The 143,821-nt window shown below is 45.7% G+C and overlaps 3 protein-coding genes across 7 annotated transcripts; 2 read left to right on the top strand and 1 right to left on the bottom strand.

Annotated features, from left to right (window-relative positions):
- The first annotated feature begins 54,108 nt into the window (after positions 1 to 54,108).
- Positions 54,109 to 70,851, top strand: ASB6 (ankyrin repeat and SOCS box containing 6). Its single transcript, XM_029613073.1, has 6 exons — positions 54,109 to 54,493; positions 56,611 to 56,786; positions 64,461 to 64,567; positions 64,983 to 65,091; positions 68,827 to 68,913; positions 69,127 to 70,851. Exons 1-6 carry the CDS (start codon positions 54,372 to 54,374, stop codon positions 69,783 to 69,785), a joined length of 1,260 nt encoding a protein of 419 aa, XP_029468933.1. The 5' UTR covers positions 54,109 to 54,371; the 3' UTR covers positions 69,786 to 70,851.
- Positions 70,852 to 91,780: 20,929 nt separating this feature from the next.
- NTMT1 (N-terminal Xaa-Pro-Lys N-methyltransferase 1) lies at positions 91,781 to 104,245 on the bottom strand. 4 transcript variants are annotated; one of them, XM_029613412.1, is made up of 4 exons: positions 103,897 to 104,245; positions 97,842 to 98,068; positions 93,353 to 93,605; positions 91,781 to 92,648 (listed from the first exon to the last, which is right to left on the bottom strand). In XM_029613412.1, the coding sequence occupies exons 2-4, from the start codon at positions 97,995 to 97,997 to the stop codon at positions 92,392 to 92,394; spliced, it is 666 nt and encodes a 221-aa protein (XP_029469272.1). In that variant the 5' UTR covers positions 97,998 to 98,068; positions 103,897 to 104,245; the 3' UTR covers positions 91,781 to 92,391. The 4 variants fall into 4 exon arrangements, with proteins under 4 accessions (XP_029469272.1, XP_029469274.1, XP_029469273.1 ...); XM_029613414.1 differs by having other exon boundaries at positions 103,880 to 103,938; XM_029613413.1 differs by lacking the exon at positions 103,897 to 104,245 and adding an exon at positions 98,693 to 98,776.
- An 18,290-nt stretch (positions 104,246 to 122,535) lies between these two features.
- On the top strand, positions 122,536 to 142,764 carry LOC115098214. 2 transcript variants are annotated; one of them, XM_029614653.1, is made up of 8 exons: positions 122,536 to 122,773; positions 123,542 to 124,301; positions 126,869 to 126,935; positions 133,397 to 133,519; positions 134,826 to 135,688; positions 139,528 to 139,717; positions 140,331 to 140,481; positions 142,211 to 142,764. In XM_029614653.1, the coding sequence occupies exons 2-8, from the start codon at positions 123,611 to 123,613 to the stop codon at positions 142,373 to 142,375; spliced, it is 2,250 nt and encodes a 749-aa protein (XP_029470513.1). In that variant the 5' UTR covers positions 122,536 to 122,773; positions 123,542 to 123,610; the 3' UTR covers positions 142,376 to 142,764. The 2 variants fall into 2 exon arrangements, with proteins under 2 accessions (XP_029470513.1, XP_029470514.1); XM_029614654.1 differs by lacking the exon at positions 133,397 to 133,519.
- Positions 142,765 to 143,821: the final 1,057 nt, after the last annotated feature.

Here is a 143,821-nt window from a genome sequence, read left to right as displayed (position 1 = left end):
TCGGGAGATGGCTCCGCCCCCGAAGGGGAACGCGCGCGCGCGAGGGGCCGGCTTTTGACGGTCCAGCACCCGGATGTGCTGAACCGCCCCCTCTCTGACGTCAGCACCGGCGGGGAATTTAAGTCGCCTTCACTCCTTCCTACTTTGCCTTGCAACAAGTTCACTTCGGTGGATTAGTTGCTGCTCCAGGTGCCCCTGTTTCTGCTTGTCAGTCTCAGCATTCCAGTTTCCAGTTTCCTGTTGCCTGCTTTGATCCCGGATTGTCTGCTCGCTTCTGATTCCTGCTGCCTGCCTTGACCACGGATTGTTTCCTCGCTTCTGATTCCTGCTGCCTGCCTTGACCACGGATTGTTTTCTCGCTCCAGACTCCAGCTGCCTGCCTTGTTCACGGTGCGTCTCTCTCTCCTGCCTTCACGCCTGTTCCAGTTCCGGTCCGGGCCTTCCACGCCAGTCCTCGCCTAAGTCCCAGCGGTCCGGGTCCCTACGGGCTCCTCCTGGGGGGACCTCGGACTTCCAGGGTGAAGCCACCTAAGTCCTAGCGACCCGGGCGTTCACAGCTCCTCTGGGGGCGTCACAGGTTTCCAGGCGAAGGTTCATCTACGGCTGTGCGTGTCTGCCTCCCGACCACTTCCCAGCAGGGGTCGGCCCAAGGATCCACTTCCGGATTTCAACAGTTTGCAAGGCCATGGATCCGGCAGACCTCGCCGGCTTACAGGCCATCCCGGGTCTGGCTCAGCGTCTGTCCAGCAACAGCAAGTGTTAGACTCCCTGGCCGCCACCGTGGAACGTTTGGCTATGCGCCTGGACGCCGAACCTCAGGCTCCGGTTTCGGTACCTGTACCCGCACCAGTTCCAGTGGTAACACTCCATTCGCCCACGCAGCTTCCGGCTCCGTCCAGATATTCCGGAGATGCCAAGGCTTGCCGCGGTTTTTTAAACCAATGTTTCGTGCGTTTTGCTCTCCTGCCCAATCAGTTCCCATCGGATGGCGTCAAAGTGGCCTATATCTTTTCGCTCCTGGATGGGCGGGCATTGAATTGGGCATCTCCCATGTGGGAGAAGAATGATCCAGCATTGAGTAATTTAAATCGATTTGTGGAGGATTTCAAGGCAGCCTTCGATGAACCTGCACGCCTGACCTCTGCGACCTCTGAACTGCTCCAGCTCCGGCAGGGCTCGCGGCCTCTTGCAGATTATGCTTTGGAGTTTCGCACGCTCGCCCTAGAAGTAGGCTGGCAAGATGATGCTCTCCGAGGCGTGTTCCTGGAGGGTCTGGCAGCCCGGATCAAGGACGAGTTAGCGGCCCGCGACCTGCCGGAGGACCTTAAAGGCCTCATCGACTTGGCAGGACGCATTGACCGTCGGCTTCAACAAAGAGCTAAGGAGGGGCGTCCTTCCCGACGATTGCCCTCATTCTCTTCTGTGCCCTCCAGGTCAGCGAACTCGGGGTCTCGGGGCCCCAACGCTCCGACTGACACTCCCACGGAGGAGCCCATGCAACTTGGGAGGTCTTCTTTGTCACCCGAGGAGAGGCAGCGTCGTTGCGACCTGAGGCTGTGCCTGTACTGTGGCGGTAAAGGTCATTTCCTTGCACAATGCAAGGAACGGGCGGAAAACACCCGCGCCTAGGGGTTCGAGAGGAGTGCTCCCTAGGCTGTCTCCATGCAGCTCCTCAATGTACTGTACCAGTGACCTTGAGATATCCCGGTGGTTCTTTTCAGACCCAGGCCCTCATCGACTCCGGGGCTGGAGGGAACTTTATTACAAAGGAATTGGTACAACAGCTTCAACTCGCCACACAGCTTCGAGAACCCCCCTTAAGGGTTACTTCGATTCAGGGCACACCCCTGTCTGGTCGTATTTCCACGGTTACCACACCACTTATTCTTCAGACTGGCTTGTTTCATACCGAGAAGATTTCATTCTTGATTCTGGAAAGATCGGTACACCCGGTGGTTCTTGGCTTACCCTGGCTTCAGCAACATTCGCCTGAGATCCGCTGGAAGGATTTCCAGATCACCCGATGGAGCTCCAAATGTTTCCACTCTTGCATTCAACCTACGAAGGGACAACAGATTCTGCTGGCAAATACCGGACTCTTATTACCGTCTCCATATGCAGACTTCGCAGATGTGTTTTCCAAAGAGAAAGCAGAACTGTTACCACAGCATCGACCTTTCGATTGCGCTATCGACCTGCTTCCAGGCTCCACCCCTCCTCGTGGAAGAGTATACCCCTTGTCTCAGCCTGAGACTCGGGCTATGTCAGATTATATTGCCGAAAATCTTGCGAAGGGGTTCATCCGGCCTTCAAAGTCTCCCGCAGGGGCGGGTTTCTTTTTTGTTGCCAAGAAGGATGGTACCTTGAGGCCGTGTATAGATTACCGCGGACTCAATGCCATTACGAGGAAGAATCGCTACCCACTTCCTTTAATTCCTGAGTTATTAGACAGACTTCAAGGAGCCCGAGTTTTCACGAAGCTGGATCTCCGAGGGGCGTACAATTTGGTCCGTATCCGTCCCGGGGATGAATGGAAGACGGCGTTCAATACCCGGGACGGGCATTATGAATACCTTGTGATGCCATTCGGCTTGTGTAATGCTCCCGCCGTGTTTCAACACTTAATGAATGAGGTTCTTCGGGATTTACTGCACTCATGCGTAATCGTGTATTTAGACGACGTCCTCATTCACTCTCCTGATCTGATCTCCCACCGGCAACACGTTAGGCAAGTCCTCCAGATCTTGCGGGATCATCAGTTATACGCAAAGTTTGAGAAATGTCTCTTTGAACAAGAGGCCTTGCCCTTTTTAGGGTATATTGTCTCTGCGACTGGATTCCGTATGGATCCCAGCAAAGTGTCCGCCATCAGGAAATGGCCCCGGCCGGTGGGTCTAAAGGCTCTACAACGTTTCCTAGGATTTGCAAACTTCTACCGACACTTCATTCCTCAGTATTCCCGATTGGTGGCGCCCCTAACCGCTCTAACCAGAAAGGGCGCGGACCTTCGAGTATGGCCTCAAGAGGCTTGTAGAGCCTTTGAAGATTTAAAAGAGGCATTTCTCCAGGACACCTGTTTACGACATCCAGACCCGACTCGGCCTTTCTTCGTTGAGGTGGACGCCTCTAGTATGGCCGTAGGGGCAGTCCTGTCTCAGAACTCTAGTGCCGGTCATCTCCTACCCTGCTCCTACTTTTCCAAGAAGTTCTCTCCAGCTGAGGGCAACTACGGGATAGGGGACAAGGAATTACTAGCAATTAAATTGGCGCTGGAAGAATGGAGACAATGGCTGGAAGGGTCTCTTCATCCGGTGACCATTTACACGGATCACAAAAATTTAGAGTTCCTGAATCAAGCCCAACGCCTAAATCCCAGGCAAGCGCGTTGGTCGCTTTTTTTTAATCGCTTTGATTTCATTTTGAAATATCGTCCAGCCTCAAAGAACGTTCGGGCGGATGCCTTGTCCCGTTGCGAAGTAAAGGAAGAAAAAGAAGAGGTTCCACAGCATATCATCGATCCTGCCAGGATCCAGGTAGCCAGTATCACTGTATCTGCTCTTGGGCGAGTAGTGGTGGCCCGCAGAGATCGCAAAAAAGTTCTCGTCTGGGCTCACGACTCCCTCTCCGGAGGTCACGCCGGAAGAGAGAGGACTCTCGATCTACTAAATCGCTACTATTGGTGGCCCAAGATACGACAAGATGTACGGTTATATGTAGATTCCTGCCCGGTCTGTGCAAGACAGAAACCTCTCAATGGCCGACCCTGGGGTCTTCTGCAACCACTGCCCATACCCACGGAGCCGTGGTCCCATATCGCCACGGATTTTGTTGTGGATTTGCCGGTATCTGAGGGTAACTCGGTAATATGGGTTACCGTGGACCGCTTCTCAAAAATGATTCATCTCGTTCCTCTGCCTAAATTACCTTCAGCACCAGAGCTAGCGCTACTATTCACACAGCACATCTTTCGGCCCCATGGTCTCCCGCAGAGTATTGTATCGGACAGAGGGCCACAGTTTACTGCCCGTTTCTGGCGTGCTCTTTGCAAAAAGTTTGGGGTGCAACTGAATTTGTCCACAGCGTTCCATCCGCAGAGTAATGGACAACTGAACGCATGAACCGGTCGCTAAAAACTTTCCTTCGAAGTTTCATCTCCGAGAGAGGGACTAACTGGGTTTCCCTGCTACCTTGGGCCGAGTTCGCCTACAACAATCATACTCATGCAGCTACTGGACAAACCCCCTTCCAGATAGTATTTGGTCACCATCCGAGACCTCCTGTACCTGTTCCTATCTCTGTTCCTTCGCCAGCCGCTCAGACTGTTGCCCGTCAGTTCCATCAGCAATGGAGAATAATTCAACAGAGACTTGTCACAGCCTCGGAGAAATCCCAACGGAGTGCCAATCGCCACCGACGGCCAGCCCCAGTGTTTCTACCTGGCACCAAGGTATGGTTGAGTACCAGAAACCTCCAGTTGCCTAACCGAACTCGTAAGTTGGCACCTAGGTACTGCGGTCCCTTTCAAATAGCAGAACATATTGGACTAGTTTCTTACCGGCTTCGCCTTCCCTCTTCTCTCCGCATACATAACGTGTTCCACGTTTCCCTGCTGAAGCCTGTGATACTCTCACGGTTCCATCGTCCAACTACGGATGCACTATCTTCTTCCTCTGAGGATCCTACTTACCGAGTACGGGAAGTCCTGGATACCCGCTTCCACGGCCGTCGTTGGGAATACCTCTTGGCTTGGGAGGGTTGTGATCCCGAGGAGAATTCTTGGGAGCCGGCTCGGAACATCTTGGACAAGTCACTGCTACACCAATTTCATATGGACAATCCCGGAAAGCCAGGGCCTCTGCGGAGGGGGCGTAAGAAGGGGGGGTACTGTTATCGCCGCGGTCGCCGCGTCAGCGACCGGGCTCCTACCTCCTCAGCTGGGTCCGGGGGTCTGCCGCAAGCCGCGGGAGCCAGGGCCGGCCTGGCCGCATGGCGGTGATCCTCCCTCGTGGAGGACGCTGCCGAGCTCGGGAGATGGCTCCGCCCCCGAAGGGGAACGCGCGCGCGCGAGGGGCCGGCTTTTGACGGTCCAGCACCCGGATGTGCTGAACCGCCCCCTCTCTGACGTCAGCACCGGCGGGGAATTTAAGTCGCCTTCACTCCTTCCTACTTTGCCTTGCAACGAGTTCACTTCGGTGGATTAGTTGCTGCTCCAGGTGCCCCTGTTTCTGCTTGTCAGTCTCAGCATTCCAGTTTCCAGTTTCCTGTTGCCTGCTTTGATCCCGGATTGTCTGCTCGCTTCTGATTCCTGCTGCCTGCCTTGACCACGGATTGTTTCCTCGCTTCTGATTCCTGCTGCCTGCCTTGACCACGGATTGTTTTCTCGCTCCAGACTCCAGCTGCCTGCCTTGTTCACGGTGCGTCTCTCTCTCCTGCCTTCACGCCTGTTCCAGTTCCGGTCCGGGCCTTCCACGCCAGTCCTCGCCTAAGTCCCAGCGGTCCGGGTCCCTACGGGCTCCTCCTGGGGGGACCTCGGACTTCCAGGGTGAAGCCACCTAAGTCCTAGCGACCCGGGCGTTCACAGCTCCTCTGGGGGCGTCACGGGTTTCCAGGCGAAGGTTCATCTACGGCTGTGCGTGTCTGCCTCCCGACCACTTCCCAGCAGGGGTCGGCCCAAGGATCCACTTCCGGATTTCAACAGAGAAGAGCAACAAAAATGAGAAAGGGGAATGGAACGGCTCCCCTGTGCTGAAAAGCTAAACAGACTGTGGGTCTCAGCTTGGAGAAGAAATACAACAGAAGTTTATAAAATCATGAGTGGGGTGAAACAGATAATAGGGAACAGTTATTTACCCTATGAGACAGTGCACCGTAATAGGGGACACTCCGGGAAACTAAGAGGCAGCAGATATAAAACAAATTGGAGAAAATATTTTTTCACTCAGTACACAATTAAACTGTTGAATTTGTGGCAGGAGGATGTGGTCAAGGCATCTAGAATAGCCGAGTTTAAAAGGGATTTGGACAAGTTCCTGGAAGAAAAGTCCATAAATAATTATTAATCAGGTAGACTTGGGGAAAGCCACCACTTATCCCTGAGAGCGGGCAACAAGACATGAATCTATTCTTTGCATTCCTCCATGTGCTTCCTGAAGATCCAGATTGGCCACTATCAGAGACCCTTGTTATGGCCCAGCATGGCCTCTCTTATATTCTTATGTAGGAAGAGGGGGCACTTTGCTCTTTCTTACATCCTCCTTTTGGCTTGACAGTTTCCTTCTGATCCTTTGGGTTTCCAGCTCAGTTGGAACTCATCTCCTTTGGGCCTATGATGCCATAAGCCTTCATCTGCAATTTTCAAATGATACTAAAACAAGGGGCCACTCCCTGAAGCAAGTCGGAGGAAGTGCAGTATTTTTTTACACAATAAAGCTGTAGGATCTGTTACCAAAGGATGTGGTCGAGGGGAATAGCTAGCAGGATTTAAAAGAGGTTTGGACAAGTTTCTGGAGGAAAAATTCATGAACAATTATTAGCCAGGTAGTCTTGGGCGAGCCACCCCTTATCCCTGGGAGCGAGCAACAAGAAACAGATCTACTTTATGGGGTCTGCCAGGTACTTGTCACCTGGACTGGGCACTGTTGGAGGTAGGATGCTGGATTTGGACCTTGGCATTTCTTATCTGGGGGGTTTCCTCCCTGCAATATCCCCACCCAACTCATTTAGCTCAGTTATTGCAGCGACAGTTCTCGGCCAGGGGAGAACACACCAGAGCTCCTTCAGGAACCTTGCAATCATGCTTCCTAGGTCTGATCACTAGGCGTCCCTACCCTACAGGAGCTGTGAATGCTATCTCTGCAGCAGCCTTGGTTTGGCAGCCCTGGGTGAAGGAATGACCCAAGTCCCTCCACATTGCAAAGTGCCGCACTTCCATGGAGCCAGTGGGCCAGTCTCTCAGTGATCCCCCACTGACTGGTTCTGTTTCCTACTTTATGATGAACTTTTTGCTAATGCTTCTGGATTTTATAAGTTTCAACTAAAGTAAAACTTTAATAACAGAAATCAGAAGATCTTTTAGCTAATCAAAGGAAATAAGCATTACTTACCCATGTTTGGGAGAGATCATTTCTCCTGGATAATTAGTGCATAAATGATTCAACCACATCCATCTTCAGCAGAATATCGCTAAATCATGCAGCTGAGGATACAATATGTGTCTCCCATCGTGGAGAGATTGTCCCACTACAGCAGATGCTTCATAGAAGCTGCAGCTCCTCAGATTCATTAGGGGGTTCAAAGACGGGTTTAGTATTTTGGCACCCCTAGGCCCTGTTGGTGCTGTCACTCCCCTCTCCCCCCAAGGCTGGACAACAGGGAGCAGAAGTTCTAAGACACGATCCCCTATTTTCCCATGGCAGCTCAGGGATAGATTCTGTGGCATAAATGTAAAAATTCTGAAGCAAACTGGCAAACATTCTATCTTTTGTATCGCATTATAAAAATAAATGTGTTTAATACTATAATTATTAGTATAATTAATTTTGTTTTTATTGGTGAAGAAACATGATCTCAAGTATCGGCCCAGGGAGGAGACCGCAGCGATGGAAAGAGGAAAGGAGAATCAGGAATGGGGCGAGGAGAAAGGGGAAGGCGCGTGAGAAGGAAAGAGGACTAGGGATGGGGGAGAGTAAGAATCTGGAAAGGGGGAGAGGAGGGAAAGGAGGAAGTAGGAGGAAGTTTGGGGACTAGGCTCCAGGATCTGGGGGATAGAATCCAAGATCAAGGGAGGGAGGATTTGACTTGCACTGGGTGGGGAGGAGAGGAAGGAGGTGTCCCTACCATACCATACTCTGGTCCTGCGCCTCCTTGCATCTCCTCTCTAACATCCCACCCAACATGACACACACACTCACACACAGACATACTCACCCCCAAATTATCCCCCTTTCTTCCCCTATTCCCTGCATGCCGCCTGGAGGGGCGAGGCTGCTTCGGGAAACAGAGTGATGCTCTCTGCTGAGTGAGATTCAGCACAGCTGAAAGGTAGCAAGTCTGTAGCCAGCCTGCTGCACCCCCTGGGTTTCTGCCACTCTAGGCACAGGCCTAGTATGCCTATTGACAAATTCAAGCCTTGAAGGGGTCCATAATGCTGTCAGTCTGGTCATGCAAAAAATGGCTTAGATCTGTCTCACTTAATAATTAGCAATGAAACTAAATAAATATTACGATAGCTGGCCAAAGGTATTTAAAGTGTCATATAGCTCCTGCTCCAGCCTCTCTAAAAAATGTCTGAGACCTTCCTTTAAAGCATTGTTTCTCAGACTGGTCCTGGAGTATCCCAGCCAGTCTGGTTTTCAGGATATCTGCAATGAATAATAAGTATAAGATAGATTTGCATGCACTGTGCCCATTGCGTGTAAATCTACCTCATGCATATTTATGGTAGATATCCTGAAAACAAGACTGGGGAGGGGTACCCCATGACCAGTCTGAGAAACACTGATTTAAGTTACAACCCAACACAGTTTTACCTCTCTCTTATTTTGGAAAAGAACTCCTACAAGTCCCACAATGCATCTCAGCAGTATTATACAAAACAGGGCTGAACCATCTTGCCCTTGATAAAAGATTCCTCTTACTTAGACATCCATGTGGAGAGCAAAGTTTTCAGCTCATAGTGTGCTCTGTGCCGAGGGATCAGATCTATAGGGAGGCGGAAAGGATGTATGTATAGCCTGAGAATATGCCTGAGTGTGTACTGTATGTGAGCAGGTGTACGTTCATATATTCTCTCTCTCTCTCTTTATAAATATATATATATATTTATATTTATTCTTGCATAACTAAGCATGCCTTGCAAAAAAAAAAAAAATAGAACAATAAAAATATGATAACAGAAAAAAACCGTACGGCCCATCCAGCTGCTCAGCTGGATGGGCCGCACGATCCCCAGTGCTTGTCACATGATTTCTAGATTTCAGATACTTTCCTTGTCTTCACTGGGAGGCTGTTCCATGCATCCATCCACCACCCTTTCTGTAAAGAAATATATATACATGCTTAGTTATGCAAGAATAAAATACTTGCCAACTTTAGGGACCAAGTATTTTGGCCTCCTTTAGACATTGCCTTATTACAGCCTGGGAGTGTTAGTATAGGACCTGTCTGGTAAATAATAGTGGATTATTTACACAGTTCTTAGTGAATGCTGTAACATAATACTGTTAAGATTGTCATACATAACGTTTTTGTACATTTTCTGGTCATAATAAATGTGTTTATGTGCTCCTGAGTTAGTTGTCTGACTGAGCACGTTGGTATGGATGCTTAATCAGTTTTGTCTTTTGATCCCTAGTCCTTTTTTGCTGTTTCCTTTCTTCCTCCCTCCCATTATCCTGGATTGTAGAGGGGAGAGCTGTGCTCTTTTTGGCTTTTCATCTGCTGCCAGCTCTCACTTGCATTTCAGGTCATTTTTTCTGCCACCAAAGAGCTTTGTGTCTCTGTCGCCCACTCCTAGTTACTGTCCTGCTAAACACTACTGGACCTGCCTCTTTTTCTCTCTCTGTGTGGTTTGGTCTGTGAGCTGAAGATTGCTCCTTTTTGGCTTTGTAGCTGAGATTGAATTGGAGGGGGGGGGGGAGTAACATCTTGCCATCCAACCCCCTTGATGTCATGATTTTATTATGATAATTGATACAGAACTTTCTAACACCTTCAATATAAGTTGCCACAGAAAACTATGAGCTTGTCATATAGACGTGTAGTCTTTGTGTAGGTGTGTGGGTCTCTCTCTCTCTCTCTCTCTATATATATATATAATATACCAAAAAGATCCCCACCAAAGGGGAAAAAAGCACTAATGATAAGAATTAAAAAACTTTTTTTCTAAGAACTTTTATTTACTATTGGATCATTAAGAAACAAAGATAAGGTAATGCATTCCATGATAATTTAAAGTGCATACATCTATGAGACAAAATTTACATAAACATAACTAAAAATCAAAAGCTATCTGTAACTAAACACAAAGGAAATTTCTACTCACTGAAATGCACTTAACAGTTATGTCAATGATAGTCTCGACTCACTACAACAGATACAATGTATTGGTAAAACCTCTAAATTCAATAATAAGGGCAAGCAGGACTCTTCGCTCCTCTCTCTCGGCTCCTTACAAACACACATCCCAAAACAATACACAGACACATTTGATTGGAAAGTCAAACAAGGCCACAGCTTTATTAACACGCAGATCGCCAGAGCCACCGAACAACTGAATCACCCCCCCAAGAATACATCAACCTCGCCCCAGCAAGATGATCCCTCAACAGGCCACCAAACCTGTAAGTACCAGCGACATGCCGCCGCTCACCAGGACCCCCACCACAGCCCAGCAAGGGGTCCCCAACCATGTGACTGGACCCAATCACATGCGATCAGAATGACACCGTACCAAGGTAACCCACCACCTAGCGGATTCCTTGATACCAGTCCCCCTCCCCCCCCCCCCCCCGACACACACAAAATAACCATGGCTCTGACAACTCCACCCCCCCCCCCCCCAGCTGCAACAACCCTGATAAAACCAAGAAAAGGGGAGGGAGGGAGGGAGGGGAGCGAGAAAAGGGGGCAGGCCACGAAGGTATCACTCCTTTTTATAACACAACTCCCCCCCCCCACCCCCCCTCGAGGCACATACACAATTCCCTTGGTGCTCTGGGGCTGACCAACCAGGACACAGGGTATCTTGGGGATTCAAACCCAGAGCACCAATTCAAAACTAACCCCCCTGCCTAACTGTCGCCTCCGCTGGAGGAGCAGGCCTGGTGCCCCTATTATCATGGGCATCCAGAATCCTGTCTCCTCCTGCCCTGCCAATAAAGGCCAAAAGATACAAAGTTGCTGTATAAAGAATAGTACAGGTGTTCTGAACTGGCAACAATGTATGCAATTGCCTTGACAAGACAAAGTGGAGAGGGTAAAGCGAGAGAAAAGTGGGGATCAAGATGGGGTCATGCCCTGGGTGCTAAAATGCCTTTTTGTAGTTCTGACGTTTAGTGACTCAAAGGAGAAGAAGTAATGGCTCCCTGTCCAGTGAACATAAAACACATCTTTATGTTTAAATGTTTGTTTATTGATTTTAATAAACAGATCATGACAACACTGAGTCAGGCTGGTTTCTGAACCCTCCTCAGGATAACGCTTAACACACTTTTTCCCCTGTAAGGATTGACCCTCCACAGGGTGAACATAGAAATCCCTGGCCTGAAATTAATCACCAGTTATCAGGACGCTCTGTCAGACAGAAGTTAATATTACCCACAGGATGAGGTTGTACCAGAAAGTTTCTGATCTCTAAGAATGATGCTAAGTCTGCACCTTCTTCCTCAGTTCTTCTCTGGCTTAGGTCCAGATTGGACTGGATCCTCTTCAAGGAGGACAAATCTCTTCAAATGTACTACTAAGTTCCTCCTTCAAAAATAGCTAACTTTCAGGAAATTACTAAGAACACAGCTCTTTAAGGCAGCCTTTGGACTAGAATCTGAAATATGACCTGGGTCTCAAGATATGCACACACCCTCTCCCCCTCCCCCTACCATGTAAGAGAGCTCCTGATATAAAGCAAGAACTACCACCGTCAGGTCTGCTTCTACACCCCTACCTTCCTCACCCTCAAACCAATTGATCTTCATTCAGGTGACCCTAGAAACTACTTTGCACCTTACCTGGTCATCACCCAAAAACTATACTGGAAAATTTCCTCTCACCTCACCCTATCCTTACCAAAAAGACTACTTGATAAAGCAACTCTTAAGTCACCTATCTTACACCTTAGCCAATCATCACTTAACAGATCACTCTGAAATACCCCTATGCTCCCCACTGATATCTTTAATATTACCCTGTTATACTCTGTTTTATCTCCACCTATTGTGCCTTACTTTGCTGTCACCCTGATACATTATCTTATTTGTCTATAACAGAAATGCTTAGAAACACTGTGCTTGCAGCTTGCTTTGAGCTCTTTTGTTGAAAAAGCATGAATAAACCATGATAAGCTGATGATTTCTCCAGAGCTTTAGATAGTGATATTTGTTTGGTTTTCTTGTTGAAACTGAATTGTTTTTAATATTCTATAGTGCTTTTGCAATTGCCTATCATTGTATGTGTGTGTTGATTTTCTATGTTTCATTTCATTTATTGTATTGACCTGGGATTGGTATTGTAGGATAAGACATCTCTGGAGAAGATGATCAATCAGGGTCTGAGCTGGTGGCGGCCATGAGGGGACAGTATCCCGCAGGACTGTTTTAATGTAACTTCTCATTTCCACTTATACGTTAATTGGTTTTTTCCCCTTGTTCTAATGTAAACCGGTACGATAAGACCTGGTCTTGAGTGTCGGTATAGTAAAAGAAGTTAAATAAATAATAAATAAATAAAGGACCCAGTGTACATTGTACACACCTGAACTAAGGAGGGTGCGGGTTAGAGATCTTTTAAAATAAATAAATAGGTCCATGGTGGATGGAAGACATTTAAGCGGCACATCTATTTCTCCAGCTTTCTTAACTGGGGTCAAAATAGTTTAATTTGTAACCTATTTCTGAAACTTAGACAGAATTGTTTTGAAGTCATTTAAACAACTAAAAAACATACAGGCTGATACAGTAAGGACGCGTAAAAAAAAGCGCAGCAGTGCCGGGTGCCCACGCATTTGACGCGCACGCATTTTGGTTCACAAGCTGCTCAATTCAGTATTCAAATTAGATGCAAATCCAAGCAGCGGCCAACGAGCGTCCAAGGCGCACCTATGAAGTGGTAGGCATTCGCAATCCATTTTACTGTATAGAGTGGTATACAGCGCCTATACAGTATCCAGGGTGCACCATATTTGTCATTTCAAATGTCATTTCAAATGTCATTCCAGCAGGTAAGTGGATGGTTCTTTTCTACAGAGACCCATCATGGACACCGGGGCCGAATCCTGAGCATCCGGACATCCTTGATCAGAGGCAACCCCCAACCTTCCACATCCTGGTGCTTAAGGAATTGCAAGGACGTCCAGGTGTCTGTGAAGAGAGACGGGAACGCTGCCTTCCAACGTCCATGGCCACTGCCTTGAGCGCCCGACCAGACGTCCAAGGTCGGGGCCTCCGTTCATGGACGTTGATGGATGTTCCTGCCTCTTTCTGGACGTCCATGACTGAAAGGCCACGCTGCCTTTACGAACATACATGGATCAGCAACACTGTGGATTCTCAAGTTTGAATTCTTAAATGAGCTTAAATGAGCTATGCATTCTTAGCTAAGCTTTTACTATTCATAAATGAGCTAGGCGTTCTTATTTAAGCGTTTACTACAATCAGCAGCCTCAGGGATGCCCAATTCTAGGCGCAGGAAGAAGGCATCCATATAGGCGTCCATATAGGCGTCCGTATAGGCACCCGCTGGCCCTCCCCTGAGCCTCAGGATGCCTAGCAGATGCTGGAAGAGGCGTCCCTGTCTCCACTGGATCCCCGGAGCCTCAGGACGCCTAGCAGACGCCGGAGGAAGGCCTGGCGTGGCTCCCATCTGTCTGGCGTCCGTAGAGGCGTCCATGTCCGGAGCCTCAGAGACACCCAGAGATGGATGGTACAGTTGAACACATTCCTCCTCCGGCTTTGCTGCTGGGTTCTCCGGTTGGCTGGGTTCTTCTTGCTGCTGGACTCCCCTGTTGGCCTCTCCAATCTGCCTTGTAGAATTCACTTGCCGAGCATTTCTCATTCTGCTTCTCAACCGAATGAAAAAGATGGCCAGAGCCAATATATGCAAGCTGTCCATGGCGCTGTCCGGTCCAAAGCTGACTGAACATCACACTAACGCCAGGGTCAGGGTAGGTGGTAAATATTGAGGTTAAAGATGTGGTAAAAAAGCTGGTTAAAAAGGCGATAATTTGGGTGCACATTACTGTATCGCGGGGAATAGCTAATCCGATCATTAACATATCATATACATGCGACGGGTGGAAATGGATACGTGTCTTTTTCGGCAAGCGCTAAAGACGCGTAAAAGCCGATACCGAATAGCGCGTCCGTCTTAAGCGCTCAAAACGTGCGTCCAAAACGGGTTAAAAACCACACAACCCCGGCCGTGCTTTACTGTATCGGTCCAATAGTCAAGTACTAAGTAATGAAGTAAGGGACAAGAAGCCCCGAGGCCTCAGGGTCCCAATGATTGCCAAAATCTGTCCTTCCTCCAGGATCAAAGCTTTCTGAGGTCCTTTTTCTCTCCTTCCCCAAGCTGTGGTCTGCCAACGTTTCTTACACAGGAAGGAGGGGAGGGGGAGAGGGATCTGCCTGCCCCCCCCCCCCATGCTGACAGGAAAAGTAGGGGTCAAGGGTATTGCCCCCCCCCCCCCCCCCCCAATGAATGGAAGTGAATCTAAATGAATGCAATTTCCGGTTGCTGTGACCTGTCCCAAGCCTGGTCCTCTAATTAGCTTTCCTTAAAGAGGTGAAGGGCGGCACTCCCTCCCGCTGAATTCCCACTGCTAAATCCCGCAAGACAAAGCCTCCTTGTATCCCACTTCCGGGCTTCTCCTTTCCTTGCCTAATGTTTGCATATCTAACACCAGGGATTCTGGTGACGATTCGGGACTTCTGATGATCCAGGCCAGGGACAGGGAGGAGGAAAGCACGAGTTAATTATTCCAGCACTCACTGTCCAGCCACCTCTTCTCCTCCTCTCCTACTCTGCATTTCACTGCACAGAACCCTCGATCTCTCCCGTTTCTGGTCCGTGCATTCCTTAAGCACTTCCCTAAAGGCCTTTGTCAACCTAACAAATGCTAAACAAGCCGGGACCACGTAGTAAGGCTCTGGGCCGCCTTCTGCTGAAAGCTCTCTCTTTTCTCTTGTCTTGACCCTCACCCCCGCCTGCTGCCCTGAGTGTTATTTGCTCTACAGTAAGCGGTGATACTCTCCACCCTTCACCAAACCTTAGTCTAAACGAATTCTAACTTCTTGCTTTGCCCTTTTACACTCACTTTTCTGGGCTCCCTGATCTCTCCTTCTCTCTCCCTCTCATTTTGTCTTGATTTCGACTTCTTCTGGCCTTTCTCTTTCTGCCAGGAATTTCAGTCCCAGATGAACTAATACTCAGTGGCTCCACTACTTCCCTTTTATCCAGCAGTGAGATGGGAAAAGAGTGAACAAAAAAAAAAAACTTAAATCGCACATATTGGATCCAGATGTTCCCTGCACACAACCCTCCCTCTCCAGCAATTTAATTAAATTCTCCCAGACAGCCAGGAGGGCTTTTAATGATCAAATTTCCCTGGCTCTGCTCCTAAAATGCCCCTTCACTCCTCCCTGATGGAGAGTCTGCTGCATTCAGTCCCCCAAACAGACGTGAAAGGCCTGTCTGCTGGTGCTGGGACAGGGCACCAAGTACTGGGAGCTGACAGTCCTGTGTTTCATCCCCTGTCACCCCCATCCCTGCTTTAAAACACACTTAGTACATCTTTGGAATCTGCACTCAGCTGGGGCGGGGGGACTTGGCTTTGCATAGCAGTCTTTCAGATGGATCAGTATCCAGACAAAGACTGAACCACAGGATGCCATCCAATTCTTTGCCAGGATGGCAGGGCACCAGACTCCTCAAAGCCCAGCTCAGAGAGACAACCTGTCAGGCTCTGCAGAGCTGAAGAAGGAATTTTACATATCCAGAAAGTGAGGCTGGGCACACCCACCAGCTTTTCTGTCTAATCACACCACACCTGTGTAAGCTTGGGGTGGTTCAGATCCCAGTATCAGGGATTCAATTCCGGTACTATTCTTATGTTCTTGTGACGCTAAACAAGTGCAATCTGATATCACTGTTCCAATAATTCTAAAGAGCATCTCCTATTTTGTATGGGAGCAAATCTTAGGAATAGAGGAGTAGACAAGTGGTTAGAGCAGCAGAATGAGAACCAGGAAAGTCAATGTCCCACTTCTCCCACTGACGGACCCTAGGCAAGTCAGCGCACCCTCCATTGCATGCCACTATATTTCCAGGGGCCTGAATGTTCCTTCCTTTGCTTAAGATTTGGTGATGGAGGACTTAAGTCAGCCATCTTGCAACACTGAGAAGGGATTTGTAAAGCTAGATTTGAGCAGTGAGCAGTGAGGTTAAGTGACTTGATAAAGGTCACACAGTGAGTTGGTGGTAGTGCCATTGGAAGTCACGTTTCCAAATTTCATAACTCTGAGCTCTTAAGTCAGTTGCACCGCTGGCTGTGACCACCTTTCATGTCCCTAAACCTGTGAAAGGAAGGGAACACTGCCTCTTTGTATAGAGAAATCCAGTTAGTTTCCTTTCAGACTTCCACACACAGCAGATAAGGTTTTTAGATTTCTGTGGCACAGACATTTAAGCTTGGCTCCTTTCTGCATCTGTGCTGAGTAGATAGCTGTTTTCTGGTAGAAAAACCCTCCAGATACTGAGGTGTTTTATTGTTCATTCTTCCAGAAATCTGTGTCTGCAAACTATATACAATTAAGCATAGCACTGAGACAGCTTAAATTCACATATTTATTGATTCCCCCTTGTGCATGGGTAAATAATTTTTTTTTCTAAGTGAGTTTATTTATTAGCATGAATTCTGGTTCCAAAATCCTTCAGAAAGCCAAATAAACACACTCAGGGGACCCCATTTCTAGAGTCATTTGAAAAGCAATGAAAAATGTCAGTCATACTCACATAAACATGCACAACCCAGTGAGTGAATGAAAGGGTCCCAAGATCCTACCGGACTAAATGGCAATAAGCAGTACGATAGTCTGGAGGCGGTGGGAGAATACCAGAAAGCCCCAAGCACATCCAGGAATGGAGATTTCCTGGTGATATGCTAAAGGGAATACTCCAAAATTAGGTTTTCACCATAACTGACTGTACCAGCTGATACCCTTCTGGAATCTAATTTCTTTCTCTTACTAATTACTAGCGACAATCACACACAAAAATATTGCCTCCTCTAAAATTTGTTTCCTCATACACACAATTATTTTTTGCAAGTATGGATACAAATATTTCTCATACAGACACTGCAAGAGAACACTAAGAACTGCCACAAAAGAGGTGTTGCAAGCGCGGATGGAAACTCGAGAGCATGAGCCTGTGCTGCAACGAGACCTGCACAGCCCCAGGGCTGGCCACAGTCCATACCATTGGCTGGTGAACGCATCTGGGCACGGGCTGACTGGAAGGGGAATACTCTTGTCTTGGAGCTAGGAACACACTTGGCTTGGAATAGGAACACCTGGATGTCCAGCACACATCAGGAAGGGAGGCCCAGCAATGTAATGCTGGTCTCTGGGGTAACCTTCCGGCCCCTTGAAAGCGGTTTCAGTGTGAGGACAGACAGAGGCTGAGGATTCAAGGCAAGACATGATGAAGGCTTGACTCTGAAGACTTGGAAATATGAAGAAGCTCTGGGAGAGTGCTGCACCGCAGCACACTCTGCACAGCCTGTGGGCTAGCTGCAGACCACGCCGATGTCGGCACAGACTCTGCACTTGGAACTTAACGAAGACTTGGAATTAGGACTTGGAACATGATGAAGGCTCTGAGGAGGTCCGGCACTGTTGTGCACCCTACAAAACCCATGGGCTGGTCACAGACCATGACAATAGCGGTGCAGGCACTGGACTCAGGAACAAAGTAGAAGCTGGAACAAGAACTCTGAAGACCAGGACAGGATTCAGGAACTCAGAACTCAAGATTCAGGAACTAAGGCTTTGGATTCAGGAACTCAGACTCAGGATCCAGGGATGGACTTTCAAAGACTTGAACCAGCAAGCGAAGACTCTGGACAGGATGAAGACTTGGAACCAGGAACAAGGCAAGGACTTGGATTCAAGGATAAGGTGAAGACTTGGATTCAGGAACAAAGTGAAGAGATCAGGACATCACAAGAACAAGGAGACCAGGAACATGGAACAGGCAACACGAAGGACCTTGAAAGCACTAGCAGCCCTTTGCAAAGACAACAGGAAGCAGACAAAGGAGCCCTTTTATAATTCTGCAGGAAGGACATCATCAGAAGGGACCGCGGGGCTTTTCCCGCTGCAGTCCCTTTAAATATTAAGCAGAGGTGTGCGCGCCTAGAATGCCAGGGTAGGAGCAGAATAGCAGTCAGCGGCCCTCAGGCTGTGAAGAACCGGCAGGAGCGATGGCGTGGCTGCAGTTACCGGTGTTCCTGAGCCACGAAGAAGGTGGGAGCGGTGGTGTCTCACAGCCATACAGAAGACAGGCAGCAGCAGCGCTCAGCCATGACAGCCGGGATTCTGCAGTCAGCGGCATTTCCCAGGCTGTGCAGGAGCAGGAGCCATGGCGGCAGTGCTAGGAGTGAGTCGCTCGCATGCCTCTCCCACGAGCACAATTCACAACTACTTCATATTACTTCAAAATCCCATTTATTCACAATTTATGCTCAAACTATAACAAAGGATAAAGTAATAAAAGAAGAAAAGGGAAATGGAGTATTCATATCCCACACTGCTTATAAAGCTGAAAGGATTCACAGCTATATTGTAGGTGACCTTTATCTAATCATTATACTCCATTCACCTCCACCACTCCCTATACTATTAGAAATTTGTATTCAAATATTTATCCCTTTCATCTATTTCCAATTATCCAACAAGGGACCTTCGTTTCACCACTGGTGGCTTCATCAGGGGTTAAAACTTATCTGTATTTCAATGTGTCTTTGCCTCCTTCATAGAACATGCATGACTTGCACAGTAATTTCCACAAAGGTTTTGGAAAATTTGTCAAATTCTTTCTTGTGTTATCCAAAGGCAACCATCCCAGAGCACTGATCAGAAAGCCAGTGACACGAATAAATGCATTTTAAATGCCAGGACAGCTCTCTGCCGTATCGGCATGTAATACTGAAGCCAGCAGGACAGAATCCCTCCGTCTCCTGCTGGCTTAACCGTATGCTTTTGGGGGTTGGGGAGCGTGGGAGGAAGGCTCAGGATAGATGTGGAATTGGGGGAAGGCTTGGGGCTGCTCGCAGACTACTTTAAAAACAAATATTCAGTAAGCAGGCTAAGGGCTAAGTTACCCGGATAATTTTATCCTTGTATATTCGGTGAGAGATTCAATCCCGCTGAATATTTGGCATAAGTCCACAGTGATGCTGCTATCGCTGTTACAGATGGGTCCTGCCCTAGATACTCTCACTTCCTTGAACCTTTCTGCCGTGCCCCGTCTTAAAGTCTCCAATCTATCCAGTGCTTTCATGATTCAGTTCGCTAGTGATGAGGGAGGGAGTCATTAGCAAAATCAGCCAAAATGGGTGTCCAGTACTTAAGTAGGTGGTGTTCTGGTACATCTTTCTGACAGGGTACAGAGCAGTCTATCCAAATAATTGATTTAGATATAGAACTGCAAGTGGGTGGCCCTGTTGATGCATTTTCCCTCCTGCAAATCTCCAAAGTATAGGTTAAAGTCTTCAGGTCTGACGGACCCAACTGGCAGGGCCACAAGACTATGTCTGCTGACAGACATAGCGATTTTCATACCATTTTCTGGGCAGGAAACGAACCACCTTCCCAAAACTACAAACAGATGAACAGTTGATGAAAGTGCGGAAACGAGGGGGGTCGGTAAATCACAGGCTAGGTCTTATGTTCTTCAGACCAGAGCTCCATGACCTCGGCCTCCCACTTCCCCCAGCTTAGCTCGTGTCAGCAGATGGAGCCAGCTCCCAGTCTCCCTGGTGTGCCCACAGGACCAAGGTGAGCACTAGCTCTGATGCTCGGAGCACTTCTTAACACTTGTGGAAATAATTCAAAACAGTATACAATTTCTGGCAACAAAGCAAATAGAAGTATTGGAAATGCCCGGCTTGGGAAGATCCCTGCCTCTGTGATCTCGATCCTTGCCCTGCTTGGGTTTCACACTCTGAGGAGATCTACTTAACATTGCTTACACTTTCCATTGATTCATTTAATGCATTTTATTTATCATATATGATGATTTGTTAGGAGGCGGGGAACCTTTTTGAAGATGTTCACCCAAACCTGACAGGAAAAGACAGGCTATCGCCTGCTTCCTGAGGTGGAGGTAGTCCCAAGTTAGGTGTAACTCTTTTGGGAAAGAGTTCCAGAAGGCAGGAACGAGACTGCTTGATTTTTTTCAGCAATGTCATGATTAAGGAGGCTCCTTTGGAGGGCCATAAAGGCCTCAAAGGAGAGTAAAGAGACAGCTTGTCCTTTAGCTCAGGGGTTCTCAACCCTATCCTCGGCAAACACTTAGCCAGTCAGGTTTTCAGAACATCCACAAAGAATCTGCATGAGATAATTTTGCATGCACTATCTCCAGTGGCTGCAAATCTATCTTATGGATATTCATTATGGATATCTTGAAAACCTGACTGGCTAGGTATGTCCTGAGGAATGGGTTGAGAAATACTGCTTTACATAGTTTGGGCTATTTCTCCTACTGGCCTTGAAGACCGGAAACAGAACTCTAAATTTGGCTCTGTAGAACACTCTTAACCAGCATAGTTCTTGCAAAATGGGAGCAATATGATTTTTATGCTGCAGCCCTCTAATTTTCATGCTGCAGTGTTTTGAATCAGCTGAAGTTGGTGTAGGTGAACATAAGAGCTTAAGATATGTCTTACAAGGTCAAACCAAGGGTCCATCAAGCCCAGCATCTTGTTTCCAACCTGGCAAGTACCCAAACATTAAATGGATTTCAAGCTACTATTGCTTATTAATTAATAGTAGTTTATGGATTTTTTTCTCTAGGAACTTATCCAAACCTTTTTAAGCCCAGTTACACTAACTGCCATAACCACATCCTCTGGCAATGAATTCCAGAGCTTAACTATGCGCTGAATGAAAAAGATTTTCTTCAATTTGTTTTAAATGAGCTTCTTGCTAACTTCATGGAATGCCCCCTAATCCTTGTATTATCTGAAAGAGTATATAACCGAATCACATTCACCCATTCAAGTCCTTTCATGATTTAGCAGACCTTGATAATATCCCCCCTCAGCCATCTCTTCTCCAAGTTGAACAGCCCTAACCTCTTTAGCCTTTCCTCATAGGGGAACCATTCCATCCCCTTTATCATTTTGGTTGCCCTTCTCTGCACTTTCTCCAGTACAACTATATCTTTTTTGAGATTTGGCGACACTGCACACATTATTCAAGGTGTGGTCTTACCATGGAATGATACAGAGGTATTATGACATCCTTCATTTTATTCGCCATTCCCTTCCTAATAATTCCTAACATTGTTTGCTTTTTTGATTGCCACAGCACACTGAGCCGATGATTTCAATGCATTATCCACTATGACGTCTAAATCTCTTTCCTGGGTCATAACTCCTAATGTAGAACCTAACATTATGTAACCATAGAAGGTTTATTTTTCCCTATGTACATCACCTTGCACTTGTCCACATTAAATTTCATCTGCCATTTGGATGCCCAATCTTCCAGTCTCATAAGGTCCTCCTGCAATTTATCAGAATCCACTTGAGATTTAATTACTCTGCATAATTTTGTATCATCCGCAAATTTGATCACCTCACTCATCATATCCCTTTCCAGATAATTTATAAATATATTAAAAAGCACCGGTCCTAGTACAGATCCCTGAGGCACTCCACTGTTTACCTTTTTCCACTGTGAAAGCAGTCCATTTAATCCTACTCTCTGTTTCCTGTCTTTTAACCAGTTTTAATCCGCGAAAGGACATCGCCTCCTATCCCATGACTTTTTAGTTTTCTTAGAAGCCTCTCATGAGGAACTTTGTCAAACGCCTTCAGAAAATCCAAATATACCACATCTACTGCTTCACCTTTATTCACATGTTTATTAACCCCTTCAAAAAAAATGTAGGAGATTTGTGAGGCAAAATGTCCCTTGAGTAAATCCATGCTGGCTGTGTCCCATCAAACCATGTCTATCTAAATGTTTTGTGATTTTATTGTTTCCACGATTTTTCCATGATTTTTTCCACGATTTTTCCTGGCACTGAAGTCAGGCTCAGGTGCTTTGTTGTCAGTCAATTGTATAATGTGTTAGAATATTCCAGCTGTGAGGTTATCATGGTATGGACTACTGTGATCAAACTCACCCTCTCAATGTTCAGATGGAGTTTTCGCAGATGATAAAAGTTTTTTGGATTTGAGGATTCATGGTTAGTGTTGAGTCTAGAAGGATCCCAAGGCTCCCCATTTGTGATTTTTTTTTTTATTTATTTAAACAGCATTATGACATACATGAGGCAAGAGGATATCTGAAAAATCTTACTTAACAGATACATATCACAATTCATATTTTTCTCTTTATATAAACCAAGTAAACTTAACCCAACTAAGAAGTCCTCATTTGTGATTTTAGAGGGAATTCACAGTTCCTGAAAGGGATTCTGAGTTCAGAAGACTGGCAGCTAGTATTATGGACCCATAGAATGTGACATTTAAGCATATCTGTTCACGTCCTTTTTTTGAATTATGACAGACCAGTCCAGATGAATAGGTTATCCTTGCTCATCAGAAGGTGGAGGTAGAGAATACAAGGTTTTTCTGATGTTATATTCCCCTAAATAATAGTTGGGTACCCTCCACCCCAAATATCTAAACAAAAATTATAACATATATACTCATCTGAGGGCCACGGACAGGCTCTCCTATTCTTCCTTTTCTGAAGACTTTCTTTCTCCTCCCTTGTATGCTTATACAAGGAGACTTCCTAAATAATTCTCAATAAGAATCAAACAGACAAAGAAAAAGAAAAAGGTGCTATGGCCCATTGGGTGGGTTCTGGACTTCTGTCAGGATTCAAGGAAAAGAAATTAATAGGTGTGCTTAAATTTCACCTTCCTTATCATCTTGCTAAACCAGTCCAGACAAATGGGACATGCCTGAGTAGTACCTAACCTTGGTGGGGCATGCCCTTCACAGCCTCAGGTCTAAGGTGTGCCTGTTCAGGAAGACTGCTCTTATGTTGTCCACCCCCACTAAATGCAATGCTGACAGTGCCTCGAGATGTGTTTAGACCCAGCTCATTAGCAGACTTGACTCCCTTTCCAACTGAGGGCTCCTGGTATCCTCCTGCCAGTTCATGTAGGCTGCCATGGTGCTGTCTGAGAAACTTCTTACCACCTGCCTCTTTAATGTCAGGCAGAGGTCAATCAGTACCTATCTGATTACCCTGATCTCTAACTGGTTTATCATCCATGATGCTGCTACAGTCGACCAGCAGATATGCACTGTCTGACTCCTGTAATGGGCATCCGAGTCTACTAGGCAAGCATCAGTCTCTATTATGATCCAATCTGGTGGGTCCAGATGTACTTCTTTTGTTACACTGGCCTCAAAAGCCACCACTGCAGACTGTTCATGACCTATATTAGTACAGGAAGTGACCATTCATAGTTCTGCCTTTGAAGAGACCATCAAAAGAAAAAGGATCTCTGTCGGGAGGCACATGTGAATCTTCGTTCAGGATTTCACTGTATAGCTTTGGCCACTGACCCTAATTGTAGATATTCCTCTTATTCGAGGAACCTTGGAAATCAACATCTCCCTCACTGGTGCCTGCAGCTTGGTGATTCTCTTGGACATCATAAATGCTTTCCCTAATCTCATGTCAAACTGGTCTCCCAGGTAAATTATGGATTGAGCTAGGTGAAGCTGGCTTTTTTTTTTACCTGTTGACTACCCAACCTAGGGCTTACAGGAACTGAAGAACACTGCTTGTTGCCTTCTGAATCTCCTGCTTCAAATTGGCCCTGATTAGTCAATTGTCCAGATAGGGGTGAACTAATATTCCCTCTTTGCACTATCACCTTAATAAAGGTTCTTGGGCCAGGGCCAAGCCAAAAGGCATGGCTCTGAGCTGATAATGTTTCCCCAATATCGTGAACCTCAAAAATCTCTTATGTTCTTCTAAGATAGGGATATAAATATTCACTTCAGAAAGGTCTAAGGAAGTAAGAAACTCTCCCTTCCTTCTCACTAGCATTACTGATCTTAACATTTCTAATCAAAAGTGGCAAAAATGACAAGAGGCGGGTGGCACCGAATAGACTAACCAATTTATTGAGGCATGAGCTTTTGAGGACAGCGTCCACTTTGTCAGATGCATCTGAGGAAGTGGACTCTGTCCTCGAAAACTCATACCTCAATAAATTGGTTAGTCTATAAGGTGCCACTTGCCTCTTATCATTTTTGCTACTCCAAACTAACATGGCTATCCCTCTGAATATATTAAAAAGTGGGGCACTCAAAGTCCAAGACCAGCTGAAACACCTCCTCCTTCTTGGGAACCACAAAGTAAATAGAATATCTTCCTTTCTTGAGCTACCTCTCAGGAACTGGCACTATAGCCTCTAATTGGCGCAGTCAGTCTAACATCCCATGGATGAATGGCTTCTTTGAGATCTGTCTGCAAGGGCACTGGACATAGGCCTCTGGAATAGGGGCAGCCAATTCAAGGGAACCATTTGTCCTTGGTAATGTGGATCCACTCCTCATAAAACTGTGCCAAATGGCCACCGACCAGTGGAGGTGAGAAGTCAACCCTTGTAGTCTCATTTCAAGCTTCGGTTCCCCATGGGCATCCTGAGCTCTTCCTCTTGACTTCCTCTTCTGTTCCCCTGAAAGACGTATGCTGATGGTGGTAACCTAGCTTTCTGAGGGGTGACATATCTCCCGGGTCTATATTGCCTGATCTCCAGTAATGTGTATAAGAGCCTCTCACTGATCCTCTGCCTCTGATCTCTTACAGTCTCTGAGGCCTGGACTCTCCCAGGTCCTTTACTAGCTATTTTAGCTCCTTCCTGAATATCAATCTTCCTTGGAGGTCAAATCTTCCATCCAGTTCCTCAGCCATAGAAACCTCCTAGCTGACACCACTGTCATTACCTGTTTGGCCGACATCCTAATTAAGTTATACAAAGTGTATGCCCCTGATTCCAGCTTACCCACCTCTCTATCTGAGGAGTCTTAGGGCTCCTCTGCATCTAGTTGCAGCAGCTGGGTACACTGAATCAACAATCTAGCCATGCACTCCCCACAGATTCAGAGCTGCTTCAATCTTTCTATCTTGGGAGTCCTTCAGGGCCATGCCCCCTTTCACTGGGATTGTCATCTTTTGTGTGACTACCATCACTAGTGCATCCAGCTTTGGCATACAAAACAAGCGGTACATGTCTGCCTGTTGGTTTGGCTCTCCTGATCCTAAGGGAGGAGACCAGGATCTTGTACTGCTGAGTAAAGAAGGAAGGCTTTAGGGGGTTTCTTAATCCTCACTAAAACTGGATCTTCTCTTGGGGCTGCTTCCCTTTCCTGTTTATCTGAAAGCTTCAGAGACTGAATTACTTGAGATATAAGTTCAGCCTTCCTAAAGACTCCTATCACCACATTCTCTCCTCCAAGAGAAGTCATCTCTGCTTCTTTGGAGCGTTCCCCTGTGCCTCTCGACCTCCCTCCCTTGGGTCTCTCTGGATGCAGTGAGAGGTCCAGGAGTGGTCTGGAGACTTTTATTTGGTTCCACCCTGGGTCTTTTTAAACCTGAAGACTATTCCTCTCCAAGCTTGGGATATAACGATGCCTCTGCTGGCCTCTCTACCTCCCCCTCTCTTCATTGCACAATAAGCTTTATGCATAACCAGGACAAACTCCATTGAAAATCCCTGTTCCACCATGGAATCCTGCTAAGATATCATCATGGAAGTTCTCCATGGAGCTCCATGGTCTGCCACTGCTTGGCTACCAGGGGCCACTGTATTCTCTTCATCCTCACTGCTTCCCAGGCACACCAATGCTACCCCCAGCCGGGCCGGAAGCTCCTTCCCTTCAAACGCTGCGGCACGTCTTACCTCCTCCTGTGGTGCCTAACCAAACATGTATTCCTCTGGGATCTTGCAGTTCCGCCAAAAGGAACCTGCATAGCAGACATGTCCTCCTCTTCTCCATCAATCTTCTGTAGCTGGGGAAGCACAGGAAGGACCGAGCCCTTCTGCAGGCCCACTGGGGGATTCTATAACTGTACAACTCTTCTCTTTTTTCTTTTAAACAATTTTATGCTCCTCAGGTGCAGGGCCTTCTCAAACTAGGCCCAAATGGGAATTTTTTTTTTAGGAAGAGTAGCCCCTTTTTCAGCTTGGTTTATGCTATCCCATGAACTTCAATTCACTGAACTACTGTCCATTGAGCTTAGCAAAAAAAAAAAAAAAAAAAACTTCCTGTTGTACAGTCCTTCCTCTGCTGGAAGCAGAGAACTACTGACAGCCTTTCCTGCTGTACTCAGCAATACAGTGGAACTTGACATCAGTAAAAGGTTGTATTTGTTATGGTTTTGAGGTGTTGGAGTGGATTCTTGGGTACTGTGGTGATGGCCACTCCCATGGGGAGGAGCCCTGTGAGGAACCACAGTACTATGCTAGACTCAAGACACGCAAACACAGAGATTTGTCTTTTATTATACAGCTGATGTATACCACCAGAGGTGGCAGTAGTGAGATGATCCAGTAGTAGCAGTCCAGGGGCCCTCGGCAGAGGAGACCCGTCTCACAATGGTAGATGTTAGCAGCACACAATAGTATAGGGAGTTCTGGATGCAGGCTCCCAGTGCTGAGCTGTAGATGAGACAGACTGATAAAGGTTAGATTACTCACTAAGTTGGTGGCTGTATTGATGTAGATTCCAGGAGGCAGACGTAGTTAGATTGCAGGCACCAAGGCAGGGAGAACAGGCCCTCGAGGAGCGAGTACCTGGTATCCCAGGTAGGCACCTGAAAGAAAGCAAAGAGTCCCCGAGGAGCGGGTACCCAGGTTAGATGAAATACCTCGAAGGGCAGAGAGAGCTTCCAGCGGCAGCACGGAAGCGGCAGAGTAGCTCAGACCGGAGGCGTATCCAATCCTTGCTAACTCGATTTGTTAGCAAATGAAGGGCAGGCTAAATACCCAGATGGCGTGATGTCACTGGAGGGGGATGCCCCCGAGGTTCCTGCCATGATGTGGATAAAGAGCAGAAATACACAATAAGCAGCCAGATGTCCAATCTGTAAAAATTTAGGGGCGGATTTTCAGAGCCCTGCTCGCGTAAATCCGCCCAAAACCGGGCGGATTTACGCGAGCAGGGCCCTGCGCGCCGGGAAGCCTATTTTACATAGGCCTCCCGGCGCGCGCAGAGCCCCGGGACTCGCGTAAGTCCCGGGGTTCTCGGAGGGGGGCGTGTCGGGGGCGTGTCGGGGGCGGGCCCGGTCGTCGCGGCGTTCCGGGGGCGTGTCGGCAGCATTTTGGGGGCGGGTACGGGGGCGTGGCTACGGCCCGGGGGCGTGGCCGCGCCCTCCGTACCCGCCCCCAGGTCGCGGCCCGGCGCGCAGCAGGCCCGCTGGCGCGCGGGGATTTACGTCTCCCTCCGGGAGGCGTAAATCCCCCGACAAAGGTAAGGGGGGGTGTAGACAGGGCCGGGTGGGTGGGTTAGGTAGGGGAAGGGAGGGTAAGGTGAGGGGAGGGCAAAGGAAAGTTCCCTCCGAGGCCGCTCCGATTTCGGAGCGGCCTTGGAGGGAACGGGGGGAGGCAGCGCGGCTCGGCGCGCGCAGGCTATACAAAATCGATAGCCTTGCGCGCGCCGATCCAGGATTTTAGTGGATACGCGCGGCTCCGCGCGTATCTACTAAAATCCAGCGTACTTTTGTTTGCGCCTGGAGCGCAAACAAAAGTAGGCTGTTCGCGCTCGTCTGAAAATCTACCCCTTATTGTGTAGAACCAAATATGTGCAAATAAGCCCGACTCCAGCCGAGTTTCGCCCTCTTTCAGTAGGGCTGCATCAGGGGTATTTGCATATATGAATTCTATATCTTCAACGGAATGTTGTGTATGAACTATGAACCATACCCGATCCGCCGAGCACACAGCGCAAAAAATGCAGTAAGAACTGGCACACAAGTCAGCAAAGGTTTCTCACAGTGGCGCTCTGGATCCTGAGTACTACACAAACGATGTGGTAACTTTCAGAGCAGTTTGACAACTGATGCAGTCCTACTGAAAGAGAGCGAAACTCGGCTGGAGTCGGGCTTATTTGCACATATTTGGTTCTACACAATAAATTTTTACAGATTGGACATCTTGCTGCTTATTGTGTATTTCTGCTCTCATGGCTTTATTAAGCAGCCTTCCTTGCTATGATGTGGATAAAGACATGGGTGGCGTGGGCGCGCCCTCAGGAGAAACATGGCAAATAGCCTTGCCATTGCCGTTCTGGGGACGCCGGAGAGAGCGGCATGCAGACGCGACAGCAGCCATCTTCCCAAGGCTAGCGGGGAGAGCAGAAAGAAAGGTGAGGCACAGAGGTCAAAGCTGTCTGAGACTGACAGCTGCAACAGTACCCCCCTTCAAAGGACCCCCTCCAGACTCCCTACCTGGTCTTGGGTTTGGAGGATGCGATCGGTGGTATTGACGAAGCATCTCCTTGTCCATGATATTAGCCAAAGGTTCCCAAGAGTTTTCTTCAGGTCCGTAACCCTCCCATGACAGGAGGTATTCCCAAACTCTGCCTCTCTTTCTTACATCAAGGATGGCATCAACCTTGCACTTGATGTCTTCTTCTGCATCAACAGGAGTGGATTCAGGTGTCTTGGTGGAAAACTCACTAAGGACAAGCGGTTTCAGTAGCCAGACATGGAACACATTATGAATCTTCATTGCTGGAGGAAGTTTCAGACTGTAAGTGAGTGAACCCAATCGTCGGAGAATATGAAAGGGTCCGACAAAGCGTGGAGCAAATCAGGCTGATGGTAGCTTGGGTCTCAGATGTTTGGTAGACAGCCAGACCTTGTCACCAGGCTGGAATACAGGAGCCTTGCTATGGTGAACGTCATAGCCTTTCTTAGCTCTTTGTCCAGCTATTTGGAGCATCTCTTTAGTCTTTCTCCAGAGTTGTTGGATATATTTGGCAGAAGATTGAGCTTCTGGAGACGAAACTGAAAGTGGAAGTGGTAAAGGTGGTAAGGGTTGTCGTCTGTAGACCACTTCAAAAGGTGTAGATCCAGTAGATGATGCTGGGTGAGAGTTGATGCTGAATTCAGCCCAGGGCAACAGTTCAGCCCAGTCATGTGACATGAACCAACATAGGCACGTAGGAACTGCTTGAGTGTTCTATTCAGTCTCTCAGTTTGGCCATTTGACTGAGGATGGTATGCAGAGGTGAAGTCAAGAGTGATGTCGAACTTCTTACACAAAGCCTTCCAGAACTTGGCTGTAAATTGAGCTCCTCTGTCAGAGACAATGTGTTTGGCATGCCGTGTAGGCGAAAGATGTGGGTGATGAATAGTTTAGCAAGCTCCATGGCTGAAGGCAAGCCAGGGAGAGCCACGAAGTGAGTCATCTTCGAGAATCGATCCACTGTAACCCAGATGGTATTGTTACCTCCAGAAAGTGGTAAGTCTACCACAAAGTCTGTAGCAATATGGGTCCAGGGCTCATCTGGTACTAGTAAGGGATGAAGCAGGCTCCAAGGATGTCCAGGCGGAGGTTTCTGTCTGGCACAATTGGAACAAGAAGGTACGTACGCCAAAGTGTCTTCCTTCATGGTGGGCCACCAGTAGTACTTCAGTAGCTTTGCCAGAGTTCTTCATTGACCAGGATGTCCAGCCAGTTTCGAATCGTGAGCCCATGCTAACAGTTTCTTTCTTAGGTTGCAGGGTACAATGGTCTTGCCCAGAGGTACCGGATGTGTAACTATCAGAATCACTCTCTTCGGGTCAATGATATGCTGGGGTTCATCAGGTACGTCTTCAGAGAGAAAAGAGTGAGATAGTGCATCTGCTCTAACGTTCTTATCTCCAGGGTGATATTTCAGCACAAAGTCAAATCTGTTGAAGAACAGGGACCACCTCACCTGTCTATGGTTAAGGCGCTGGGCATGACGGAGCTACTCCAGATTCTTGTGATCAGTGTAAACAGTGATCTGATGTTATGCACCTTCAAGCCAGGGGCACCACTCTTCAAATGCCATCTTTATTGCCAGTAGTTCTTTATCCCCAATGCCGTAGCTCTTCTCCACTGGTGAGAAATGTCTGGAGAAGAAAGAACATGGATGCAAGATTTTAGAGTCACTGGTCTGGCTTAGCATCGACTACATCTGAGGCATCGACTTCCACAATGAAGGGCCGTGCAGGGTCCGGATGGCGGAGGTATGGCTTCCTTGAGAAGGCGTCTTTTAGCTTTTGAAATGCTGTCACAGCTTCCGTAGACCAATTGGCGACGTTGGCACCTTTCTTAGTCATCGCTGTTAATGGAACAGTCAGTGAGGAGTAATTCTTGATGAAGGTTCTGTAGTAGTTGGTAAATCCCAGAAATCGTCTAAGAGCTTTCAGTCCAGTGGGTTGTCTCCATTTTTTTAATACTCTCAAGCTTCTGAGGGTCCATCTGGAAACCTTTATTTGAAACAATGTACCCTAAGAAAGGCACAGATTCCTTGTAGAATTCGCATTTAGACAGCTTGGTGTATAAACGATTCTCGCGAAGCCTCTGCAGTACTCTTTTGACATCTTCTAGATGGGTATTCAGGTCCTGGGAAAATATCAAGATGTCATCTAAGTACACAATGACACATTGGTAGAGTAGATCACGCAGAATGTCGTTCATCATGTTTTGGAAGTCAGCCGGGGCATTGCACAAGCCGAAGGGCATCACCAGGTATTCAAAGATAAAGAGATTTAAATCAAAAGAGAGGATCAGCTGGCTTATTGGCTTAAGACAGTTATTAAATAGATCAGTTGACCCCACAGGTCAGAACCCAAGATGAAGGTGAGGAACCAGTGAACTGTACAGTCTGTTGTTTGTCTGACAGATAGGATCTGAGTCATGCTAATACTGTGCCAGTCATGCTACCACTACTTATCATTTTTATAAGGCGCTACTAAATATGCACAATGCTGTACAGATACATATAAAAGGCATTAACAGCAGCCTGAAAAAGGTGAGTTTTAGACTGGATTTGAATGTGGCCAGAGAGGGAGCATCACAAACAGACTCAGGGAGTCTATTCCAAACATATGCGCAGGAAGGTGGAAAGTACATAGTTAGGAAAAGGCAGTGGAGTAGAAGGGCACAGATAAGAGCAACTTGCTCAATGAACAGTGCTCATGAGGAAGGGTGTAGGGAAGGAAAAGTAAAGATAGACAATGAGGAGCTACAGAGGGAATGCAGTTATAGGCAAGTAAGAAAAGCTTGAACTGTATGCGGAAGTGGACTTGAGGAGTTACATGGTCATAGCAACACTGAAGGAAGATAAACAATGCAGCCAAACTTTGAATAGAACACAGTGGAGAAAGATGATTCAGCAGGAGGCATGTGAAGAGTAAGTTGCAGTAGTCTAAATGATGGGAGGATGAGTGTTTTGGTAGCATGCTCAGAAAGGAAGAGATAAATTTTAGTGAAATTATAGGGCAAGAAACAACATGATTTAGCAATGTTTTGGATGTGTTTAGATAAGGAAAAAGAAACATCAATGATGACCTCATATCTGCCTCTGCCAACTCAGAAAGCATAATAAAGTGGTCTACAGTGTCAAATTCTGATGAGAAATCCAGCAACACCAGCACAGAGACATGGCTGCTACAGAGATCACCAAGCATGATATAGATTACTGTGAGGGTTCCACACTTACTCTGCCATAGCTTATTTTTCCAACTAGGGATTTCAGGATTTGAACCCTCAACTTTCAAATTCTAAATCCAGAACTCTTACCAGTGGCATCTATTGTTATAATAATAATTGAACCCCTCCACCCTTCCAAGAGAGAGGGGAGTAAAGAGCTTGCTACCATTTAAGTGAACTGCAGCAGAACAAAAGAGGGCCATGCAGCTATGTAAAATGAGCCACCAGCCCAGGAAAATCAGAGTGAGTTTGAAAAGGTTGCCAGACCCCTTACTGTGAAAGTGCTTAAATGACCATTGAATAGATGAGTCAGAGACTACTTTGACTACTGCATATAACTTGCAGTGAAACATCACTTTAAAAATAAAAGATGGCAAAATTCTAACTCACAGAACTTTGACTGAAGAAGTCTTACATTGAAGAATTCTGAGTGAGAGAGAGGTTTGTGAGAGAAATGTTCTGAAAAACAGTCCTAGGAAGCAACAGATTCTCACCCTGATTAACAAGGGGTGCCAGAAACCTTGGATACTTAGGGGCTGATGCAATACAGTGCGCTCAGCCAAGCGTACTGTATAACCCGCAGTCAGACGGGGGTTAAATAGGTGCTAATCCTCCCTCAAATGCAATAGGAGGATTAGCGCCTATTTAATGCACGTCCGAAGCAGAGTGAATGCAATAGCGCTGCTCACATGCAAATGCATGTGAATGAGGCTATTACTCATTCACTCTGCATTAAAAAAAAAAAGTGTGCATCTCAGATGCACATTTAGCTCTCAGGTATTAACGTCTGCCTGGAGCAGGCGTTAATAGCTGAGCACATGGAAAAGAAGTACAGAAAAGCAGAAAAAACTGCTTTTCTGTACTTCTTAAGTAAAAAAAAAACAAACAAAACCTTGGCAGACGACCAGTTATGAAAACCGATGGCGAGCTAACCGGCGTCGGTTTTCATAACCAGCAGCCGCCGCAGGTTCGTGTTAGCAAGGAGGTGCAAGCGACCCTAGCACCTCCTTGCTAGCGCGACCCCCTAATTTCCATAAAGCATGGCGCCCCCCTTGCGGGTGCCATGCGCACATTAAGAAAGCAGGAGCTGACTTTTCAGTGCCCGCTTTCCACGCTTTTTTTTGCATCGGCCCCTTAGTTCTCAGATAACAGAAAAAGAGAAAGTGCCAGGAAGGGTGGAAGGGCTTGTGCACGTGCTCTATCCATAAGTTTGGTCTTTGCTTTTTGGCTGAGAGAAGGTGAACCTTCCAGGCTGGATAACAGCAAATGACTGACAATGAGCTTAGCTGACTTCAGTGAAAGCTAAGACTGGTGCAGGCTTGAATCCTTTGGGGGATAAGCAAGCTATGAGTTTACTAGAGCTGTAAATTCAAGTAAGGGAAAACTCTCCTTCCAAGGAAGAAGAGCCTGAGGATACTGGCAGATCTAGTGATGGAGTTGGTTCCCCCAAAGAAGGAGGGGTCACCTTGTGCAGTATTAAGAGGTGTTCTCAAGTTTCCCAGGAGGGTGTGAACACAACTGATTGACCAGGAGGCAGAAGCAGGGCCCCCTTGTTCACAGTCCCATTTGTTTTCCTGGGGGTGAAGGGAGGGAAATCCGACCTCCTAACACCTTCTTCCCCAGGTGCCAAGAATGTGAGGAATGACAGAGTCTGCTTTAGGGGCGCTCCTACCAGGTCAGTCCCCGACCCAGGAATGCCCTGTGAGGTAAGCAGTCAAAGGGGCATTACATACATTTTTGGAGGCACTGCTGAGATCATTTTAATTTTGATTTTTCTTACTGTGAACAAGACAGGATGCTAAGGATGTACTGGTGTTGAAAACTTGGGGTAGAGGTGTCACAGGCTATATTGGTGAATGGTATCCCTGAGTACATGGAATCAGCTACCGATGAGCTCCAGGTGTTGGGGCAAGTGAAGGTTGGGGGAGATTTTATGATGATGCACAGGGGGATGTGAAAGTTTTCTGTACTTGCTCTATGGATTTAGATCCTAACAAATCACCCCTTACAGTTTTGCCGGCAGAAGAGGTATCTGTTTCTTTAGTCACTATGGGGAGTAAAGTGTCTGTTCCCCTTAACCCTAGTGGGAGGGTGGATGTTCTATCCCAGCCTCCTGGTAGTTGGCAGGAAAAATTACAGACCCTGTTAAGAACTGAGGTAAAAACTCTGCAGGATGTAGCAGGGATTCTTCCCCAGGCAGGTCAGCCTGTCTATTCACCCAACACACTAATTGGTACCATGGGGAAGGTGCTAGAGAAGTGCCTACAGCCCCACTATGATACCAGCCCATATAAGAAGTTGAGTGTATTCTCAGGAGTTGAGCTCAACCCACCAGGAGAAGAAGAATTTGACCATTGGATGGTCCTGGCCCTTCAGATGCTACAAGAACGGCAATGCACTGAGTTGGAGAAAAGGAAGAGGATGATAGAGAGTTTGCTTGCCCCTGTCCTTGATGCAGTAATCTCTCTGATCCTTTCCAAGCCTGATGTTACTGCCCTGGATTGCTTGGATATTTTATCCGGCATGTATGGTAGTACAGAAGACAAAAACTTCAAAACTACCATGCAGAGGCCTGGGGAGAAGCTCTCTCAATATGCAGCCATCTAGAGCATGTCCTTCTGAAAGCTGTGAGAAAGGGAGCAATCACGGCACAGGACATGGACAGGGCTCGAATAGAACAGTCAGGGGGGGGGGGCTTTATACTCAGATGTGACCTGATCAAAATTGGGTTAGCAGAAAAGAGAAGGGACCCTCCTCCCTTTACTATTGTAATGAGAGGGATCAGGGAAGACGAGGACTGAGAGGCTATGAGGAGCTCTCTGAGTCACCCCAACAGAGAGGGACCCCACCACAAATTGGAAGGGAGAGTAATACCAGAGATTAAGACCCTCCAGGATCATTAAAAAAAAAAACCCTGCTGGAATCCACAGGAGCAAAGAGATGGGGGAGGGCACCATGGACCCACCTCAACTCCAAAGAAAGAATACCCGGCTAGAATCCATGAGTTGGAGTCAAGGTTGGAGACCCTTCAGACCAGACTTGACTCTCCAATGTTGGTTGCTCCCACCTAGGGGAACTCAGGAGTGTAGCGTCCATAGTGCACAGGCACCACCAACTTTAAAATGGGGTGTGCCAAGCACCACCAACTTGGTGAAGCCATTGTATCTTCTCTGGCTCTCCCCCTAGAACCATAAGTGCTGCTGCCCACCACTAATGTTCCCTCTAAGCTGCACACGGGTACCGGAAAAGTTATATGCTCATACATACGTGCAATTCTAAGCCGCACATGTGTGCTTGTGCACACTTTTCCTGCAGGTGCACACAACTCGCCCCATTCCCAGTGTAGGATGCCTGGCTAAGTTGTGGCGATGCCCATTCTGCCATGGCCCAAAGTGCAGAGGAGGCCGGCGAGGCCATGGTGGCACCATCCCACCATGACCCAAAGTGAGGAAGAGCCCCATGGTGCCGTGGCAGTGCCCATCCCACCACAGCCCTAAGTGCAGAGGAGCCAGTGGAGCCATGGTGCAGCCGTCCTGCCATGGCCTGAAGTGCAGAGGAGGCCGGTGGGGCTGTGGCGATGCCCATCCAGCCACAGACCCAAGTGAAGAGGCTGGCAGGGCCATAGCATTGCCCATCCCACCATAGCCCGAAGTGCAGAGAAGGCCAGTGGGGCCTTGGTGATGCCCATCCCACCACGGCCTGAAGTGCACACGAGGCCGTGTGTGTGTGTGTTTATGTCTGTGTGAAAGCTTGTGTGTCTTTACGAGAGCCTATATGTGTGAGTCTGTGTGCATGCGTGTGTGAGAACTTGTGTGCATGTATGTGTATTTGTCTGTGTGAGAGCCTGTGGGTGTGTGCATGTGTCTGTACGAGAGCCTGTATGTGGGAGAGCCTGTGTGCATGTGTCTGTGTGAAATGTTGTGTGCCTGTATGTGTGTTGATCTGCATGAGCAATGGTGGATGTATATATATATATCTGTACGAGAGCATGTATATGTGAGAGCCCGTGTGCGTGTCTGTGTGAGCTCTTGTGTGCCTGTGTGTGCATTTCTGTGTGAGAACTTGTGTGTCTGTGTGGGAGCCTGTGAGTTTGTATATGTCTGTATGACAGCCTGTATGTGTGAGAGCCTGGGGGCATGTATATCTGTGTGTGTCTATGTTTAGAGACTGTCTGTGTGAGAGACTGTGGATGTCTGTATATGTCTGTATGACAGCCTGAATGTGTGAGAGCCTGGGTGCATGTATGTCTGTGTTTAGAGACTGTGTGTCTGTGAGAGCCTCTGAGTGTGAGAGAGGGAATGAGTGTGAAAGCATTGGCATATATATGAGAGAGGAAGTGTCTGAAAGAATTAATGTGTTAATATGTGTGTGTGAGTGAGGGAGAGAGAGAAGTCAGTTTGTGTGGCCCTACCTCCACTAATACATGATAATCTCAGGGTGACTGGAAATCAAAAGATCCCAGGTATGGAGAACAGGATTTTTTTTTTTAAATTTTTAGTGAAATTTCAAATATATAACAGAACTATATGTTCAGAGAAAACAGATATATCCAATATTCTTATATAAGATATTAATACTTCTATAACATAGTAATAGTATACCTATCTGATAATTATAAATAATGGGGGGGTCCAAGATAATACAAACAGTATTGAAAAGAAATATTATTCATTAATAAAGCATTAGCCGTATATCGTGTACCCCATGATTTAATCCTCTAATACGGAATCTCTGATGTTCCTTTCAGGAATGCGAATCTAGGTATACTCGTAATTGTGCAGGTTCAAAAAAGATGTATCTGGAGCCTTGATATATCACAATATATTTACAGAGAGAATGTAAAATAAATTTTGCCTCCCTAGATACAACTTCAGGCCTCATCTGTAGAAATTTTCTCCTTTTTTCTTGCATAACCTTAGTTACATCCGGATATACCCAGACTCTATGTCCATGAAAACCACGGTCTTGATTACGCAGAAAAAAACTTAGTACTGCGTCTCTCTCTATAATAAACACAAATGATACTAACAGGGTTTCCCTTGTATCAATGACTGTATCTAAAGTCAAATCAAGTAAAGCAGAAACAGTCAGTGATGAAACTTCTTGTCCTCCTTGTTGTTGTAGTAATTGTTCTTCCTTCCTTTCTTTAGATCCAGGTATATAATAAATCTTGGAGATAGCAGGTATCCCCTCTTCAGGAAAATTCAAAATATCCTTTAAGTAACTTTTAAACATATCACTTGGGGATACTGCTCTCATCCTTGGGAAATTTATTATTCTCAAGTTAGCTCTTCTTTGTTCATTTTCCAATTTCTCCATTCTATTTAAACAGATTGTATCTGATTTAATTAGATTATACTGCACTTCTTCATTTTTTTCTACTTTTTGTTGGATCTCTTTCACTGTATTTTCTAATACCAATATCTTAGAATCTAACTTCTTGGTGTTTTGTAAATTATCTTTCAACATGCCCGTCAGGGCTTTTATAGAACTGTCCATTGAGACTAATACCTTCCATATAATGTCCAAGGTTATTACTTGAGGTTTAACCAGCGGTAAATTACAAAAAAATGTGCACCTCAGGTTCGCTTCTCCCTGTAACTTCAGGGTCCCCTTCTCCTCCACTCTGCTGATGTTCCTCGGTCTCCATACCCTTGGAGCCTAGAGTGATCAGGCTCTCCAAAATGAATGATTTAACCGCAGTGCTTGCGGCCTCCACGTCATTTCTCGGGGTTGTAGTTTTTATTAAAACCGCTTTCTCTTCCAGCCATTCTGCCGTCGCCTCTCCAGACAAGCTGAGGATTCTTGTCAGTGGAGAAAAGGATATTTTTTAATCCTTATTAGTTTTAATTATAGGTGTAATTTGATGTTTCTATTGTTTTTAAATATTAGAACATAATCTAATTATTGGATGTTTTACTCATCATAGGTTTTGAAATATTTGATTGGAGTTTGGGAAATATGAGTTGTTGATGCTCTTGATTCTCTGACTGGAAGTCAGTGGTTCTCTGTCCTGGACCTACACAGTGGGTTTTACCAAATACCCATGAGCGAGGTTGATAAGAAAAAACTGCATTTATATATCCACTAGGGTTTTACCAATTTAACTGACTCCACCAGGGGAGTCTCCGGGGCCCCAGCTACCTTTCAAAGGTCAATGGAGAAGACCATGGGGGACAGGAATCTATTAGGAGTGCTAGTGTACTTGTATGACCTGCTAGTCTTCAGGAAAACCCTAGAAGAGCATGAAGAAAGGCTACTTAAGGTACCTGATTGGCTGGCACAGTGTGGCCTAAAATTATCATTGGACAAATGCAAATTTTGTCAAGCTGAGGCTAAGTATACTGGGCATGTTGTTTCTAATGAAGAAGCAGCCACAAACCCCAAGATAGCTGCCCTCACCACCTGACCATGTCCAGCCAACTTCAGAGAGTTACGTTTCTTTCTTGGATTTAGGGGTTATTATATAGACACTGAAAGATTATTCAGAGATTGTAAATCCATTATTGGGGAAATGCATGGTTATCCACCTGTGAACAAGAAGCAGAAGCGCAGGGTGCCTGACAAGAGGGCATATTACAAAGTATCAGAGTCATTTGGTGTAAGATGGACTCAAGAATGTGAGGATGCCTTTAGAAGGACCATTCAGTGTCCCCAGGCAAGCTCTATGAACTGCATACAGTTGCTTGCCTGGAGGGCTATGGGGTGGTTTTTTATCAGCCACATCCAGGAGGACTAAGATCTGTGTCCTATGCAAGCCACAGTCTGAGTAAAACAGAGAAACTACCCTGCTCATAAACGAGTTCTTAGCCCTTAAGTGGGTGGTTGTGGACAAATCCAGGAATTACTTATATGGGGATTCATTTAAGGTGGATGTAACTGGGCACTGTGCTGGGCAACATTATCCCTTTAAAAATTTGTTTTGCAGTACCGACCTGGTTGTGCAAACAGGGCCGCAGATGTACTGTCCTGGCTGCCCCACAGAGTGACATTACCCAGCTGGACTGACACATTTTATCAGAGACTGGAGTAGCAACAGGGATGGGACTGAAGGTGATACTGAGAATTTATGTCATGCTGCAGACAGCTTGGGGATCCCTACCAACAGCATTCCCCCCTACCTACTGTGATGTTGTGTCTCTGGTCACTACTAACATGCCAAGATTGACTTTGTAGGCCATTCGACAAGCACATCAGACTGATCCCTTGATTGCAGATGTGCTCAGGGTCAAGGAGAGAAATCTGGTGGATTTCTGCGCTTTTACACCAATTTGTACACTAAGGACAGTGCCATAATCCCTGAACAGATTACAACATATCTGCATGATGCTATCGCAATCACAAAGATATTGCAATCACAAAGGGACATGTTAGACAAGGAGATTTCCAGGGCTGAAGTGGCATGGGCTATTAAAAGTTTAAAAGTGGGCAAATCTCCAGGCCTCGACAGCTACACAGCTGCCTTTTATAAAACGTTTGCTGACCAATTAATCCCTTTATTAGTAAATGCATTTAACTCTTTAAGAGGCACAGGAAGAATTTCCCCAGTAACCAAGACAGTGGGAATCACAATTCTAGCTAAACCTGGTCGGGACCCCACACTCTGGATCTTACAGACCAATTTCCTTAATAAATTTAGACATGAAAATATTAGCAAAAATTCTGGCAAACAGATTGAATTCCATTCTACGGGGCTAGTGCACTTTGATCAATCGGGATGTATACCAGGGTGTATGGCGTCTGACAATGTCTGTAAGACAGTTAATTCCATTTGGTGGTCTCAACGCCACAGCATCCCGTGCCTGCTCTTAGCCATTGACACAGAAAAAGCATTTGACTATGTTCACTGGCCATTTCTTTTTCAAACTCTTCAAACCTTGCAGGTGGGGGATCATTTTATTGGGTGGTTTCGAAAATTATATGACACCCCGCTTGCTTGTCTAAAAGTTAATGGGGGTTATTCCCAGACATTCCCCATTGGCAGGGGCACTCGGCAAGGTTGCCCTCTTTCATCCCTACTTTATGCGCTCTTTTTAGAGTCCTTCACCCACAGGATTCGTAGGCATGAACACATAAAGGGTATCCAGGTGGGAGATTTCTGTTCTAAATTATCGCAGTTTGCCGATGATATCCTATTTACCATCACCGACCCTGTAGATTCCTTGACGGCAATTTGTCAAGAGATTACGCACTTTAGTCAAGTTTCTGGGTTTAAAGTAAACTGGGAAAAATCAGAAATTCTCAACATTTCCGTACCTGATCCAATAGTAGATAGACTCAAAAAGAATCATCCCTTTCGATGGACCAAATCTAAGATCAAGTATCTTGGGATATATAAAGGTAATCAGGATGATTTGTTCCAATTAAATTACCCACCCCTTATGGAAAAGATTTACACAAATTTGGAGGAATGGGACAGATACCATATATCCTGGATAGGCAGAATTGTGGTCCTTAAAATGAATATTCTCCCCAGGCTTCTATACTTTTTTCAAACTCTCCCAATAGCCTTACCACCAAAAATAATAGAAAAGTGGCAGAGGCGACTTTTTAAATTTATATGGAAGGGAAAACGGCCAAGAATAGCAAAAAAGATACTGTTCCTACCGAAAACGCAAGGAGGATTGGGAGTACCTAACTTACACTGGTACCATGCAGCAGCACACCTGAAAACGATTATAGATTGGCATAAGTAAAGCAAACAGTCGCCTTGGGTGAAGTTGGAACAGGCCATTCTAGGCAGCATGCCTATTTCAGCATTGGTGTGGCAGCCTAAATCCTCATGGCGATTGCCCATTACCCTGCCTGAAACGGCTCTAGTAACCTACACTATATAGTCACGATGGAAATCTCTATTAGTGGGAAATAAGACTTACTTTCATAGCTCCCACATTTTTCACAATACCCTATTTAGACCTTGTCAATCTTCAGCAGCTTTTAGCTGTTGGAGATTCAACAGAGTATATAAGTTCGAACAATTGTGGAAGCCAGGAGGTATGATCCCTTTTGAGTCAATACAACATAAGTACCAATTGCCCGCAAGAGAAATATTTTCTTATTTACAGATTAGACATTTCTTTACTAGCCGGATGGTGGGTAATGATCTTAACCAGGGTATCACGACATTTGAATGTATGTGCAGACTTGCTGATAAGACGGAAAAAATTATATCCAAACTGTACATTTTGCTGGTGGGGAAACCCAACTTTCAATACCTCCACTTAAGGGCCTGGGAAAGAGACATTTCTGACACCTTAGCAGAGACTACATGGACAAAGATTTTCCAAAATGTTGGTAAGGGCTTAATCTCAGCTGGCCATATAGAAAATGGCTATACATTATTATATCGATGGCACACTACTCCTGACAAATTACACCATATGAACCACGCTAGCTCTAATAAGTGTTGGAAACTATGTAGTGATAAGGGTACCTTTTTACACATGTGGTGGAATTGTCCCAAGATACAAAAGGTGTGGTCTCAGCTATTTGATTGGATGGGAGACAATCTATAAGCACCAATTATACTTTCCGCGCCTCAGGCACTCCTCAATTTGGAGAATGGAGAGGAAAAGACAGACCATTGGCATTGGGTTAAATTTGGTGTGGTTGCCACTAGATGTGCTATAGCACAATTCTGGAAAACTGAAGAAACTCCTTCACTGGCACTAATACAAGCCAGGGTTCAGACACTTTATTCTCTGGGAAAAATCACAGCATATAAACAAAATTGAATATCACAATTCCTTCGGATATGGGCGCCCCATGAACTCTGGCTCTCTAAACAGAGTTAAATTCTCCTACCGCAATAGATGTTGTGGATAAGGAACTCATAAGGTGAACCTATCACTGAAGTGCTTATAAAAGAGATTACCTTGCAGAACCACATTTCCAAAAAGTATACAAAGTTGACCAGGGGGGGAGGAGGGGGGGGGGGGGGGGAAGGGGATTACTTTATATATATATCAGACACCAATAGTCGGTTCAGAAATAATTGTTTATTAGCATACAGTTCAGCCATAACGATACAATGGATAATATCTGTAATGATAACATTTTCAATTGTATTGCAATGATCAGGTAGTTTACATCAGGAGAGGATACCTGCTAAATGGTTTCTCCGGACAAGCAGATTTTATGATGTTGTAATATTTTCAATTTGTATTGACTATTGTACACATGGAATTGTTCAAGTTTTATAATAAAAACCGATTAAACAAAAAAAACAAAACGTAAAGAGAGTTGAGATAGAACCGATAACGTGGAGTGATCACGTGCCTGTCTGGTTAGACCTTGCTGTCCAGGATATCTCCAGGGGTACACAATACTGGTGCTTGAACGAAAGCCTATTAGAGGATACTCAGTACGTTCACCGAGTTGAAGACCTGTTACTCAATTTTTTTTCAAAATCAGAACCATACAGAATCTTCTCCTACATTGATCTGGGAATGTTCCAAGGCATATATTAGGGGTGAGTTATTCTCTAGAGCTTCCTATTGTAAACGCATCAGAGATGAAAAAAAGGAAGTCAATATTGCAGGAAATTAAGTCTCTATCCCAGCAACATATGATACAACCCTCGGCTCCTTTCTATACACAATTGAATCTGGCACGTAAGGTGCTTCAAACTTTGGACAATGACTGAATAGCTCATGCCTTGAATATCACCAAACAAACTTACTTCGAGGGGGGTAACAAGGCAGGCCGACTACTCGCGCGGCACCTTAAGGGGGCAATGTTTCGTAACAGTATTGCTAAAATCAAGAATCCACAGGGAAGTCAAGATTCTGCCTTCCATCAGCGTTGTACAGTGGTGATGACAAAGTGCTATCTGTTTGAAAAAAAGAAATTATTAAATCAATAAATAAACAGAGGAGCACGAATGGGTGCACGAAGGGGCGCACAAAGGGGCATGCCCCTTTGTTGCACGGCTTTGGCGCACGACGCCGGGACCCAGCGTCTCTGCTTATGATCCCTTCGGCGCCCTTGTGATGTCAGCAGTGGGCGGATCCAGCAGCCGAAGGAGGAAGCGGCAAGAGAACGCAGGACCCGAGGTCCAGGCAGATAGTAATCAGCTTGAAAAAAGCCTCAGCTGGTCTCAGAGGCAGCAGAATTCAGCAGGTAAAGAGCAGTGCTGTGGCTGTAATAGTTGTAGGGGCCCAGCGTCTCTGCTTATGACCCCTTCGGCGCCCATTAAGCATAATTTATTTAAACTAAGTCTTTTACTCAAGCTGTTATTTCGGATTTTACTGGTTTAGCTTTGTCTAGGACTTCCTTCTGCAAAAGAATTATGTTTTTCTTTTCAGGATTACTGGATAGATACATTGTTTGCCTTTGCTTGTATAATTGTGCAACAAGACAAAATAAAAAAGTTTATAAATAAAAAAAAAAAAAAAGGCTTATTCTACGAGGGCCCAGGCAGTCTCCTGGGCAGAAACCAACCAAGATCATGGGAGGTCTTGAGCGATTGGATGTGACTCGGTTGTTTGCGCTTTCGAATGGTGGAGGGACTGGGGGGCATTCCATGGGGTTGGCAGGTAGCGCATTTGGGACTGGTCGGAGGGGGTTCTTTTTCGCTCGGTGCACGGTGGGGCTCTGGAGTTTGTTGCCGGGGGAGGTGGTTGGTGAGGTGGTGTAGCTGGGTTCGGGGGGGGGGGTTTGGATGAGTTCTTGGAGGAGAGGTCCATTAATGGCTATTAATCAATTATACTTGGGGAATAGCCACTGATATTAATTGCATCAGTGGCATGGGTTCTTCTTGGTGTTTGGGTGATTGCCAGGTTCTTGTGGCCTGGTTTTGGCCTCTGTTGGAGGCGGGATGCTGGGCTTGATGGGCCCTTGGTCTGACCCAGCATGGCAATTTCTTATGTTCTTAATGATGACTAACACCACCGATATTCACCAATGTTTTACAAATTTTTATGCTGAACTGTATAAGTCACGTACTGATATCTTGTTATTGGACATAGACCAGTATTTGGATACAGCCTCAGTTCCCTCCCTGACTCCATCCCAATGGGAAATATTGGATAGCCCCATCACCTTGATAGAGGTACAAAAGGCGATCAAGATTTTGAAAGCTGGCAAAGCCCCAGGCCTGGATGTCTGACTGGCAAATATTATAAAACCTTCTCCAATACCTTGGCACCCTTTTTGATGGAAGTCTTCAATACGTTACGGACTGGGGGGACCTTAGGCCCCCAATCTAACATAGCTGGAATATCAGTTATTGCCAAACTAGGCAAAGACTCCACTTTATGTGGGTCCTATCGACCGATATCGCTGATCAACATTGATCTTAAATTACTGGCGCGCATTCTAGCAGAACGTCTTAATAATATATTATCGGACTTAGTACATCAAGATCAGGTGGGATTCATCCCAGGACGATCTGCCTCCGATAATGTACGATGAGCGGTAAACCTTATATGGTGGGTACGCAGAGAAGACATCCCGAGTGTACTCCTCGCCATCGACGCCGAAAAGGCGTTCGATATGGTGCACTGGCCTTTTTTGTTTCACACTCTTACTAGAATGGGGTTCGGGGAATATTTTTTGCAGTGGATTCATCAATTGTATAATAGTCCGTCAGCACAAGTAAAGGTCAATGGAGGCTATGGGACCAGCTTTACAATAGAGCAAGGCACTTATCAGGGCTGTCCCCTGTCCCCCCTGCTTTTTGCACTTTTCCTTGAACCTTTTACCACCACAATTCGGTCTAGCACCACTATTACTGGGGTACAACTTGGGTCGTCTCAATACAAACTCACTCTCTTTGCGGATGACATTCTTTTCACTCTTACCAATCCACAGACCTCGCTCCCGGCAGTGCTGACAGCTATTCAGAAATTTAGTGTGGTATCCGGATTTAAAGTTAATGTAGAGAAGTCGGAAATCTTTAATTTAAATGTACCTGCTCCTGAAGTACTATGTCTACAGCATCAATTAGCTTTTTGTTGGATGGCTAACCCTTTACGGTACTTAGGTGTCTACCTGGGTGCAGATATCGACCGATTGTATCATATAAACTATCTTCCATTGATCAAGGCTGTCAAAAATGATCTACTTCGCTGGTACAGGGACCCTCAATCTTGGCTTGGGCGTATTGCCATAATTAAAATGAACGTTCTCCCCAAGTTTCTCTACCTTTTCATCACGTTACCTATTTACCTGTCTGCTAGTTTACTGAGGAGTCTTCAGAAAAAAATCTTTGACCTCATCTGGAGGAAAAGACCACCACGGGTTGCTCGAACAGTCCTTTTTCGCTCCAAGGGATATGGAGGATTGGGAGTTCCCAACCTGGAATGGTATTATGCGTCGGCACAACTGAAGATATTACTCATTATACATTCCAGAGGTATGTGCCCAGCTCCCTGGCAGCTCATTGAACAACACCTGGTGGGGAATATGCCCCTTGAGGTGATGTTCTGGCAACTACGCTCCACATGGCATACTGTACTTCACCTCCCACTGCCACTTGGGACTACGCTAAAGGTGTGGTCACGTTGTAAATTGAAATTGGTAGGACACATGCCATATCATCTCTCATCTGCACTATTCCATAACACACATTTCCCAATAGGACTCCCCACCAACTCATTCCTGGTTTGGAAAACTCTGGGATTGACTACTATTGGAGATATAATACAAGAAAGAGAGATAATAACCTACCTGTCTCTAATGTCAAAGTTTCCCAATACAGTTATTCCATTTCTGGAGTATCCTCAAGTAACACACTTTATTAGATCCATATTCTCCCCTTCCAGTTTAGAGATCAGGAAAACTATGCTAGAAACACACTGTATGCATCCTCAAGGTGTTAAGAAAGCAATTTTGAAACTCTATATACTTTTGCAGGGAGCGCAGTCTAATAAGTTAGACTGCTCTTTGGCCTGGGAAAGAGAGCTTAATCTAACTTGGAGTATTGAAGACTGGGAAGATTTGTTTCTCCAGGCTCGTAAAAGTTCCTTGTCCGCCCAACTTCAAGAGCACTGCCTGAAAATGCTGTATCGCTGGCACTATGTACTCACACGTTTGGCTATAATGTACCCGGATTCATCGAACCTATGCTGGCGACAATGTGGGCAACTTGGAACTTATTTGCACATCTGGTGGTCCTGCCCGGTCATTACTCCCTACTGGAAGGAGGTTACGGACTGGATTTCTCATATGGTAAAACAGGCCATACCGGCAGATCTGTCAAATGTTCTTCTGGGAAAACCAGTAGAAGCTTTCCCTCTTCATACTCAACGACTATGTCAGCAAATCTATATAGTGGCACGCACGGCTTTGGCCTGTAAATGGCGGAGTCCTAATATACCCACGATGAAAGATTTTATCAGTCGCCTACATAAACTACAAGTCTTGGAACACATCACCACTACTCGTCACCAACGTATGTCAATATACCAAGCGATCTGGACTCCTTTTCTCTCTTGGCACTGGTCACATGATACTACATAGACTGAAGGTTTTGTACATCCTCTTGACATTCAAACTTCCCGATTGGATCTCGCTCTGTCCCAGAGTATTTCTTTTAAACTTTTGGTCTTTCATGATAGCCTGACTGGGCCACTCAATGCCTTCTATAGCTCTCCCTTCCTTTATCGCATTTCCATATACTCATTCTTAACAGTACGATGTTTTGATATGCTGTACATTCTTATTTCCTTTTAATGTTTTCAGATAAATGGTGATACCTGGCAATTATGCTAATATCTATGTCTTGACTTTGAATGTTACCTAATGCTAACATGCAACAAGTTTGGTATGGGGAGGGAGGGCTGGGATAAGAATATTCTTAATTGTGTACTTTACAAGAGTTGCTCTGTTCTTGTTTACTGTGCCAGTACACTGTATTGTTGTTTTAAACTTTTGCCAATAAAAGCATTAAATAAAAAAACAAAACCAAACAAACATTGTAGACAATGTACTAGTTATATAAAAAGAAAGACCCTACCGCACAGAGCAGCAGAGAAGGTAAACATTACTAGTCAAGGCCCTTTGGAATTGGTGTGTAAAGACTTTTGACTTTAGAAATGGACTCCCAGGGTAAAGAGAACATTCTGGTTGTGACAGACCATTTCATCAGGTATTCACAGGCATACTCCACCAAGGACCAGAGAGCAGAGACTGTTGCCTGAGTATTATGGGAGAAATTCTTTGTGAACTATGGACTCCCAGCCCGGATACACTCTGACCAGGGGAGGGATTTTGAAAGCAGACTCATTAAAGAGATGTTGCAGGTGGCTGGGGTTAGGAAGTCACACACCTCTCCCTATCACCCCCAGCCCAAGAGGTTTAACAGGAGACTTCTAAACATGTCGGGGACATTGAAGCCAGAGGAACTGGAACCTGTATGCAAGTTATTACAGCTGCACATATAATGATGTTATAGGGTTTTCACCCTATTTTCTGATGTTCTGAGGAAAGGCCCGGTTGCCCACTGATCTGTGTTTTGGGGTTGCAGAAGATGGGTCATTGCCTAAGACTTTTCAAAGCTATGTAAAGAGGCTAAAATAACAGTTGGGGCAGCCTATAGGTTGGCTACGCAGTCTGCCTACAAACTGAGCCAGAGAAACAAACACCGATATGACCAGAAGGTGAGGCAGAATGATTTGTCAGCAGGGGACAGAGCGCTCTTAGAGAACTGGGGGCTGGCTGGGAGACACAAAATTGCTAATAGGTGGAGATCTACCCCTTATGTTGTTTAGGAAAAAACTGAACAAACTGCTTGTTTACCGGATAAGACCAGAATGGGATAAAGGAGTAGAAAAACGGTACACAGAAACCATCTCCTGCTCCCTGGACAGTTAGCATTTCCCCCAGAGGAACCCCAAGCTATAGCTGAACTCCCTTAAACTCAATCAAGAAGGAGGGGAACAGTAAGAACTGAGACCCAACCTCATTGGGAGTTTGACAATAATCCCCATTGAAAACTGGTAGGGACCCCCGAGTATCCACTGGAAGAGAGACATAGCGCTTATGATAGTGAGGATTCAGAAGGAGAGTTAGGTGGGGGAAATATGAGGTTCACCTGGGAGCCATACCGGAGAAACCCAAAACCAACAGGCACATGATGGAGACTTAGTAAGACAGTTCCTGGGGTTGGAAACCCAGGAGAGAGAAATCCAAGATATCTCCCAGAGTAATGTTAGGACTGAGGGTGATACAGATGGCAAGAAGGGATGGTCCCTCTGGGAATGAGGTGCCACAGATGAGATCCACCCTGAGAGAGAATCAGAAACTACAGAGGCTTTGGAATTGGTTCCACTGCCACCCCGAGAGCCCTGAAGGTCAGGCAAGGCCCACAATAAGGTTCACTTATGATAGCCCTGGAAACCCAGTGAATGTCCCCCTGACAGTAGCACATTAACAGGTGACTGCCTATTACTCAAAAATAATGAAGGAATACCTTGAAATTTTGGTTTAAAGGGAAGGTGCATGGTCTAAAGGGGAGATGCATGCAATAGAGTGATGTGTTTTTGAGGACAACAAGAGATTTAAGTATGGGAAAGAAACTCTCCCCCCCCCCCCCCCCCAGGTAAAGACCATGCTACCATTTAAGTGAACTGCAGCAGAAGAAAAGAGGACAGTGCATCTATGTAACATGAGCCGCCAGCCCAGGAAAGCCAAAGTGAGATTGAACAGGTTGCCAGACCCCTTAATGTGAAAGTGCCTAAATGACCACTGTATAGATGATTTAGAGACTCAGGTAGGAGATTTGCATGTCAGAGCCCCCTTGACCACTGCAAGTAACTTGCAGTGAAACATTTTAAAAACAAAAGATGACAAAATCTCACCCTGACAAATAATGGGAATCAGAAGCCTTGGGGGACCTAGTTCTCAGACAACAGGACAAAATAGGAAGGGCAGGGTAGGATAGGACTTGTTCATGGTCTCTTTCTGTAAATCCTGCCTGGGTCTTGACCTTTTGGTTGAGAGAAGTGGTCCTTCTAGGCTAGCTAGCAGTTAATGATTGGCCATGAGCTTAGCTGAGCTAGAATCGCTAAAAGCTGAAATGGGTGAGGGCTTCAATCACTGGGTGATGAATAAGCTATCAGCCTAATAGAGCTGGAAATCCAAGCAAAGGAAAACTCTCCTACCAAGGAAAAAGAGCCTATTGACTGTGACAGATCCAGTGGTGGAGTCAGGTCTCCCAGGAGAGTGTAGACCAGGAAGTGGAATAGGGTCCTCCTTGTTCCCAGTCCCATTTGTTTTCCTGGGGTGGACGGACTGTACACTAGGGGGCTCCTGACAGGTTGGTCCTGGACCCAGAAACGCCCTTTGAGGCCGATACAATATCATGCATTCAGGCCAGTGCATTGCTTAATGTGCGGTTGGACTAATGTCTGATGCAACATGGGGAATAGTACGTCCAAACAAGTGCGTACATAATAGCGCTCATCACATGTAAATTCCATGTAGATGAGGATATTAGCTACAACCCCGCGATGCAGAAAATCCCCGCTGCTGAACGCACCCTTGTTAATGCCACAAATTTAATGCCTGCTCAGGAGCTGGCGTTAAACCTTACAGCAGAGCTTTCCAAACTTTTCATGTTGGTGACACACTTTTTAGACAAACATAATTTCACGACACGGTAATTCAGTCTACTAGTAAACCAGAGGTTAAAGGTTTAAACGAACGAAACATATTTCGACAATTTATGTATGTTTCCTTAAATATATACATAAATAAAATGTTTCACGACACAACCTATCTCATGAAAACCTTAAATTTATATTAAAAATATATATTCCAAGATTCATGATATTGTTATAATTTATGAGAAACAATAATAAAACAAATTGTCTGTCCCCCACACACTCATCTCTCTCCTCCCCCCAGCACATGTCTGGCCCCCACACACTCATATCTCTCCCCCTCAAGCACATGTCTGTCCCCCCAGCACGTATGCCCCCCACTCACTCATCTCTCTCCCCCCCAGCACATGTCTGGCCCCCCACTCATGTACCTCGTCTTTTTGATTGTTGCCAGTTAAGTGCTTCACTCCCTTCCATGATCACCAGACACTGCTGCTTGCAGTCAGTACTCCTCATGGCCAGGCCTCATCGGCAGCAGCAGCCAATGCAAGGATGGCTGGGCTCGTTCCACCCACCAAGCCCCCCAAAAAAATGCGATTGACAGCAAAAATCACCCAATAATAAGCAACCCATAAACTGAAAAAAAAAAGTGAATCTCTAGAAAAAAAAAAGCCCAAACTCGCATCAGAGTTGACCGGGCTTGCGCGACACACCTGCACACTGCAGGCGACACACTAACGTGTCCCGACACACAGTTTGGAAAGCTCTGCCTTACAGTGTGTATTGGGCTGAACGAAAATACAAAAAAATTGTGCTTTCTGTGGTTCCTCCTACTTAGTATCATGGCAATACTAAGTAGGAGGAACCGCAGAAAGCAGCAGCATGCAAAAATAAAAATGCTTGCCTGAAAAAATAAAAATTGCTGTGCAACAATATACATGCACAATATACTCACCCCAGGCTGTGAATATTCTGCGTGTATATTATGCTGTCAATTAGCTGCTGCGGGATAAAATGGATGCTCATATTTTGAGCATCCATTTTCCTAATCCTCACACAGCCACATCTCCTGGGCGCACGATGCCAAGGACAGGCTAGGGACGCATAATTTCCCCTAGCGCGTCCTTGTTAACGCGGCAGTTCATTAGCATTTTGCATCCCGTGCCCAGGAGAGGTGGATGGGTGTGTGTTAGGAAAACGGGCGCTCAATATGTAGTCCTGGGGGAATTCTGCGCTACTGCGGAGCGCAGAATTTGCGCAGAATTCCCCCCTGCACAGAATTGCCATTTTCTGCGCAGAAAATAGCAAAGGAAACCTTGACATGCCGCAAACGGAGCGCGCAAAGACGAAGGCCTGCGTGTGCTGCGGGTTGCGCTCCGTTCACGGTGAAGATAAAGGCCCCAGTGCGCCGTTCGCAGAAAAGATGGAAGGCCCCCATGTGCCGTAAATGGAGTGAGCTCCGCTCACGGTGAAGATAAAGGTCCCAGTGAGAGAGAATGGGTATAAGAGAGAGAGCATGAAAGGTAAGAGAGCGGGGGGGGGGGGGGGGATGCTTGAGTGTGGATTTAAGAGAGAGGGAGCCTATATGAGGGGAGGGGAGCAGGAGGGCGTGAGAGAGAGCATGGGAGGTAAGGGGGTATGCTTGAGTGTGGGTTTCAGAGAGAGGGAGCCTATATGAGAGGAGGGGTGAGGAAAGGGTGAGAGAGAGCAAGAGGGCATGAGAGAGAGCATGGGAGGTGAGAGAGGTGGGGGGGATGCTTGAGTGTGGGTTTCAGAGAGAGGGAGCCTATATGAGGAGATTGTGAAGGAATGTGTATGTGTAATGTGTGTGCGAGATTGGGAGCTCGGGTGTATGAAAAAAAGGATTGTGTGTATGTGAGGGTGCCAGCCTGTGTGAAGGGATTGTGTATGTGTGAGACAGAGCCTGGTGAAGGAGTGCATGAGAGAGAGACAGAGGTAGCCTGTGTGAGGATGTATGTGTGAGAGAGAGAAAGGGAGCTTGTGTGGGTGTATATGCAAGAGAGAGGGCCCTGTATGAGGGGATGTGTGTGTGTGTGTGTGTGTGTGTGTGTGTGAGAGTGAGGGAGCCTATATGAGGGTGTGTGTATATGTACTAGAGAGAGGGAAGGACAGAGGGAGCCTGTGTGAGGGGCAGTACTGAGAACGGGGTCAAACTCTGGGACTGGCAATAGAGTGGAAGGGGTTGAGCCTAGAGGTGGAGGGGAGAGATACTGGCAGGTGGAGGAGTTGGGGCCTGAGAGGGCAAATTGGCCAGGGGAGTAGGGAGAGTGAGTGGAAGAGACATTTACAGTGAATTTCTAGGGAAATTCTGCTCAAAATATTTAAAATTCTGCATCTTTAAGTAATAACTTTTTTTCTGTATTAATTTAAAATGTAATTACTTAAAGACTGTCATGTAAATTGTGTTATTTTGACTAATATAAAGTTTGCAGAATTTTAAGTTTTTGTGTGCAGAATTTTACATTTTTTTGCACAGATTTCCCCCAGGAGTAAATATGAGTGCCTGTTTTCAGCACATTTATATTGCATTGGTCTCCTTGTGAGGTAAGCTGTCAAGGGGGCGTTACTTAATTAAGCTATTTTCACTAATAAGTTTTGATGCACAAAAATGTATGGACAGCAAATAATTAAATTCAGAGACAGGAGAATAATCATTAATTTACTGCTTCATGGATGCTACTGGAATAAAGAGCATTTTATCGTTTCACTTTCTTTTTGAAGTAGGATTCCTCTTCTCATCACTTGTATCACAGAACTTATAGTGATCAGTTTCTGTATCCTTGTTTACTTTCTGAAGTTCTGTGCAGGGTCAGTCCTATATAAATAGAATGCCACATTGCCGAATTTATCTAAAAAAAGAAATTCCCCTTCACCTCAGGGCTCTCAGAGAGGACTCTGAGCTGTGCTTGCAATGGTGGGTACAGGGAAGTAGCTCTAGTTAACCCTATCTGAATCCTGTTTAGGTTTTTGTTTTTTTTTTAACTCCCCTTCCTTTTCTGTTTTTCTCTCCAGAGGGTCATAACAAACAATCTCTTCTCCAGTCACAGGAGAACCATAAGGTGAATGGAAATCTGGAAGCTTACTGGAATCCTTTCCTCCTGAATGGGGTTTTAGATCTGCCCCCTTTTGGTAAAAAAAAAAATTGGTGGAACTCCTACATTTCTGGCTTGTCTTTTTTTTGGTTTTTAAATTAAATGTCAAATTATTTACTCTTCAGTGTGGTGGCAGATGTAAATACAAACAGTAGACAGCAATAAAAGGAGTACAGATTACCAGAAACATATCTCCTAAATGGTGCCTGAGAGACAGCAAACCATGGACTGAGTAAGGCAGCTGCAGGACTAGAAAAGGAAGAGAGGGGGTATACTTTTGTGTGTATGTGCAAGGATGGAAAGCAGCAAGGGGGCTGGGTTAAATACAAAGCAATAACTGAAACCTGAAGCCAAGAGATGGGGGCCTTAATTAGAGCCAGATGTAGAATATGAAACTAAGTACTTTTTAAATCAGAGCAAAGATCGGAGGTCAAGTTTCTAAAAATAGGTGCTTTGAATTTTAAAGCAAGTGGTTAAAAAAATAGGAAGTTTTCTCAGCAACTCTTAGAGATGAGAGCAAAGAACAGAGTCCCTCTTTCCAAATCACTTTTACAAGGAATAAAAAACTACTAGCAGGTTCCACCAGGGCGGGTGAGCTGACTTGGCTCACAGCCTGGTTCTAGCCCATCCAACCTCAGAGTTGGGTGAAAATCCAACCCCAAGTCCATTTTTAAGCTTCCAGTCACTTGCTTTTGCTGCCTTTCAGATCACTTCCTCTCTGAAACTGTGAAATGGCTTTTAGGTGTGCTGCTCCAAACTTCTAGAATCAGTTGCCCTTAGAAACACTGACTGTTAGTCTTTCCTAAATTGTAAAAGTCTGACTTTTTAGCTATTCTGATAACACTGTATTTACACTAACGGTTGGGTCAATAGTTATGTATTCTGTTGGGGAGTGGCAATAATACAGTATAGGTCAAGACTGTCATTAATCAGGTTACTATGGGGTTCTCTGCAACAGTAATGATTTTTAGTCAGTGGCCAAGACTTTTTCTGCTCGTTTTGTATTTGCTTTATTTTCAGACTGCAGTCATGTTTTAAACTGTGCATGATTTTGTGATACTTTGCCTTCGCTGTACCCAGCCGGGAGAATTATTTTAATGATCCGGTGGTTGAAAATCGAAATAAACAAATAGCTATTAGTCCGGTGGTTTATTCCCACGAGGGCACCTGCGGTGTTTTACCGCTTGGCCACCGAGTCTATCTTTACATTTCCTTCTCTCCCTTTGCTATCACACCTGCAAAGTCAGGGGTACATTCTAAGCTGATATTAGCCCGTCTCCTCCAGGACCAGGATGCTTACCAGCTCTCTAACCTTTCTAGCCCCAAATCACCACTTTTTTTTTTTTTTTTTTTTTTTAGTTTCCTCTTATTCTCCTACTTCTCTGAGCTTCCAGTTCACTCAACCCCAGCAACATGAACCACCATTCACATCCCAGCACACATGCATCGAGCCCGCTCCCAGGTTAGGCAGTGATCGAAGACAAAGCGAACTCCTCCCACCCTAGACACCGGTTACTTTCGCCTGTCACACCCCCAGCAATCCCATGCCGCCACCCCTGCACCCCTCCAATGACTATTCTTAACTCCACGTCCTGCAATGACAACTTCCCATCCGCTCCCCACCAACTCCTCAGTCCGTGTGAGGATCACTCTCACCCCGCCCCTTCAATGACAGCTTCCAGTCCTCTCCCTGCCCCCTGAAATGTTCGCTTTCATCCCACCCCGTCTTCAATAACAGCTGTGGGTCGTCTTCCCACCCCTTCAACTCCTGTAATGACCGCTCTCACTCCGCCTCTTACAATGACAATTTCCGGTCCTCCTGTCATCCTTCCGTCTCTGCTTATTCGGGCCCCATGAAAGGGGACGTGCTCCATCCTCCGTACCATAGAGAACCGCGAAGCTCCGCTCACACTTCCGCTTCCGGTAGATCAAGGCCTTGCCTCCGCAAGTGCATGTCGGACCTTGTAGTGGAAGTGTGAGAGACTCAGGCCCGGTTCTGCCACGGGCTATAGTGTTATATAGTGTGGCTTGCTGTGGGGTCGGACGCACCATGCCCTTCCTACACGGTTTCCGGAGAATAATTTTTGAATACCAGCCTCTAGTGGATGAGATCCTGGGCTCGGTAGGGATCCATGACCCTGAGAGGCAGGACAGGGTGGAGGCTCTGGACAGGTAAGAAAGGACACCAGCTATATGCCAGCCCCACCTTTCCCAGTCCTGATTTTACGCCATTGTATTCATGGGTTTGTAAAGCTTGATTTTTTTCTTTCCATTTAAATTTTCTAAGAAAATCAAAACTACAAATTCAGGCATGCAGTGGGTTAAAACCGGGACTGGATCTTGCAGTGCCATTGGCCGGGGTGAGGTGGTACCCCTAACCAGAACAGAGAAAGGAGGAGGCTGAACACGCTCTGGGAGGTCTTGAAGGCTGTTTGGTGCTTATATTTCATGTGCACCGTCTCACGGCTTCTAGCCCTTTGACAGTATTCTGCAAATTGAGTGAAAGCTCCTAAGATTAGGTTTATCACTGTGTAGAAACATTTAGGGGGTAATTTTCAAAAGGATTTACATGTGTAAATGTAACTGTTTCATAGCAACTTTCAAAAGCCATTTACCCTGTAAAGTGCACTTAAGCGAGTAAATCCTAAGGACAATTCAATGGCATATATTGTAGCAATTTTCAAAAGCCCCTTTCATGGGTAAAGTACATTTACATATGTAAAACAGATTTTTAAGTGTGTAAATGCTTTTGCAACTCAAGCCCTACGGTTTTCCTTTGAGATGTGGAAATAATGAAATTGCTTATTTACGGGCCGATACAGTAAAAGTCGCGGGAGAGCGGGTGAAAGTCCGCTCTCCCGGCACGCGCGATTCTGTATTCAAATGAGGGCCTACGGCAAAAAGAGACGCTAGGGACACTAGCGCATCCCTAGCGCCTCTTTTTGGACAGGAGCGGCGGCTGTCAGTGGGTTTGACAGCTGACGCTCAATTTTGCCGGTGTCGGTTCTCAAACCCGCTGACAGCCACGGGTTCGGAAACCGGAGGCCAGCAAAATTGAGCATCTGGTTTTCAACCCGCGAGCCGCTTTCAATTTTTTTTTTAACTTTTTTTAACTTTCGGGACCTCCGACTTAATATCGCCATGATATTAAGTTGGAGGGTGCATAGAAAAGCAGTTTTTACTGCTTTTCTGTGCACTTTCCCGGTGCCTGGAGAAATTAACGCCTACCTTTTGGGTAGGTGCTAATTTCTGAAAGTAAAATGTACGGCTTGGCTGCACATTTTGTTTTCTGAATCGTGGGGGAATACCTAATAGGGGCATCAACATGCATTTGCATGTTGCGGGCGCTATTAGGTTCGGGGGGGGGGGGGGGGGGGGGTGTTGGACGCGCGTTTTCGACTCGCTATTACCCCTTACTGAATAAGGGGTAAAGCTAGCGCGTTGAAAACGCGCGTCCAATCGCGGGTTAACAGTGCGCTCTGTACTGTATCGGCCTGTTAGTGAGTACTTGACCATTGCCAGGCCTGGCTGGTTAGGGGATCACAGCACCCCCTCTTCTCTCTTGTTATTGCCCTATTGTAACATGCTTGGAGCTGTCCTTAGGTAAACAGTTACTGAAGCCACATATATAACCTGTTTGTTGTTTTCCCCTGATACCGAACACCAGCTCCAAGAAAACTGGGAAAGGCTCCTAAAGCAGTTGTTCAGCATGTATGAAAAAAAAATCATATCCTTTAGAAGAACTTGAGTGAGCTTGGCCCTAGTTCTCTTTCCCATTTGAAACATGTCCAAGAATGAGAAGGATCAGGGAATAGGCTGAAGTTATGAAATGGCAGAGTGCCAGCCATGGGAGGCAGTGTATATTGATTATTTCTGGGGTTTTCTGAACCTTTATCAGAAACCATGCTTTGTATTGGACCCAACCATGTAGATAGAGCTCCCTCTCTCTCTCAGGAGCTATACCAGTAGTAGATTGCAGCCGAATGCCTACACACAGTGGAAATTGGGCACTTTTTACTGACATGTTCTTCCTTCTGCCATTGTTTCATATGTAGGGGAGCTGCTCTCTCAAACATCGCTCAGAGTCACAGATCTTTTTGCTGGTTAATATTTTGGCTGCTTATGCCATCAAGGGATGGAAAAATATACCTCACTCATTTATGGTCTGTATCCAGCCACAGCTTACTCTGTACCGTGTGCTGTGATAAAGCCAAGAAATCTAAGAAATAACACCACTGACTGTGCTTATCATGGGCTCATTTAATTAATCTATGATTATTCTATATTAGTTCTAGCCACACTTCTGAGGACAGCACCAGGCTCTTGACACAAGTGCTGGAGCGGGAGGCCCAGGCTCTCTTCTACCAGGAGGGAGTGAGCTATTCTCTGCTGAAGGTGGCTGAGCTTGGGCTGTGTGAGGTGGCAGAAACCTTGCTGCAATATGGAGCCGATCTCAGCTTTGAAGGTACCCGCATGCTGCTAAGCTGCCTTCTGTATTATAGTGAGACTTGCTTCAGGATTAGCTCTATTAGATGTGCATGTGCAATACTAGCTCTTCATCACTTCCTTGCACAACCAATGATATGTTTCATATATGTTAGTGGAAATATATGGCAACGATGTTAGTCCTGGAGAAAACAGAAATGTTTGCAGGATGTGTTTCTCCTCCCCCCCCCCCCCCCCCCCCCTCGATTTAGCAGTTTTCTTCTATTCCTTTGGCTTCCAGCTCATTTGGAACGGGGGGGAATGTTGCCTATTAATCTCTTTCCCATCTAGCCCAGTCATTACAAGAAGAATCCTTGGCTTGAGGCCACAGACCATGGCTCCTTCGGGAACCTTGTCGGTATGCACGAGTCTGGTTGTTAAGAGTGCCTTGGGCTTAACTGGTACCCTAGCAATCTTTCCCCTTAATCTGACTCTGTATGGCCCCCAGCTATCAGCCCCATCCACCTTCCTCCCCTTTACTCTGATACTAGTGGGTCAATTTTCAAAAATTCAATGCTTCACATAGCCTAAATTTAAAGAATATTTTCAGCTGAATGCAGGTTCCTACATTTTTGGCAGAAAATGTCCTAAATTTAGGCCTGCTATTCATTTTTGTCTAGATTTAGGTGCCTAGTACTAAAATCAGTGCTAGGCACCTTTTGTTTTTTTTCCCTGTCCTAACTCTGCCCCTGTAGTCACCCACATTTTAGCCACTTAAATTAAGGTGCTTGGCCCTAGTTAAGAGGCCTATTTTGGTGCCTATCTAAGAGCCAGATTCATTAAGGCCTTTCTCCCATTTTGTGTCTATGGGAAAACCCCTTAGTGAATCAGGTACTAAGTTATGTATCTGAAACCTTTGAAAATGGACCCCCAAGGTGTTGTCATGCAATAGCTGGGAGCTGTGAAATGGGAATCAAAGCCATGACAGTACACAGCAGTGCTGCTGAGGCACTGGACTGATATGGCTTTGGCACCTTTTATTGACATAATCCAAAATTGTTATTGTACAATATGAAAGCACATGGGTTCCAGATGTAGGCTATAGATGACCAGAGTGATATACTGCAGTGCCTGTTCTACCATGATCTCTTCCACTCTCCTGTGATTTCTCTCTATGGTTGTAGTCTTCCTACCATGCTTCCCTTCTGTAGTGCCTGATGGATTAGCTCCAGCTCCTATTAGCTGCTTGATTTTTTTCTTCACCTGAGCACCAAGCTCTGCACCCCTCATTTTATTCATGCTGGTGAAAATGCAGCTGCAGGGATTCTGCTAGCCAAAATTTCTGTCTGCTGTATGGTTAGTTAAGGCATCATTTTGGCCCAAAGCACAGCTGTGCTTGTGTAGATGTAAGTCGCAGATACTGTTAGGGTTTGATTGACTTTCCTGGTATAGTTCTTTTAGGCTGTCAGTTTGAATATCACCAGAGATTTATATACTAGTGTTCTTATTGCACTTATGTCTCCAGTACCTGCCGGGGCCAACAACTCAGAACCATGTCTGTAGAACAGGTTTTTTTTTTATGGTTTTATGATAAAAATAATTTCTACACACAGGCTGTGAGTAGAGCTCAAGACCTGAGGAAGAAATGCAGGGAAAAGATGACAACCACTCCCAGCATCTTGTTTTCTCAAGCACCAGGATCAGAGTACAAATGAGTTCCCTGAATGTACCCAGACCAGTCCAGACTCCTGGGTTTTGCATTCCTGCTAGCAGATAGAGACAGAGAAGGCTTTACTGACACCGTTGCATAACCTAGTGTGCCACCTGCAGCCCCGTAGTATTTCTCTGTCTCCAGCAGATGATAGATGGAATGAAACCTGCAGTCTGGAGGAGAAAATAAAGTAATATTTGTGGATCCTTCCAGGGAATTGTTAGGTCCGGGTGGGGCCATCCTCCCTGGTCAGAGATGGACAAGCAGGGAATTGATGACCCTTATGGTTTGCTCAGTCCTAATTCCACGGGGTGGACATCTGGTGGTCCAGATCCCTCATCCCCCCACGATGCAGGCTTGGATCCTGCTGGCAGCCCTGCATTGGCAGCCCTAAGGAGCAGGGAAATATCCCATTTATTACTTTTTAGTTAGGGCTTGTTTTTGTGCTGGTAAAGTTGCATTAAAAAAAAAAAAGTAGCAGCTAGAAAGTAGCTCATGGCAAGAGCAGAGTACCTCGCGGTCACTTTTGTTGGCAAGAGCGAGCAGGAGGCAGGGTTTTGAGCAGCAAAGCTCTCTGCAGGCCGGTTCCCCAGCAGTGTTTGAATTTTGCAATGTGCAGCCTGAGCCACGTGATAATAGCGTGCAGCTCTTCTTGCCATGCTTGCGGGGGATTGTGTGTTCCACTCAACCATGCAAGCATTTGTTCGGGCTGCATTTCAGGGGCAGGCAATTTGGGGGGTGCTGCGGCGACTGCTCTAGCTTCAAAATCGCGGAGGAAATCTGTCTGCCACAGAAGGTATCCTGATCAGCACAGCAACGGCAGCCATTTTGTCTGCCTGCATGAAGCTCTCTGCTTCGGGGTGGGGGAGCTGTTTCTCCACTGTGTTTATCACCAGTGATGTCTGTCACCAGGGTAGACCTGGGAGACTTTAATGTGGAGGATTTTTCAGTTAATCCAGATGGTGTGGATGATTTTCACCTGGATGGGGATTCAGAGGATTCCCACTCCTTTTCTGCTGATTTTATTTTGCTGATGCATAAAGCTTATTGAGCTAGGAAGGCAGCAGGGGAGTATACCTAATCCTGAGCCTGGTCTGTGGATGCCCCATTGGTCAGGAGTTCCATAGGGGCCAAAAATAAGCACTCAGCAGGTGCTAAGTCTCTGTGAGGACAGGTGATCTGGATGAGGATACTGATGGCTCTGATCCAGGTGCTCCTAAACCTGACTCTCAGGTGCCAGATGTGGATGATACGGTTCTAGACACAGATGAGGTGCCAGTGGGGATGATCCCAAGGTGGTGGGAACTGGGAATTAAGGTCTCACAAGATGACTCTGATCTGCAGGAAGCAGATCCTGTCTTGGATGAATTGTGCAGTCCAGAGAAAGCCTTTCCCTTTCATAAGTCGGTGAAGAAGGTGGTAATTTGGGAGTGGGACACTCCAGAATCTGGTTTAAAGACTGGCAGAACTATGACAAATCTTTAGCCGTTACCGGAGGATACATTGGAGCTTTTGGTGCTTCCTAAGGTCGACGCTACTGTGTCAGTGGTCACTAAGAAGACCACTATTCCAGTGGCTGGATCTGCCGCTCTGTAAGATTTGCAAGTTGGAGGTTCACCTGAAGCAGATTTTTGAGGTCTCACCCTAGGCATATGGATTGCATTTTGATGCAAAGAGCTGGTCTTCGCTGGATGCAGCAGTTGCAGGAGAAACAAATGGTGTCAGGGCCTGTAGTGCAACAGGCGGAGCGCTTAGAAGCGGCCGTTCTGTACGGGGCCGACACTTTTATGACTTGATCCGGATGTCTTTCCAGATTATGATGTCGGCAGTGTCTGTCAAAAGGCTATTATGGTTGCACAACTGGTCGGCGGATGTTTGGTCAGGACTCTCCCATTCAAAGGCAAGCTCCTGTTTGGAGAAGGCTTAGAGAAGATGATGAAACATCTGGGGGAGAACAAGGTCCATAAGTTACCGGAGGATAGGCCAAGGACCAGACTATTTATTTTTTTCCTGCTTGATCAAGGTTTCGGGATAACAGAAAATTTTGTTGGACTAAAGGTCCTTCAGGAGCCTGGGGACAGACCTTTCAGAGTTGGATGCAAGCCATCCCGGGAAAACTCGGGATCCAGTGCAGAAGTGTCAAAGTCCTCGCAATGAAACAAGGATGGCCCACTCTTCGGTTCCAGCCGGAGGGCAGTAGGCACTATTTACAAGGAGTGAGTCAAAATTACCATGGACCAGTGAGTCCTAAGTGTAATAAAGGACGGTTGCACGTTCAATAAATGATCTGTACGTTTCCACTTGTGCTACTCATGCCAAGCAAGAGGCTGGGGGCTATTGTTCCAGTTCCTTGCGAAGAGCAAAGGACACTGAGATATTCCATCTATTTCATGGTTCCAAAAAAAGGAGTGTTCTTTTCACCCAATTTTGTACCTGAAAAAGGTAAATGCGGCTCTCAAGGTTCCTGTGTTCCGCATGGAAACCTTAAAGTCTGTTATAGCGGCGGTATGCAAAGGAGAGTTCTTGGCATCTCCAGACCTAACAGAGGCATATCTGCACATAGCCATCAAGCAGTGATGGCAAACACCTGTCCTTGAGTGCCACAAACAGGCCAGGTTTTCAGGATATCTACAATGAATATACATGAGAAAGATTTGCATGCACTGCCTCCATTGTATGCAATTCTATCTCATGCATATTCATTGTGGATATTCTGAATACCTGGCCTGTTTGTGGCACTGGAGGACTGCAGTGATGGCGAACTCTACTAGGGGAATATTTCCAATTTTGGGCCCTTCCCTTCAGTCTGGCCACGGCTCCGCATACTTTCACCAAGGTGATGGTGGTTGTGGTGGCAACCTTGCAACAGGAAGGGGTGCTGGTGCATCCCTATCTGAACGACTAGCTAATTCGCAAGAAATCTGTCAGCAGTTGGTTTAGACGGTGCTAACATGGTTGGAGTCTCTAGTCTGGGTGGTGAACCTAGCAAGGAGTCATTTGGTTTCCTCTCAGAAACTGGGATCTCTGTTTGACACCTCGGCAGGGAGAGTTTTCTTACGGAAGATAGGTTGCTGTAGCTGCAGGGTCAGATTTAGCTCCTGTTAGATCTTCCAGTTCCCAAGTTCTGGGACTATTTGCAGGTCCTAGGATCTATGGCATCCATGTTGGAGTTGGTACTTTGGGCATTTGTGCACGAGGCCTCTTCAGAGGGCTCTTCTCTTCCACTGGAATCAGTTATTGGAGGCATTCCACCTCCCTCTCCCTCTCAAGGGGAAGGGAGGACAGCCTTTTGGTAGCTTTTTCATTTTTTTATCTAGAGCAGGTTCCGAATTGGTTGGGGTGCAGTGTGTCGGGGTCAATCAGCTCAAAACCAGTGGTTGAAGAACGAGGCTTCATGGTCTATCAATCAGCTAGAGATGAGAGCGGTGCATTGCTTGCCTTTCTGACGTGTTTACGTAGTCTTCCAGTGAGAGTCCTCTGACAATGCCACGACGGTGGCATACATCAACAGGCAGGGAGGTATCAAGTATCGAGTGGTGGCTCAAGAGGCCCAGGAGTTGATCTGTGGGCGGAACAGCACTTGGAAAGGATAGAGGCCTCTCATGTTGCCGGGGTGGACAATGTGCAGGTGAATTTTCTCAGCCGCAGGAAGCTAGACACCAGGATTGGGAGCTGTCTGAGGTGGTGATGTGTCTCATCCATGAGGCATGGTGCTATCCTCATATGGACTTAATGGCAATCAGACATAATGCCAAGGCGTCTTGTTTTTACAGCTGTTGGAGGGAACATGGAGCGGAAGACATTGATGTTGTGGTTCTGCCTTAGCCTTGAGGCATTCTTCTGTATTTATTTCCTCTTTGGTCTCTGGTAGGCAAGGTCATTCGGCGGATAGAAAAGTATGCAGGCACTGTGTGATTCTGGTGGTTCCAGAGTGGCCACATCTGCCAGCGTTTGCAGACCTGGTAAATATGGCCATAGATAGACCGCTAAGGTTTGGCCATCTGTCGAATCATCTTCTTTGACAGGGCCCTATATATTCGGATCAAGCAGCTCACTTCTGTCTTGCAGCTTGGCTTTTGAGAGGAGAAGGTTGAGACAGAGAGGATATTCCGAAGCAGTCAATACCACCTTATCGCAGGCCAGGTGTCCTTCCACATCCTTGGCTTATGTGAGGATTTGGAGGATTTTCAAGTCCTAGTATACAGCTAATGAAGTGCAACCAGTTCAGGCTACTGTGTCAGATATTTTGACTTTTTTGCAGGGGGTTTGGTCAGGGGCCTGTCTTTTTAACTCCCTGAAAGTCCAAGTGACAGATTTGGGCTGTCTCGGAGGTACGGTACAAGGTTATTCTCTGTCAGCGCATCCGAATGTCCTACGTTTTCTCCAGGTGGGGGGGAAATTTGCTTCCTATGATGAGGAAGGCTTGTTCATCTTGGAACCTTAATTTAGTACTTAGGGGTCTGTGCAAGGCTCTGTTCTAATCACTCACGAGGGCAACCCTAAAGGATTTGACTCTTAAGGTGGTTTTCTTCATGGTTATTTATTCTGCCAGGAGGATTTCGGAGCCCATGTTTTTTCATGTTGGGATCCATTTCTGCAGATTTCGGAGATGGTGGTGTTGCTGTGCAAAATGCCCTCTTTTTCTGCTTAAGGTGGTTTCAACGTTCCTTGTTAACCAGATGGTGGAACTTCTGGCTTTTTAAGATTTGGATTGCTTCACACCTTATTCAAGAGAGCTTGGGCTCATGGACGTAAGACGTGCCTTATTGAGGTACCTGAAGGCTGCTAATTATTTTCGTAGATCAGATCATCTTTTTGTTCTGTGGAATGGGCCAAAGAAAGGGTGTCAAGCATCTAAGATGACAATCGCGCCTTGGCTTAAGGAGGCAATTGGTTCAGCATATATCATCTCTAAGAGTCGACTGGTGCCTGAATGGTTAAGGGCTCACTTGACACATTCCCAGGTGACCTCTTGGGCCAAGGGTCAGCGGGTGTCTCTGCAAGAGATTTGCAGAGTGACTATTTGGAAGTTGCTACAAACTTTCACTAGACATTATCGATTGGATATTGGGAATCCGGCTTCTATGGCTTTTGGAGAGAGTATGCTCAAAGCGGGACTCTCCTGGTCCCATCCAGTTTAGGAGTGCTTAGGCCCGTCCCAGGAATCTGGATTGATCTGGGTAAGTACAGGAAAAGAAAATTTTGGTCCTTACCTACTAATTTTTGTTCCTGTAGTACCACAGATCAGGCCAGAGGCCTGCCCTTTAGGGAAGGGAATAAAGGGAGAGTCTACTGCTCATGCTGTAAACTATATATAATGTAAAGTTGTCAAAGCTTCAAGGCTGGGTGCTTATTTCTTGTTTAAGAACGAGTTTTCCATTATGTTGCAACTTCTCCTTCCTTCTCCTCATTGGGGGCATATAAAGTTAAGGACTATTTGCTATTATTGTTATTGGCTATTATGGTTATGGTTATCTTGGCTTGGGTACAGGTCAATACTGAGGGACTGCAGGTGGCACACTAGGTTATGTAGCAGTGTCAGAAAAACTCTGTCTCCCATCTGCTGGCAGGGATGCAAAACCTAGGAGTCTGGACTGATCTGTGGTACTACAGGAACAAAAATTAGTGGGTAAGGAACCAAATTTTTCTTTGCTGCTTTGTCACTGGTATTTCATGCTATAGCTCTTGTGCTGAGCTAAATAAAACTGCATTAAACTGACTTTGCTCATGTATGGCAGGTGTAGTAGCGGAGACTGAGTAAAAAGAGAGCAAGGGGAGGGTTCAAGATGTATTTACTCCTCAAGGAGGCTATGAAAAAATGTAACAGAGCAAAATTCTAATAACTCGGGTACCCATGACAGACAATTCTTACTAGGAAAGCAAGGACAATATTTCATTTTAGGAAGATAGTTGTAAAAAAGTCTTTTGCTTTGGAACTAAGTTTCCTGTGTTTTACTACTTTTGTGTATGACAGTTAAGTCATAAAACTATTTTTGTTTCCAGATCCAGTCACCTATTATACTGCTTTGCATATCGCTGTCCTTAGAAACCAGCCCGACATGGTGACACTGCTAGTGCAGCATGGAGCAGACATCAATCGCAGGGACAGGGTGAGACAAGCCATAAAACTATCAATGCAGCCATGCTAATGTAGCTGTGTAAGATATTGCACCCTCTTCTCAAACGTACACATTTCCATACTCCTGGTTATGATAGTACAGCTGTGAATTCTCCCATAGCCAGTATTCCTGCACTATTCCCAACAGCACCGCTTGTTGGCAGAGGCTGGGACTGCAGTAGCTGTGAGCTTTTCCATAACCAGCTATCCCTGAGGTGAGGAGGGGTAGTGCTATGGATAGTTGCTATTCTTTTGGAGGAGACATGTCTTGCCGAGGCTGTATCTGGAGAAATGAAGTTGCTTGACTTACATTGTGTTGGTGCATTAATCGGAACCCATGGGCTACGGGTTAAAAGTGTGAAATTATTAGACAGAACAAACCTGGATAATTTGTTTCCTCATTTTAGATCCATGAGAGCAGTCCCTTGGATCTGGCTAGCGAGGAGCCTGAGCGCCTCCCATGTTTGCAGCGTCTCCTGGAACTTGGTGCTGACATCAACTCCGCTGACAGAAATGGTCAGTGCCTCCCTGTAAGAAAAGACTGGCGTGGTGGGAGGAGTGGAATAAAATTGTGGTATCCTCCATTCAGGGATGAACCCAGTACACCTGCTATGGCACTTCAGCTTGGCCTGTTCAAAATGTCAGTTCTTTGCCCCTTACATGTGTAACACGAAAATATTGTCCTATAGGCCCCAAAGGGGAGAACATAATTTTAAATACATTTGGGGTACATCATGTTGGGGGTCACCCCTTAAGTTTTACAGGTGGTGCTTCTCTTGTGTAAATCCGATTTGATAGCGCTCTTCTGAACCAGACTGAGAGTCTTGGGCTGGAGTCTGACTTTCAGAAAATCCTGGTTCTTGTGATCTAGACACCACTGTGGGTTTACCGTGCCTTGGAAGTGTCTTCACACCCTTGTACGTTTTTCAGATTCTCCTGACTAAAATTACAAATCAAAATGCATTAAAGTAGAAGCTTGTTTCACTGATCTACACAACATACTCTACACTCTCATGGTGAAGGAAGAAATAATAGAAATGTTCCAAAAGTAAGAATAATAGAAACAAGCCTTGATTGCAGCCCCTTTTGCAGCAGTAACAGCCATGAGTCATTTAGCATAAAGGTCTCCCCTGTTTGCAAGGTGGAATGGTGCAGTTTTTGCTCCTTCCGCATGACAGAATTCAAGCTCTTGCAAGTTGGCTGGGGATCATCTGGGGACTGCAGTCTTTGTCTTGCCACAGGCCTTATATTGGATTCAGCTCTAAGCTTTGACAGGGCCACTCAAGGAAGTTTGCTTTCTTTTAGCTGAGCCACTCCATTGCTGCTTTTGCTTTTGTTCTCAGGACAAATCTTCTCCCAAGTCTAAAGCAGACTACAACAGGTTTTCCTCTAGAATTTGCTCATACTTTGCACCATCCATCTTTCCCTCTATCTTCTCAGGCCACTCCGCCCCTGCTGCTGCTAAGCATCCCTACCTTCAATGCTGCCTCATGATGGTGTTAGCATGCTGATGTGCTGTGTTTGATACCACCAGATTGCAAAAAGTTTCATTTTGATCTCATCCAATCATAAAACCTTTTCCCATCTGTGTGCGGTATAGCCTGTTATGGAGCACATGATGGGGCTTTCTTTAGCAGTGGCTTCCCTCCCATATTGTGGAATAATCTTAACATTGTTGAAGAGTCAGCATTTTTCCTAGTCTCAGCCATAGACCACTGTAATTCTTTTAAAGGTAATCTTGGGCCTCACAGTGACTTTCTGGAGCAGTTTCCTTAACCCACGGCTGCTGACTTTGATGTGATGGCCTGATCACATTAGTGGTCTTGGTGGCGCTAAGTTTTTTCACTTTGTAATGATAGACCTGACAGCACCCCAATGGATAGCCTTCCCCTAATCTAAACCTTTGAATCAGTGGCATAGACATAAGTGGGCCTGGGTGGGCCGTGGCCCTCTCAATCAGGGCTGCCCAATACCAAAAGAGGCATGAAGAATGGCCACCACCAACTCATTCATCATGGTGGCTGAAGAAGGGGAGAACCTGCTAAAGCAAGCCGCCACGGAGGCCATCTCTGCAGCGGCGGAGGAAGGCATGTGAGGGTGAGCCCTGGTGCGTGCGTGTGAGAATGGGAGCCTGGGGCTTTGTATGTGGGAATGGAAGCCTGGGCGTTTGTGTGTGAGAGAATGGGAGCCTGGGTGTGTGAGTGAGAGCTTGTGTGTGTGTGTAAGGGAGTCAGAGAGAGAGAGAGAGAGAGTGTGTGTGTGTGTGTGTGTGTGTGAAAAAGGAAGAAGATAGGAGAAAAAAGAAACAGAGAAGAGTGTCTGCCATCTTTGGGTATGTGCATTTTTTATAATTGTATTTTACTCTTTAACTTTCCACTGTTCAGTCTGGTTTCTCAGGCTATTTCAGGTTTGTTTGCATGTTTCTATTTCTAAATTCTAGTCTCTTATTTCTGTCAGGCCGATTCAGTAAAAGTCGCGGGAGAACACCCACTCTCCTGTGCGCATGATTCGGGGGGGGAAGAAGATGCAAATGAGGGCCCACGGTGAAAAGAGGCGCTAGGGACACTAGCGCGTCCCTAGCGCCTCCTTTTTGACAGGAGCGGCGGCTGTCAGCAGGTTTGACAATTTTTCCAGCGTCGTTTCTCAAGCCCACAGACAGCCACGGGTTCGGAAAACGGACACCAGCTAAATTGAGCGTCCATCTTCCGACCCACGGGCAGATTTTTAATTTTTTTTTTTTTTTTTTACTTTTGGCGCCTCCGACTTAATATCGCTATGATATTAAGTCGGAGGGTGCACAGAAAAGCAGTTTTTACTGCTTTTCTGTACACTTTCCTGGTGCCGGCCGAAATTAACACCAGCCTTTGTCAGACGATAATTCTGAAAGTAAAATGTGCGGCTTGGCTGCACATTTTACTTTCTGTATCGCGTAGGAATAACTAATAGGGCATGTTGCGGGTGCTAATATTTTTTTTTGGGGGGGGGGGGGTTGGCCGCGCGTTTGACGCGCTATTACCCCATACTGTACAAGGGGTAAAGCTAGCGCGTCAAACGCGCGTCCAAACCCGGGCTAACAGTGCGGCCTGTGTATTAGGTAAGGGTCGGTCTGTTTTCTGCCTGTGTGTGTCCAAGGTGCAGTATTGCTGCTAGCGTGTAGTTTCGCTATGGGGATTTGTAACAGTCTGGTTTGTTCTGTTATCCCAGTAGGTGGTGTATTAATGTTCTAGGGGCTGGTGTAGTATTTGCATTGCTTCTTTTTCATAAGATTGCTGTTGAGTCCTGAGAATCAGTGCTGTTCTCATATGGTATGGCAAGGTTCTAGGCTAACTTTTTATTTTTTTGCAGAGGTGACTCCAGAATTTGAATATAGCTTTTTTTTTTTTTTTCCCATGTTGGGTTGTAATGTGAACAGTCATAGTTTTGCTCTGCACCCATTCTCATGATTGCTATTTTATTGTAGTTATGGTGATCTCTCTCTTTCTGGAAATAGGATTCTAGAAAAAAATACATTGATATCTGTTTTATGACATAATTGATTGGATCCGGTGTTTTGTAGTCTTTGCTTTTTCCTTATTCTTTTTTAATTGCAATAAATATAACATTTTAATATGGAATTTTTAATATGGGTAAGTGTTTTAAATAATAATTAAACTATTCTAAAAGGTTTCACTCATGATGCATAAAGGGCTGTTCTAGACTACTTAGGAACCCACTGTGAGATGCATGCTAAGGCATTATTTATCAATAAGAATTCAACTAGGGTTCAGTCATATATGCTTTCTGCCCACTCTTGTTAACCTTAGACCAACCCAAAGACTCAGTTCTGGCTATGCCACTGCTTTGAATAATGTTATTTCAGGAGCTCTTTGTTGGGCTCTTTGTTGGGCTTCTTCATTCAGGAATATTTGAATTACTTCAGCTACTGTGACTGAACACAGGTAGGCTCTATTAAACTTATTATGGGCCTTAAAGCAATTTTTTTCAACTACAGCTACTGTGAGTTTGCTACGTCAAAGAGTATGAAGTCTATGCAATCAAGACTATTTGATTTATTGTTATTACTTTTGGAATGTTTCTATAATTGTCCTTTTATGATGACATGCAGATCACTGAAACAAGCGCCTACCTTTAATATATTTTGATTTGTATTTTTAGACAGCAAAATGTGAAAAGTACAAGGGTGTGAAGACTTTTTTTTTTTTTTACAAGGCACTGGACTTTGATCCTGTTTTTGTACTTTACTCTTCACAGGAAAGACATCCTTGCTGCATGCCTTAGCCAGTAGTGATGGGGTTCAGATCCACAACACTGACAATATTCGGCTCCTGCTTGAGGGAGGTAAGATCCAGAATGTGCTTCCCATTAGGAACACCACCTCACCAGCTACTGCCAGGAATCCTATTTAGAAGGAAGTCTTACCTCATGAAGCACTAAAAAGCCAAGCTTAGTTTTTTAGTTGAACAGTGTCTACTGAATTTAATTGTTGTTCACTTAGATCTTCTGTTGATTTGTCATATTCACATTTTACTCTTATTTGTTGTCTTATTTCAGGAGCAGATGTGAAAGTCACAACTAAAGATGGGGACACTGTCTTCACCTGTATCATCTTCCTCTTGGGAGAAGTTGTAGGAGGAGAGGCCGATGAAGCCCGAATGATTAATCGTTTCTGCCTGCGGGTGACGCAGCTGCTTATGGCCCATGGTGCTGATCCCAGCCAGTGTCCCTCTCACGAATCTCTCACTCACACCTGTCTCAAGAACTTTAACCTCCATTTTCAGCTCCTGCGATTCCTTCTAGAGTCTGGAGCCCCTTATGACTGCTCCCTCCATGGACCATCCTGCTGGTCTGGCTTTCACTCTGTGTTTGACAGGCTCTGTAGTCACCTGGACACTTCAGAGGAGCTGCTGCACAAAGCTGAGACAGTCCTGGAGCTCATGGTTGCCAACTCAGCCAGAATCAAATTACCCAGCAACTTTGAACTCAAACCTGTGAGCAGCAGGCTTCACACAGAGAAGGTGATGGCTCTTCACCGCTCCTTGAAGCAGCTGGAACGATCTTCACCAACGCTGAAGAACCTGTGCAGGGTGTACATCCGGCAGCAGCTCAGGCCATGGCCAGTGGATAGCAAAGTTAAAGCCTTACCACTCCCAGACGGGCTCAAGTGGTATCTCTTAATAGAACATAGTGCCTTGAGTGAAGAGGACTTCTGATGTACAGCAGCTGTATGTTTTTAAAAAGTTTTCTTTCCTACTTTTGAACAGTGTCATTTGTGCTGTAGATCTACTTTATGTTCTGTGAAGATGAATGAAGTGCTAGATTATGTACTTGAATCCTCCTGTACCTTCTGATGCCTGTCACATGTTACAGCCATGAGTTGTTAACCTGTTGCATGTATACATCCATCTCTCTATGTAACCCTATTATGTTTATACCCTACTGTTATGCCTGTTCTTACTCATCTCCTGAAATCCAGCAGTGGTATTTTCAGGTGAGCAAAACAGCTTTTAGTAGGACAAGGCTAAAAGGGACCAAGGATGGGGCCCACAGGCAAAACAACCTGTCATGTAATGGCCAAGGAATGGCAGCATATGCTAAATAAAATGTATAATCAATAGTGCTAACTGAACATGTCCTTCGTATAACATTTGGATTTAAGGTGACTCAGAAAGCAAAAGAAGCAGGAACTAGCAGCCCCACCAGCCCAGGCACAGTTGAGAAACAGCAGCCAGTCCTGCTGCTCTGGGCATATGAGACAGCAGCCAGTCCATACATACAAACCTTTCCTTGCAGCTTGGGCCTATTTGGAATAATTTGTGCTTTGTGCCCTCTTTATGGCAACCACTCCAATAAACCAGGTATTTGCTGCATGCACAGTACCAGAATGCAAACTCATTTATTAAATGTCTGAAATGTGAAGAACTTGAGTCAACACCCTCCACTATAAAAAAAAAATAAATAAATAAAAAATAAAAAAAAATTACATAAGAAAATGTTCTCTCCTTGAGCCACGTTGGGTCTTTGTTGCTAGAGCAGTGCAATGGCGTAAAATTCAGTAAAACATTTCAGGGCTGATTATCAAAGAACTCTCACCTAAGCAGCAGATATCGAGGACATTAAAAGCTAGGGCATGTATGGCTGTAAACCAATCTGTTTGCATTTGTGTACAGATAATGTACAACAACCCTGCACCTGTGAGAAACCTCTGCTTAATTATCCCCCTTCCCTCAGCTGCCTTAAAAAAAATAAATAAATAAATAAATTCTAACCAGTCATTGGTACATAATGCCTACAAAAGAGAACAAGAACTAGCTTAGTAGGTTTAAAGAGTTGTCAGCAGCTGGTTCTGAAAAGCTTCTTCGGCTGGTTTACAATTCTGTTTCCACCTATGCAAATGGAGCAGGTGATGGAAGTTAAAACAGTACCAGACCAGCAAGGCAGGGGCGAAGTACAGAAAATCCTTATTTACAAACCACTGAAAAAAAAAGCAGCAGTATAACCTGATGCGCCTGCAGGTCAAAAGGAAAAGCAAGTTTGCTTATGGTAAACTGGGTTTTCTGTATACAAGAGGATAAATTAGCCATGAGACCTGGCTCATATCATCCAATGGTGCCAAAAGGGCCCTTCGCTCTCAGTCAGTATAGTTTTACGGAGTATGTGTGTGAATGCACATGCTTCTTCATGAGTCCCCTCCGGTGATGGTAGAACCTAGCTTTAGCTCAGCCATTGCCGCTCCAAGGAGGCAGGTACACAATGGGTAGATTTTATATGGCCCGTGCACATAAAACCTGGCTTTTAAGTGCGTGGTCGGGCGAATTTTCAAAAAGGTCTGGCCATGCGCATAAATGCCAGTATGCACATAAGTGCTGGGCCTCTTTCAAGGGCAGGTCGGGACAGAGCCATTGCTTGTTATCCCGAAGACCTGGCTCCTTAATTGGAGCAGACTGGGAGGGAACTGGGGAAGGCTGGAATGCGTTGCCGTGCAGAAATTGCAAAAGTCCCCCCCCCCCCCCCCAAACGTATGCACGGCCCATGGATTTTCTACCATGCGTGTGCCAGCTGAGGTAGCCACAGCTCTCACTGAGCCTTAAGAATCTAATCTGAAGGTCAGCCATTACATAACAATACATGGTACAGTCTGCTATCCAGTTAGACAGCATCCATTTGGCAATAGCCACACTCAGCTTCTTAGGCTCATAGGATACAAAAAGTTGAGAATCCTGATGTCATGATCAAGTTTTCTTTAGACAATAGGCTAAGGCCCTCACAGTCCAACAAATGAAGGGCCTTTATGTGCACAATGTCATGTTGACTTTGTTCCATTAAACTATATGTTCTGTGATTTTGATCTTTACAACATTTTCCACTATTTTTCCTAGCACTGAAGTCAGGCTAACTGGTCTGTAGCTTTCCGGATCCTCTAAAGAGGTTAGGGCTGTTCAGCTTGGAGAAGAGACAGCTGAGGGAGAATATGATAGAGGCCTTTAAAATCATAAGAGGTTATTTACTCTTTCAGATAATAGAAGGGCTAGGGGGCACTCCATGAAGTTAGCATGTAGGAAAATTAGTTCTTACCTGTTAATTTTCATTCCTGTAGTACCACGGATCAGTCCAGACCGTGGCTCATACGAGCAAATATGAGCCTCCTTTCCAGCAGGTGGAGACAGACTAAAACTGAAAAGGTGTCCTATATGAGGACAGAGCCCATCCTGTAACCCTTCAGTATAACCACTGTCAAAGCAGAAAACAACAAACCTAGAATAGGATCAAGCAAGTAACGATAAAGCTCAATTGAGCAACTGTAGAACAATGTAAGAAACATGGTAGGACTATCCGCTCTTGCATATACTTGGTACTTGAACAATCAAGGCTTCTGCCGTAATTGCTCAGGATTATAGCATAGAATTAGGTATCAAAATCTGTGAATCTGCAGAACAAGCTTCAAGAGGACAGGAAAAGAAAATACAGGCAGGGAAGGGCATCTGGACTGATCCTATGTGCTACAGGAAAGAAAATTAACAGGTAAGAACTAATTTTCCTTTCCCTGTACATACCCGGATCAGTCCAGACCGTGGGATGTACCAAAGCTTCCCTATCCTGGGTGGGACCGAGACAGTCCCGCTCGAAGCACCTGCCGCTCAAAAGAACCAAACACCGGTGCTTGCACATCCAGACAGTAGTGTCCAGCAAAAGTATGCAGGGACGACCAGGTGGCGGCCCTGCAAATCTCTTGTGGAGAGACCAATTGACTCTCCGCCCAAGAAGTAGCCTGAGAACGCAGCGAGTGGGCCTTTAAGCCTTCCGGAATAGTCCGTCCCTGGCAGAGATATGCCGAGGAAATGGCTTCCTTCAACCATTGTGCAATAGTGGTCTTAGAAGCCAGCTTGCTGCAGTTGGGACCACTCCAGCGGACAAAGAGATCATCGGAGACCCGAAAGTCATTGGTAACCTGGCGATACCGGAGTAGAACACGTTTGACATCCAGTTTACAAAGGTCGCCTCCAGCGGTACCCGCAATTTCCTCTGGGGAAAATGCTGGAAGCTCTACCGACTGGTTGACATGGAAGGCGGGCACCGTTTTGAGAGAGACACCGGAGTCGGAAATTCGCAAAAAGGGTTCCCGACAGGACAACGCTTGAATCTCAGAGACCCGCCAAGTGGAGGTGATCGAGACAAGGAAGACTGCCTTAAGCGTAAGATCCTTTACCGTTGACCTGCGGAGGGGTTTGAACGGAGCAGAACAGATGGCCCGTAGGACCAGATTTAGACTCAAGGAAGGACAAATATTGCGCATGGGCGGTCGCAGGTGTTTTACTCCCCTCAAAAACCGAACCACGTCCAGGTGAGCCACTAATGGATGACCCTTGACCCGTCCGAGAAGAGAGCCAAGAGCGGAGACTTGCACACGAAGGGAACTGAAGGAGAGGCCCTTGGAAAGACCCCTCTGCAGAAAAGAAAGAACGAACGAGACCGGGGCGGAGTGCGCTGAGACACCTGACTCCTCACAAACAGTCTCAAAGACCTTCAGACGCGCACGTAGGCTAGAGAAGTCGACTGCTTCTGAGCTCGAAGCAAAGTAGAGATAACCTCTTCCTTGTAGCCCTTGCGTCTCAGACGCCGCTGTTCAAAAGCCAGGCCGCTAGACAAAAGCGATCGGCCTGGTCGAAAACTACGGGCCCCTGCTGAAGTAGCCGAGGAAGATGGCCGAGTCGCAGAGGTCCGTCCGCGCCAGGGTGACGAGATCCGCGAACCATGGCCTGCGTGGCCATTCTGGTGCTACCAGAACCACGGGCCCCCTGTGGAGTTCTATTCTCCTGAGAACTTTTCCCACTAGGAGCCATGAAGGAAACATGTACAGAAGAATGTCCGTGGGCCAAGGAAGAGCCAGAGCATCCACTCCCTCCGAGCCGTGGTCCCTCCAGCGGCTGAAGAACCGATCAGCCTTGGCATTGCGCATGATCGCTATTAAGTCCAGGTGGGGCTAACCCCACCTTCTGACAATCAGGTCCATGGCTGCTTCCGAGAGTTCCCACTCTCCCGGATCGAGCGATTGGCGACTGAGAAAATCCGCTTGAACATTTTCCTTGCCCGCAATGTGGGAGGCCGCCAGGCAATCCAGGTGTCGTTCCGCCCAGGCAAAGAGACGGCTGGCTTCCAGGGCTACCAGGCAACTGCGCGTGCCCACCTGACGATTGATGTACGACACGGTGGTGGAGTTGTCGGACAGCACTCTTACTGCTTTGCCGCGTATGAGGAGCAAGAACTCCTGCAGAGCCAGATGCACCGCCCTGGCCTCCAGCCGATTGATGTGCCAGCGAGTCTGAATGGGTGACCATATCCCCTGAGTGGACTGGGACAGGCAGACCGTAGCCCAGCCCGAGAGACTGGCGTCCATGGTCACTATCGTCCATTTTGGAGATTGAAGGGGCATTCCCAGGAGAAGATGGGGGCGCAAAAGCCACAACTGCAAGTTGGCGATGGTAGAGGCCAAAAGAGGGAGACCATGCGATAGTGTTCCGACACCGGCTGCCAATGTGATAGCAAAGCTTTCTGTAACGGTCTCATACGAGCAAAGGCCCAGGGGACTAGGTCGATGGTGGAGGCCATGGACCCTAGGACCTGCAAGTAGTCTCAGGCTGTTGGAAGAGGCAGCAAGATCAAGTCCCAGATCTGGACGATCAACTTGAGGGCCCGCGCATGAGTCAAGAAGACTTTGCCGAGTCGGGTGTCGTAGCGGGCTCCCAGGAACTCTAATTCCTGGGAGGGCTGGAGGTTGCGTTTGGAAAAATTCACTATCCACCCAAGAGACGCGAGGAGGGCCAATACCCGATCTACCGCCTGTTTGCAGAGAACCTCCGACTTGGCCCACACAAGCCAGTCATCCAGATAGGGATGAACTAGAACACCTTCCCGACTAAGGGCTGCTGCCACCACCACCATGATCTTGGTGAAGGTGCGAGGTGTGGTCGCGAGGCCGAATGGTAGGGCCCAAAACTGGAAGTCCCGGTTGAGAATGTGGAAGCGAAGATACTTTTGATAATCGCGGTGGATCGGGATAGGGAAGTACGCCTCAGTCAGATCAAGCGAGATGAACTCTCCAGGGCAAACCACCGCGATGACCGCTCGCAGGGTTTCCATGCGAAAACGTGGGATTTTGAGGAGTTTGTTGACCTGTTTGAGGTCCAGGATTGGCCGAAAAGGCCCGTCCTTCCTTCTTGGGAATGACAAAGTAGATGGAATACTGGCCTGGGCCAAGCTCTCTTTCTGGGACCGGGACAACTGCGCCCAGGCTCAGGAGTCTGGCGATGGTTTGCTCCACCGCTTCTTGTTTGGAGCACCCGCAAGGGGAGAATAGGAAGAGATCCGGTAGGTCACGGACAAGCTCGAAGGCATACCCGTCTCGTACAATGTCGAGGACCCACTGGTCCGACGTGATCTTGACCCATTCCTCAAAAAAAAAAGGGAGAGGCGACCGCCCAGAAATGGGATCGAGGAATAAGAATATGCCATACTGGGTCAGACCAAGGGTCCATCAAGCCCAGCATCCTGTTTCCAACAGTGGCCAATCCAGGCCATAAGGACCTGGCAAGTACCCAAAAACTAAGTCTGTTCCATGTTACCGTTGCTAGTAATAGCGGTGGTTATTATCTAAGTCAACTTAATAGCAGGTAATGGACTTCTCATCCAAGAACTTATCCAATCCTTTTTTAAACACAGCTATACTAACTGCACTAACCATATCCTCTGGCAACAAATTCCAGAGTTTAATTGTGCATTGAGTGAAAAAGAACTTTCGCCGATTAGTTTTAAATGTGCCACATGCTAACTTCATGGAGTGCCCCCCAGTCTTTCTATTAACTGAAAGAGTAAAAAAACGATTCATATCTACCCATTCTAGACATCTCATGATTTTAAACACCTCTATCATATCCCCCCTCAGCCGTCTCTTCTCCAAGCTGAAAAGTCCTAACCTCTTTAGTCTTTCCTCATAGGGGAGCTGTTCCATTCCCCTTATCATTTTGGTAGCCCTTCTCTATACCTTCTCCATTGCAATTATATCTTTTTTGAGATGCGGTGACCAGAATTGTACACAGTATTCATGGAGCGATACAGAGGCATTATGACATTTTCTGTTTTATTCACCATTCTCTTTCTAATAATTCCCAACATTTTGTTTGCTTTTTTGACGGCCGCAGCACACTGAACTGATGATTTCAATGTGTTATCCGCTATGACGCCTAGAGCTTTCTTGGGTAGTAGCACCTAATATGGAACCTAACATTGTGTAACTATAGCATAGGTTATTTTTCCCTATATGCATCACCTTGCACTTATCCACATTAAATTTCATCTGCCATTGAGATGCCCAATTTTCCAGCCTCACAAGGTCTTCCTGCAATTTATCACAATCTGCTTGTGAGTTAACTACTCTGAACAATTTTGTATCATCTGCAAATTTGATTACCTCACTCGTCGTATTTCTTTCCAGATCATTTATAAATATATTGAAAAGTAAGGGTCCCAGTACAGATCCCCGAGGCACTCCACTGCCCACTCCCTTCCACTGAGAAAATTGTCCATTTAATCATTCTCTCTGTTTCCCATCTTTTAGCCAGTTTGTAATCCACGAAAGGACATCGCCACCTATACCAAGACTTTTTACTTTTCCTAGAAGCCTCTCATGAGGAACTTTATCAAACGCCTTCTGAATATCCAAGTGCACTACATCTACTGGTTCACCTTTATCCACATGTTTATTAACTCCTTCAAAAAAGTGAAGCAGATTTGTGAGGCAAGACTTGCCCTGGGTAAAGCCATGCTGACTTTGTTCCATTAAACCATGTCTTTCTATATGTTCTGTGATTTTGATATTTAGAACACTTTCCACTATTTTTCCTGGCACTGAAGTCAGGCTAACCGGTCTGTAATTTCCCGGATCTCCCCTGGAGCCCTTTTTAAATATTGGGGTTACATTAGCTATCCTCCAGTCTTCAGGTACAATGGATGATTTTAATGATAGGTTACAAATTTTTACTAATAGGTCTGAAATTTCATTTTTTAGTTCCTTCAGAACTCTGGGGTGTATACCATCCGCTCCAGGTGATTTACTACTCTTCAGAATGGGCCGGCTGACCTTCACTGAGTGGCAGGCTTAGGGGTGGTGCGCGCGGGCTGGCCCTCTCGAAAGGGCCGACATCCACGAAAGGGCTGCGACTAAGACTGAAACGGGAAGAATAACCCCTCGTGGCACCACCCCGTCCGCATGGGGTATATCGTCTCTGTCCCCGGAAACGAGGACAGGAGGGTGTGAAGGAGCGTGCTGGTCTCGGACGATCCTCCGGGAGCTGAAGGACCTTATTGTTCTCCAAGGAATCCATAAGCTTCTCCAGGTCCTCACCAAAACGCAACTTACCTTTGAAGGGCAGCGAGCCCAACCGTGCTTTGGAGGACAGGTCAGTCGACCAATTGCATAGCCAAAGAAGTTGCCTAGTGGACACCGCCGAGGCCATCGCTTTTGCCTGGACGCGGAGGAGGTCGCAGACCGCATCAGCCCCATAGGCGATGACAGCTTCTAAACCAGGGGTCAGGAACCTTTTTGGCTGAGAGAGCCATAAACGCCACATATTTTAAAATGTAATTCCATGAGAGCCATACAATATGTTTAAAACTAAATACAAGTAAATGTGTGCATTTTATGTAAGATCACACTTTTAAAGTACAATAAGTCTCTGAAAATATTACACCAGGCCTTAAGACACCAATACATCTCCTATTAGGAAAACGGACCAAGCCAGGCTGCTATAGAGTCCTACACAGAAACTACACGCCAGCAGAAAACCTCACCTGAATCACGTGCTGTCCCTCACCTAACATAGAATAAAGAGACCAAAACGCATAACAAGAAGCATGCAGGTTAAGGCTCATTCTACTAGTGCCCAGGCAGTATCTTGGGCAGAAACCAAGCTGCTATCGCCCGCCGAGATCTGTCTGGTGGCGACGTAGTCCTCCTTACACACTTTCTCCAGGTTCTACTGCCTGGATGTTTAGGCCCAAGAAGACGCAGCCTTCGCAAGGGCAGTACTAAGTGGGCCACAGGCAGCCTCTCGCCCTGTTCGGGAGTAGCTTTTGGTCCTGAGTCCATCTGGCTACACGCTAGGAAATGGAGAAATTACTTACCTGATAATTTTGTTTTTCTTAGTGTAGACAGAGGGACTCAGCATCCCGCCCACAGCTGCCCCAGAGAAGGAGCACCTCGGAAAGCGAACCTTGAGACTAAGCAAATACGGATAAGCCGTTCCCTATCCCCTAGTTCAAGACACCCGCAGTTTGTCCAGTGTCAGCATTGATTGGTTGAGTGCACTGGCGGTCTCCATTTTTTGAAATTAGTTCAATCAGTTTAATCAAGTTAATTAAGCAAATATATATCCACAATGGCTTTTTGAAGATAATACTAAAAAGCTGAGCTCACTGCAGGGGTATATCTAAGGTGACGTCAGCTTTGATATCTGACTCTGTCTTCTATCTGCTAGCAGAAAAGCACATAACCCACTGGTCCTGAGTTCATCTGTCTACACTAAGGAAAATGAAATTATCAGGTAAGTAATTTCTCCATTTAAAAAAAAAAGAAAAAAAAGTTAACAGCAGAGGAGCCAAGGAGCTGAGGTAAGCAACGGCTATCTGCTCTATAGAGGCGGCGGTAAGGAGTGAAAGACTTTCGGAGCCTCTCAGTTTCCTTTTTCAGAGTCAGCGTGGGGGTTTTCCCGCTGTAGTGTTATGGTGCACAGTGCTGTGGGCTGCACCTGGGCATCTGTGCTGCGGGTGTGTCAGATGGAGAAGGACTGTTGGAGGGGCCAGTGCAGGCGAAACGGTCACGACAGTGTACAGGGTCTCGCGGCTTCTCTACTCACGTGCCGGGGTTCAGAGCAGGTCGAGACTGCCTCCTCCATTGGCGTGGGAATGGCGGTCATTTTGAATTACCACCTGTCACTGCCTGCACAGACAGAGGGGGTGAATTTCCCTTGAGGCTTTCCCCGATTTGCACAAACTCCACCTTGAGTTAAGGTACAGTAGATGAGGTCTTGGCCTCAGATCTACTGTTGGTTGGTTCCTCTCAACAGTTTCCTGCTACTCCCAGGCCTTTTTCAGCTGATTTGTTTTGCTCCTCCATGAAGCATATTTGGCTCAGCAATCAGGGCTGAGACCTCAACCCCCCTCCTCCTGTGGATCCACGCATAGGTCCTAGGCTGGGGCAGGCCCGGAAAGCAGAGACCTTCTGGCGTTCAACGCTTGCTGGGTCTTACTCCGTATTACAACGATTCAGATGAGTCTGTCACTTCGGAGGGCGTTCCCAGAGTTTCAGGGGTTTTATCAGCACAGGGCCAGGGGGATCTGGACGCAGCCAGTTCGATTCCAGGGGATAATCTGGAAGAAACTCAGGGTTCTGAGGGGGATGATCCCAAGGTGGTCTGATTTGCTCCAGAGGGAGGAGTTTGGTCCTTTGATTCCTCAGGCTCTAGCGGAACTTGGGTTGAAGGTTCCCCAGGAAGGCTCAGACATGGAAGGAGCGGACCAGATTTTGGCTGGGCTTAGAGGGCCTACGAGGGCTTTCCCCTACCATACGTGGTGAAGAAACTAGTGGATCAGGAGTGGGGAGAGCAATGGCGAAAGTTTATCCTTTGCCTGAACAGACGCTGGAGCTATTTGCCCTTCCAAAAGTGGATACTGCAGTGTTGGCAATTACAAAAAAGAGGACTATCCCTGACCCGGGTTCTGTGGCGTTGAAGGATGTGCAGGATCAAAAACTGGAGATTCACCTCAAGGATTTTTTAGGTATCTTCCCCAAGCTTGCAGGTGGCCATTTGCTCCAGTTACATGCAGAGATTGTCTGCATTAGGTGCAGCAGCTCCAGGATGATCAGTCAAGGTTAAGTGTTGAGGGAGACAAGGCTGAACGCTTAGAGGAAGCAGTGACCTACATTGTGGATGCCTTGTATGACTTAGGGAGGACTTCATCTCACTTTATGGGTTCTGCTGTATCAGCCAAGAGGTTGTTATGACTGCATAACTGGTCAGCAGATGTGTCATCTAAGTCCCAGTTGGGGTCTCTGCCTTTTAAGGGACTCCTTTTGTTTGGTGAAGCCCTGGAGCAATTGACGAAGGATCTGGGTGAGAGTAAGGTGCATAAGCTGCTGGAGGACAAGCCTAAGGGCAGACAGTTCTTTCAGTCTCAGATGCATTTCCAGGACGTCGGGAGGTCTCATCCAGTGAGAGGAGCCCCAGCCTCACAGAAGCAGTTCACTCCTCAAAGTCAATCCTGGGGGCAGTCCTTTTGAGGGAGTCAAAGGCCATTCAGAGCTGTCACAGGAGGTGGGGCTATAGGCGTTAAATCCTCACAATGAGGCAAGGCCAGTCCACTCTGCCATTCCCTCTATAGGGGGCAGTCTAGCACGATTTTACAGAGGGTGGGCCAAGATCACTCAGGATTAATAGGTCTTCAGCATAATAAGAGACTGTTACGCGTTAGAATTTCCTCAGCACGTTCGCGACCTGTTTCTAGTTCCCCCCTGCAGGTCATTGGAAAAACATTGGGTGGTTCAGGAGACAGTGGACAGGTTGCGGAGGTTAGGAGTAGTGATTCCCTTCCCTCAGGGCAAAAGAGGCAAAGGTCTGTAGTCCCTTTACTTCTTAGTTCCAAAGAAAGAAGGCACTTTCCGTCCGATTTTGGACTTGAAGTGAGTGAATGTAGTGTTAAAGATCACAAGGTTCTGGATGGCGACCCTGCGGTTGGTAATTGCGGTAGTGCACAAGGGAGTTTCTGGCTTCTTTGGACCTGACTGAGGCATACCTACATATCCCCCATTCGCCCAGAACACCAAAGTTTTCTGAGGTTTATGGTGCTGAATCAGCATTTCCAGTTTGAGGCCCTACCTTTTGGGCTGGGCCCGGCCCCACACACATCCAAAGTAATGGTGATGGTTGCGGTGACATTATGGCTCGAGGGAGTACTAGTACAAACTTACCTAGACAACTGGCTAATCAGGGCAAAGTCAGAGGATGATTGTCGCACTCCGGTGCAGAAGGTGAAATACTCTGGAATCCCTAGGCTGGCTGGTGAATTTGGCGAAGAGGCACCTGATTCCGTCTCAGACTCTCAACTATTTGGGTGCTCAGTTCGACACACTGAAAGGCAAGGTGTATCTGACGGAGGAGAGAGTGTGCAAGTTACAGGGTCAGGTACAATGCTTGTTGACTTTGCAAATGCCCACACCCTGGGATTTTTTGCATGTTCTGGGCTCAATGGCTTCAACGCTGGAGTTGGTACTGTGGGCTTTTGCGCATATTTTTATGTTAATAATTTAACTTTTATTAATGTTATTTAGCTTTTTGCTTTGTTTAAAATTATTTCATTATTGACGTTTAAATGTATTAGACTAAGGAATTTTACTTCCTGCTTATTCTGTTTCATTGTAAACCGGTTTGATATGCATTTTATGCAGGAAAATCGGTATAAAAAAACTATAAATAAATAAATAAATAAATAAATAAATAAATAAGAGACCACTGCAGAGAGCTCTGCTGGCACAGTGGAATCCTTTGTCAGAGGAGTTTCATCTGCCCGTAACTCTTGAGGGTTATGCGCGGGACAGTCTTTCTTGGTGGCTGCTGATGTCCAATCTAGTTTATGGTGTCAATCTGGAGGTCCTGGATTGGGTAATTCTTACTACCGTTGCCAGTCTCTCTGGATGGGGAGCAGTAAGTCAGTGACAGTTGGCCCAGCGCACTTGGTCAGCAGAGGAAGCCTCTTGGTCTATCAATCACTTAGAGACCAGGGCAGTGAGGTTAGCATTACTTGCTTTTCTGCCCTTAGTTCGAGGTCAGTTGGTGAGGGTCTTGTCAGACAATCGGTGGCTCAGGAGTTAATTTTTTGGGCTGAACAACACTTGGTCCAGATATCGGTGTCACACATAGCAGGGGGTCAAAAACATCCAAGTGGATTTTCTAAGTCACAGTTTACTAGATCCAGGGGAGTGGGAGTTGTCCGAGACAGTGATGCAGCTCATCCAAGAGAGGTGGGGCTGTTCCCATGTGGATCTAATGGTGACTCGTCTCACTGCAAAGGCAGCTCTATTTTACAGCCGAAGACGAGAGTACGGGGCCGAGGGAGTCGACACTCTGGTTCTACCCAGGCCTCGGGAGGTTTTGCTTTACGTATTTCCTCCTTGGCCTCTGGTAGTCAAGGTGTTGCGTCGCATAGAGAGACACCTGGGCGAAGTGGTGTTCGTGGCCCTGGAGTGGTCATGTCGATCGTGGTTCGCGGATCTGGTCAACATGGCAGTGGACGGGCCATTGCACTTCAGTCAGCTTCTGCGCCTTCATCATTAGGGCCCCATATTTTTAGACCAGGCCAATCGCTTTTGTCTAGGACCTTGGCTTTTGAAAGGAGACATTGGAGACGCAAAGGCTACCCAGAGGTGGTCATCGCTACTCTTCAGCAGGCTAGATGGACTTCTACTTCGTTATCATATGTCCGCGTATGGAAAGTTTTTGAGGCCTGGTGTATATCTAATGGACTGCAGGCCTCACGGTCTTCAGTATCTCAGATTTTAATCTTTTTTTCCCAAGAGGGTTTGGGTCAAGGGCCTTTTTTCCAATTCTCTGAGGGTTCACTTAGCAGCCCTTGCTTGTCTGCAAGGTTGCTCACTGTTTTCTCATCCTGATGTGGTTAGATTTCTTCGGGGGGGGGGGTTAAGAATTTGCACCCTCCAGTCAGGAGAGTTTGTCCATCCTGGAATCTTAATCTCGTTCTCCGAGGTTTGTACAAGGCACCTTTTGAACCTCTTTGCAGAGCAACGCTTAAGGATTTGAACCTAAAGGTTGTTTTTCTAGTGGCCATTTGTTCAGCGAGGAGAATCTCAGATGAAGGCTTTGTCTTGCTGGGATCCATTCCTACAGATTTCAGACTCAGGAGTGTCTTTGCGGACGGTACCCTCCTTTCTTCCGAAGATGGTAACAGCATTTCACGTAAATCAGATGGTGGAGCTTCCAGCCTTTCCGGAGTTGGATGCTTCTGCACCTCATGCGCAGGAGCTTAAGTTTTTGGATGTCCGCAGAGCTTTGTTGAGATATCTGAAGGTAACAAATAATTTTAGGAAGTCTGATCATCTTTTGGTTTTATGGAGTGGTTCGAAGAAAGATGCTCAGGCTTCCAAGACTACCATTGTGAGGTGGCTCAAGGAGGCTATTGGGTCATCATACATTCTCAAGGCGCATCAGGTGCCTGAATGTTTGAGGGCTCACTCTACACCAGTGGTTCCCAACTCTGTCCTGGGTTTGGCCTAGTCCAGTTGCCCCATCAGTCTGTGATAATGGAGTCAGCTTATCCCCAAGAAATCAGGGGAATTGAGACCTATCCTGGGGATTTATAAAGACAAGAAGAACCTGCTACAGGAGAAGTTCAAAATGAATGCCCTCCAAACCAACCTACCCTTCATTCAGCTGGGAGACTGGGATGTGTGCCCTGGATCTCAGAAACTTATTTGATGCTCATTTCATTCATCCATCTCATTGGAAATACCTCAGATTCATGGTGGATTCTTCCTTTAGGCAGCCCTTAGGATCTTCATTAAATGTCTAGCTATAGTGGCAGCGCATTCTTGTCGTAAGGTGATTTGCCTCTCCCTTTCCTGGATGATTGGAAGAAGACAGGCTCTTCTCCAGCATGGGTGTTGGATTTCCTGCACAAGACAATCCAGCCAGCAGATGGAGTCAGAGAAAGTTTCACTGACACTGCTTCATAACCTCTGGTGCCACCTGCAGTTCACCAGTAATTTACCCATACCCAACCACAAAACACTAGAACATCTCTACCAGCAGAGAAAGTTTGCATGCACTGCCTCCATAAACATGCAAAATTTCTCTCATGCATATTTATTGTGGATATCCTGAAAACCTGACTGGCTGGGGGGTCTCCAGGACAGGGTTAGGAACCACTGCTCTACACGGGCTCAGGCGGCCTCATGGGTGGAGGCTCAGTTGGTTTCACCACAGGAAATTTGCAGAGCAGCAACTTGGAAATCGCTTCATAACTTTGCAAGGCATATCGTCTAGATGTAGAGGATCCGGAGACTCAGTCATTTGGTGAGAGTGGGACTCTCCAGGTCCCACCCTAAGTAGGGAGCTTTGGTTCATCCCAGGAGTCTGGACTGATCTGGTATGTACAGGGAAAGGACAATTAGTTCTTACCTGCTAATTTTCGCTCCTGTAGTAACACGGATCAGTCCAGACCCACCCGATCTATGGAGGTGGAGAGTCATCTGCTCAGCTGCAATATCTTGATACAGATTAAGATTTTTTCATGGTATGGAATGCATACTTGTTGGGAAAAGTTTTTTTCTAAATTTGTTAAATTGTTTTGGATATTGAGGGGGAAGCAACTCAAGGATGCACTGGGGAATAGGCCAATTCCAGTACTTGACACTTCTGTTTCTTGCTTGACTCCTGAACTGTGGCAGATCCAGAGCCTGGTGCCATAGTTGGGGGGAAGCCCTAACAGAGGACCCTCCTGCCCCCCTCCCAGTTGAAGAATGGCTACAATTCTTTACAGACCTGTAGAGTGCCTCCAACTCCCAGGACCTAGTCTGCTGTGATCTAGGTGAAATCAGATCACAGGTCATAGTAATTGGCAGAGTCCTGATCCAGACCCAGGCACCTGCAACAGATGATATGGCTATTGAGTAAAAAAATGGAAAAATCCAAAGATTAAGAAAGAGAGATAGAGAGGGTACATGTTCATTTGGAGAGTTGCACAAAAAAAAAAAGACAGAGGGGCTAATGAGGCAGCACCTGTGCAGGAACTCCCGCACATTCACAGTAGTAAAACTTTACTGAGTTAGACAGATGGGTTTGTTTGGCACCACCCGATGACATCATCTATGGGTTATGGCTAAAAGAAAATTGGTTCTTACCTGATAATTTTAGTTCCTGTAGTACCACGGATCAGTCCAGACTCCTGGGTTTTGCCTCCCCTCCAGCAGATGGAGACAGAGAAAGTTCTGACAGTCTCTGCCATATATACCTGGGTGCCACCCACAGTCTGCCAGTGTTACTCAATGTCAAAGCAGCATGGTCCAACAAACTAACTATAAACAGGAACCATAAACTGAACTGGATCACTAACCCCACACGTGACCCTAACCAATGAAAAAACAGGGTAACCAAGACTGATCTGCAGACCAGAATAAATCAACACCAAATGAGCGGACTCTCCATTATTTCTATGCATCAACTGTCGCAGTGTCAAGAAGGGCGGGATTCTGGACCAATCCGTGGTTCTACAGGAACGAAAATTATCAGGTAAGAACCAATTTTCTTTTCCCTGTATGTACCCGGATCAGTCCAGACTCCTGGGATGTACCAGAGCTCACCTACCTGGGATGGGATCCGGAGAGGCCCGTTCTCAGCACACCTGCACCGAAACTGCCCGCATCCGGAGCCTGAACATCCAGGCGGTAATGCCTTGCAAAGGTATGCAATGATTTCCATGTGGCCACCCTGCAAATCTCCTGTGGAGAAATCTGCTGGCATTCCGCCCAGGAAGCCGCCTGAGATCTTGTCGACTGTGCCCGAAGTCCAACTGGCAAGGATTTACCTTGTAGTGCACACGCGGAATTTATCACTTCCTTCAGCCACCGGGCAATTGTGGTCTTGGATGCCATATTACCTCTCTTTGGACCATTCCAGAGTACAAAGAGGTGATCTGAGACATGAAAGCTATTAGTTGCTTCAAGATAACACAGTAGAGCCCAGCGAACATCCAACGTCCGTAAATCCTTAGAAAACGGATCCGACCTATCCAGATCAGAGAAGGCCGGGAGCTCCACAGACTGATTCAAATGAAAGGAGGAAACTAACTTCGGGAGAAAGGAGGGAACCGTCCACAGACACACACCAGAATCTGAAATCCATAAGAACGGCTCCCTACATGATAAAGCTTGAAGCTCAGACACCCTTCAAGCAGATGAAATCACCACCACAAACGCCACTTTCAACGTGAGATCTTTTAACATTGCCCCTCGCAACGGCTCAAAAGGCACAGAACACAAAGCCCTAAGGACTAAGTTGAGATTTCAGGAACGACATGGCGAACGCACCGGAGACCGCAAATTCTTCACCCCTTGCAAGAAGTGAGAGACATCAGGATGCGCCGCCAACACTGCCACCTGAATGGAACCATGCAAGGAGCCAAGAGCCGCCACCTGCACCTTCAAGGAACTACAGGACAAGCCCTTAGCTAAATCTGCTTGTAGGAAACCCATGATGTCAGAAATGGACGCACGAGTGGGCATAATCCCCCGGTCTACACACCAAGACTCAAAGACCTTCCAGACGTAGATGTAAGAGAGCGAGGTGGAAGTCTTCCTTGAACGCAACAGTGTAGCCACCACCGCATCAGAATAACCTTTGCCTTTTAGACGCTGCCTCTCAAAAGCCATGCTGCTAGACAGAAGCGATCGGCCTGGTCGAAACAGACGGGTCCCTGATGAAGAAGGTTCGGAAAGTATGGAAACCTCAGGGGATCCTCCACCGCTAGGTTGACTAGATCCGCAAACCATGGACGACGCGGCCACACTGGAGCCATTAAGATCACGTCGGCCAGATGCCTCTCTATCCGTCTGAGCACCTTGCCTATTAGAGGCCAAGGAGGAAACACGTACAGCAGAATAGTTGTTGGCCAGGGCAGGACCAGAGCATCTACTCCCTCTGCTCCTGTGTCTGTGCAACGGGCAAAGAAGCGCAGAGCCTTGGCATTTTTGAACATTGCCATTAGATCCATGCACAGAGTGCCCCATCTGTCGCAGATGAGCTGAAAGGCCTTGTCCGTCAACTCCCATTCTCCTGAATCGAGAAGATGCAGACTTAGAAAATCCACGTGAACGTTGTCAACTCCGGCAATGTGAGAAGCTGCTATGCTGATCAGATAATGTTCCGCCCACGCGATTAACAACCAAGCCTCCACCGCCACTGGTTGGCTCTTTGTTCCTCCCTGGTGATTGATGTATGCCACTGTGGTCGCATTGTCGGACAGCACCCTGACCGATTTCCCTCTGATAAGTGGGAGGAAGGCCTCCAATGCCAACCGAACCGCTCTGGTTTCCAGGCGATTGATGGAGCATCAAGATTCTTCCGGAGACCAGCATCCCTGCACTGACTTCTGGAGACAAACTGCTTCCCATCCGGAGAGAGTGGCATCCGTAGTTACCACCGTCCAATCCAGGAGAACCAAGGGAACCCCCTGATTCAAATTGTCCGAAATAAGCCACCAATCCAGATTGGTGCAAACGGACTCCGTCAGCGGCAGTAGCTGATGGAACTGTTCGGAAACCAGATTCCAGCGGGAAAGTAAGGTTGACTCTAAAGGGTGCATGTGAGCGAAAGCCCATGGAACCAGTTCCAGAGTGGAGGTCATGGAACTCAGAACCTGTAATTAATCCCAGACTTTCACAGAGCGCTTGGATAGTAAGAGCCACACCTGACCTTGCAATTTGGCAACGCGGTCGGACGTTAGGAAAAAAACTCTCCCTTGTCTGGTGTCGAACAAAGCACCCAAAAACGCCAACAACTGGGAAGGTGCTAGATGACTTTTGGAGAAGTTGACCACCCATTCGAGATCTTTCAGTACTTGCAGTACCCACTGTATTGCTGCCTGGCAAAGCAATTCCGATTTTGCCCGAATTAGCCAATCGTCCAAGTATGGGTGGACCAACAATCCCTCTCTGCACAGCTGAGCCGCCACCACCATTATCTTGGTGAATGTCCTGGGTGCCATAGCAAGACCAAAAAGCTAATGCCTGAAACTGATAATGCTGACCCAGGATGGAAAATTTCAGGAACTTCTTATGATCCGGCAGGATCCCAATGTGCAGATATGCCTCCGTCAAATCCAGAGAGGCGGGAAACTCTTCTGGCCTCACTGAGGCAATGACAGACCTCAATGTCTCCATCCGGAAACGAGGTATCCGCAAACACCTGTTGACCCTATGTCGAGAATTGGTCTGAAGGATCCTTCTTTCTTTGGCACGATGAAGTAAATGGAGTAGTGGCTTCTCCGCTGAGCCGAAGGTGGAACCGGGACAATAGCGCCGAGGTCGATCAAGCGCTGCAGTGTCTGTTTTACCGCCCGACGCTTTGTGGCATATCCGCACGGGGAGACCAGAAACCGAGGGCGAGGCTGGAGAACAAAATCTAAAGCATAGCCGTGTTTTATCACAGAAAGTACCCACTGGCCTGCTGTGATTTTGGTCCATTCCTTGTAAAACAGAGACAATCTGCCTCCTACCATCGGAACAGAGGAATGGACCGGCTGGCCCATCATTGTGAAGACTTTACGACCGGCGTGGACTGAGAGGTACCTGGTCTGCCGAAGCGTTGACCACTAAAAGGCTGAGACCACGAGCCGTGGGTGCTCTGGAAGTCTGAGAACGTCGACCTCCACGAAACTGAGTTCGAGAAGTTTGAGAAGCTGAGGGGGGATATGATAGAGATGTTTAAAATCATGAGAGGTCTAGAACGGGTGGATGTGAATCGGTTATTTACTCTTTCGGATAATAGAAAGACTAGGGGGCACTCCATGAAGTTAGCATGTGGCACATTTAAAACTAATCTGAGAAAGTTCTTTTTTACTCAACGCACAATTAAACTCTGGAATTTGTTGCCAGAGGATGTGGTTAGTGCAGTTAGTATAGCTGTGTTTAAAAAAGGATTGGATGAGTTCTTGGACGAGAAGTCCATTACCTGCTATTAAGTTGACTTAGAAAATAGCCACTGCTATTACTAGCAATAGTAACATGGAATAGACTTAGTTTTTGGGTACTTGCCAGGTTCTTATGGCCTGGAATGGCCACTGTTGGAAACAGGATGCTGGGCTTGATGGACCCTTGGTCTGACCCAGTATGGCAAGTTCTTATGTTCTTAAGTAAATGACCCCCTCGACCGTGGCCTGTCTTCTGGCAAGCGATGAACCTTATTCTCTCCCAGAGACTGGATCATATCATCAAGTTCTTTTCGAAACAACAGCTTGCCCTTAAAAGGTAAGGAGCCCATTCGAGACTTCGAGGAAGTATCACCCGACCAGTTCCGTAACCATAATAACCTATGGGCCGAAACAGCAGATACCATAGACCTGGCCGATGTTCGTAAAAGATCATACAGGGCATCTGCACTAAAAGCAACCACTGACTCAAGGCGTCCTGCTTGACGAGCTTCGTCCTCAGACAGAGATTCATTCGCCTGTAGCTGCTGTACCCAGCGAAGGCCAGCACTCAACCCAAAATTGCTACACATTGCCACTCGGACACCAAGTGCAGAGACTTCAAAAATCTTTTAAAGCAATAATTCCAGCTTACGATCCTGTAGATCCTTCAGGGCCGTCGTTCCTGTGACTGGAATCGTGGTCTTTTTTGTCACTGCTGAAACTGCAGCGTCCACCTTGGGAACACAAAGAACCTCCAACGCCTCCTCAGATAGTGGATAAAGTTTGTCCATAGCTTTTGTGACTTTCAGCCCCAAATCTGGGGTGTCCCATTCCCTAAATAGGAGATCCCTGGCCGAAAAATGGAAGGGAAAAGAGATAGGTGGACCTCTCAGGCCCAATAACATAGGATCCATCAATCCCAAGCAAGACTCTTCCTGAGGAGCGTCTATTCCCAATTCCTCCAAAATGGAGGGAATGAGTGGAACCAGTTCCTCTTTTCGGAACAGACAAACAACCTTCGAGTCATCTCCCTTGATGATATGAAAACCATGTGCAGCACTCTGCTGCTGGTCCCTGTTTCCCTCTACACCCCTCGGAGGCTGTGATTGCAAATCCTGCCCATCTGGATCTGCTGCGTCTGAAGATGTGTCTGAATCAACCTGCGGTACCCTGGTCCGTAAGGGGCACTTCTCCCTATAAACCCCCGCGGACCCCTGAGATGCGGCCATCTTCTGGGCCTTGGGAGGAGGATCCAAAGGCTCCAGTCCCGGGATAGCGCATTTCTTGCTGGCTTTCCTGGCCTTAAAGGCCTTATGCATGACCAAAACAAACTCAGAAGAAAAAGATGAGGCAGTCTCCTCCAAATTGGGATCTTCTCCCTGTGCCAGTGAATCAGCCTTCCCAAAAGAACGCGGTCTTGGAGCCGGCCACTGTGGGGAAAGCTGCGGCAGGAGATTCCCCTCCCCCACCATGATCTGTGCCGCCGACAAAAAGGCACCCAAAATGGCGCCATTTCCCATGCTCAGCGGGAAAGGACAGGGGGGAGGGACTGGCAGCTCTCCGACTGCCAGCGCCACCGATCGACCCCGAATCACGACGCCCCCGGTGCCTGCTGAGGATCTCTTGCCCCCGGGGAGGCAGGCCGAACAAAGTCCGGCTCGGGACAGGCGCACCGACTGGAGCCACATGCGCGACAAGCTGCTCTGCGTGGCATCGGCACAGCAAAATTAAAGATCCCCTTCAACCTTTGAAAATTAAAGCAAAAAAGAAAACCGGCCGTAAGTAAATACCGGCGCACACACATTCGTGGCAACGACAACAAGTGAGAGTGAGAAAATATTGACAGTTTTGTTTTTTTTTTAATTAAACTTGCCAGTCTGCTATGTTCCTTGGTCGGTGTGGCTGGGGTGAGTGATCCGGGCTCCCCGGTATCACCCCAGGGACTGCTGCACCAGGCGAAAGGGCTCTCAGCCTCTGCCGCCTCTCACCAGGGGGGACAGTCCCATCAGGACTGTCCCCCCTGGGAGGCTGAAGTGCACTCTCCAGCAATCTTTCAATCTCTTGCTCTCTTCTATTTTTTTTTTTTGTAAAATAAAAGCTTTATAATGATAGCAAACAGAAAAGAACCTAATCTACTAAGTAACCTAGTCCAGACTGTGAGTTAGGCACCCCTACCATCTGCTGGAGACAGAGTAATACTGGCAGACTGTGGGTGGCACCCAGGTATATATGGCAGAGTCTGTCAGAACTTTCTCTGTCTCCATCTGCTGGAGGGGAGGCAAAACCCAGGAGTCTGGACTGATCCGGGTACGTACAGGGAATTCAGCCTTGCTTGTCGTCAGAGAATTGGACTGATACCACCAGGCTACAACTTGATAGCAAAGGAAAAGGGTGGTCGTCCTGTTGGTCTGATAGGCTACAAATTTGGGGGGAGAGGGATCAACTACAACTGCCTGGGAGATTAACTGCAGCTGGGTCTGGCTGGCAGGCTGCACATAACTAATAATAAACTGGATGTAGACTGTGTAGAATCAACAAAGAGTAGGGTCTTGATCACTATGTATAGAAATATATGTGATGATTATTAGCAATGATTGTTACATTTGCAATTATGTAAATAAAGTTACTTGCTGGTTTTGGCAATGAGTCCTGGCTGGATGTTTGGGCAGGAGCCATGGTAATGGTGGTGGCTGAATGGATTATTGTAGAGCTTTGTGATTAGACATAGAAGGAATCGTGTATGTTCACTTAGCCAAGAAGACGACAAACAAAAACTATCCTAGATAAGGAAAGAGATCTTACAAATGGTCATATTCTGTGGCTGACAGGTGGGTTATATCCTCTGCAATGTGGACAGGAAGAGCTGGGTCGAGGGGATGGCTTTATCGGTCTTTTTCTGCCATTATTAACTATGTTAGTATGTAAGCCCATCAAAGGAAGAAAAGTATTACTATTAAGATTTTTAAAAATACTCCTGAGCTTTTAATGGCTAAAAATGTTGCACAGCATGCTCACTAGGACAGAAAAGCCCATCCCTCACCTTCCAGCCTCGGTGATGCTGGGACACATGCAGCAGCAGTGACACAGGTTTCTCAGTAGTACTGCTATGGAGGGAGCTTTTTCCCTTGGACTGCTTGATGGATGCAAAGCAGATTTCATAGAGAATGTGGGTTCACTGCCTACATGCATACTGCTAGCCAGCTTACTGTACCCATTTCTATGTGACACAAGGTCATTGCTTCATAGATTTCAAACTTACACAGTTTTCCTACAGTCTTAGTATACACGGTTGGTAACTGATCTTACTGAGCATAGCCAGTAAAGGATACAACTACGTAACAGAAAAATACAAATGGCATGTCCTCTTCTTTCACTTTGATTCTTAAAAACAGTAGCAGCAACAGCTTGTAAGCCAAAATATTCACTTTATGCAGACTCCCACAGAGCATGCTCAAAAAAATGGCACTCGAGTTTGGCAATGAAGCTTTTAGTATGGCTTGTGAACAGCCTTGTGCAGAAGTTTTTTCCAGTGACAGGCTAATACCAGAAGCACTCTCATGATCCTAGGGCTCATCTCATGGCAAAAGTATAGACATGATAAATTTCGTCAGGGAAATTTTCTTGCTTTTCTTGGCACAGGAGACCAAGTCCAGCCTGTTTTATGAGCTTCCTGACAACATCCAGGTCCCGGCAAAGGCTGCTGTCCACATCGTCCATGATCACTCCTTCATGAGCCATGTTGTCCTTGATAACGATAATTCCATTAGGTCGCAGGCCAGACTTACACCGCTTTAAGAAATCTACCAAGTGGTTGTCTGTCAAGTGTCCTGGCATGAAGAATAAAAATAAACTTGTTATCTTTGGACAGCAATACCAGAAACCTGTGCGAAGACTTAGCAGAATAAATGTGCCTTTGGATGGTTACCAAACACTTGCTGCTCTAACTCATATCATATCATATCATATCATACATCTTGTCTGCTGAATTCAATGGAAATATCACTTCAGTGACATTCAAAGAGGCATAAAAGAGCTTTAACAGTTGGTCCAATGTTCTGTGCTAAAGCATGAATCCCCGAGAAGGAAAAAGACCGCAAGGAAATAATCTCAAACTGGCAGCTTCTGAATGGAACATGGGGAAGCCCAGTGGCTAGTTGGGTACTTCTGGACACATGACCAAGAAGTAGCACTAATGGGTTTGACTCCAAGGGAGGCTTCCTCAGCATGGAGCTGAATGAGATACCATTCTCGTGGTCACAGCTGGTAAGCAATTTAAACTTAGCATTTGGATAAAAGGCACAGCTCTAAGAGAGGCATTCTGCTCAGTAACTGCATTTGTATGGGAAGCTAATGGAAAATATGGTAGGGATTAAGGTTTCAAACTACCTTCCAACTAGTTAATCATTCTGTTTCCTGACCATTCAGGTCCTAAAGAAAATCAAAGCTTAGACAGTGACGCACAATTAAAGCTGTAAGCAAACGGAAGGATCAAAAGAGCAAGAAACAAAGCTTGAGTGAGTTCAGTCCTTACCTATCACCCACTGGATCCATATCACATCATAGTGGTTTGGCTCAGGGCTGAAATCCTGCAGACCACTACAGTAGTAGTTCCCAACACGCTTGTTCTCCTCCCCTAGGTAGGTCTTCGCCTTGATCAGGAAATCCTCCGTTACATCAACCATATCTACTACTTTGAACATAGGCAAAAGAAGTCGCTTGGTGATTCTACCAATTCCTGCTCCACAGTCCAGGGCACATGATGTCCCTGTCTTGTTAGGACCCTCCTGCAATGGATAACGAAGCTCAATTCTTTACCTGCTGTGTCCCAAAGGTCATGGACAAACATCATCTACATAGGAGTCACAGTGTTAGTAAGGAAACCTCTTCTCTGTGGTATCCTGTGGCAAGTTGTTTTATCATAATATGGCTCTGTTTTCCTAAATCATATAAGGTAAACGTAGGAATTATCCATTACACCATATACAGCAGACAAGATGACTGAATGTTTCTGAAACTAATATAGTGTGCAGGAAGAGTTTTGATAAGTGTAGTAGAATTAAATGTGAATTAATATTCTGGTATTATGACATATTTAATGATTAGCCTGGATCTCAGTTTGATACCTCTTCTAAAACACAGCCTTCTCCCCACAATGCTGGAGTATTAGTTCTGTACTGAGAAGGAACTAGGCCACCGGTACCTCCACCCCAGTACAAGAAGTGTCTCATCTGCTAGCTTCCATGATAATTATGGTAACAGAGCTTAAGAGGTTAGGAAGACAGGTCTTACGGGACTAAGTTTTGTCCATAGCCTTGAATACCATAGCATTCAGTGTAAAGAAACCATCTGCAAAAATACACCATTTCTGGGTCACTTTTACTAGCATGCTGCCTCTCGCTGTCTTCAGAACATAAATTAAGATCCAAAGAAAAGAAGGACCCTTCACCTGCCCTACTAGCCTCCTATAAACACTCCCTTAATGCCTACAGAACTACCATTCTTAAAACTAAAAAAAAGACTACTACATCCAAAAAATTCACAACTACCAATATAATGCCAAAGCCCTCTTCGCCTATGTCTCGAATCTCACAAAAACAACATCTCCTCCCATCACAGAGAACGTGGCTATTAACAAATGTAACAAATTAGCACTCTTCTTCCACAACAAAGTAGACAAGCTTATGTCTCGATTCCCTCCCTCCTCTTCAGTGCCCCACCCCTCCCAAATAAACTCAAACAACCCTCTCAGCTCCTTTGAACCCACTTCCTCTCTTGAGATATCAACACTTTTAAGAAAATGAAACCCTCCTCTCACCCCGATGACGCCATTCCAACAAAATCTCTTCTTGCCATCCCAGACACCATTGCCAAACCATTATCAGAAATCATTAACTGCTCCCTCTCCCTAGGACAAGTTCCCACAGCCTGGAAACTAGCCTCCCTCAAACCCATTTTAAAGAAACCTAACCTCAACCCTTCTGACCCTGTTAATTTCCGGCCTATCTCCAACCTCCCTTTCCTTGCCAAACTTACCAAAAGGGTGGTCAACCTTCAACTCACGGATCACCTCGAAAAACATAACACGCTATTCATATCACAATACGGCATTCGTAAAGTTTTCAACACGGAAACCCTCCTAATTTCCCCTCACATATACCCTACTCATGGGTCTCGACAAGGGCCAGTCTTACATCCTTGCCATGCTAGACATCTCCGCCGCATTTGATAGGGTCAACCACTCCATTCTAATCAATTGCCTCGCCGAAATAGGCATCTCCGGAATGGCCCTCAACTGGTTTAACTCCTTCCTCAGTAACAGGCACTACAAGGTCAAAATTGGCAACCACGAATCTAGCCCCATTAATTTAACCCGTGGAGTCCCCCAAGATTCCTCTCTCTCCCCCACTCTCTTCAATATCTATCTTCTACCCCTTTGCCAACTCCTTGCAGACCTCAGACTAACGCACTATATCTATGCGGACGACGTCCAAATTCTAATCCCCATCTTCTAATCCCCACCTAAAGCTCTCAAAACCTGGGATGACTGCCTTACATCCATCAACCGCCTCCTAACTAACCTCCACCTCGCCCTAAACACTACAAAAACAAAGCTACTTCTCATCTCTCCTAACAACCATAACCCCTTCTCCACCATTCAACCCTCCCTGTTTCCCTAGCACATCAGGGATTTAGGGGTCACCCTCGATGGGTATCTAAACATGAAAACATTTATCAACACCACTAAAGAGTGCTTCTACAAACTGCAGGTCCTTAAGAAACCAAGACCTCTCCTCCATCACAATGACTTCCATACCATCCTGCAAGCCACCTTATTTAGCAAAATTGACTACTGCAACTCCTAGGCCTCCCCGCAATTTCCATCAAACCGCTCCGAAACGCAGCTGCAAGAATCCTCTCCAACTCCTGGAGATCTGACCACATTACACCTATCTTCAGAGATCTACATTGGCTTCCGATCCCATCCAGAATACTTCACAAGATCCTCACAATCATCCACAAAACTCTACATAATCAGAATATACACTGGCTTAACGACTCCCTCCACTTCCATACATCCAATAGACCCACTAGTACTGCCTATAAAGGATCCCTGTCTACTCCCTCCCACAAACTCACACACATCTCCACCAAGGAAAGCGCCTTTTCCATTGCGGGACCAACCCTATGGAACTCTATGCCACCCGAACTACGCCAAGAACACTGTCCAAAAACCTTAAAAAAAAACCCGGCTATTCAGCTTGGCCTATACTTAAATATCATGTCCTTACTTCTCGCTCCCAAAGGGTCCCCCCTCCTTCCTAAAGAAACTGGATAGCTAAGCCATCTAGGTTTCCTCCTTTTGGGGTATCCCATCACTGGCAATACAGAACTGTATATATAGTTCCGCTTACATCAATCTCGTATTTAAGCGCACTACCTTAGTCCTCCTGGGCCTGTCTTTCCTCTACTCCCCCCATCTTGTTCCTTTATCTCCCTGTTATATGTAACTTGAATTTCTCCCTTTCCAAACTATGTTCTAGTTTCCTCTGTTAATTGTAAACCGATGTGATATGAAAATGAATGTCAGTATAAAAAAGTTTTTAAATAAATAAATAAATAAAATAAAATAAATTTCTGCTGTTCTTACCATTGGGGTGATGCATACAGACTTGCACAGAACATGCCGTGCCTTGGGGGACAATATTCAAAACTGGCTGGCTAAGTTACGACGTATATTCAGCGGCACGCGTATAACCAAGCGTGCAGCCGTATAAGTCTAACTGGATAAGGTTACACCTGCTCTATGGCACGTCCAGCTTAGCCAAACAACTTATGTGGCTAAGTCTGGATATCGGCAGTTAGCCGCATAAGTTGTACTGCTAACTCGCTCTGCCCCGATCAGCCTACTTTACATCCACTTCTTATGCGGATAAGCGGCGGTCTCTGAACGTGGGCGCATATTCAGCAGCCGCTACTTAGCTGCATAAGTCCCCGTTATCCAGCTAAATAGCGCTGAATGCGCTTTGAATAACTGGCCCCTTCTGTAAATCATGTGAACGCTCTTTGCTTTCTTACTTTGATTTACACTTAGTCTCAATGAGTTCTCAATGAAATTATTTTGTTTTTTTTATATTTAAAAGTTTTTTTTATTTATTAGAACATATTACACATTGAACCATATACAATTATTATTATTATTTATTTATTATTATTTATTTCTTTTATATACCGACATTCAATCGAGATATCACATCGGTTTCCAGATAACCAAGAGAATAGGGCGTAGTCCGCCCTATTTTACATTATAACATGGTAACCAAAAAAAAAAAAAAACAATTATAACATATTATAACAGTGGTACATGGAACAAAAGGTTATAGGATATAACAAAAGGTTATAGAAAATAACATATGTACATGAATGTGTTGTTGATAAAATAAATTTAGGATTAGGGACTTGTTGGTAAGGTAATTTAGGAATAGAGGTGGGGGGATGAGGGAAGGGGGGGGGAAGGTGGGGTGGGAGGAAGTAGTGGAGTGAGGGATTCAGGGGGGTGAGAAGACTGAGTATGGGATGAGGTGTGTTGCGTTCGGGCAGGTTAAGGGTCGGGTGGGAAGGCTTTTAAAAACAGCCATGTTTTTAGGTGTTTTTTGAAGGTTTGCAGTGATGGTTCATTTCTGAGACAGGTGGGGAGGGTGTTCCATAGGGTGGGTCCCGCTATTGTTATGGCTCGTTTGCGGGTTGCGTTGAGGTGTGCAGATTTGAGATTGGGGATGGCTAGGAGGCCAGTGTTGGTGGATCTGAGGGTTCTTTGTGTGGGGTGTGGATGTGGATGTGGTGTGGATGTGTGGGGTGTGGATTATCAACTATTCGTAGCTTCATACAGACAATGAAACGTCAAAACAAATGTATCCTATTCATCCATGGCACCTTTTAGTGACAAGTATATCTGTCTTGTATATTGATTCATCCCTTAGAAATCAGACCTTTATACCCCCCTTAAATGAAATTCTACTTACTCGAAGAAATTTCTGTAGGAAGCGTTTGGAGCTATTGATGTCAATGCTTGAGATATGGCCATAACCTCCGAGCATGCCATCCACAGTGGCAGGAATAGCCTTCCAGTACTTTTTAGCCTTGCGATAGAACTGCATCTCATCCTCTACCACCTCCATTGACACACGTGGCTTCTTGTCACCCAAAGGTATCAGAAGACTGCCCTTTGCCTTCTAAGAAGCAGTGCTCTCTGAGGAAAGAAGAAAAATAGCGATCTGAGGAAATGGAGTCAGACACAGGCAAAAGCGAACTGCATCAGTACACTGGTGGAATAGTACGACGACTCTCCAGTGCACCATCACACTAAATTCCTGCCATGGCATCGGAAAGCTTCTAGCTCTTGTTATATATATAGTTCAGACCAGGACAGTACTAAGGACTCAAAACCCCTTCCCTTTTAATAGCTGCTTAGTTGATTATCTCAGTCCAGTTCCCAATGGACAGGTACCTACATCATAAAACCTGTACTCACAGGGACACGAGACAGAGCAATACTGCACACATTTAAGAAAGGTGGTGACAACCAAATCTTTCTTCTGCTGCATACGCAGAAATGCTGTGGCTACTTCTGCAGCAGAGGAGTTTTTCAGAGCTGAGACCTACATAAGTATTTCTTCCGCATCACATTTCATTGCCATATATACCTCTTTCTGCAGATTCAGTTTCAGTAACTAAAGCAAAACCAGTCCACGTTCTTGTTTTTTTTTTTTTTAATCCATCCCCAAATTCTGTAACATTACAAGACCCTCCACGTCACAACTTCCTACGCACACAGCTGACCTGGAGCAACATCACATTATAAATTCTAGCTTACATCTGTCCCTGCCGAAGAAGCCTTTCACAAACCAGCAGTGTCCTTGCCGCAGTGATCAGCATAGGAAGGCAGGAGACATTGGCTCAGCTGTCAGCACGAGACATCAACGTGAGGTCACATGATAAGCACAAGTATGGCAGGAAAGTATCTCATCTAAATATAACAGTGGCCATGGCATTTTCTGCCCAAAATAACCCTTGGAAATCTTGTACTAGGAAAACTATTTCACAGCCTCTTCCTGACCAAAATGGAGTGCAGAGAAGGCACAGGCACAGAAGACAACCAAAAATGGCAGGCACTGCTACAGGACCTGTGCAATGACCAGAGGCAGCAGCAGCACCTGGGACTTTCTGAAAACTCTTACTACAATCAGTGAATTCTTGCAGAACGGAAGAGATGTCCACCCTCAGTTTTATAACTCTAAAAGATATTTATTTAGTTGGTTCTTGCCTGTGCATTGGTAGCTCAAGGAAAGTTACATTCAGGTACAGTAAGTATTTCCCTGTCCCCAGAGAACTTCCGATGCAATAAAGTGCACTCAGAAGAGTGTACAGTCTTACCTACATTTGTGTGCACATTTTTTGTGCATAAATGTTACTCCCGATGCAGGAAGGAGTTTTGCGGATAACAAATTTGTGTATAAAATCGTGCATTCCTTTTAGCAACCTTGCATAGAAAGCCCGTGGTAATGAAGGCATTAACTCTTACCCCTCAGTGCAGAGAGGTGCACTGGCTTAATTCAAATATTTTTAGCCCTCGAAATTTTACTCCTGGTAAGAGGTGGAGTAAAGTTTCCAGGGCTAATGTTAGTCTATGGGCAGAGGCTGGAGTTCTGGTGCCAGGACCTGTAATCGGAATTTGTGCACACAAAGCATGCTTTCTGCTTATGAATATGATTTATATGCGCAAATCATGTTTCATGCACATAAGTCCCATGCACACAAAATATGCCTGTGCGGAGTGCACTTTTTTTTTTAATTTATAATTTTATTGCATTTGAAATCAACAGAACAGTAACATATAAACAATACGGCGTGCACATTTTAACTGTTTTGAAGGCATATTTTCCAGTCCGAGCACTTTTTAAGCTCGTGATGCATCAGGACACCATTAGCTTACTGCATTGGAAGTCAAAGAAATTATTTTTACCTGCCTGTTGAGTTTCAGCACACAGTTTTAATCCACGCCTTATTACAACTCTAAGTTTGTACCTAGGGCAATGGAGGATAAATTGACTTGCCCAAGGTATCAAAGAACTAGCAGGACTTGAACCTCAGCTTCCCTGGTTCTCAGCCTGCCGTTGTAACCACTAGACCACATCATCTCTATCTCATAAGAACATAAGAAGTTCCAGCCGATCTCCTACAGCGGCCACTCTGGGTCACCTGAATGAACACAGTAGATTCCAATCCAGTAACTCCTTCCCTGCTGTTCATACCCATCTCTTGGCCATAAGGCGTGGCATTCCCAAGTCTGCCTGGCTAATAAAATTGTTAATGGAAGATATCTCTTGATATAGCAAACAGAATATGGCACCATATACCTACTGCACCTGACGAGTGAAAGTAATGTCTCTTCTTGCCCTCTCAGTGTCCTACAGTCAATGGCCAATGCAATATTGTGCGCAGAAAATGCGCGTCCGGTGTTGAGCGCCCATTTTCCTAACGGGTGCCCGGCCACCTCTCCTGGGTGCGCAATCCAATTTTTAAATGAAGGGGTTGCGCTAAATAGGAGGCGCTAAGGATAAATATGCATCCCTAGCGCCTCCTTGGTATCAGGCGCAAAGGAGAAGTGGCTGTCAAGCAGCTTGGGAAAATGGACGCTCAATCTATGAGCGTCTGTTTTCTCCTGCTAGCAGCATATACACGAATAAGATACACGCACTGGGCCGTGTACTGTGTGTGTGTATTGGATGCCCAGAATTTTTTTTTTTTTTTAACTTTTTAAAAATAAATACTGCCTTATTTGGTTCCTCTTACTTAGTATCACAACAATATATGAGGAGGAATCACAGAAAGCAGGATTTTTATTTTTCTTTTTTCTCAATGAGCCCTTGAAGGTAGCCCTGGGCTGGCATAAAATTTGCTGCATTGCAAGGGTGCACTGGCCGTGCGGAAAATGTATTTGATCGTGGGGATTAGCTAATAGCATCATCTATATGAATTTACATGTGATGAGCACCATTAGCTAGGCGTCGTCGTGTGTGAAGCCGTGCGCAGCGGCTAGTGCACGGCATTGCATTGGTCCCAATGTGTACAGCCATCTCCCCAAAGGTGCTGCACGTACATATTTGTGCTCTGACTGAAAGCATGTTGAAGACTTATCTGCAAAAACAATGCTACTATTCATTGGAGAAAGCAGCATAAGGCAGGGATGTTCTCAGGTTCTAGATTACAAGAGAGTTGAGGAAGGCATGTGCCACATTATTTTGCTATTCTTTAAACTCATTATTAACAACAACTAATTAGGAATATTGTTATTAATCTACGCTAGGAATATTGTTATGAAGCTAAGCACAAGTCAGGAAATTCATAACAATGCCTGTATGCCCAAAGCCATAATGGGACTTGTTCCCCACAGAGGAAACGTGGCTAGGAACATGTACCTAGATTTTGAAATCAGACATTCAAATTCTATGCGGAGACAGCATATCTATGTCATGGAACATGATTGATAGGGTGACCAGCCGCCCAGTTTTGGATCAGACAGCCTGGTTTTGCAGCCTGTCACACAGTGTCTGGTTATAAATGGTAACTGGACACTGTAAAACCTGGTAGAACAAAGAGTGGTCTATCCCTGACTACTTACCCATCAGCGGTGGCTGTGTAACACCAATCAGCTGCCTGCTTACTTGTTTTTGGCAGCTGGTACAGCTGCAAAAAAAAAAGAGGAAAGAAGCCTGTGCCGGCAGATAGGATTTTAACCTGCCTGGCGGCTGCGAGCAGAGCCCATCCCATTCGCAGCTGAAGACAGAGGAGGCCCTAGTGACCCGCGAACGGAGCCCATTCCGTTCATGGCTGAAGAGGGAGGTGGTCCTGGGTATGCCGCGAGCAGAATGCTGCTACGTGGAAGGAGGCCCCAGTGGGCCATGAGCTGAGCCCATCCCGCTCACAGCTGAAGACAAGGAAGGCACTGGTAGACCGCAGCCGAGGAGCAGTAAGCAGCTGATGACATCGACGCGGCCTGTGAGTGTGTGTGCGCATGCGCAGAATGACAGGCACAGGAGTGTGTGTGATTTAGAGCCTTTGTGCCTGAGTGAGGGTGTGTGTGAGCGAGAGATTTTGTGAGGGTGTGTGTGAGAGGGAACCCATGTGAAGGGGTGTCTATGAGTGAGAGAGAGCGCCTTTGTGCAGGAGTGTATGAGTGTGCAAAAGAGAGAAGGAGCCTGTGTGAGTGCGTGTTTGCTAGAAAGAGATGGAGCCTATCTGAGGGGGGAGGGGTGTGTGCAATAGAGCAAGGGAGCCTATGTGAGGGTGCATGTGTGTGCACGAGAGAGAGGGAGCCTGTGAAAGGGTATGTGTTTGAGAGGACAGAGCAAGCCTGTGTGTCAGTGCATCCATTCAGAGAGAGGGTGTGTGTGTATGAGAGAATAAACGTGTGTATATGAGAGAGAAGAAAGTTTGTGCATCCCCGTTGCCTCCCTCCACTCCCCAATAATCCATGACAATCTCAGAGTGACTGAAAATCAAAAGTTCCCAGGTATAGAGAATTGGAAGTTTTTAAATCCTTAACTATTGGGTGTTATTTGATTAGTTTGCAGTTTTTAAATATTTTATTGGTGATTGGGGAAATTTATTAAAAAGTTTTTAAGTTTAAATGAGCTTTTAAATATTAGAGGTTCTGTTCATCAGATGTTTTGAATTATTTACTCTGTCAATATGTTTTACTATTATAATTGATGTTTTATATTCCTTGATTAGTTTATGAGAATTTGTGTTGTTTCTGTTTTTCCATTATTGCACTGAATGCAGAGTTGCAGTTTCCAGTTCAGTACTTGTCATATGTTTTTATTTATAGTATGATCTCTTTAGTCTGTTTTTGACACATTTCTGACTCTGCATGTGTGACGGAGGCGAGCTAGCATGCAGCTTCTATGTAGGAATCTATTGCAGCTTGATTTGTTCTTTTTCCATAATAGGAAGTGTATAAGAAAATTGGTTCTTACCTGCTCATTTTCTTTCCTGTAGTACCACAGATCAGCAGGTGGAGTCAGAGAACAACTTGAAGGGCACCCTCTCATAACCTGGTGTGCCACTTGTAATCCTTCAGTATTTCTCTGTCTCCAGCAGATGGAAGTGGTACATACACACCAGGTTATGAGAGGGTGCCCTTCAAGTTTTTCTCTGTTTCCACCTGCTGGAAGGGAGGCTGGACTGATCCGGGTACATACAGGGAATGGTGTTTTAGGGTCTAGTGTAATATTTTCAGTGTTGTCTTTTTCTGAGTAAGATTGTTACTGTTTGAGTGCTGGCAGTTGATCCTGTTTTTGTCTGGGAAGTTTACCATATTGCAATAGTAATTCAATGTATTCATGGCTTTCAGAGGGCCAAGCCCACAAACAATGCCTGTTACAATAGGCCTGATACCATGAGATCAAGGTGGATGATCTGAAATGTATGCAAATTAATGCAAAGGATGGAGGAACAAACACCTCCTTGTGATTCCCCCTCCCCCAAGTCTTCAAGTGTCCAGTCATGGTCTGTGGAAAAGTTGGCAACCCTAATGATTGACAAAGTTTAAAAATAGATTGCTATTCCAGAAGCACCTGCCATACCAGCCTGCAACCTACGACCTCACCACATACTAACTCCTTGTCACTCTGTCACCTTGGTGTCCTCGATCCTCCCTGTGACTCCTATCCTGCCGGTCACTCCCTCTCTATATAGCATCCCCCACTCCCACTTCTCGCTGCCAGTCCAGCCACCCTCTCCCCCTGTGTGCCACTTCCCTGTGCCCTGCCTGTCACTTCTTGTCCCTGTGATGCCATTCGCCACCTTCCTATTACTCTCGCTCCCTATGACCCTGTATTCCCTCTGCCTCGCACACCACTACCTCTTCCTGCTGCTGCCCTGCTTGGCACTTCTGCTCTGTGAAATCCTCTTCCTGCCACCCCCCTTTCCCGCCCCTCCACCCTACCTGTAGTTCTCTCTCCCTGTAGACTCCCTTCTCCCCAGCCTGCCTGTCTACCTGTCATTCCAGCTCACCTTCCGCCGGGCACCAACTCACGCTGTTCCTTCTTCGCGCTGCCCCCTGATAAACGTCACTTCCTACCCTAGCCCTTCCCCTGCCAACTCACTCAGGATTTAAGCCTTGAGGAGGCAGGACCTGCATGCTGCACAAGTACAAATCCGCTTCAAGCTGCCGGAAGTGCTCCGTTCTGCGTTGTCAGATTGGGCTATTTCGTGCCCAGTTGGGCTACTTTTTTCCCGTTAAGCGGGGAAAATATTTTTTTTATACGGGTTGGGCTAGTTTTGGTTTGGGCCACTGGACAGCTGAATGCTAGTAGTTCTCTATGTTGCTGTCGGCTCTTCTCTGCCTCGGGTAGCCCAGTCGCAAGTCACAGAGTGATGACGCCTCGACAGCAGCCAATCAGAGGTGACATAAACTACACAGCAGGTCTAGAAGGCGACTGCTGCAGCAGAATACGGAAGCAATCGAGAATGCTCTTCTAGCACACTGTGTTTGTTTTTAACTCTACTGTGCTGCTGGCAGCTTTTGAGAAAGCAGAGCTTTCTACCTTCGCCTCTGAACCTACCATTGCTGCTGAATACTCTTCTCATCTCGGCCCTGAATCCGTATCTGTTGCCCTCCCCCCTCATTTACCTGATGAAGCCTTCTAACCCAGCTGCTGCCTGGGAATGGGAGACAGAGATAAAAATCTAGATTAAGGGAAGAAGATTTTTTTTTCCCGCCTATTGAGGATTAGCTTCTTGGAGGGCGAGAGAGTATAGCACTGTGGGTTTGGTGGAAGATGAGGACAGAAAGCGGGGTGGGGTGGGGTAGCGAGAGAGGATGTTGAACACCATGAAAAGAGGGAAAAGACAGAGAAGGTTGAGTGTGGCCATACTAGTGCAATATCAAGGCTAGAATAAGTAAAAGGTGGAGGGAAGAGAGGTGAGGGACAAAGAAGAGAGTTGGTGGGCAGAGGGGGTGGAAGGGTAAGAGTATTAGTGGAGTGGGGCATGAAAGGAGTATGAGGGACAGATCTAGCTATCTAAATTTTACAAACTGTCTTGGGTTTATTGGCTAATTATTGATTGTCTTTAAACTAAATCCCCCTTTAGGGCCTTACGTCATACCTGAATAATTACCTGCCAAATATCTACCATGCCTGAATGTAATCTACTTTGAAGTTCCTGAAAAAGTAGAATAAAATAATTTTTCTTTTTTTATGTATTCCTGTTTATTTTTGATAGTTTTGAATAACCCTGACTTTTCTTAAATTACATTTATAATACTATTGTAAAAAAACTCTTTATAAATAATTTTTTAAAACCTGCTACCCGCCCCCACCTCCAATCTATGATTGGAGGGAGGGGAGATGCACAAACTATCTCCTCTCATATACACAATTTCTCTAACATTCATTTGCTCACTCACACACTCTCAGACACATTCATGCTCACAAATATATTCCCTCTCATTCATACACATACGCTTCCTCTCTCTCTAATTCTAATAAAATGTGATATGCCAAACTTCTCATATCTCACATATGCTTTCCTCTCCCTCAATCATGTGGTCTCACACACATTATCTCCTCCCTTACATACTGTCTCCCTCACACGTTCTCACACATGTTCTCTCCTCGCTCCCTCACTCAGATGCACTCACACATGCTATCTTCTCCACTCTTGTACTGTCACACAAGCTCACTTCTCTGTCCCTCACTTGTGTGCTCACATGTTCTCTCCAACATACTCTCCCTCACTCGTGTTCTCTCGTATGCTCTCTTTCTCCCTCAGTTACGTGTTCTCCCTCTCTCATGCACTTTCTTTCACTCATTCATATATACACACTCTCACTCAGATATACACGCTCTTGTTCACACATGCACGCACTTTGTCTCACACAAACACTACAGCATGGGCTCTAGCGGAACTCTGCCTCCTGGCTCCTGTTTGGGTATTGCTTCTCCTGGTTCTGCTGCAGGATTCCTACAGCAATGTATGGACTCATTAGGTCCTGGAAGTAGGTCTTGCAAGAACAATGTGTAATTTATAGGGCACCACAGGAGCCATATACTAGCAGAAAAAAATACAAACCACCAGCAGTACCGAGTAGCCAGACTTTGCCTCAGCTGCACCTTGCCACTGGAGGAACTCATCTTGCTAATGCAGCAAGGCTGCTCCTGCTGCTTTCAGTCTCACTTTTAGTTGTGCAGGGGCAACACATCAGCAGAAGCAATACAGAACCAGGAAAAAACACGATCCCGGCAGGGGCCATGTTTGCTCTGTTTAAGTGGGACTTAAATTGGTTGGACTTCATGCTCATGGCCTATCGCTCGGCACTCTTCTTCAAAAAACGACATCAGCTCCAGGAGCCACAGACCAGTACCCTCTTGGTCTTCCCAAGTTGGCCCATCACTATGATTGGACCTGCTGGACTGAAGGTACTGACTGCTGCCTGTAGACCCCGCACCAGGCCGATGCTGCTGCCACATCAAGTATGCCGCCCCATGTAATTGCATGGTATGTACACCCTATAGTGGCAGACGTGGAGCAGGGTGGGGGTGAGAGAGATGAGGAAGCTGTTGGGCACATTGTGCAGGGAGAAAGAAGATTAAGAAGCAATATTGGTAGAGGTGTTTACATTGGGAATGTAAAGTGCCTATTGTTGCTTTTTTATTGCTTTCTCTCACCCTCCTTCCCTTTCTTTCTCACATTCACTCCCCTTCCCTCCTTTCCTGTCTTCCCACCCTTGCCTCTCAAAACTTTGGTAAAAACTGTAGTTGCTGAAGGATTATGTTGCTATATCAGGATTCACAATTCACTTTTCAAAGTCAGAACTATTCTCAGTTGGACTAAGAGTAATGCCAGAATGTCATTTTGTGTATAATGTGGATAAGTTCTTGGAGGAAAAGTCCATTACCTGCTATTAATTGAGTTGACTTAGAAAATAGCCACTGCTATTACTAGCAAGGGTAACATGGAATAGACTTAGGGCCGGATTTTAAATGCCCTGCGTGCGTAAATCCGGGCCGGATTTATGCGCGCAGGGCCCTCGCGCGCCTATTTTGCATTGGCCGCCGGCGCACGCAGAGCCCCGGGACGCGCATAAGTCCCGGGGCTTCGTAAAAGGGGCGTGTCGGGGCGTTCCCTAAATGACGTGGCGTTTTGGGGGCGTGGTCGAGGCTTCCGGACCAGCCCCCGGGTTGGGTGATGGCGCGCCAGCGAGCTGCTGGCGCGCACAGATTTACGTCTGCTTTCAGCGGGGTAGATTTTATAATTTTGCGCGAGCACGTACTTTTGTTTGCGCACCAGGCACGAACAAAAGTATGCTGGATTTTATAAGAAACGTGCGTAGCTGCGCATATCTTATAAAATCTGGGGTCAGTGCGCGCAAGGGGGTGCGCATTTGTGCAACCTGCATGCGCCAAGCCCGGCGCACGCTGCCTGTTCCCTCTGAGGCCACTCCGAAATCGGAGCGGCCTCGAAGGGAACTTTCTTTCCACCATCCCCCTGCACCTTCCCCTCCCTTCCCCTACCTAACCCACCCCCCCGGCCCTATCTAAACCCCCCCCCTACCTTTTGTTGGCAGATTTACACCTGCTGAAAGCAGACATAAATCTGCGCGTGCCAGCGGGCTGCTGGTGTGCCATCACCGGCCGGATTTACGCGCGCATAGCATTTAAAATCCGGCCCAGCAGGCGTAAATCTGCCAACAAAGGTAAGGGGGGCGGTTAGGTAGGGGAAGGGAGGGGAAGGTGGGGAGAGGGCGAAAAAAGTTCCCTCCGAGAACGCTCCGAAATCGGAGCGGCCTCAGAGGGAACAGGCAGCACGCGCTGGGTTCGGCGCATGCAGGTTGCACAAAGGTGCACCCCCTTGCAAGCGCCAACCCCGGATTTTATAAGATACGCGCGGCTACGCGCGTATCTTATAAAATCCAGCGTACTTTTGTTCGGTCTGGTGCGCGAACAAAAGTACGCGCTCGCGCAAAATTATAAAATCTACCCCTTAGTGTTTGGGTACTTGCTGGGTTCTTATGGCCTGGATTGACCACTGTTGGAAACAGGATGCTGGGCTTGATGGACCCTTGGTCTGACCTAGTATGGCATGTTCTTATGTGATGAGGGAAGGTTTCAATATTTATTTATTTATTCTATTTATGCAGGTTTGTATATCCACCTGCAAACATTCTGTAAATATTTTACAAGTTTGCATGCATTGATACATCAGAAATAAAATTATTGAAAATACCATTTATATTAGCTTTATTTGGTCCTCTGAAAACTTGGCTACTTCTGGGCTTGGGACTTCACTTTTGCTGAGTTCCTTGGGCTAGTTTTGGACTAAAATGTTTCTTACTTTGGGTTACAAATTCCATTTAAAATCTGACGACACTGAAGCAATAATAGAGATGTCATTTGTTTTTATTATTTGGGGGACAGAATAACATTAGCAATATTGTATTTCAAAAAATTTTTTTTTGTTTTATTACTTCTTTAGTTCATAGATATGACATCATATAATCAACACTGATACTTACAGGGGACAACGCTCCTGTAATCAGAATGCTAGAGTCTCACACGGCAGGAGCACCTGTCTATTCTGATACTTTATATTTCGCATACTGAGGTTCTTCCTTCAGTGTAATTTAATAGATAAAAGCCCACAAAACTGTAAACATTTCTGCCTAGAAACGTAATTATAATGTCTGGTTCTGCCAAAAGAATCCAATAATGGATTTTGCAGGAAAATCAATTCTCAGATTTCATGTTCTTGCCAAATCCATCCATCCATCAAGTATATTACAAACTGCTACAAAAACACGCAACAAAATTAATCTAGCACAACAATTACAACTTATAGTTCTGACAAATACAGCAAAATGGAATTTGCTGCAAAAATTAATCACGTTGCTAAATCCGCAGGTGTGCATCTCTATTGCTCAAGTTGGCGGTGTGGACAACACAGGATTCAGCAGCTGAAACATATGGTGACCAAAACTAAAGTGTGGGGTGGGAACACACTGGGCGGGCTAAGTGGTCTTTAACTGATGATGTCTAATTTAATCATTATTTTAATCTGCATGCTCATTTAACATTTTATTCTGTTCAGACTCAAGGGTTTTTTTTTTTCTTTTCTCAGAAATAAAGGTCAATACAAATACATATTGGACTAACATGTATGTAGTTAGCTTTTAGGAATTAAAGTTCCTTCATTAGATCAAAGCAAAATGAACAGATCAAGGCAAAGGAGGCTGTTACCTGAATACATAAGTGAATGCCAGATTTCTCCCCTTCCCACTACTGTAATAAGAACATATGAAGTTGCCATACTGGATCAGACCAAAGGTCCATCAAGCCCAGCATCCTGTTTCCAACAGTGGCTAATCCAGGTTGCAAGTACCTAGCAAGTATCTTGCTCTTCTAGATATGTCTGCGGCCTCAACTGGTTCAAGTCATTCCTTAGCATCAGGAACTTCAAGGTCAGAATCAACAATAAAGAATCCCACCCTGTCAGCTCCACCCTGGGAGTCCCACAAGGATCATCTCTCTCCCCAACACTTTTCAACATTTACCTTCTCCCGCTCTGCCATCTTCTTGCATCCCTAAAGATAACTCATTTTATCTACGCCGACGATGTGCAAATATTCATCCCAATCACAGATCCCCTCTCCAAAACCCTCAGTTTCTGGAATAGCTGTCTACAGTCAATCAACCACTTTCTCACCAGCCTCAACTTAGTCCTCAGCACTAACAAAATGGAGATCCTTATCATCTCCCAGGATGACAATAACGGGCTATTCAACAAACCCCTTACACCTCAAAAAACTGACTCCTCCCAAGTGAGAGACCTCGGTGTAATTCTGGACAACCATCTTAACCTACAAAAATTTGTCAACAATACCACAAAAGAATGTTTCTTCAAATTACAAGTCCTAAAAAAGCTGAGACCCCTCCTCCACCTTCAGGACTACCGCACGGTGCTTCAATCCATCATCTTCTCAAAAATCGACTATTGTAACTCTCTCCTTCTCGGACTCCCAGCTAACACCATCAGACCCCTTCAGATGTTGCAGAACTCCGCCTCCAGGATTCTGACCAACACCAACAAAGGAGAGCATATTACACCCATCCTTCAGAACCTTCATTGGCTCCCCATCAAATTTAGAATTCTCCACAAAGTCCTCACGATAATTCATAAAGCCATGCACAATCTAACCCCTCTTGATCTAAACATCCCTCTTCGACTCCACACGTCCTCTAGACCTATCAGAACAGCTTACAAAGGCACTCTGTATGCCCCCCCCCCCCCCCCCCCAGCCAAGACCTCTTTAAGGAAACACGCCCTATCAACAGCTGGTCCCCCACAATGGAATGCTCTCCCCCCCTGATCTCCGTCAGGAACCCTGCCCGCTGACCTTCAGAAATAAAAAGCTCAAAACGTGGCTATTCAGACAAGCTTTTCCCTAATGGATGAACGTTCTCACACTCATGACAGGACTGGACGCTTGTATTGACTCTGGTTAGGGCATATCACCTCCGGCAGGCTCTGCCACACACTAGCTTTCATTTACTAGATGCTTTATCAACAACTGGTGTAATCTTCAACCCTAACTTTCCCTTCCCATGACCCTACCCCATCCCTAGCGAAAACTGGTCTTCTCATTAAAGAACCGGTAGTCCCTTATTCGCCGTTGTAATCCTCTTGTTAAACTACTATTTCTTCCTCATCTGTTGTAATCGTTTTTGCTAATCTACCATAAGAAATCCCGCCCCTCCCCCATCTCACACTAGATCCTTATCCTCCTCCTATCACTAAGTAACTTTGGAGCTTATCTCAGAAGGTGATATAATTTCAATTTCGGTTCCGTTTAACACTTGTACAGTATTTAAACTATATGTTAGCAATTTGTATTTAACTTCCTGGGTCCCAGTTCGATGTAACCCCTGTTCTATGTAATGTTTTTCTCCAATAATCTGTTTCATTGTAAACCGATGTGATATGTATTTTTTACATGAATGTCGGTATAAAAAAGTTCAAAATAAATAATAAAATAAATAATAGATCTCATGCTACTGATGCTAGTAATAGCAATGGCTATTTTCCAAGTCAACTTTATTAATAGCAGGTAATGGACTTCTCCAAGAACTTATTCAAACCTTTTTTAAACCCAGCTACACTAACTTCACTAATCACATCCTCTGGCAACAAATTCCAGAGTTTAATTGTGCATTGAGTGAAAAAGAATTTTCTCTGATTAGTTTTAAATGTGCTACATGCTAACTTCATTTAGTGCCCCCCTAGTCCTATTATCTGAAAGAGTAAATTACTGATTCACATTTACCCATTCTAGATTTCTCATGATTTTAAAGACCTCTATCATATCCCCCCTCAGCCGTCTCTTATCCAAGCTGAACAGCCCTAACCTCTTTAGTTTTTCCTCATAGGGGAGCTGTTCCATCCCTCTTATCATTTTGGTTGCCCTTCTCTGTATCTTCTCTATCACAACTATATATTTTTTGAGATGCGGTGACCAGAATTGTACATAGTATTCAAGGTGCGGTCTCACCATGGAGCGATACAGAGGCATTATGATATTTTCTGTTTTATTCACCATTCCCTTCCTAATAATTCCTAACATTGTTTGCTTTTTTGACTCTCGCAGCACACTGAGCTGACGATTTCAATGTATTATCCACTATGATGCCTAGATCTCTTTCCTGGGTGGTAGCTGCTAATATGGAACCTAACATCATGTAACTAGGGTCTGAGTTATTTTTCCCTATATGCATCACCTTGCACTTACTGTAACAGGGATGGTCCCAGGAAACAAGACAGAAGCCGATACAATATAGCAAAGTAGCAACTAAGAAATGAAGATCAGTAAAACCTGGGATTCTTTATTATTGCAATGTGTGGTGAACAATATAGCCCAATTCTGGCCGAGTTTCGCTCATGTGACTGAGCTGCTTCAGGGGCTACAACAATCATAAAACATATATATTAAAACATTTTAAAAAACATAAAAACTTGCACAATACAAAATCATAAGAATCAAATGCAAATTAAACATAAAATCATAGTCAAATTAAATAATAGAAAACAATTTACAAGAATAAAATACATATATATATATATATATATATATATATATATACACACACACACACACACATACAAATTTATACACGCATAGGTGTATAAATTGTTGTGTTTCATTAAAAATACCATGTGTGCTCATGTGCTACGATGAATGGCTGAATAATCAAAGAGTATACCTGTGATGATCAAACCAGCTTTCTCAATGATGCTCAAAAGACCACATTCAATTCTCTTGTATAACCAGACACATTGTTGTGTTTAGACTTCTACATTGTTGCAATGGATAAAAGTAGAAACATGGTGTCAACCAAGCATTCATATTATATGAGTTACAACCTTTTTAAGCATTAAGGGGTAGATTTAAAGAAAATATGCGTGCGCTTCCATGGGCACGCACTACCCAGCGTGTGCATGGATGCGTGATTTTATAACATGCGTGCTGGGCGCGCACATGTTATAAAATCTGGGCTGGCGCACACAGAGGGGGTAGATTTGGCCAGTTTACGCGTCATACCAAGATCGGGCCTCCCCCTCTGTCCCTTTTCAGGGCCTACCTTTTTTTTATTTTCTTTATTTCAGAACTTACGCCGCTGTACTGGCTGCCTCCAGCCCTGCCCTTCCCACCCCCAGGACCACCCCTTTAACTGGGCCTGGCACTTCGGGGTGTAACAGGGTTACTTGTGTGGCCAGGCTCGTGTAAACCCCCAATTTTTGCGTATGGGGGATTTAAAATTTGGCTGTAAATAACTTAATGGTCCATAATTTTCAAAGCTTTTGACTGATATTGTGCCTACATTTAAATGAACCTATATTTCTTATTTAAAAATAGGGGCATAATTAATACATATATAGATAACTTCTATTTTAAAACAGCAATTTTGCACTGTACAACTAAGCCAAGCCAGGTAAATAATGTTAAATAATGCCATGATTAAAGAAATGCACACTCATATATGAATTAACAGCAAAGGTTGTTTGTACAGCTAATAAAACTATAGTATTGAATGAACACATTAAATAAAACTTGGGCAACACAAACCAGGCTCTGATACACTTAACAATACCTTGAGCTGCATATTGTTTATAAATAGCCTCTTTCATATGACTTTAAAAGCTCTCACAAACAAAGGATTGCTAGAGGTTATACGTAAATTATGCGGGTGCCTATTGGAATTCACAATACTAAAATGCTGCCACAAGCAAATAAAAAATCTAGAACCATACTTAAAGTGTGGGGGTACATTCAATACCTAATGCTACCACAAATAAAAAAGTGTACTATCTGCACAAACTACTTATTAATGAATTAAAAATAACAGAGTGATCTTTTTTTTAAAAAAAATTATTATTTTGTTACTGAAACCTTATTCATGAGTCCATGGGTACTGGTTTTGCTGCGCTGTCAAACCAGAAGTATTGCTTTGAACTTTATGCTGTGAAAGTATCCACTCTTTATACCCAATAATGATAAACATAACTCGAGGATAAGACCTGCGATCAACATTAAAAAAAAAAATAGGAGCAGTACGCTTATGTCTAATAATGAGGGTTAAAAATCAGTAACACACTTCGGGTCAGATTTTTAAAATTACGCGTGGGGGGTACATTTGTGCGCACTACCCGGCACGCACAAATGCACACCCGATTTTATAACATGCGTGCGCTGCTGCGCGCATGTTATAAAATCCGGGGTCGGCGCATGCAAGGGGGTGCACACATGTGCACCTTGCGCGCACTGAGCCCTAGTGGAGGCCCGATGGCTTTCCCCGTTCCCTCCAAGGCTGCTCCGAAATTGGAGCGGCCTTGGAGGGAACTTTTTTTTTGTTCCCCCCCCCCACCTTTCCGTCCCTTCCCCTATCTAACCCACCCCCAGCCCTACCTAAATCCCCCCCCCCACCTTATTTTGTTGAGTTACGCCTGCCTCTGGGGCCGCTTCCCGGGGCTTGTGTGCGCCGCAGAGCCTGTGCAAAATAGGCTCGGCGCACACAGGAGGGAGGTTTAAGGGTTACGCGCGTAACCCTTTAAAAATCCACATTAAATACTGGAGAACTGTAAAAAGAAAAAAAAGAAAACAAAAGGGCAGCACTCAGATCACTATGAATTTTTATAAAAAGTTAAAATAGTGTGTGAAAAAATAAAAGATTGTCTTTAAAATAATGAATATAAGCAAAAATTACCCCTGTAAAAGTATTACCCTATGAAATGCATAAAACACCCTGCTATTACATTGACCTTGTATGTATTAAAATGCCTCTCTCCAAAAACAATATCAATTCAAATATTATGGGCGATGATACGAACGCGCCTCGCGGGCCTTGAGGAGGGACGCAGAGGCACGATCATCTGCTCCTGGGAGAGAGTGAGCCCTTGGCCCATGGGGCGACTCAGGGAGGAGCCCAAGACACGCCCGAAGGGAGGTGAGTGAGTGCAGGCACGGGCGGAGCATGTGCACAGGAGCTGGGACGAAACGGAGTCAGCCCCCCCGCTGAGCTAACACACACCGGTGAAGTCAGACGGAGGCAGAGGGCTGGAAACGACGATACAAGGAGCTGAAAAGGAGGCTCCGGGTCCTAGAAACAAGAGAAGAGTCAGAGTAAATAGAGAAGATGAGGACTCTGGAGACTTGGATGAGACGAGACTCTGGAGATTTGGACGAGACGAGACTCTGGGAACATGGAAGAGACGAGGCTCTGGGAACTTGGAAGGGACGAGACTCTTTGGAACTTGGAAGGGATGAGACTCTTGGAACTTGAAAGGCACTGTCCTTCAGGGCGCCCTACACAGCCCAATGTGGACTGGTCGTGGACCACCTTGTCCCGCAGCGCGCCCTACACAACCTGAGAGGCTGGTCGCGGACCACGCAGGGAGCGGAACATGCACAGGACGGAGACAAGGGTCTGGACAGCACTTGAGAGAGGTCCAGCCAGAAGGGGACTCCAGTCACCGAAGACGAACACTGAATGAGATGGATTTACTCCCATGAAGGATGGCTAGAGACAAAGTCCGGTGGACGGCAAGGCTGCTTGCGGATTCTTCAGGATCGAGATGAGGAATGAAGGAGATTGGTATACAAGAGAATAGTACCTACGAAGGCAAGGACATCCGGATGCCTGGATATCTGGACATCTGGACGAGAGGACATCAGGACGAGAGGACATCTGGACATATGAACAGGCAGACAAGTGGACATCTAGACAAGAGGACATCTGGATGAGGAGACGTTTGGACAACCGGATACAGATGAGGAACTTCAGGGCTTCAGGAAGGGAAGCCGAGGACTGGAACATACCACGAAGGAGATATGACGAGAGACGAGACCCGGAACATCGGAAGGAGACATCGGAACATGAAGTCCTCGGTGGGGACTTCCCTAGGAGGCGAAGGTGGCAGCACAGCTCCAGCCGCACAGGAGGAGAGCAGCAGCGGCAGCAAGGCCGCGAAGATGGAGGGAGGTGTGGCTCGGCGGCGGTCAGGGCCATGAAGGTGGTAGGGTGGGCCAGAGCAGGAGAGAGGTGAGAATCTGTCCGTGGGATGGGGCCCGCAGGCAGGGCCGTAACACACTATGATGATTAGTTGACACCATATAAATACAATAGAGAATGTTGCACAACACAATTTAAAAAAATGGATATTAAATAAGCGTACTGCTATTTTTTTTTAATGTTGATCGCAGGTCTCATCCTCGAGTTATGTTTAACATTATTGGGTATAAAGAGTAGATACTTTCGCGGTATAAAGTTCAAAGCAATACTTCCGGTTTGACGGCACAGTGACGCTGACACCCGCAAACATTCGCCCTTGAATAAGGTTTCAGTAAGAAATAATAAATGTTTTTATTTTTTAAAAAAGATCATTGTGATTTTTAATTCATTAATAAGTAGTTTGTGCAGATAGTACACTTTTTTATTTGTGGAAGCATTTGGTATTGAATGCACCCGCACACTTCAAGTATGGTTCTAGATTTTTTATTTACTTGTGGCAGTGTTTTAGCATTGTGAATTCCAATAGGCACCCATATAATTTAAGTATAACCTCGAGTATTCCTCTGTTTGTGAGAGCTTTTAAAGTTATACAAGAGAGAGGCTATTTATATGCAATATACAGCTCAAGGTTTTTTCACATATTATTTGCATTTTTCATGAAAATTCATAGTGCCCATTTTTTTTCTTCATTTTTTGGTTTCCTCCATTCTCAATGTGGATCATAAGGTGTATTATTGATTTTTAACCCTCATGATTAGACATCAGTGTACCGCTAACAAGGGCTTAATTTTTGGCAGAACGACCCAGAACAGCATTCTGCCACCTTTTTCTTGGGACCTGAGAAAGCTTCGCTGCGGAAACAGAACAGAGCCAGTAGTTTCATGGATTTTTCTTATGGCTCCCCAGTCCTTGGAGGAAGCAGAGCAGAGCAAAGTGTATTACAGCTGTTTACCCTAAGACGAGGGCAGCTACCTTCTTTAATTTTTTTGCAAATTCCCAACACAATTGAGGAACCAGTGAGGGAGAACAGGCAAGGTAAAAAAAACAGTGAAAGCCTGTCAGCTCCACTCTTTCTGCCATTGCGGTGTGTGTTGGCTTCCTGCTTATCATGCTGTCATCCCAGGCCCTGTCACCTCTGCTGCTGGTGACCACATTGGTGAGGGTGAAAGGGCCAAGAGAGTTAATGGGTGTGGGGAATGAGCAAAGGGAATGGAGGGAGGGGAAGGAGAGTGGATGCAGTGATGTAGTGGGGCAAGAGAGTGAGTGAAGGACTCAGAGTAAGGGGAAGGCAAATAAGTGATGAGATGTGGGAGGGCAAAAGAGTGAGTGATAGGATCAGATGGACTATGGGTTGAAGAGGGAAGAGTCAGTCAGAGGATCAAAAGTTGCTCTGGGGCATGAGTGAAGTGATCAGCGATGGGGAGTGCAAGTGAAATGTGGGTGGGCAAAGGAGTGAGTGATGGGATTGGAGGGCCTATGGGCTGTGTGGGGGAAAGGGAAAAAGAGTGGTCAGAGGACAAAAGTGCTGTGAGGTATGAGTGAGGGCATCAGAGCGACCATCTGTGAGTGAATTGATTGGCAGGATAGGAGTGGGTGTGGTGGGGAAGGGAAAGAGAAGAGAGTGAGTGAGTGAGAGGAGCACATGCCATTGCTCTCTTCCTTCCACTGCAAAGGAGGCAATTAATTTCAGGCTTTTGAATTCCAGGGCCCACATATCTGTCCAAGGAGACAGAAGACAGCAGAACATGCACACTAATGTACTTACACACTCCCTAGGCAGAAGAAAGCTAGCTGGTTCTGGTTTGAAGAGAAGGCATGTATCCTCTCTAAGGAGGGAGAGTTGCTAGAGAGAGTAATTTTCAGGGAGAGGAGGGGCTTGAGGGGGTGAGATTTAGGGGCTTTAAGACCACTGGGGGGAGGATGAGGACCAGGGGGGAATTTATGAGGGGCTGGGGATGGTGGAATAGGTTCACCAGGGCAGAGAGGAGTGGGTTAGAGAGCCTAAATCTCTCTACTCTGCTCATCTTCCTTACCCCAGTGATCCTCTATCTTCAGCTCCCATCAATGCTTACCCCTCCCACCCCCCACATTCCTTTGTTAGAGCATCCCAACAGAGAGGTTCCAATAAAAGCAAAAATAGCCCATATGCCTATAAGTAAACAATCACCTGATCTAAAAGATTCCAAATTATCCCTGACAACTGAAAAGCAGAATGTTGTTAATACAAACTTAAAACACACTTTTAAATGTTTGTATGCTAATTCCAGAAATCTAAGAAATAAGATGGGAGAGTTAGAGTGTATAGCAGTGAAAGATGACATAGACTTAATTGACATCTCAGATACATGGTGGAAAGATAAGAAACAATGGGATAGTGCCATATCAGGCTACAAATTATATAGCAATAGTAGGAAGGAGGAACTTGGGGGGGGGGGGGGGGGTGGAGGGCAGCACTTTATGTCCGGGATGGCATACAGTCCAACTGGATAAAGATCCTATAAGAGACTAAATGCACAATAGAATCTATATGGGTAGAAATCCCATGTTTGTTGGGGAAGAGTATAGCAATAGGAGTATACTACTGTCCACCTGGCCAAAATGATGAGACGGACGAAAAAATGCTAAGAGAAATTAGGGAAGTTAACCAAATTGGTAATGCAGTAATAATGTGAGATTTCAATTACCCCAATATTGACTGGGTAAATGTAGCATCAGGGCATATTAGAGAGATAAAGTTCCTGGGTGGAATAATGACAGCTTTATGGAGCAATTGGTTCAGGAACTGAAGAGAGAAGGAGCTATTTTAAATCTAATTCTTAGTGGAGTGCAGGATTTGGTGAGAGAGATAACATTGGTGGGGCTGCTTGGCAATAGTGATCATAACATGATCAAATTTGAATTAATGACTGAAAGGGAGACAATAAGTAAATTCATGGCTCTAGCACTAAATTTTCAAAAGGGAGAGAAAAATAATTAGAAAAAACCTGAAAGGTGCAGCTATAAAGGTTAAGAGTGTACAACAAGTATGGACATTGTTAAAACATTCCATCTTAGAAGCACAGTCCAAATGTATTCCATGCATGAAGAAAGGCCAAATGATTGCCAGTATGTTTGTAAAGTGAGGTGAAAGAGGCTATTTTAGCCAAAAGATCTTCATTAAAAAATTGGAAGAAGTATCCATCTGAAGAAAAAAGAAAAAAGCATAAGCATTGGTAAGTTAAATGTAAAACATTGATAAGACAGGCTGAAAAAGCATTTGAAAAGAAGTTGGACATAGAGGCAAAAACTCATAAACTTTTAAAAATATATTTGAAGCAGAAAGTCTGCAAGGGAGTCAGCTGGACCATTAGATGATCAAGGGGTTAAAGGGGCCATTGCAGAAAGACTAAATGAATCCCTTGCTTCGATGTTTACCGAAGAGGATGCTGGGGAGATACCCATTCTGGAGACGGTTTTCAAGGGTGATGTTTCAGATGAACTGACCCAAATCACAGTGAACCTGGAAGATGTAGTAGGCCAAATTGACAAACTGAAGAGTAGAAAATCACCTGGACCAGATGGTATATGCCCCAGGGTTCTGAAAGAACTAAAAAAGGAAATTTCACTCCTATTACAAATAATTTGAAATTTATCAATAAAATCATCCGTTGCACCTGAAGACTGGAAAGTGGCCAATGTAACCCGATATATAAAAAGGACTCCAGAGGTGATTCGGGAAACTTTAGACTGGTGAGCCTCACTTCAGTGCCAGGAAAATAGTGGGAGCTATTATAAAGAATAAAACATAGAACATATAGCTAGACATGATTTAATGGAACACAGCCAGTATGGATTTACACAAGGGAAGTCTTGCCTCACAAATCAGCTACATTTTTTGAAGGGGTGAATAAATATGTGGATAAAGGTGAACCAATAGATGTGGTGTATTTGGGTTTTCAGAAGGTGTTTGGCATAGTTCCTCCTGAGAGGCATTTAAGAAAATTAAAAAATCATAGGATAGGAGGAGATGTACTTTTGTAGATTGCAAACTGGTTAAAAGACAGGAAACAGAGAGTAGGATTAAATGGTGTTTTCACAGTGGAAAAAGTAAACAGTGGAGTGCCTCAAGGATCTATACTTGGACTGGTGCTTTTTAATATATTTATAAATGATCTGGAAAGGGGTTTGATGAGTGAGGTGATCAAATTTGCAGAAGACACTAAATTAGTCAGAGTAGTTAATTAACAAGTGGATTGTGATAAATTGCAGGAGGACCTTGCAAGACTGGATGATTAGGCATCCATATGGCAGATGAAATATAATGTGGACAAGTGCATGGTAGTAAAAAATAACCCTTGTTATAATTACACGAAGTTAGGTTCCATATTAGGAGTTACCACTCAGGAAAAAGATCTGGGCATCACAGTTGATATTACATTGAAATCGTCAGCTCAGTGTGCTGTGGCAGTCAAAAACAAACAGAATGTTATTAGGAAGGGAATGGCAAAATGGAGGATGTCATAATGCCTCTGAACCGCTCCATGGTTAGACTGCACCTTGAATACTGTGTGCAATTCTGGTAACCACATCTCAAAAAAGATATAGTTGCACTGGAGAAAGTTTTGATTTCCCTCCCTCCCACCCACCCCTAGCTCATCCTTTGATTTTTAGATAGGAGACACTTTCACATAAAAAAAAAAATCAGCTTTTTAACTTAAACACAGGATTGCCCCAGGCCTTATCAAGAATGTAATCATCCCCTTATAGGTCATTACCAGATAATGAATATACTGATAAATTTAAAGGACTCAAATTATATGCATCCCTACTCCCATAGCAACCTAAACTTTACTAGGAACTTAACAAAATTAAGATGACGGCAGCAGTACAACAGCAAGAGGGGGGCCTTCCGGTCTTTTGCATCGAGTGTCACATGTATGATTTTTTACCCAGTGGTGAGAGGTTGTATGTGTGCATTTGGTGCAAAGAGCTCCTGTTTCTCAGAGAACGAGTCCGATCTCTAGAGGCTAGTGGCAGACCTGGAGGAGCTAAGGCAGATAGAGAGCTATATAGATGAGACCTTTAGGGACATAGTAGCCAAGTCCCAACTCCAGTCTGGCAGCCCTGGTGCTGTCTTGGAGGAGGAAAGTCTCCTGGTTGGAAAGCATCAACCTGGTGCAGCAGGAAAGGATCCTGTAGCAAGGACCTGCTCTCCAGGTGATGCATTGTCCTCTTACACTGAGGATGAGTCTCGCAAGACTACTGCCCAGGACGGAAGGGTTAGGTCGGCCATCATAGTTGGGTAGATAGCTGGGTGGCTGGGGGGCATGAAGATCGCCTGGTAACATGCCTACCTGGTGCGAAGGTGGCGGACCTCACGCACCACCAACGACATAGGAAAATGTGGGAGGGAGGTTCTGGAAGCCAAATTTAGGCTCTTAGGTAGAAAGATTAAATCCAGAACCTCCAGGGTAGCATTCTCTGAAATGCTCCCTGTTCCACGCGCAGGTCACCAGAGGCAGGCAGAGCTCCGGAGTCTCAATGTGTGGATGAGACAATGGTGCAGGGAAGAGGGATTCAGTTTTCTAAGGAACTGGGGAACCTTTTGGAGAAGGGAGGAGTCTTTTCCGAAGGCGATAACCTTTAAAAAGGACCTTTAAACTAGAACATAGGGCAAAGCCTACAGTAGCTCAGCAGCGCAATGCACATGGTTCGAAGGGAGGTATCTTCGAAAGATACTAATGAAGCATTAGAGTTAGGGCATCCCAACAGAGAGTTTCCCATAATAAGAAAAGCAACCCATGTGCCTATAAGAATCACCTGAGCTAAAAGATTCCAAATTATCCCTGACAACTGAAAAGCAGAATGTAATACAAACAAAAAACGCACTTTGAAATGTTTGTATGCTAATTCCAGAAGTCTAGGAAGCAAGATGGGAGAGTTAGAATGTAAAGCAATGAATGATGACATAGACTTAATTGGCATCTCAGAGACATGGTGGAAAGAGGAAAACCAATGGGATAGTGCTATACGGGGTACAAATTATATCGCAAAGATAGAGAGAAGCAACTGGATGGTGGGGTGGCGCTTTATGTTCGGGATGGCATAGAGTCCAAGAGGATAAAGATCCTGCAAGAAACTAAGGGGCCAATTTTCAAACGGCCCGGTCACGCGTGTAAGTCCCGGGGCTTGAAAAAGGGGCAGTCTGGGGGCAGGGCGGGGCTAGAAGCACCCAGCACAGCGGCCATTTGCCACTGTGCTGGGGGATCGTACGCCAGCATCCTGCCGGCACACACAACTTGCTCCTGCTCCAAGGCAGGAGCAAAAGGTAAAATAAGAAACTACGGGGTAGTTTGGATAGGGGAAGGGGAAGGAAGGTTAGGCTAGGGGGTTGGGAAGTTCCCTCCCAGTCCGCTCCTTAATTGGAGCGGACTGGGAGAGAACTGGGGAAGGCCCCGATGCATCTCCGCATATTTTTGCTAATGTTGTGCCCTGTGCATTAAAATTTCTAGTTTCGGCACTGCTCCCACTTTATCTTGTTTGATCATTGTAGCAAAGGTCCTGAGACTGGGAGCCATGCACCAGGGATCTTTCCAGAACCTGTATCCTAGGCTCTAAATCTGACCACTCTTTTTAATGACCAGGAACCCATCCCCCTCTCTCATAGCCTTCGTGGCATCCCCAGCCCCAAGGGTGCAGAAGAACTGGTCTGAATACTGACCCAGGGTCCCTCCGCACACAGCAGTGCCATGGCCCAACCCAAAAAAGCCTGATTATTCCATTGCTGTTCACCTCCTTGAGACCAAAATGGCCAGGGGTGAATCAACCCCTTAGATTTTTCCTTTTCCAGTTTCAGTCCAAAATTAATTCCTGCTTTCTGTAAAAGTTTCCAGCTGTCGCTTTAATTGATGTCCAATTGTATGTAAAAAGAAAATTGCCACAGATTCATTTCTCAAGTCTGTAGAGGAACATTTTAAGACTTTTCTACCGGTTAGATTACAGAGTGGCACTTTAAAGTACCATTTCTTCTCTCACAATTAGACCTGGAAGTGTTCCTATCCTGTAATCTGCAACCATGACACCAGAACACAACAATCACAACCTGCCGAGGCACGAGGCTCAATCACAGCTCTCGCCAGCAGAGGCTAAAACTAGCATTCATGTTATCTAAAAACTGAGCCGGGACTGGGAACTGGGGCACCGGTGCAGGGAGGCCTAATAGGAGCATCGTGTAAGATCCGATCTGAGAGAGCATGATGGAGGGCTGTGAAGAAAGAAGAGCCCCTTTCAAAAAATAAAGACGTCCGAGGTTACTTCTGAGGCGGTTCCCCCACTCCTATCCAGAACAGGTAATCAAATCCACTTGTATTGTACTACAGGACTGTACTGAAATAGTGCACAAACCCAACCAGGAAAGGAATTTAAGTCAATGATCATTTTTGCAAGTATGTCCTGAAAAATGAAATGGGGGGTGGGGGAGAACACGGGAATGCTAATTTGGGGGTATTTCCTGGTCTCTGCTACTATTGATCTATGTACTACTACTACTATAACTTGTAATTTAGGAAGAAACCTCCAATGCGCAAGTCATGTCTTCCTGTATTTACTGTGCAGGAATATGCGACACATCCATGCGTGGGGATTAAACGTTCTTGCTGTGTGCAATAGATTACACCTGACTGTCATGTTCGTTGGTCCCTGCTGGTATAGATTCTCTCCAATCAGAGAAAATGACAAAAACAGATGGGGCCAAAGTTTTGATATTACCTGTACCAAAATCTGCCTCTGTCCTTCCTTTGTTGCTCCCCATTCTCCTCCAGTGGCCAAAGTCCCATTTTCCATCCTCGGAAGCTCCTTTTGCACAGACCTTTTTGTTAACCTGCAGACCCTGACTTCCTTTATACTTTTCTCCCTGCTTAGTGTTCCTGCCTTTATATATCACTGACATTTTCTTTTCCATTGTAAGCTCTCCAGAGCCAGGGTCCTGTTTATTCAGAACAGCTTACACTGATAGTATTATTGTAACTCACAAGGATTTAAGATGGAGCAAGCAAAAATAAATAAACAATGAAAATAACTAATTTGTTGGTTTTATGATTTTCTTACACTCCCCATAGAACAGAATGAAAATGTCAGCCAGACGGAGGTAAAGCTAAAGGAACAAGGGAGATCGGTACAGTGAAGAGATGGTAGTTGAAGGAATGGATGGATTTTATAATGAGCTCAGACGAAAATACCCCCATACCTTCACCCTGGTCACTGACCTGGGAAAGGAAGTGAGCCCCCTGCAGAGACTGCCAGTGCTGGAGGTCAAGGATGGCATACTTCATGATAGAAAACCGCTATTGCCAAGAACACAGGACATGCCCCTTCCCACATGGACAGCAAATGGCTTTTTCTCCAAGGTGCAAGTCCAGAAATGTGCAGCAGACTTGATTCGGTGCAGGGCCACTCCTGCCATCACCGGGAGCAATGCTATCCTTGTGCCCTCTTGGAATGTTGTGCAGGGCACTGCTGGTCACAGGAGTCCCTCCATTCAATTACCAACCTTAAGATCTCAAATCGAGCAAAACCAGGAAGTGCTCAGGACTAGGCTGCACTTCCAAAAGGCAGCGAGCAATGGGCCATGCCGATCTGGGAGGAATAGTGGCTCACCATGGCAGCGTTCTGACAGCATACAATGTGTGGAGCCTAAAACTTTAAGTCACCACAGATCTGTGAGAGACAGAATTCATTCTCCGAGCAACACCAGTGAGGAGCAGAAGCAAGTCTACGTCACAAGACCAGATCCTCTGAGCACTATCATGAAAGATCTGCTACCCAACAGACCAGGAAAGCTTCTGCCCAAAGACAGAAGGGAACTGCATAACAGAAATGGTGAGATCTGTCCTGCTAATGGGCTTCTGCATTTGTGACAGATTTTGCTCTGCACATATCTAGAATCCTTTCTGGTAGAGCACACCAAGAAGAACTGATCTCTGACTAGACTAGCCCTAGTGAAACTCAAGAATGTCGGCACTAGTGCAACACAGACACAGAGAGTCTGAAAGCCTCATTCAGGCCCTGAGTCTAACACAAGATTTGATTGTGTGTCCCCCTGCACTGTGAACTCTGATCATGCGTAATATGCTTTGTACCTGCCTCTCTCTTCCTTGACCTACAATTAATGATGGGAATTAAGAAGCCTCTCGTCAAGGCTTGAGAGTTCTCATGCACACCTTCTTGAGAGGGAACGTGTGTGAGAGGCCTCAAGCCTTGATCTCTGCACAGTTATCCCTCTGAGAAGAGTAATAGTGAACTTTGGTACTGTAAAGGCGGGTATGTTACATCCTCTTTAAAAGTCCAGCAGCAGGTATTTAGCCTGGTCCACCTTAAGCCACAGGGGAATCCTGGTTGCAGGCTGTTTCCCTTAGGGAGAGGGATAAGATGCCAGGGCCCAGAGGAAAAGTGAGGCCCCAGACGAGACTAGGAGAAAGCACGTAGGGATGTGAATCGTTTTTCTAATGAATTGAAATATCGTACAATATTTCTAAATTCGTTAAAAATCGATTAAAAGAAGGAAACGATCAATTTTACCCCCGATTTTTCAAAAAATTCGTTTTTCGGGTTAGTGCGCACTAACTCATGTTAGTGCCCCCTAACAAAAAACGTTTATTTTTGTTACTTTTTGTAATTTTTTGCTATTTTTGTTAGTGCACACTAACTCCCGTTAGTGCACACTAACCCGAAAAACAATTTTTCACTAAAAAAAAAAACTGGGGAAACGCGGGAAATGATTTTTTCCCGCGGCCAGATGATTCCGATAGCGGAAACGATCGGGCACCCGATTCACATCCCTAGAAAGCAGGAACTTTGCTTAATGACTTATGTGAATAAAATGCTGTTTCCAGCATTGCTGAGGTAAGCAGGCTGTGTTTTGTTAATTTTTTATCGTAATTAATAAAAGCTGCAGACTGAATCTCTGTCCTGTGGTAAGCCAGAGATTGCTCACAGTGTCAGAGGCACCAAACAGTAATCTATGATTCAGGCCCTGTTCAGTGTTCACTGAGGTTCTCAGACCAGGTCACCAAAGTTAAACAGGAATTGAAATCACTGAAGGGAGAATTTTCAAAGTGTTTTACCCACGTTGATCAGATGGCTGAAAATTGCATTCCCCTAATGCAGCTAAAAGTCCATGCAGTGGGCAATCTTTATCTGCATGGAGAGGAGGCCAGAGGAAGGGGGGGAGGGTTATTTAGGGGGAGAAAAGTATGCACATACAGGCCGATTCAATAAAGTCAGCAGGAGAGCGGGCGCTCTGAGGCAAGCGCCCGCTCTCCCGATGAGCGCCCAGGCACTTCTCCTGGGCGCACGATTCTTTATTTAAATTAGGGCCTGTGCTAATAAGGAGGCGCTATGGACACTAGCGCCTTCTTATTGTCAGAAGCAGCGACTGTCAGCAGGTCTGACAGCCGACACTTAATTTTATCGGCATCGCTGTCGAACCCGCTGACAGCCACGGTTTCGGAAAACGGACACCGGCAAAGTTGAGTGTCCATTTTCCAACTTGTGGGGCATGGGCAGATTATTTTTTTTTTTAATTTTTGGGGCCTCCGACTTAATATCGCTATGATATTAAGTCAGAGGGTGTACAGAAAAGCAGTTTTTTCTGCTTTTCTGTACACCCTCTGACAATTTCAGACAACACCCTTCTTGCCCGGTGTTGTCTGAAATTAATGCCTACCTTTGGCAGGTGTTAATTTCTGAGAGTAAAATGTGCGGCTTGGCCGCACATTTTACTTTCTGTATTGCGGGTGGCTAACTAATAGGCTCATCAACATGCATTTGCATGTGATGAGCGCTATTACTTTTGGGGGGGTTGGCCGTGCGTTTTCCACGCGCTATTACCCCTTACAGTATAAGGGGTAATAATAGCACATCAAAAATGCGTGGCCAAACGGGGGCTAAACGGTGTGCTCCGCCAAGCGCACCGTTCTGTATCAGCCTGGTAGTTTGCATTGTCAAATCTTGGCGCATACTTTTCCAGCAAAAATCTACCTGTCAAAAGAGCAGATGCAAGTGATGGCACACATGGCATACCTTACATCCAGTTTCAAAGCAAAAGTATGTGTCCACTTCAGCTTTCAGAATTGGCGCAAAGCCTACAAGTGAAAAGTACGTGCAGTCTTTGTCCCAGTGCAGAAAGTCTGAGCAAACCCCCAAAACCGTCAATTCCCGCAGAAAAATGAGGGCAGATAAGCAGCATCGAGCCATCTGTCTGGAGAACCAGTTTGGAGACCTGCCCGAGAACCACATTTACTGCTGGTACCAGGGCTATGCTCAACCTCAAATGATGTAGAGAGAAACGTTCTGGAGGCCGGATGTGGCACAGGTGTCACTGCTTGTTCCTGTCGCTTGCTGTTCCTTCTCCAGCTTGATACGGCTCTTTCTCTTTTTCTTCCCAGGGAGCTGTACCGCTGACGCCGATTGCCAGCCTCTAGTTTACATGGGTTCACCAGCCAAAATCTTTAGGTACGTCAGCAATAGCCTGCAACTTTCCTCCCTTCTCCCTAATGAGCAGTATAGAAGTGAGGAGCAAAGGCCCAATGGGAGAGGATTTATTATACATAGGGAGGGTCATTTTCAAAGGAGCTTCTGGGGGTAAAGTAGTGCTTTATCCGCAGGAATGGCTTTTTAGAAAACTTCCTGAGCCATACGCAAGTATAATTATGCGCACACATACTGTATCCGTGCACTTTATGCACAAGGGAGAGGCGTTCCAGGAATTGGAGTCTGGGCAGGGTTGGAACTTATGCGCATACTTTTTTTTTTCAATGTAATAATATTTTATTGATACTTTAAGTAAGTACTACAAATCGATAAACATAAAGTAGAACAATCCTATGTAAAACAAAAATCACAACAATCAGACTAGCAAATGATGTATGGAACTGGTAAGACAGATCTATTGAGGATCTTAAAGAGAATTAAATTAGGAAGACATACAGGTGAATACTAATATATTTCAAGGTGCCACTAGGCCATTTCTCAACACTTACATATATATCATTCCTAGGCCCATTTAGTCATTTATTCCCCTCTATATATACTTCCATCATGCACATTGTAGCATATTCGGGCCTGCTGTGGCCTCAAAAATAGCTCAGGAACACAATAAGGCTGGACCAACTTAATTCTGATGCTAATATTTATTTACAGTACTTCAAAGATACAGAAACTACAATAGTAACTCACCTTATGTCAGGCACAAATATCAGGTAAACTTACTCCGTCCGGGGGTATCCTGAGGTCCTACCAGCTCTCTGGAGCCTCCCCAAGCTTTCTAGGCCTGGGTTCTTAAGGTAAGGTGAAGGGAATCTCCCTTCATCCAGAATCCCTTGTGGCATTCTACCTTAAGGATGACTGGGTTAAAACCCTGAGCTGGGCTTCTAAAGGTAGAATGAGGGAGTTGTTGGTATACTCTGTCACATACCTTCCCCCTTAGCTGGGCCTTGTCAGGTTGAGCGTCTAGACGTGCCCTGGGCACATCCCAGCTCTGTCCCAAGTGCCTCCCTCTTCCAGTTGTATAGTTCCCAATATTTATGAGTTGACTCCATAAGGTTGCAAAATGGGGATAATCTCGAACCAGGACTACTGCGCATGGAAGCTCGGTGAGGACAGCCGCTTCTAATACGGCTTGTCCTGTGGTGGTCATCAAGAGAATGTGGGAGGTTGAACACTTCTGTTTGTCCTTATGCACACAGGTCAATTTCTCTATTTACTTATAGCTGATGTAACCTTGACATAGTAAGTGCTGGCGAATGAGGGTTTTGCTACAGCCAGAATCTACCAAGACCTGGGTAGAGGCTTTCTCAAATTCCACCTGGATTATAAAGTCCTTAAGTCATGCATGTGGGATACCTACAAAATTTCAGCTTTGGAGCTTTAACAACCTGTGCTCTCAAACATTTTCTCACATGTCTTCAAAATTCTGGGTCTCCATCCCCATTTTTTGCTCTTCATGTTGTTCCGCTAATTTGCATTCACACTCCAGGTCATCAAGCCAAAGACATCCTTCCTTCTGTTTTACAGAAAGAACATTCCTGTAGGGCTCTCTCCAGGGTGAACTTTGTGTGTCAGCAGACCCAGTTTTGCACGGGCTAGTTCAGATTGTCTAGGAACTGCTCCAGGAGTATTTGGTGAGCCACTTCAAGTTCCGACCTTGCCTCTGGCTGGAGCCACTTCCACCCGGCATCTTTCAAACAATGAAAGAGTTTTCTGGGAGTCTCCCCGGGCTGAAGGGCCACCCATCGGAACTGCTGCCAATAGTATTCTGACCCCAAGATCCACAAATGTAGGTAATTCTACATTTGGAATTTTTGTGGGAGAATGCACATGAAGTGAACTGTTTAGATCTTAGTTTAATGAAGAACGAAGAGTTCCTTTTTGACAGTGGCGAACTGTTCCATCTGTTTTTGACAAAAATTCATTTTTGATAAAATTTAATGAATTTAAAAAAAAGTTTTACAAAAAATGATTTTTGAATAAACAGTAAATAAAACATTGGGGGATAGTGGTTGTTCGTGATTAAAAAAAACAGTAATAAAATTAACCTGGATGGTAACTTTAAAATTTTATGAAACAACCGCTTTCCTCTTTTTAAAAAAATTTTTTGCAGAAAAGAATTTTTGTCTTGAAGAAAGAGTTGGTAAAATGTTTATAATCCAGGTTTGGGACTTATAAGTAGAAGGAAGAATAGAAGAAAGGAAAATAAATATGTAAAAAATTATGAATGTAGGTTGTTGATTTTGGCCAATAATATTCTGGCAAGTACCCAGCTCTCTGTAGTATAGCGGCCATGATGTCCTCATAGGAAGCCCTCCCATCTGGACTGGTGGCCTGGAATGCTGCTTGAAGCCTGCTGGTGAGAAAATTTGTCAAATAATTTGTCCAGCTGGTCTCCGACCAGACCGACAGGCAAGCCATCTGTTCAAAGATCTCTGGGTCCTCTCTTCCCTTCATCTTAAACAGGATATTCGAAGGTGAATGTGCCTGAGGTAATCTGGATATAGATGATTGCAGGGCTTCAGCTAGCTGAGTTAAGACTGCGCTTTTGTTGCATTAATTGGTTTTGTAGCCACTGCTGTTTATCTGTTTGTACAGAACTTTGCAACTGTTGTTGTCCTGTGACCAGGACCTGGATTACCTGCTCCATTTTCTCTCACTTTGGGCCCAGCTCCCAAATGGATAACTCATATGAAACAGAGAAAACAAAGACACCTGCTGGCCTGTCCGTCCCTAATTTAATACTTGACCCCTGACTGCCCAGGAGAGGACAGCCCCCTTGTCTTGCTGAAGTAGAAATTGAATTCAGAAAGCCCCAAGAAAGCAAACTCTGCAAACAGTTTTTTTTTTTTCTGGGAGGCTGTGGGTTTTACTTGTACTTCCCACCTAAGCAAAAAAAAAAAAAGTTCCCACTACTACCACTGCATGTAGCATATTTGGGCCTGTTGTGGCCTCAAGAGTATCTCAAAAACACAATAAAGCTGGACCAACTTAATTCTGGTGCTAATATTTATTTACAGTGCTTCAAGGATACAGAAACCAAAATAGTAGCTCACCTTACATCAGGCACAACTATCACGTAAACTTACTCTGTCCAGGTATATCATGAGGTCCTACCAGCTCCCTGTGGCCTACTCAAGCTTCTAGGCCTGGGTTCTTTTGGTAGGGTATAGGGGACATCCCTTCACCCAGAATCTCTTGCAGGGTTCTGCCTTAAGGATGACTGGGTTAAAACCCTGAGCCAGACTTCTAAAGGTAGAATGAGGGAGTTGTCAGTACAGTCCATCACACACGTGAGCAAACACTGATAGGTTCCCATACTTTTGGAATATCATAGTAGAACTTTTGGAATATCATAGTAGAAATCTCTAACATAGAATGTTATTATTTCAGGCGTATAAGGTCCCCCACAACAAACGCAAATAGGAAGCCCCTGAAGGAGCTATGGAGAACCTCCAGTGGCAGGCTACATTATGCCTTGCAGCGACGAACCTGTGGATGACTATTTTAATCCCGTAAATTCTCTCAGCAAAACTTTGTGTACCATGAATAGAAGGCGTAACTCTGTGTATGTGGTTTTACTGGGATCATTTTCAAAGCAAACTTACACATGCAAGTCCACTTTGAAAAGTGGTGTAATATATGTGCATATTTACTGGTTAACTTATGCACAATGTTACAAAATGACCCCCACATTGTATGGTAGGAATCATTGTAATAACCACTTCAGTTACAAAAATAGAGCGATACTGTCTTTTGGGAAAGTTCCTCTTTCATCCTTTGATATATGAAATGAGTATGACAATGAGAAAAAAGTTTCCAGAAGTTTAAGAGCAACCATTTGAATTAAAAATCAATTATCGTCCAGCTACGTTAATATTGAGTTCTATATCCTATTGGTGCACATTCCACAGCACAAGATCTCTTCTGCGCTCTTAGGGAATTACAATCTACATTTAGCAAAGAAAGGTTAAGTGATTTTCTCAAGGTTTTGCAGGGAGTGCTGGAGAAAGGAACTAAGCTGTGTTTGCTTGTGGTTCTGTAGCTGCCAGCTCAGAACCACAAGCCTAGGTTAGATGGAGAAGATTGGATTTACATCTCACGTGCCCATAGGTTCAGGGGTGGTTCTATCATAGGAAAGGTAAGGCAGCCTCTTCAGGTGGCAAAATTTTAGGGGCGGCAAAACCCCAAAACATTCCTATGTGATTGCCTTCCCTTGCCATAGGATTCCAAAGAAAGGCCACAGTGGATCTCATTCTGCCACAATTCAAAGAAAGAGACTCAGGGGGGCCATGGTGACCCCATTCCGCCACAGCCCAAAGAGAGACCTTATGGAGCACTGCAACCCCATCCAACTGCAGCCCAAAGACAGAGGCCTGTGAGGCTGTGGCAGACCCTATCTTGCTGCAGCCCAAAGAGAGTGGGACACCCTGAGAGAGTGTATGTGTGTAAGAGAGTGAGAGCCTGTGTGTTTGTGAGAGAGAGAGAGAGAGAGGGGTGGGTGGGAGAGAGAGCCTGCGTAGGTGAGAGAAGTATGTGTGAAAGCATGGGTGTGTGTATTAGAGAGGGAGTTTGTGTGTACTTATGAGAGAGAGAGAAAGATTTGTGCAGCCCCCTCACCCAATTCATGATCATTTCAGCATCAAAAGATCTTAGATATGGAGAGCATGCAATTTTTAAATTCTTATTAGTTTCAATTGTTGGGTGTTATTTGATATGTCATCTGTTTTGAAATATTTTATTGATTTTTGAGAATATTTTTTTAAAAATTGAGTTTAATTATTGAATGATGGTCTGTTCATCAACTGTTTTGAAATAGTTTTACTGTTATGACTGATGTGTTATATTTCTTGGTTTTATTATTGTTTTATGAGGAATGATGATGTTTCTATTTTTCTATAGTTGAACTGCATAGAGAGCCTGTCTTTAAAACTAATCGGAGAAAATTCTTTGTCACTCAATGCACAATTAAACTCTGAAATTTGTTGCCAGAGGATGCGGTTAGTGCAGTTAGTGTAGCTGGGTTTAAAAAAGGTTTGGATAAGTTCTTGGAGGAGAAGTCCATTAACTGCTATTAATCAAGTTGATTTAGGGAATAGCCACTGCTATTACTGGCATCAGTATCATGGGATCTTCTTAGTTTTTGGGTACTTGCTAGGTACTTGTAGCCTGGATTGGCCACTGTTGGAAACAGGCTGGGCTTGTTGGACCCTTGGTCTGACCCAGTATGGCAATTTCTTATGTTCTTATTCTTGCAGTTTCCAGTTCAGCTTTTGTCTACACGTTTCTACTTATACTTTATGATATATTTATTATATATTTGGTGAGAGTCCAGCTGTGTTCTGCATGTGTGACTGAGATGCTAGCATTTAGTTTCTGTGTAGGGATCTATAGCAGCCTGGCTTGTTCAGTTTTCCTAATAGGAGGTGTTTTAGGACATAGAGTAATATCTGCAGAATTGCCTTTTCATAGGTAGGATTGTTACTGTTTTGCTGGCATATAGTGCTGTTTTGTTATGGGAGGTTTACTCATGGCTTTCGGAGGGCCAAGCCAACATCAAATGCACTTTACAATAGGCCTAATACCATATGGATTCCAAGTGACTTTTTTCTAGAGTTTTCTTGTTGGCACCACAGCAGTGCATGTGAAAATAATAAACATGTTGTTGTGATATTTTTACCTCAGAAGACTATGAATGTCCTTTTTCATGTAAAATCTATTATAAATACACAGTTTTTAATTGTGTATGATGAAGGCTGGGAGGGAGGGGGGGTGCAAGGCTGTAAAGTTTGCCTAGGGTGCCTAATTCCCTTGCACCAACCTAGAGACAGAAATCCACACCAGACCCCTGCCAGTCACCCATCTCTCAATTCTCAAGGGGGAAAATGCTGGGAAAACACGGGAGGCAGGTCATAGGGATCCTGGGAATATGGCAGGGTTGCCAGCTTCCTAGAAATATTATCAGCATATGCCACTCCTCTGGGAACTCTGACCTCCTGCTTTCTCCTTTCTGCAGGATTTCAAATCACCGAAAGGGCCAGACTCCAAGGGGAGCCCCCCACTCCCTTGACCCTCTCAGTGATTTGACCTTTGCATGCTTTGGAGATCGGTGGGTCATCTTACCCTTCGCCTCAAGCAGCAGATTGCCTTGAGCTTCCCCTGCATAGGTGTAGGGGGAAGGAGAGAATCTCCATAGGGTTGGGGAATATCCTTGGCACTCTGTGCAGTGCAGGTTCCCCTAGCCAAATGCCTGCTGTGTCTAATAGAAAATGCAGCCCTGGTTCATTCAGGTTTTCAGTTGAACACTGAGAAATCTTCAATTTGGAGCTTGAGGGCTCAGCTAAAAGTTGCTATCAGACAGAGGCTAAAGAAAGAATCTGCTGCATGCCCAGTACTGATCCTTTATTTTTTCATCTTTTGCTTTTAAGGCCTAAGTCGAGGAGTCCCCAGAGATCTCCCACTCAGAGCGAAATCATCAAGAAGTTTTCAGCTAAACCCCAAACTGCTTCTGGGCCCCTGAGAGCAGATCACACTGTAGGGAAAAGCATGCTGTAAGTTTCCAAGCTGCTTCTAACCCCTTGAGTGGGACTGGACCAGCCCCGGGCATGCTCGGATATTACTGCGGCTCTCTCAGCCTCTTTAGGAAGTGATATGCCTGCAAACTGAGAAGGGTGGTGGCTGTGTTCAGGACCAGAGTTAATGACATGTCCTTTTCTATCTGTAACCTCCTCTTTGGGTTAGAGCCAGAATGTAGGGGCCGCACAATATTCGGAGCCAATCTCACACTCTTGGACCTCTCCAATCATGCACAGACACTGGGGTGCCGGCGTTCCACCTGCAGGGAGGACAAGCCACTTCAATCTCTCAATTCTCTCATTCTCTATAGTTGAGATACTCAATCCTTGTCATCTTGAACAGAGGGAAGAAGGACATTGGGGTTGTTGTTGAAATAATACATTTTCTGTAACTTGAAAAATAGGATCCAATCCTATTGGAAAAATAGGATCACCAATCCCCAAATTAGCAAAAATTATAAAAATACAAAGAAGAATGAAAATCCAAAGGGTCACAAACTCTTTCTCTACTTTCAACCTCTGAGGCACTATCCCTTCCCAGTAATGGAAAGTAGGGAACATCTCCTCTCCAAAGCAGGTGGAAAAACTCCCTCCTATCCAAGGCAAAGAAAATATCTTCTCAAAAGCCAGTTCTCGATGTTAGGCAACCACAGTCCCCCTATTAAATAACTGGATGCAGGGCAAATCTAGTGCCCAATCCCCTCAGGCAGGGGTGTTCTGTTTACCCTCCTGAGCTGGGAGCAGGTAAAAAAAAAAAAACCCTCCAGGCTCTCTTAAAAGACAAAAATCCTTCTCTTCTCAAACTGATCAGTTCCTCTTCCAGATCTGTGAAGGCAACTGGTAAGCAGGGCAATCGTCCTAGCCCTTTTTGCTACAGGCTTAGGGGGCCTGAAATAGGGGAACCACCAAAACCACTCCTGCTCCAAAAACAAGACTACATCCAACCACACCTTCAACATGCTCAACCCAGTTATAAAGGGGAGTTTGGCCAATCCCAGCACCCCAAAATGCAAAAGCCTCTCCCTATAGCTGGTCAAGGGTAGAACTATTGGTAAGGGAGCGAAGCAACTCTTACATATCAGACATGCAGACTGTCACAGGGAGATGAGGGTTTAATTAACCCCCAAAAATGTTTCTCAGAAGACAATGAAGAGAAGCCCAGTTCTTGGAGCTCAGGTGGGACATTTCACTGCAGACCTAAATGTGTGTGTTGCTGGCATCTCTTCCTTTCCCTGCAATTCTTTCTCTCTTGCTCTCACTTCTCCTTTTTCTCTTCTCACAGAATACAGACTGTGGAGGTAACAGAGAGCGTGACCATCCACTCAGATTCAATCACCTCCACAACCAGCGCGAAGGACGGCATCAAACCAGAGCGACGAGTGCCGACCTCTCGTGTACGCTTTGAAGATGAATCTTTGAGCGATGCAGAGGGTCGCTACCAGGAAAGGGCGCTTTTAAGGCTGAGGGAAGAGGGCAGAGACAGCGTGGAAGGTTACTCTGTATCTGAAGGTCATTCACAACCTCAGGAGATAAATACCAAAGAGGTTTCTGTCCAGAGCTCTCCACTATGGTCACGGGGCATTGCCCATGAGCTAGAAGACAAATCTTCCAAGCACCAAGCTCTACCAATCGCTGTGGCTAAGCAGGGCTGGATGGGCATGGATAGTGGAAGTACTGTGCAGCCCCATGGGAGAGAGCTGGTGGCTCTGGAGGGAATTTGCTTTAGCTTCCCCAGCTGCTCTCAGAATGCTTCTCAAAGTTTCATGGCCTCAGAACAGCAGAACCACAGAGATCAAAGAGCCCTCAGCAAGGCAGACAAGCCCAGGGATGGCCATCTCAGTTTTGCAGCCATACTGAACAACACTGAGAGAAACGTGGAAAGGCAGCCACTGAGAGTACAAGCTCCACAATCCAGCAGAACAAACAGAAATGGACAGATCTCAGTGGAACCTGCCTCAGCAGATTGCCCTTGGTCAGGATCTGCTTTGAAACAGACTCAGCATCCAAGCTTGGAGCTCAGCTGTTTTACCCAGGAGTCTGCCTGCCACAGCTCAGCCAGCCAGAGCTTGTCCTCCAATCCAGCCTTTGATGGTGATCATTTGTGGCCCATGTTGGGAAGGCCTGAAACCAAGAAGCACTGTACAGGTACATAGCAGCTCTTCCTACTGTTACTTCAGGTGCTCACTAGCTTACACTGTTCCGCTCTCCTGGTGGGCAACAGCTGAAGTGCAGAGAAGTGACACTAACCATTTCCCCACAAACTAATGCTGAGCAGTGTGTAGCACAAATCAGAGCTCCGAAAGAGGAGTGAGGGGAAGAACAGAACTTTAAAATGGGATTATGATCTCTAAAGAGACTTTAGAATGCAGAACAGGAGCACCAAGTTAAGTCTGCCAAAAATAAAATTAGTTAAGACAATGAGAAAAGTAGTTGGGTAGAGACAGCTTTATATGGTTAATACAGAGAAAAGAGCAATAATTAAGACTCACCTGCAAAATTATTATTATTATTATTATTATTATTAATAAAATTTTATATACTGCCTGTAAAACATGATAACCAAGTGGGGATAAAATGAAACATAGTAAAATTAAAATTAAGTAAAATCAAATGGGGAGTCAACTAAATTAAATAAAATCTAAACAAAAATAAAAGTTTTAACAATAAATATAATTAATAATACAATATTAAAACAAGAGTTAATATTTAAAAAATTGTTAAATAATACAATAAACAAACAAAACAAAAAAATAAATTATCAGGCGATGTTAAAATACCTGTTTAAAAAGCAAAGCCTTTACTGGTTCCTGAACTTTGCAAAGATAGCTTCAGCACGCATTTCGAAAGATAACATATTCCAAAGCAAGGGAGCTTGGTAGCTGAAGGATGAATCTCTAGTTGACACTAAATGAATCACAGAAGGTGAAGGTAAAGATAATAAGCCCTTCTGAGAAGAGCGTAAAAAGCGTACAGTAACATAAGGAGATAAGCTTAGCAAGATATAATGGAAGCCCAATATGTAAAGCTCAAAACGTAAGAGATAACACCTTAAATTTAATACAATAACTATTAAATTTACCAGCTATTGATCCTTAAAAGGCTAATGAATTTTTAAAGATATACTTTATGGAGTATTATGGACCCTTGCTTGAGGACGTAACTTAAACACTTCTAACTTAAAATATTACTGACCTGGGCTGGCCCAGAGGCATTGTCCTGTGCTGCCATGCAGAGAGAAATGGATTTGATTCTCAGGTTGGCTAGGGCTGGGGATGCTGCAGCGGTAGCACTCGCAGCCACCAGAGGGGAGGGAATGTAAGCCACTTAGTGGCTGGACTTAAGGAACTGGAGGAAGCTAGGGTCTGTGGCTTTTGGACAAGGACTGTCACTGCAGTGGCTGGGTGAGGTGAGGAAGGGGTTGTTATAACATGGAGAAAGCCTTCAGGTAGTTGAGCATGAAGGCTGAGGATGTTGCAGTGCCAGTAAGGTCCAGTTCCAATTGAACTGGAAGCCCAAAAATAGCTGATTTTGGTTTTCCTTCCTAAGTCTGGGGAGGGGAACCCTGGTTCCCATTGACTGCTCATTACCTGGCCTGGGAAGGGATTCCCTGGGATCATGCTCACTGTGCCCCTTGCCTTGTCTGGGGAAGAGATCTCTGGCTCCCACTGACTGCTCCTCCTTGCTTGGCCTAGGGAGGGGATCTTCTGGGATCATGCTGGCAGCACCTCAGGGATCATGATCACTGTGCCTCCTTGCCTTGCCTGGGGAGGGGATCTCTAGATCCCACTGACTGCTCCTCCTTGCTTGGCCTAGGGAGGGGATTCATGCTCACTGTGCCTCCTTGTCTTCCCTGGGGAGGGGATCTCTGGCTCCTTCTGACTGCTCCTCCTTGCCTGGCCTGGGGAGGGGATTCATGCTCACTGTGCCTCCTTGTCTTCTCTGGGAAGGGGATCTCTGGCTTCTTCTGACTGCTCCTCCTGGTCTGGCCTGGGGAGGGGATCTCCTGGGATCATGCTGGCAATGCCTCAGGGATCATGCTCACTGTGCCTCCTTGCCTTGCCTGGGGAGGGGATCTCTGGCTCCTACTGACTGCTCCTCCTTGCCTGGCCTGGGGAGGGGATCTTCTGGGATCATGCTGGCAGCACCTCAGGGATCATGCTCACTGTGCCTCCTTGCCTTGTCTGGGGAGGGGATCTCTGGCTCCCACTGACTGCTCCTTGCCTGGCCTAGGGAGGGGATTCATGCTCACTGTGCCTCCTTGTCTTCTCTGGGAAGGGGCTCTCTGGCTCCTTCTGACTGCTCCTCCTCGTCTGGCCTGGGGAGGGGATCTCTGGCTCCCACTTACTGCTCCTCCTGGTCTGGCCTGGGGAGGGGATCTTCTGGGATCATGCTGGCAGCACCTCAGGGATCATGCTCACTGTGCCTCCTTGTCTTCCCTGGGGAGGGGATCTCTGGCTCCTTCTGACTGCTCCTCCTTGCCTGGCCTGGGGAGGGGATTCATGCTCACTGTGCCTCCTTGTCTTCTCTGGGAAGGGGATCTCTGGCTTCTTCTGACTGCTCCTCCTGGTCTGGCCTGGGGAGGGGATCTCCTGGGATCATGCTGGCAATGCCTCAGGGATCATGCTCACTGTGCCTCCTTGCCTTGCCTGGGGAGGGGATCTCTGACTCCCACTGACTGCTCCTCCTTGCCTGGCCTGGGGAGAGAATTCATGCTCACTGTGCCTCCTTGTCTTCTCTGGGGAGGGGATCTCTGGCTCCTCCTTGACTGGCCTGGGGAAGGGATCTCCTGGAATCATGCTGCTGCTGACTGCTCTGTTCTGGCAGGGCAAAAGGGAAAGAATCTCTTTCAGAGTTCAGGATGGGGACCCACAGATCATCCTGGGCAGAAATCCTTCAGCTTGCACTCACTCTGTCCTTCTTTCTGGAGCTCTGGGAGGGGGTTATGTCCTGCAGTGGACATTTTTATAGCAGCCATTTTAACAGTTGCTGCACAGACGTTTCACATTTTACATTTTTTGACCATGTATCATTTGTTTTCTTAAAAGTGCTATTTTCTGCAAAACTACACCTTTAATATAAAGATGTCTCAATCCTGTGTACAGGGCAACAAAATGTATCTTGACATAGCAGCCACACAAACAGGGTCAATTTGCTATTGAAGTATAGAATAATGATCTGATTGGTACAAGAAAAATGGTTCTTTTCTTGGGGAAACTGGATTTTGAAGTTATACTTTTATTACTATTTTCAAAATTTAAATGCAATTTTTTTTCAATTTATAATTTTATTGTTTTTGAAAAGTAACATACAAAGGGCAAGAAAACATGTCAAACATAACAATAGCAATCCCCTTTGTTTCTCCAACCTTCCTTCCCTGTCCCCTCCCACGAGCTCACCTAACCCAGTACAAATATTTTAGCATCGCACATAAGGATGGGATGTAACTTACAAAAGACCCCTGATTATGAGGAGTATAGCAGAGGGACTAAGCAAGCTGCCTATTAAGCAGACCGTTTCTCCCATTCCATATACGGCGTCCTTGTTGCCTGAAACGTAGTCATAGCATCACGAATCTCTGCTGTTATGGCTGCCATTTTGCAATAAAGGTGTACTTTTTGTTGTACCATAGGAAGAGAGGGAACCTCAGCCTGCTTCCATTGACTTGCTATTGCCAACCTGGTTGCAATAAAAACTTGCTGACAAAACTGAGATTGTGATTTCTCCATGTCCTGATGTGGATGGTGAAGTAACAGAAAGCCAAGGTCTTGTAGCTGCTCCAATCCCAGGATTCCTTCAGTCCACGCTGCTACTTCTCCCCACAGTCGATGCACACAATCGCAGGACCACCACATGTGCAGAAATGTACCAATTTGTCCACAGTCCATTTAAATGCAATTTTAAGGGGAAAAGTGTTCTGGCTTCTGCTTTGAAACCCTGCCAGAAACTCCCCACTGATTGCTGCCTGTGCTCTCTTTCTTTCTTAGTGAAGGAAATTTCATATTTATACAGTAAAGTAAAAAAGACATTGAAAGCACACGTGAGGAAAAATCCGCCAGAGGGTCCAGGCAGCGGTACCGGTCAATCAGGTGGCATCGGGCAGATGGGCGCCACCTCGGAGCAGCAAAACCTAGCACAGCTCACGGATTCAGCGAGAATGAACAAAGCCACCCACAGGTAAGAACTTCCAGGCAGAAGAACTAAGTTTATTGTGTTTCACAGAAACTGGGAGTGTGATGGCAGGCAAGCACTGTAAAGTCCATTTACTTTTAAAGAATAAAAAGCTATGACAGGAAGGCTCCCATCGGATGTGGTTGAACTTGCAGGCGTAAATTTGTTGGGCCCTACAGCACAGAAATGTCAGTGAAGCTTTGAAATCAGGCCTGCATCTCATGTCACTTCCTTTTAGTTCCTGCAGGAAAAGTCCATGCAGCATTATTAGCCAGGCAGACTAAAGAAAACTGTTGCTATCCTTGGGAGTAACAGGAAATAGATCTCCTTTCTGGGATGTATTTATTTATTTTATTGATTTTATATATCATCATTCAGTAAAACCATCATAACGGTTTACAATTAAATACCACAATTAATAATACAATAACTTATAAAATAAGAACATTAAAATGCATAAAACATTTGTGAAAACAAAACATAGATTAGACATAAGAAATAAAAATTATTCTGCCGGGTACTTCCTAACGACCCAGACTGGCCACTGTCAGACAGGATGCTGGGCTTCATGGACTTTGATTTGACTCAGCATGGCAATTCTTATGTTTTCTTACACTAGCCAAGAGAAGTGTGCATCATCCAGCAAAAACCATCACATCGCTCCAGCCCTTTTCCCAGAATCCTCTTTGCTCAATGGAAGCACAGACTTCTCAGAAGAGCGAGGTGGGAAAGAACGGAAGGGAACGCCCTGCTCAGTGAGTGGGAGACAGGTAGGTAAAACCCCTTAGTGCTCTGATCCGAGATACTATGGTGGTGGGGCCAGCAGTGCAAGTCTCATCCAACCAGTTCAGAGTCTGGATCCATTGTTTTTGAAAACACTGTTTGTAAGGATTGTTCTGTTTGTAAGGATACCTCTGTATTATTTAACCAAGCTTCAGTACCGCAGTTGCAGAATAGCAGCAGTATGAAGCAACTGTCCACCTGCTTTGTAACAAATTCATTTGCTGGCTGAGTTGCAAAGGCCATGAAGAGGATATAGACACAAGAAACAAAAGAAAATAACTGTTTTAATACATAATCTCCCAGTACTGGCTCCACCCGCCAGGTCTGTCTGATAGATTCTTGTGGAAGTCTGGCGAGCAGGGTCGGTGCAAGGGTATTGGGCGCCCTAGGCGACCCTTGCGCTGCCCCCCCCCCCCGGTCACGCCCCCCCCCCCCCCATCTGTTTCAGTGCCGACTGTGTGCTTCTCAGGGCTGCTCACAGCCCTGAGAAGCACACAGTCTCTATTTCTCTTTGCCGCGAGCGGGATAGGCCCCGCTTGCGGCACCACGTGGCTGCTCTTTGGCGCCCCCTATGGCTCGGCGCCCTAGGCGACTGTCAAAGTTCGCCTAATGGATGCACCGGCCCTGCTGGCGAGTAGGTAATAAGGCCCACGGGAGCTTGGCTAGTGTCAAATAAGCTTCCCTGGAGGGGCTTTTGAGCAGTGTTTTTCAACCTTTTGCATGCCAGGGACCAGCTAGCTACTGTCCTTAGCCCTGCACCTTGTCTATGTCATTTTAAGAAGGTAACTGGCCACGTTAAGAAATTATTTTCTAAAAAAAAATAAAAAATTGCTCCTATTAAAAAATTAAAAAAAAACTCTCCCTCTCTCCCCACTTCCCTCTCTCAGCCAGCCAACAGTATTGTCTTCAGAAAATAAAATAAATGCCTCCCTCTTCCCCACAAGCTACTAGATGATCATTGGGAAAAAAAAATCCCTCCCTCTTTTTCCTTCCTCCCTAGGCAACCACCAGCTCCTCATTAAAAAAAACAAAACAAAATAAACAAATCCCTCCCTCTCTCTCCCTTCTCCCTGCCAGCCAGCAACACAACAGCAATAAACATCCCTGCCCCATGGACATTTTTTCCAGTTGGGTCCCCTCCAAAGGTCCAGTCTCTGGTGGGTGGGGGAGCAGCTGCAGTTGAATGTTAATAAAAGCCTGCATGAGACTGAGTCAGCCTCTGCTCCTCCGCTGGCTTCTGTACAAGAGGAAGGGGGCCTGAGAGCAGAGCAGCGGCTGACTCAGTCTCCTGCAGGCTTTTATTAACATTCAACTGCAGCTGCTCCCCTCCCACAGGCCGAGGCCTCAGGACCAGCCCCAACTGGGAAGGAAAAAAAAAAAAAAGATTCACAAGGCAGGGCAGGAGGGTAGAGATAGGAAAAGTCTCTGCTGCCTGTGGTACAGGGTACAGTGCAGCCTATACAGCTGCAAGGCAGGTCTTGCTTCCTCCTCATCTTCCTGCAATCTCTGCTACTTTGCGGATCGGCAGGAATGCTGCTGGGGACCGATGGGGCAGTAGTTGAGAAGCGCTGCCTTAGAAAACTACACCTGCATTTGGATTCATCTTCAATTCATAATTATGGGAGGCATGAATGGCTCAGCGGAGTTTAGAAGCATCTATGCAAAGCAGATGTTGTGTAGGACAGTCTCTTAAATGTCACCTGTTGGTGTTTGCAGGGACGCTTTCCACGCTCGCTGGTAATACGAGCGTTTGTAAAAAAAGGAAGGGCAAGGAATTACCTTCTGCGCTCCCCAACTCCTCCTCTTCAGCAGCACAGGGACAACTGCAGAAACACCAGCGCTGCCTCCTTCAGAACAAGACTCCCTAGGCCCACTCCCTGAATCCAAGGTTAAAATGGAAAGGTCGTGTCTACGTCCTCCTCTCACCTAGGACTGCGCAATCTTCGCCTTGGCAGGTATGTAAGTCTTAAGAAGACAGGAGATCCATCAAATCCAGCCTTCTTCAGGAAGTCTAACAGAATTTCAGAGGCTAGACCTTTGCTTCTCTCCATTCTTCTCCTCAGTGTCTGAGGGTTCATATCTATATATATCTATATAATCACCTTAAGTGTAATTCATCAAACACAAATAACTGCGCAAGGGGTCAACAATGAATGAGAAATCCATAGTAGAAAAAAAATCCAGTTCTAATTACCGTGACCTGACAGCATGTGAGACAAATTCAGCGCTAGTACCTCAAGCTCTTAATACCAACACAGGCACAATTTGCCTCTCTCCGTCATATAGTCAGTGCGCACAGCACTTTAAAAATTATTCACGTGGGTTAAATAGGCGCTAATCCACCCCTAATGCAAAGGATATTAGCGCCTATTTAACCCGCGTCGGACGCGGAGTGAATGCAATAACGCTCATCACATGCAAATGCCCGTGAATGAGGCTATTACTCATTCACTCCACATGCAAAAAAAAAAAGTGTGTGTCTCAGACGCACATTTTGCTCTCAGATATTAACGCCTGCCTGGAGCAGGCGTTAATAGCTGAGCACAGGTAAAAGAAGTACAGAAAAGCAGAAAAAACTGCTTTTCTGTCCTTCTTTTCTTAAGTAAAAAAAACAAACCCCAAAACCTCGGCAGACCGCCGAGTTATGAAGACCGACGCCAATAAACTCTGCGTCTGTTTTCATAACCAGCCGTCTGCCAGTAATGAAAACGGATGCTGAGTTTATTGGCGGCCATTTTCATTACTAGCTGACGGCCGATTATGAAAACCGTCACCGAGTTTACCGGCCTTGGTCTTCAAAACCAGCAGCCGCGGCGGGGTCGCGACCTTAGTGCCTCCTTGCCAGCGTGACCCCTAATTTGGGTATTGCATGGCGCCCCCCTTGCGGGTGCCATGCGCGCATTAGGAAAGCGGGCGCTGACTTTTCAGCGCCCGCTTTCCGCGCTTTTTATTGCATTGGCCCCCTAGTTCCACAATCCCTGCCTTTTAAGTCTGAGCATAGGGGGCTCAGTGATGGTGTCCCTGCCTCAGGATCGAAAAGTTGCTAGCTCATGTCCTACGGACTCTTCTGGATGAACTTATTTTCAACTTGGAAAAGAGATTTGAGATGTGACAGAGCTGTATAAAATCATGAAAGATGTGAAGAAAGCCAGACAATTTTATTTACTGTGCCCCATAACGCACCTGATGGAACTATCAAAGGAACAAAGGGAAGTACCCAGAGTTAACCTGTGGGATTCGTTAGAGGATCACTGGGTTCCAAAGGAGATTCTACACTACAGAGAACAGGTGAACCCTAGGCCATTTGAGAGAAGTCAGTGGTGCTGC

The sequence above is a fragment of the Rhinatrema bivittatum genome, chromosome 8, assembly GCF_901001135.1.
Source record: "Rhinatrema bivittatum chromosome 8, aRhiBiv1.1, whole genome shotgun sequence".
NCBI lineage: Eukaryota > Metazoa > Chordata > Amphibia > Gymnophiona > Rhinatrematidae > Rhinatrema > Rhinatrema bivittatum.
This window is presented reverse-complemented; position numbering and strand designations above follow the sequence as displayed.

Bases quoted from the DNA above. Each gene is read 5' to 3' on its own strand.
- ASB6 (XM_029613073.1), top strand. From the start codon at position 54,372: ATGCCCTTCCTACACGGTTTCCGGAGAATAATTTTTGAATACCAGCCT. The intron at 64,568-64,982 runs GTGAGACAAGCC...TCCTCATTTTAG, and splicing joins ACATCAATCGCAGGGACAGG to ATCCATGAGAGCAGTCCCTT. The intron at 68,914-69,126 runs GTAAGATCCAGA...GTCTTATTTCAG, and splicing joins TCGGCTCCTGCTTGAGGGAG to GAGCAGATGTGAAAGTCACA.
- NTMT1 (XM_029613412.1), bottom strand. From the start codon at position 97,997: ATGGAGGTGGTAGAGGATGAGATGCAGTTCTATCGCAAGGCTAAAAAG. The intron at 93,606-97,841 runs GTAAGTAGAATT...TATCCATTGCAG, and splicing joins TCCTACAGAAATTTCTTCGA to GAGGGTCCTAACAAGACAGG. The intron at 92,649-93,352 runs GTAAGGACTGAA...TCTTCATGCCAG, and splicing joins ATGGATCCAGTGGGTGATAG to GACACTTGACAGACAACCAC.
- LOC115098214 (XM_029614653.1), top strand. From the start codon at position 123,611: ATGGTAGTTGAAGGAATGGATGGATTTTATAATGAGCTCAGACGAAAA. The intron at 124,302-126,868 runs GTGAGATCTGTC...TTTTCTTCCCAG, and splicing joins GGAACTGCATAACAGAAATG to GGAGCTGTACCGCTGACGCC. The intron at 135,689-139,527 runs GTACATAGCAGC...TTTCTTTCTTAG, and splicing joins AACCAAGAAGCACTGTACAG to TGAAGGAAATTTCATATTTA.